General features: G+C 44.9%; 3 protein-coding genes and 1 long non-coding RNA gene across 9 annotated transcripts; 2 read left to right on the top strand and 2 right to left on the bottom strand.

Annotated features, from left to right (window-relative positions):
- Positions 1-782: 782 nt before the first annotated feature.
- On the top strand, positions 783-67,489 carry DENND2A (DENN domain containing 2A). Of its 4 annotated transcripts, none has more exons than XM_081023964.1 (20): positions 783-1,176; positions 28,608-28,706; positions 30,333-31,532; positions 33,629-33,756; positions 35,058-35,179; positions 39,915-40,112; positions 41,070-41,166; positions 42,019-42,069; positions 43,225-43,421; positions 44,412-44,525; positions 45,377-45,442; positions 47,344-47,421; positions 48,336-48,476; positions 48,783-48,931; positions 59,541-59,718; positions 60,964-61,005; positions 62,850-62,967; positions 64,015-64,254; positions 65,755-65,841; positions 66,771-67,489. In XM_081023964.1, exons 2-20 carry the CDS (start codon positions 28,621-28,623, stop codon positions 66,800-66,802), a joined length of 3,324 nt encoding a protein of 1,107 aa, XP_080880090.1. In that variant the 5' UTR covers positions 783-1,176; positions 28,608-28,620; the 3' UTR covers positions 66,803-67,489. The 4 variants fall into 4 exon arrangements, with proteins under 4 accessions (XP_080880090.1, XP_080880092.1, XP_080880091.1 ...); XM_081023966.1 differs by having other exon boundaries at positions 784-1,176; positions 43,225-43,412; XM_081023965.1 differs by having other exon boundaries at positions 784-1,176; positions 41,073-41,166.
- Positions 5,266-21,094, bottom strand: LOC308486883. The gene is made up of 4 exons (XR_013991359.1): positions 21,029-21,094; positions 7,918-8,002; positions 5,864-6,081; positions 5,266-5,516 (listed from the first exon to the last, which is right to left on the bottom strand). It is a non-coding gene; the product is annotated as an uncharacterized lncRNA (long non-coding RNA).
- Positions 67,490-74,209: 6,720 nt separating the features above from the next.
- LOC308486832 (uncharacterized protein) lies at positions 74,210-103,606 on the bottom strand. 2 transcript variants are annotated; one of them, XM_081024019.1, is made up of 21 exons: positions 103,105-103,606; positions 101,767-101,911; positions 99,854-100,055; positions 98,665-98,804; positions 96,951-97,065; positions 94,204-94,378; positions 93,704-93,815; positions 92,296-92,402; positions 90,930-91,056; positions 89,859-89,979; positions 89,242-89,327; positions 88,865-88,995; positions 87,262-87,321; positions 85,141-85,207; positions 84,163-84,257; positions 82,425-82,553; positions 80,417-80,531; positions 79,203-79,340; positions 78,066-78,232; positions 75,447-75,538; positions 74,210-74,863 (listed from the first exon to the last, which is right to left on the bottom strand). In XM_081024019.1, exons 4-21 carry the CDS (start codon positions 98,747-98,749, stop codon positions 74,668-74,670), a joined length of 2,118 nt encoding a protein of 705 aa, XP_080880145.1. In that variant the 5' UTR covers positions 98,750-98,804; positions 99,854-100,055; positions 101,767-101,911; positions 103,105-103,606; the 3' UTR covers positions 74,210-74,667. The 2 variants fall into 2 exon arrangements, with proteins under 2 accessions (XP_080880145.1, XP_080880146.1); XM_081024020.1 differs by lacking the exons at positions 101,767-101,911; positions 103,105-103,606 and having other exon boundaries at positions 87,283-87,321; positions 99,854-99,984.
- Positions 103,607-103,774: 168 nt separating this feature from the next.
- Positions 103,775-127,852, top strand: MKRN1 (makorin ring finger protein 1). 2 transcript variants are annotated; one of them, XM_081024048.1, is made up of 8 exons: positions 103,775-103,921; positions 115,904-116,032; positions 117,312-117,538; positions 120,798-121,024; positions 122,393-122,607; positions 123,327-123,437; positions 123,929-124,067; positions 126,020-127,852. In XM_081024048.1, exons 2-8 carry the CDS (start codon positions 115,911-115,913, stop codon positions 126,230-126,232), a joined length of 1,254 nt encoding a protein of 417 aa, XP_080880174.1. In that variant the 5' UTR covers positions 103,775-103,921; positions 115,904-115,910; the 3' UTR covers positions 126,233-127,852. The 2 variants fall into 2 exon arrangements, with proteins under 2 accessions (XP_080880174.1, XP_080880175.1); XM_081024049.1 differs by having other exon boundaries at positions 103,792-104,298.
- The last annotated feature ends 1,272 nt before the right edge of the window (positions 127,853-129,124 follow it).

The raw sequence follows: 129,124 nt of genomic DNA on the forward strand, positions 1-129,124 counted from the left end.
CCAGGAAGGGACCTGGAATATATCAAGAGTGCACCGCTTTTAAGATCTCTTCCCAGTAAACCACCGGCGCAATTCCCCAATATCTCCAGGGCGCGGTGCCCCTCATCTCCCCACCCCCACCCCAAGAAATCTGGGCATACTTCCATTTCTGTGGAGCCACAGTCTTTATGCCATACACAAACAGTTCCTGAATAAATGAATTATTTCACTCCTCTTATGCCTGTGTGTGTGTGTGTGTGTGTGTGTGTGTGTGTGTACAGCTATATATGTGGCTACATCATTTTCAAGGTAACTAATCTGAGAATAAGTGTTCTCCGGAACAGATCTTTAGCAGGAGGGGAAACGTTAATTTTGATAAAAGTCCTCTGAGCAACTTTGCAAAACAACTTTGGCTTTGGATGCACTTGAAACGTGATAATAATATTAATAATAAATTGTTTTTTATGATTTTTTTTTTATGGCAGAAGTGGAAGAACTGAAACGGATAGTCCCCTTCCGTAGTTCCCCACCACACCCTGACCCCCAAATGTTGTCCCCAAGCAGGTCCTGTTTGCGGCCCTCCCCACCCCGTCAATCCTCGAGTATTTTGGGTTGCCATGGCAATGCGGCCTGCTCTTCAGCCAGCTGCAGATTAGCTCACTGGGAAAGAGTCAGGATGGGTCAGGCTAGGGAAGGGTGGGAAGAAAGGCACAGGAGGAGGAGAAAAGAAAAGAGGGGGAGGGGGAAAGAAAGGGGGTGGTATTAGGCTCTGGAGGGGGAAGGAAGAGAGAGCGAGCGCCATAAAGTCAGGAAAAGAAGTGGTCGGGATGGGGGGCGGGGAGAAAAGCAGCTGATGGGTTTTTTTTGAGGGGGGAGAGAATTGCAGCAGCGACAGCAAGAGGAGGGAAAGGGAAACTTGGGAAGATTTCGCCGTGGAAGAAGCTGATCCTTCTAATGGAGCAGACGGGGTTGCAAAGAGAGAGGGAAATCCTTTGAAAATCCGTGAGGGGGCTCTGTTAACAAAAGGGAGGAACTACGGCGGGGGCGAGCAGAGCCGAGCAAAGGGAACTATGCAAGCAGAGGCTGCTTCGGTCGCTGCTGCTGTTGCTGTTGCTGCTGGAGTCGCCAGGCTGGAGTTTCCCAAGATGAGAACAGAAGGCAGATGGGGGGACAGGCCGGCTACTGCCATTGAGCAAGGTAGGCAGGCGGGGGGGGCGGTTCTGCCTCGCGGATGGTTTCTTATTTTTGGGGGGGGGGTCTGGCTTCATGTGCCAAATCCTACAGCTTGTGGTGGGAGGGGGAGGTTGGGGAAGGCTCTGTCTTGGGATCCCTTCAAAGTTTGCGGGGAAGGGATCTGCTTGTGCAAAATGACCGGGTCGCTTTTGGCTGCGGTGGGGAGGTGACCAGCAGGAAGGCACTGCTCCCCACTCTCCGTAGCTGGGCTGGCGGACCGCATGGGGAACTACAGTACAGTACGTGAAGAAATGCATGTGAGCATCTGACGAACACCCCTTTTTGCGAATATTCTTAAAGCCAGAGTTCATTTTTTTTAAGTAGTGCCTAACTGCACCGCTGCTGCCCGTAGTTGACTAATGGTCTCTCGGCTTTTGGCTTAGAAGAGGAGGATCGAAAAGGAGGAGAGCAGGTCGGGTTGCCCTATGGAAATCTGTGCGTGAATTCCTAGTGGCGGGATCGTCTGGAACTGATCTGCAGGGTTATCCATTGGGATTTATGGAGATCTGGGGGTATTCTGACTCGCTTGAAGGCGGGAGACGTTTCCACAGTGGAGAAAGGGTGACTTATTGCGAAAAGTTGTGAATCGTCATGGAAATGGCTACCTCAAAAGCACGGGTTTCAAAATGCCACAGAATCTTGTTGGATTCCCACCCCCACCCCCCATCAAAGAAGGGAAAGTCTCCTTACCAAATCCACAAGCTTGGCTAAAAGGAATTGTGTGGGTCACACCAGTGGGCGTGGGGAAACCCTCCTCCCTTTTCGCCCACATTTTCGGTGCTCTTAGGAATGCAGATAAAACTTTCTGGCATAAAAGCTGCTGAGTTTGCCTTTCCGTTTTCAGGAGCAGCAGATAAAAGGGGTTCAGCCTAGCTGATTCCAGGTCTGTTCAATCTTACTGCAGTGTGCTTTAATTTTATTAACTTTTAAACCCAATCAGAGAATTGAGTCCAATTAGGTGTTTCATATCACACTGTTCTGTAAGGTTTTTTTCTCTTTCGATGGAAGGTAAACTGAAGTGATGAGTAAATCCTAGCATGGAAATAATCCATCTTCTCTCCCTTCATCTTGTTAAAAAGAGAGAGGCTTGGCAAAGGTCTTCACAAGCCTGCTATAAAAATAGAGATAACTTCTTGTTTTTAAAAAAAATTGTAAAAAAATGGGGGGGGCACAGGAAAAAAACTCAAGTGGAATTCACTAGGTTTTAAAAAATGGAATGGTTGTGTCATAACCCCCAAATTTCTCAATTCACTTGGAAAGCAAAGTTACACCCTGGGATTGATGAACAGTTTGTACAATGCCATTTTTACTTCCTTACGTAGGGCCCATCCATCCAATCTCTCCCCCCCCCATTCCTCCCCCACACAAATAGACAACGTCACCAGAACCTGCTGTAGTTCAGTGAACAGTGCTCTAATTTTACACAAATGTAAAACGGTGATGACCTGTTCCTTCAGATCAGCGGCACAGCAATGGGCACCCGCATGGCCCCACAGTATGCCAACATCTTCATGGCAGATTTAGAACAACGTTTCCTAAACTCCTACCCACTCAAACCTCTCTTGTACCTGCGATACATTGACGATATTTTTATCATCTGGACACATGGTCAACAGACCCTGGACACCTTTCACCAGAAATTTAATGATTTTCACCCCACAATCAACCTTACAATGAATCAATCTATGCAAGAAATACATTTTTTGGACACTACTATAAAAATACAGGATGGGCGCATAGACACCACCTTATACCGTAAACCAACTGACCGACAAACATATCTACATGCCTCTAGCTACCATCCCAAACATACCAAACAGTCCATTGTATATAGCCAGGCACTACGTTACAGCCGCATCTGTTCCAATTCTACAGACAGAGACTCTCACCTAAGAGATCTACAGCAAACCTTTTCAGAACTAAAATACCCAGCAGATGAAGTTAGACAACAGATCAACAGAGCCAGACTTATACCCAGAGAGAACTTGCTGCAAGACAGACCCAAAAAAGAAAATAACAGAACACCTCTAGTCATCACATACAGCTCCCAAGTTAAAACAGTACAACGCATCATCAGAGATCTACAACCTCTCCTGGACAATGACAGTTCTCTTTCTCAAGCTCTGGGAGGAAGACCTTTCATTGCCTACAGACAGCCACCCAATCTTAAACAACTCCTAACCCACAATAATACTACAACCAGACTTAACACGGACACTGGCACCAGAGCCTGCAATAAACCCAGATGCCAACTTTGCTGCCACATACACCCGGACAACACCATTACTGGCCCCAACAACATCACACATACCATCTCGGGACTATTCAATTGCTCATCATCTAACATTGTGTATGGCATCAAATGCCAACAGTGTCCTTCAGCTCTCTATATTGGACAAACAGGCCAAACCTTACGCCAAAGAATAAATGGACATAAATCTGACATCAAGAATCACAAAACAGAGAAACCAGTAGGAGAACACTTCAATCTCCCAGGACATTCTATACAAGATCTCAAAGTAGCTGTTTTACTACAAAGGAATTTCAGAAATAGACTGGAAAGAGAAGCTGCTGAATTGCAACTCATTACCAAACTTAAAACCATGGAGAGACCTGGTTTGAACAAAGACATTGGATTCTTATCCCATTATACATGACTAAGCCATTTCTCACCTTCTCACCCCTTGCCTTTTCCTGTAAGACCTATTACAGTCGTTAAGAGTCGTCAGCAGGCTCATCTCAGCTATCTGCCAATCTCCCATTCCCACCACCCTTCTGAGTAATACCCCTCCCCACCTTCTCACTATATAGAAGGATCTGGCAACTTCTGTTTCAGTGTATCTGAAGAAGTGTGCTTGCACACGAAAGCTCATACCAAGAACTAACTTAGTTGGTCTTAAAGGTGCTACTGGAAGGATTTTTTTTTATTTTGACAAATGGATTGTTTAGTCTCCAAGTTCATCCATGGCCATTCCTACCATTGGACAATGTGAGGTAACCTGCCTCAAGCAGGTTTTGTGCTGTATTGTTTTAAAGGGCAGCAAAATATCATTTTGTTCATTTTTAAAATAAATTATACAATTTATTTTTCACCATGGAGGCATACCTTGGATTTTCTGCCCCCAAGTAACTCGGTGTTTAGAGTGATCTCTGGCCTTTAGATCCAACCATAGTATGGGATCAATTGACCACCATAGAGGGGAGTGGGATTGTATGGCTGTAAAGTATTTTACCCACTGCAGAATTTTTTTTAAAAAAATTACGCATGTATATAGTAGCAAATGGCACGTTTCCATTGTCTAGAAAATTGCGACGGTGGTGCATCACAACAGAGCTTCGTCTTGGATGTAGCTATGAAATGTTCCATATTTTTTTGAGAAGCTTTAAATTTCCAGCACCAGATTCCAAAGTGGAACAACTGAGACAGACACATTTTTTTCTGCCCAAATTATAGAGAGGGAAAGTAGTAATAATTTTGTTTTGGGGTGGGGCAGGGGGTCTCTCGGAGCTGAGGGCTGTAGTAGTGGCTGATTTTCATCCTTCTCATAGTATAAACTTCAATCCAAAGTCAACACAATATCATATTCCCTTAATCTTAACATACATGCTTGGTGCTTTTTGGCAAGCTGGAAATGAACATTGCTTCTCATTGGTGGCACTAGATAATTGATGGGTGTGACTGAACTTAGTTACTATTACTTTTTAAAATATCCATGTGCTGTACAAATTGAAGGAAAAAGAAGAAACTCCTCTGTGTATGCGTTCTGAATAAGCTGCAATAGTTGTTTCAACATGGGGTATATACTATGAAATACTTTCCGTGGCACTTGGAATTCGGTTGCAGTTGGTAAGCCCAATAACCTTCTCAGCTAATGGTGCCCTTTAAATGATGGCCATTAACTAGCTGCCTTGTCCTTGCATTGGCTTGGGCGGATTAAGAACCCAGGAGAGTTGCTATTGTCATGCTTTTGACACTGATGTGTTGGTCCAGCATCAACTCCTTGCTTGTAACCCTGGTGAAACTGCCCACATATTAGTAGGCCTAGGGAAGACAGGTGCCAGGATAAAGTTGGGTGTGCTTCCAGCCATCGTTGAGCCTTTATTTTATGTGGTGCAATGGATAGTCAGAAACATTCTTTTATGTAGCATCACTAGTTTGCTGCAATGCTTTTGCAGCAGGAGGGTGGCCGCTATTACATTCTCCAGATGTTGTGGGGCTGCAGCTCCCATGAATCTTGTCCTCTATATATTTCTACCTTTGGCCATGCTGGTTGGGGATGTTGGTAGTTGAAGTCCAACAGCATCTGGAAGACATCACATTGGCATTGCTTGTTTTAGAAACTCCATGGTGAGGAAGGACTGCCTCCTGTCTAGGCACTTACCAGGATAAAAATCTGCTTTTCTTTAATGGCATCACAGACGCTTAAATCATTCCCTGTACTTTTTCTGTGGGTATTAAGAGTTAAACAAGATACGACTGGGCAGAGCCATACTCCTTTTATTAATATGTCTTTCCCATTCACATATAAACTGTGGAGGCATCTACAACAAAAGGAGTGAACTGATTATGGTAGCCGAACCCTCACCGCACCTTGCCTCCCTTGCAATCTGTTGCAGAAAGTGCCCCGTGGAAGCGATTGATTGAACAAACCTTCTGTGATGCTTCCTTGGTGGCCTAAGATCTGGCACTGTATTTTTCAGAGACCAAAGCTTTTATTCATGGTTGCCTGTTCCCTTGTTTGGCAAGGTCCGTTGAAGGAGCACACTGCCCTGGGCAAGACCCAGCTGCTTGCGGCGATGTAGCAATTCCTCTCTGCCAATTTGTGGGTGGCGTTTTGGCTTTTCCAGTGTGACATCTAGACCACTTTGCTAAGAAAAAATGGAGAGGGCAGTGGTTTTTTCCAGTCAGTATTAGTGCAAAATACCTAACAAGTTTTACTCTTGGTTCAATGTGCGATCTCTGTAAGTAAGAGAAAATTAACTTTAAAGCAAATGGTATCATCATACTTTCAGGATGCGCTCCAGCCAAATCCCAAAGCATTTGCAGGTGCAGAGCAGGGCCAGCGGGTGGTCTGGCCTTCAGACGGCCTGTAGAGATTCCCGAGGGCCAGATAGAGGCCTGGAAGCTGCATTTGGCCCCTGGGACTGAGATGCCTCACTCCTGATTTACAGGATGGAATGGTGGTGGATAGGTTTGCTAAGACGCTGGAGAGAGAGAGAGAGAAAGAGAGAGAGACTACAAACTTGTTTATCTATGGTAACTTGTACTGTCTCCTTTTCCCTCCCCAAGAATCCTGGTTCTTATTTGGTGAGCATACTGAAACTTTCTGTTAGAGATCAACAGAATTCCAGTTCCCAGGGTTCCCTTGGGAGACGGATTGACTCTTTGAAGCAGTTTAAGTCTCTAGTGTGCTATAGATATACCTTGAAAGTTTGTGCCAGGGTGATAAACCACAAAAAAGTGCTACACTTTGGTACTGGCCAATGACAGGTTAACAAATCTTTGTTTATACTCCTGCGGTAAGTCCATGTGGCTCTTTTGCTGTGTGAGTGTTACTGAGTGTGCTTAGGACGGGTTTTGTTTTTATTGTCCTAGTAAAACTTTGTGGCTGCTTTCCTTGAACCGCCAAGGAATTTAACAACTGATGGAGTAACACAATTGCAAGTTGGCGTGGAACTGGCTACTTTTTCAGGACCTGCCAACCCTTATTGCTTATTTACTACTTTGCGTTTATTACTTGAGCTTTTGTTTAAAACCTTTGGCTATTGATGACAAAAACATACAGAAGATACATACATTGTATTCCATTTCTGTGCTGGTTTCAAAGGAAGGGAGATAATTTTATTATTTATAAAGACTTTAATAGACTTGCTTAGGTGACTGCAAAAGTATTCAATTTTCAGTGTCAAAGACTGCGTTGTGAAATAGATGTACACTCCATCAAATACAATTAAGCTTACTTCTGAGGAAACACACATTGGATTGTGCTGTACAGGTCTGAAATCTGAAAGCTGGCATATTCCTGCAGCTATATTGGCACTCATTTTATCTATTTGTATCTCCTGTAATTGGACTGGACAGAAGTTTTGTAGCGTGTTACATTACTTTGTGAGTTGTTCCCAAGTAAGTGTTCACAGGATTGCAGCCTTACAGCAGAATCTTGTGCATGTTTACTCAGAAGTAGGACTCTTTCTCATTGGTGGTTCCCCACTTGTTGCAGAACTCCTTCCTCAATAACATTCATCTGGCACCTGTGCTGTTCTGTTGTCTTTGGGTGCCAAGCTTAGACATGTCGTGATTTTAAATGAAATGAATTTCTACCACTGAGTCATGACCCTTCCATGTTCCTCCTTCTCTGGTGTAGTAGAGTACAGTTTTGTGCTTTGTAATAATAATATAATAATGATTTATCATTTGTACCCCGCCTATCTGGCTGGGCCTCCCCAGCCACTCTGGGCAGCTTCCAACAGAGATTAAAAATACATTAAAACATCATTCCGTAAAAACTTCCCTAAACAGGGCTGCCTTCAGATGTCTTCTAAACGTCAGGTAGTTGTTTATCTCTTTAGATTTTCAAAAACAAGAAACAATATTAGATAGCAGCCTTCCCCCATTTCAGCTTCAGACCAAGATACAGGTGTGAAGATCAATCTCATAGCAAGAAAAACAAGTATTTCCTGATTAAGTTCCCTGTGTATACTCACTTGAGTGAAAAACGTTCCATCTCCTATTGCCTGGATTTCCACTGACTGATCAGAATCTAAGAGGAGCAACCGGTTCCAAAGAGTGCTAAAGGTAGGAGGAAATTGTGTGTTAGACTATTACTCCTCTGAATGGAATTTTTCCTTGCACACACTACATCTCTCCCCATCGATTTACTTTTGAGAGCTGAGTTTCCGCCTCTCCGAAGCCTCACCCACCCAGCATGTGGGAGCTTGCCAAAATGCATGTAGACAACCACTTCAGCCGCTAGCAATGAAATTTTCCTATTGGGAAATGTGGTTGTGAACAAAGGCTAAGCAGAGGGAGACTGAGCAACTGATTAGTCACCTACAAACACTGATCTGGCTCCCACCCTCTTTCCCCTTTATTAGTTTCCATTGTAGAGTTACACCAGCAAGGTACTCACCTCAAAAAGGATATTGTAAGGTCAGAAAAGGGCAACTTACGCAATCAAGGCGATAGAGAAATGAAAAAAGGTTACAGCAAGTAGAAGAAGTGATAGAAGTTTAACAATTTTTGCATGGCATGGAGAAAGTGGGTAGAGTAAAGTTTTTCTCCATCTCTCATGGAACTCACGGGCATGCAGTGAAGCTGAATGTTGGAAGAGCCAGGACAGAAAAAACCAAGTCCAACCTCATGCAGCACGTAGATAAACTATGGAACTTGCTCCTCCGTGAGGCAGTGATAACCCTCAACCTAAGAAGATGGCTTTAAAAGAGAGTTAGACAAATTCCTGGAGGAGAGGGCTATCAAAGGCTACTAGCCATGATGGCTGCTCTCTGCCTCCACAGTTGGAGGCAGTAACGCATCTGAATACCAGTTGCTGGAAACAGAGGAGAGAATGTTCTTGTACAGTGGTACCTCAGGTTACATACGCTTCAGATTACAGACTCGGTTAACCCAGAAATAGTACCTCTGGTAAGAACTTTGCTTCAGGATGAGAACAGAAATCGTGCTCTGGTGGCGCAGCAGCAGCAGGAGGCCCCATTAGCTAAAGTGGTGCTTCAGGTTAAGAATGGACCTCTGGAACGAATTAAGTACTTAACCCGAGGTACCACTGTACTCAGGTCCTGCTTGCAGGTTTCCCACAGGCGTCTGGTTGGCCACTCTGAGAACAGGGTGCTGAAAAGAAGAGGGTTATGCCTTAACCATTACGACTATCCCATTGTCCTTGGCTCAGATAAGAAGGAACCAAGGAGAGCAAATAAATCAAAATAAACCCTCTTCTTCCTTTTGCTTGCTCATGCAAGTTTCATGCTAAAGCGAACTACGGTGAACTTAATTAAGTAAACTTGACTTAGGTGTCCCTGTCACTTGAAGTACAAACTCAAGTGGTGTTTCAGAAGCTCTATTTCATAAATGATGCCGAGAGCTAGACCGCGGACGCTTATAGAATAAGCTTCAAAAAGCCTCTTGACGTAGCTCAAGACACAGGTTAGCATATACTCTCTCTAAAAAAGAGACAGTGATTGTGAATGCTCTTCAACACTTTTTTTTGAAAAGTGAAAAATAAGGAATGAAAATGACAACCTTTCCTCCATGCGTGCGCGCGCACACACATACACACACACACTCCAACATTATAAATAGCCAGTTTAGGCTTTTCATGTCATAGCTCGGTTGCAGCTTAGAAATTAAAAGAGAGTGAAGTGGAACCAGCTGCAGTTGACTTCTCTGCAAATGTATTTGTGAATTTAAGTGATAGGATTGATTGGGAGATATGTGTGGTGCTCAGTGCATAGGCTATTTATTTTCTGTGGAAGAGCTTCTGGAGCGGGGAAGATGGTTCATGTGATATGTGTCCTGATAATGGTGAACAATATCATGCCAACGGAGATCTGCATAGACAATAGATGCAACTTTCTGATGGCAGCTCCAGTGATTGCAGTCTTTCAGCCACTGCGATGGCACAGTCCCAGGAAATCCAGTTCAGCTGCAGTTGTATCAATGGGCGACTTGATTGACAAGTGACTGTTCTTCATGCAGCTTGGTCTTGGAATAAGGACAGTCAGGGTCGTAGTGTGGAAGATTCCTGGAAGGTGCGCAGATTCTGCTGAGGCCCAGTAAGGTGAAATGTGGCCACAGTGGAACGTTGTGCCATCTCTACTTGTGGGTGCATAAGGCAGGAGTGGGGTTGATGCGAACAGATGCATGAGATTTGTGCGCCACTGTGGGGGAACGACTTGGGACTGATTGGATAGGCCTGAGAAAAGGAAGTGGTGATGCAGCGAACATGTTGCTTTGTTCACCAGACACTGAAGGGCTGATCTCACTACTGCTTTGCTTGGAGCAAGAGATTTCCAGGCTATCCAAACAGCTGTAAAAGTTCTTGCTCTGCAGTAGTCTTGCAAGCTGGGGAGAGGGGAGGGGGTGACGTTTATGTGATGGAAAGGAGCAGAAAATTGCTTTTCCCGAATGATTTCTTCTCTCTTCTTGTGCATTGGCTACCGGCCAACCATGCTGGAAACTCTGCTCACATGACAGGAGGAGAGTGGGTGTGAGGAAAGAGGCCCACAACAAGAGAAAATGGGGATGAGGCGGTGGAAAAACAAAAAGCAAGTGAATATCTGGCCAGGCTGAGCTTTGAATCTGTACTGTAGTTCATGCTGGGAATGCTCTAGGTCCTAGAGCACTCAGACGTGGGTAATTCTAAGTGGGCTCCTTTTGGAAGATGGAGCATTAATCCTTCCAAACCCAGAATCTAATTGAGGGAGCAGGAAACATATGCAGCTCCTATGACTGTGTTCTTAAGTCATGATTCAGCCATGGTTTATTGCAATGGGAACAAGCCCAGCCAGCCTCAATTCCCCAGGGCTGCACATTTCCGCCCCCCTCCTTCTCCACTTCCAGAATGGCTGAGAGGAGCAGTTCAAAAGGTTTGCTTCCTTTTTTGTTTGACTGCAGCTTCTCATATTTGTATGAGCTCCCCAAAATGTGGATAATCTTAACTATGGTTTGTTTGAAACAAGTCAACTTCAATATGTGATTGATGAAGCTGGCTTGTTTCAGCAAACAGTGGTTAGGATTTCATCACAGTTTAGGGCTCCGGTGTATCACTAAACTGTGTTTAATCAAAATGGGAAGCAAAGGCTCCTGGTCACCTCATCACAGTCACACCAGAGGAGAAAAGAGGGGAAGGCTAGGCTAGTTCCCATCATGATGAATGGTTTATTTACTCTTCAAGTGATAAGCTATGACAGTGCCTGTTCTTTTGGTTAGAGACATATACCATGGGTAGGCAAACTAAGGCCCGGGGGCTGGATCCGGCCCAATCGCCTTCTAAATCTGGCCCATGGACGGCCCGGGAATCAGCATGTTTTTACATGAGTAGAATGTATGCTTTTATTTAAAATGCATCTCTGGGTTATTTGTGGGGCATAGGAATTCATTCATTCCCCCCAAAAAAACAAATATAGTCCGGCCCCCCACAAGGTCTGAGGGACAGTGGACTGGCCCCCTGCTGAAAAAGTTTGCTGACCTCTGACATATACAGTCATACCTTGGTTCTCGAACGCCTTACGACTCGAACGTTTTGGCTCCTGAACACTGCAAACCTGGAAGTGAGTGTTCTGGTTTGTGAATGTTCTTTGGAACCCGAACGTCCAACATGGCTTCCACAGCTTCTGACTGAGTGCAGGAAGCTCCTGCAGCCAACCAGAAGCCGCGCCTTGGTTTTCGAACGTTTTCAGAAGTGGAACGGACTTCTGGAACAGATTCCATTTGACAACCAAGGTACGACTGTACTAGGAAAGCATAATTGCCTTTGACTAACAGTTCAAGATGATCTTTGTTGCCATGTGAAATCGCAGGCTGTGCACTACATGGTGCCTTAGCATACATGTGCATGTATCTGCAGGTATGCACACTAGGGATAAGGTGGATCTGGGTCCAAGATTTCTCTTCAGGAGCTGGACCTCTAAGGAATGAACAATCTAGCTCAACCAACAGAATTTTAACATGCCCCTCCAAAGGCAAAAATGGGGACAGATTTACCAGGTACAAGATTCAGGATGTTGTGACTGCCTTTGGTAAATAGGGACAACTGGAGCATACATGTCTGTGAACCAGCCCTCCATCTGTCAAAGATTTGGTGAGTTCCATGAGATCATGCTTTCCTGCAACTAATGCATGTCTGAAGCCAAGGTTAGTTAGGATTGATAGCGCTGGGCCAGATGAAGCATTGGCCTGGCTTAGGCGTATATTCCTTATCTTCTCAGTTGTGTGCCTTTTTAATGAACTGCATTTACAAAGCCATGAAATCATCAGAGTTAACCTCCCCATTTCCTTCCTACAATCTTGGCTGACAAACTGCATTACTGCAAGCAGCTCAGGCAAGAGCGATAATTGTGCTGCTCCTCTGCCAGGACTGAGGATGAATAGGCTTGCATATAGCAATGATTACATCAGCCTGATAGCATGTTGGAATAAGAGAGTGCTGGCAGGTCCATAGCACCTCTTTAGGAGGGAAGTTGCTCCTATTAGGGCTCATCCACTTCTGGTTTTGAGCAGCAGCATCCTCTTTTCTTTTTCTTTCTGGTGGTATCATCTAAAGTTATTGTTTAGCAAGCAGCAGCAGCATAGTGGCCGTTGAAATTCCCAGCCAGTGCCTCCGTTTTGACCAGTGCAGGTGCTCCCACCTGGGCACGTCTGTTTGAGCAGCCTGTTGTAATTATTTATGTCAGCGTCCGCACAGGGCAAACACCACCTTGTCCTTTTTCAGGTGTCACTTGGCAGCTGTGGTCAGTAAGGACATGAATAGTGGCCTGTTCCTTACTCCCCTGGCCCTGGCTAGCAGTTGAGGGATGTTGCTGGGAGCTACAGGGTGCCTGTGCAGATGCAGCTGTTGGTTACACTCCCTAAGCAATAATGTTTGCAATTAGGACAAGCTTTGCAAAAATTGAGCTGCTAGATCAAAGCCTGGAGGTCTGGCGAGAGTTCAGGTGTTAGTTGTAACTGACTTGTTGAGTAGCCTTTGAACTCTGCAAGAGGCACCCAACTAGCAATTAAGATTAAAATTTAAAGGGAAAAGAACACATCTCTTGAAAAGAAATCCAGTTTAAATCTGCTGATTATCCTTAATGTATCACAGTAACACACTCCTGTGATATTGTTGTGTGGTTGTATTTTTTAAAAAAGAGAGATGCTTTTTTCATTTTCATCCAAGGTGTCTGTCTTTCCCTGATAGGCTTGATGTTGCCTGATGGGGCAAAAGTGCCATAAGCTGTTGCAAATATTTGTAGTCTACATGCAAAGCCAGTCTGGAGTTTGGCTTAAGGGCAAATAATGAGTGCCAAGAGAGGTGGAAAGGGCACCAGCTGCGGTTTTGAGCTAGCTTGAAAGACATTTCTAAGGACCTAACAAAACATTTAACATACAAAGACACGTTGCATGCTTCTAGCAAACCCCTGACAAAGACTGTTATTTTTGTTTATAGTAAGCAAATGTCTAAAAACCCAAGGTGGAGGTGTGGGTTGGCAAGTAGGAGCATAATTTAGGGGTACAGAAATCAATGGGCAATGAAAAGGATTCGACCCTCACGACCCACTTATAGTGGTTTTCCTTTCCTTTCCCTTTCTTTATTTTCCTTTTCTGCGGGAAGGAGAGTAATCAGAATGTTGTGTTCATGTTTAGTAGTATTTAGCGGGACACACAAAATAGGTAAGCTGTGATGTTATTATCCAAATGGTACCATCCAATTAAGAAAATCTAGTCCATTAATAAACCAGATTGGCACATGAATGCAATTTCTGACGAAGAAGTAAAATGCATATGGCAGGAGGAATACTTAATACCATTAATATGTGATGATGGCGCTTTGCAAAGTTCCATGCCCTGAGCTGTATACCATTTCAAATTCAACATACAGGAGTTAACAGAGGATGGAGCTGGAAATGGAGTAGGGTAAACATAACGCTGGATTGAGGTGAGACAATGAAAGAAGAGGCTATTCCAGTCCAGGTGAGAGGCGATATGGGTGTGAACTTGATGTTTTGCCGAGAGTGTTCATATTTTTGTAAAGAGAGGGTAATACGACTTGGCAGCGGACTTGATATGGTGAGTGAGGAGTCAAAGTTGAAGACAAGGCTTTGTTACATGTTCAGCAGGGTGGATGAAGACTAAACACCCAGCCTTAAAAAGTGAAATGGTTGCAATTACATTCTGATGACTTGAAAAGGCTTTCAGCTGGGCAGGAATTGTGGGTGGTGAGGATGAGCATAACAGGATGGTTGCGTAGGCCTAGGGTGTGGCTTCTGTGTTGGGGGGATACGAAGCTCGTACCAAGGTATAAGCGCCAAAGTTGTTCTGGAAGAGAAGAGGAGAGTAGACCCTCCCTCTCCTTTGCAGATGTTCAGCTGGTTTCTCGCCAAGCAATAGTTTTGTAGCAGCCAAGAGAGGAGTATGCAGTGCACGCCTCTGTATATACACAATATAACAAAGCAGGAAGGGTGGAAGTCCTCTGGGTAATCAGCCTCTTGGGATTCCTCCTCCTTTTTTTAAAAAAAAGTGAACAAAATCCAGGTTGTTGTTTTTTTCATTTAGGGAGCAGAATGATGCAAACTTCATGGGACAATACTGGTGTTTCTTAGCAGGTTCTTTAATAGCCAGCCTCAGCCAAACATTACTTTATAAGGTGCTAGAAATGTTCCAGTTCCTAGCCGGAGGAATTCCTGCTCATTTGTTGGAATTTTCCTTTCTATGGAGGGTGGGGTATCCTGAAAGGGAACCATCATCTTAAAATTGAGATGAATCCAAACACTCCCATATTCAATGATCATTATAAACCAATGAAAGCCTGCATCTTTCCCCCCTAAATGGAGAGGATGACTTAAATCGGGGAAAACAGCATGAGACTGATGGTGGACACACATACATAATACTTTAAAACAAGAGTCCACATTTCCTCTTGGGTATTGGGCTGTGTGCTGATGGGACCTGTCACAGCCTCTTAGCAAAATGGCAGATCACCTCCTGAAATATCATTGAGATGTGGTCTTAGCTACCTTTGTGGTTCAAGTGTTGAACTTAGGCCAGGGAGACCTGGACTTGGCTATGAAGCTTGCCAAGTGTTGTTGGGACAGTCACTGTCTCAGCCTACCTTACCGCGCAGGGCTGTGTGAGGATAAAATTAGAGCAAGGGACTATGTGCACTAACTTAAATAGCTCCTTGGAGAAAAGGTTGGGCATAAATTTAGTAAAATGATTGGGTGAGCGAATGGATAAGTCTGTGTGCCTTAAGTATTATCTGACCTTTAATCTGTCCACGGATGGGGGCGGGGGGAATCACCAGTGAGGAAGAGAAAACCTTTGTTCTCTTGTCTCTTCCCGAGCATATTCAGCTGGCTTGGTTGCTCATAAGATACTTGGGCCATTGAAATGCCGTATTTTTTGCTCTATAAGACTCACTTTTTCCCTCCTAAAAAGTAAGGGGAAATGTGTGTGCGTCTTGTGGTGTGAATGCATGCTGCGCAGCTATCCCAGAAGCCAGAACAGCAAGAGGGATTGCTGCTTTCACTGCCCAGCGATCCCTCTTGCTGTTCTGGCTTCTGAGATTCAGAATATTTTTTTTCTTGTTTTCCTCCTCCAAAAACTAGGTGCGTCTTGTGGTCTGGTGCGTCTTATAGAGCGAAAAATACGGTAAATTTGTTGATTTTATTTGTTTGCATTTTTAAACACTTTAGTAATGTTTTTTTAAAATAAAATAATAATAAAAATGTTGCATGTGATAGCAAAGCGGTTCATTTTTTGGTTTTCTTTCCTGGTTTCTATTTGTTTTCATGGATATGTATTCTTTCTGTATTATTGGCTGGAGGGAATGTACTGATTAGGAATGGGAGACCAGCAGCAGTTTCCTAAATAGATAGGTCTTAGTTATTCTCTCTGACATATGCTCAGTTCCATTTTTAAGTGTCTGTAGATATTTGGGGAAGTTAATATTTGTGGGATTCTAAATTCTTTACATTCCTGGATGTAGAGGCTCTGTTTTGCATATTGTGCTTACCCCCTGCCCCACTCTCTGTCCCTTGATACCTTGCTCACAATTGGCTTTGTTCTATCTCCAGAGTTGGAGGCAGTGATGCTTCTGAGTACTAGTTGCTGGAAACCACAGGAGGGTGGGGTGGAGAGTGCTCTTGTCCTCAGGCCCTGCTTGCAGGCTTACCATGGGCATCCTGTTGGCAGGATTAGATGGGCCACTGCCTGGGTCCAGCAGGGTTGCTCTTATGTTCCTGTAATTTTATTTTATGTGTGGGAATCTCTTTCTCTTAAATACTGATCGCCACCTTTCCCCAAGTTTCCAAATACAGTGGTACCTTGGTTTACGAACTTAATCCATTCCGGAAGTCCGTTCTTAAACAGAAACCGTTCTTAAACCGAGGCGTACTTTCCCTAATGAGGCCTCCCGCCGCTGGTGCCCTTCCACCGTGTGGATTCTGTTCTTAGACCGAGGTAAAGTTCTCAAACCAGGACACTATTTCCGGTTTTACAGAGTTTGTAAACCAAATCGTTCTTAAACCGGACTGTTCTTAAACCGAGGTACCACTGTATAACTTTTAGAAAGAAAAGAACTTTGTACAGAGGTGTTGAGCGATTTCCCACTCAAGTATAATCACATTTTTTTCTCTTTAAAACAAACAAGTATCTACTAATACCTGCACACACACACACACACACACACACACACACACACACATTTAGGATAGTGGTGTTTGTCTTTCCATGATAGTCATAGGTTTATTTATTTACTGCATTTTCTACAGAGTTGTACTCACAACAGTTTGCAAAAATAACAGTCTAAATGCACCAACATATCGGACCATCCCAGGTGTTAAGTTCAGCAGAGGGGACCCTCTTGGTAGTTCCACCTCCCTCAGAAGTCCATTGGTGGTGGTGGCGTGGCCTAGCAGAAGGAATTATCTGTGTCAGTCCCCAAGTTGTGGAATTCCCTCCCCATAGAGGGGTGTCTGGCTTCTTCAACGTAGAGCTTTTGGCTCTTTACCATGGGCTTTGGCATCTGAGATATTGTGTTTTCAGGATCCACCCTAATCTCGTGGATATAAAACATTAAAACTGTTTTTAATTCTGAATTTGAAATTGTTATAACCTGCCCTGATACCAGCTGGTGAAGGATGGATGACGACGAAATACTGTATTCATTGTATTGTATTGTATTGTATTGTCACTATAATATAAACTATGACACCCATCAGCAAGTAATAATTCATTTAAAACAGATCGAAGAAAATTATTGAGCATAAAGCTTGCCAATAGTTCAGTTAATATCCCTAAGCAAAGCTAATGTCAATGGTTAACTAACAATGCACACACATCCTTTTATCTAAACTCAAAAGTGAAGAACTGCCTTGCAATTCTTCCATTGGCAGATCCCTTATGAAGCCTCCTGGGATTTGTTGGGTGGGGTATGGCAGATACAAGCAGACATGCCCTAATGGCAAAACATTAGCCACGTTAATGACTTCACACTCATAGCAGTAAGCCAAAGAATGACTTACTGGAGCCATGCAAATGTTCTACAGCTCCCAGAGAGGAGCTCACACACCCCTTTGTTCCTTCCCCACTCCTTTAAAGCACAGTGCAGCTTGGCTTCACTTGCTGTCCAAAACTGCAATTGTGGTTAAGGTCTCCTCCTAAACTCTAATCTGCGGCCAAGGTTTGTCCTGTGGTTACAGATCCTTGTAAAGGAGGAGGGATGCTGTTAAACCGTGATTCCGGCTTCAAACAGCACACGATCCCAAGCCTCATCTTAGCAGCAGCGCCGTTCTGAGTGAAAAGGTCCAGGGAGGAGTAGAGTGGGTGTGGGCCCCTCTCTGGAAGATAGCAGGCTTGTAAGCCATAGTTTGATAGATCCATGACATGTGAAATAGACCTCAGTCCTGATCGTCATGGGATGGTCAAAGCACTTTCTTTTTTGGATGCTGCGATATCTTGGAAGTACAGAAATATCCCTGCAGATCTGCAAAGGTGGAAAATAAGAGGCTTCTGAAAAATAGCATACCAGATGTAGGACCTTCCTGTTCCCCTCACTGTGGTGTTTTAAAACATACATTTCAAAGGCTTAAAGAAAACCAAAAAACCTCTTTCTCTCCAGGCCATACCGTTCTTTGCTTCCAAAAGTTGCATTTGCAAATTTCAAGGGCTTTGCCTCTTCAGTTCCTTATATTGGTTTGGTTTTGGAGAATAGCTCTGTGAATCTATGACACTGTGTGCATATGCATGGGGGAGGCTAAAAGAGAGAGATGCGTGAAAGGAGGAGGAAAGACCTCTCTCGCTCTTGCTTTCCTCCTCTAGCACGCTCTTTTTAGGCTGCTGTGTTTTGCTTTTGTCTTATTGGCCATCAGTACAATGACCCAGTTAACTGCGGCATCACAGTGTGCTCCCTCCCCCACACTTCCTTTCCCCTGGCAAGACTCGGCACTCTCAAATTTCCCTCCCTAGTTCAGGAGGAATGGTGCTTCTCAGAGCTACATTCCTTTGGAAAAGCAAAGCGGGAAACGTGCTCCCTTTGGCCGTAGTAGCAGATGGCCGACTGTGACTAGAGGCAGCTATAGCACAATGCCGACACACTCCCCGTATCTGAATGCATGCGCATGCACCAGTGCTGCTTCTCATTTCCAAAGCAACCTCGGTTCAGCTGCGATGTTGCAGGGGTGAACAAAAAAGGCAGACCTTTAAAAGTGCCCCTTTGCCTTCTGATAATGACGTTAGCTTTTTCGTTTCGTCTTAAAATCATGAGCTCTCTCACCTCTGTCTTCACGTTATAAAAAAGTGCAGCAAGAGATGGCAAACCTAGATCTAGCTTATTCCTGACTTTCTCCATTATCTTTTAGATATCTCTAGTAATGGAGTATGAATTTATAATTGCAGGCTCTTACTATGCCAGCAGGTGTTCTTTATCTTAGTAGATTTCCCAGTTGGTTCTCTCTGTATGACTGTTGAATTCTCAAACCATACTCTCAAATGTCACTACATACCCATATATGAATAAAGTTTTGTATGAGGTGCTCCTTTCTTACAGTTTTCTCCTTTGACCACACTATCATATTGATTTGGGGTTTTTTGTGTGTGAACATACAAAGCTACCGTATGCCGAATCTGACTATTGGTCTTAGCATGAAAGCATCTTCTAGGATGAGCAGTGCAGATTACAAATATCTCAGGCAGACGTCTTTTCCTAATCTAATTTTTAAGTGAGGATGCTAGGGACTGAACAGTCAACTCCCCATTTGCACAGGGGTTACGTTCCAAGGCACCACAAGTTTATGTACAATCTCGCATATTTGAAACACCATTGGAAAAGCCTGCAAACACCCTCTAAACCTCCTGAAACCTTAAAAAAAACCCCTTTTAAAACCAGCAGCACTTACCAGATGCCAAACCCCACCACAGCCACTCCCTCCAAACCTCCTTGCTCAAACTCCCAACTCTCCACAGGCCTCAACAGTCAGTACAAGGACTCCTGGGATTGCATTTGCAAAGGCTTGTAGGTGCTGCTTTTGTGTCTTTTTTGCCCTTTCTGGACTCTCTTAGGGCTGTTTTTGCCATTTTTAAAGTCACTTCTAGTTTTGGCATGATCGCCGCATGCGCAGTCTTGCTTCAGTTGGACGCGTATCAATTGGTTGTTGCCAGTATATACAAATATGTGCTGTACAACAGAGTTATGGGCGCTGCATTTGTCTATCTAGTTCCATCAGTACATTGGTACCTTATAAGAGTAGCAAAAGACAATCCACTGCCCTGGGGATCTATCTTACAATCTAAATTTCAACAGAGAAAGAGAGGGTTGAGGAGGGGAAAGTAGGAAGGGGGGCAAGACAAGGTTAACAAAGCAGCAGAGAGAGGGCAAGAATGGACAAGATAACCAGGATTAGAGATTAATGTGCCGTAAATGCAGCACTGTGCTTAGCTTTGTTTACCATGGGATGTGAACTAAGACCAAGTCAAAGACTTCATGGAAGAGGTGGGTTTCAGGGAGGCTGATGTTCCTACCTGAAATAATGCTATGTTCGTGTTCTGGAGATTCTGCCTGGATTCAGGGAATTGGATGGCCTTCGAGTTCCCACTACACTGATTTATATGGTGCGATCCATTCTTCACTAGGCTTTGTATTTAGTTCATAAAGAAATGGGAGTCATATATGCACTGCATTCACATGTTGTACCCTTTTGAAATACAGTGGTACCTCGGGTTACATACGCTTCAGTTTACCTACGCCTCAGGTTACAGACTCTGCTAACCGAGAAATAGTACCTCAGGTTAAGAACTTTGCTTCAGGATGAGAACAGAAATCGTGCTCCGGCGGTGCAGCAGCAGCTGGAAGCCCCATTAGCTAAAGTGGTGCTTCAGGTTAAGAACAGTTTCAGGTTAAGAACGGACCTCCGGAACGAATTAAGTACTTAATCCGAGGTACCACTGTATTATATTTGACTGTGATATATGTCACTCTTTACAGAGCATCACCTTAATAGAACTGGATAAATAAGGGTTTGGGTATTTCTCTCTCCTCCATATGTTCAGTGGTACTTCGGGTTACATACGCTTCAGGTTACAGACTCCGCTAACCCAGAAATAATACCTCGGGTTAAGAACTTTGCTTCAGGATGAGAACAGAAATCGTGCTCCGGCAGCGGGAGGCCCCATTAGCTAAAGTGGTGCTTCAGGTTAAGAACAGTTTCAGGTTAAGAACGGACCTCCGGAACGAATTAAGTACTTAACCCGAGGTACCACTGTACTTGGCTATCCCTGCTGCCAACATGGTGCCCTCCAGATGCCACAGACTCCCAGCTCCCATCATCTCTGACTATTGCCCATTCTTGTTGGGGCCGATGTGAATTGGAACCCAGAAACTTTGGAACTTTTATGTAGCACCTCATCAGCAAGTTCCAACCTTTACACACATACGTTAGTTGAACAGATGCTGTGTATTTTCTTTCGCCCCCCAACCCTAAATCCTGCCACTAGTTTGCTAGAACATTATTTGCTTATTTGGGGAACTTCCTCTCCATCTTTTCTGATTCTATACAATGGAGGTCAAGCTTCTTTTTTGCTGAGATCCCGGAGGAAATGAATCTTTCTGACCTGTGTGGAAGAATGGGGGACCCAGCTTCTGCACACCGGCCATAGCAGGGCTTTTGTGTCTCTGCTTCCTTGTCACAGGAAATGCTGTAAATAGAGAAAGGATGGGGTGGAAGGAGTTTAGGGCTACCAGATGAGAGCTGAGCACCACTCCTGGTTTTCCTGTTAGCGTTTTGTCTTCTGCACATCCGTCTTCTACGTATAAACTTATTGTTGTCTCGAATGTCACTTTTTGTGTTTTGCGTAGTCTGATAACCTTGAAGCTTTGTTTTGTTTTGCTTTGTTTAAATTCCCTCTAGGAATCCTAAACGGTGACACAGTGTGTCTTCTTTAAGCATTTTGAAGTGGCTCAAACCTAAATAATGTATTATCTAAGCCCGTGGCTGTGGCTAGATATCTAAACACACATCCACTTATGACTGAGGTAGAGGATGCCATTTTCTTAACAAGTGAGTGGCATCAATTTGATACTTAACAAGGAGTAAAACTAGGAACGATGCCATCTTTTTCAAGGTGTGTGGGGTCTTCTATGTTGGATTTTGAAAATTCCCAAATAAATGGCTCTAATGTAATCTAAAGGTGAATAAATTGGTTATATTTCACACAAAAGAGTTCTTGGAAGGTTTAATTGAGAGGCTGCATAGTGCAGCTGTAAAACAGGAAAAATTCAAACAAGGAATTGGGTAAGAGAATAAGGATAAACCTTAATGCCATTTTACAATCTCTGTTGCATCATGGCTTTATCTAACATGCTAAGTATGGCTGTAGCTGCTGCCCCTCCATCCAAAAAATGCAAGATTGTGTGGAGATACAGAAATAGTGGTTTGGAGCATTTATTTTTTGGGTGGGGGGGACAGCTGGGGAAATGGACGTAGTTTTATAAAATGTTGCAGAGATAGCGCCTAATGGAAGGAGATGATTCTACCATTAATGAAAACAAACTATTTCTAAGCAAGACCTTACCTGGATATTAATTTTAATGGCAATGCTTGGAAATAGTTAATGGTGCAATAAAGGAACTGCTAGGAGGATGCTCTCAGTGAACACCAAGGCATGTCTACAATAGCATCCCTACACTGAATCAGGCCACCAATCTAACCGTTTTTACTAGAGCAATCAAACTGCAAAACAATCTTTTGCATATTTACTTAGAAGTAGGTCCCACTGTGTTCAATGGTTTTATTCCTGAGGAGAACATGCACACCTTTAACAAAGGTACTGAATGACAGACACATGAATAGCAGAATGCTCCATTCATATAATTCACATTCAGTTTCAGTAACATTTTGGTTATACTTTGCAGATATGTACCCTAACATCTTGGTATTCTTACCTCTCTATTTGTTGAGTAAAACTATTTGCATTCCCAACTAACTGTCAGTATGCTGTGCTGCTGTAACTATGACACCAGTAAAAACCTCTGTTTTGTAAGATGGGGAAAACTTAAAACCTGCAATCTTAGTTTCTCCAGGTGTCTTTACTACTATTTATCTAGTGACTCATTTCTTTCTTTAGCTCAGTCACACACTACTGGCTTGTCTAACTGATCATTTTTTATAAGGATTATTGTGTGCATGTGAAATGCATGACCACGTATGGAGAACAGTATTTATTAGTATAAATATGGAGGAGGAGAGGAAATTTTTTGCAGTGAATACTGTGTTGACCATTTAGATCAGACCATCTAGAATAAAAGAATAAGCTGCTGTAATTTGAGGTTGGAAGACGTACAGCTTGTAAGAGTGTGGTTTCATTTCTGAAAATCTGCTTCATATTTGGACTTTTGCATATTATACGGGTGTGTTCCTTTCATTATGAATTTCTGCCTCTACTTCCCTGTCCTATTAACTTTGGGGTGGGGAATCCTTATATGAACTTAAGTTCAGAAAATGTAACTGCACTGGCTTCATTGAAAATTTAAGTGCAGAATCCACACAGAATTTCCTTTGAATTGTTCCCAGTGTTACTTTGCGTTACTTTGGATTACTTTGCACAAATAGAAGAAGAGAGAGCTCTTCCCCCAATATCAAGCCACATTTGATTTCTGAGAAACTTGGTGCAATTTGATGTACACAGATTCCTGCCTAATGAATTGCAGGCATTCACTTGGCCTGTCCTGGTTCCCCAAAAGTCCAGTTGTCCATCTTGATAGCAACCTGTTGCAAGTGTTTCTGGTGCAGATCTAACCTTGGAGTCTTAGAGCTTCTTTTTGACATAGCCTCCCGATTAGGGGAAAACCCTGTGTGGTTTGACTTTCTTTTTTCAGTGGCTCCTGTGGATTGCGGGGGTGGTGTGTGTGTGTGTTGCGTATGTCGGGATAGGAAGAAAGGAAGGAAGGGGGAACTGAAATTAGAAAAGGAGCCAAAGAGCGGCTGCTGGTGAAAGATGATTACAGCTCATTTCAAGGCCACTTCCTGCATGCCTATGATAGGACAGTAAACAAACGCCTCTTCGGAAGCACAGAAACGGGCAGGAACTAATGTGTGGAAGAGAAGGGTCACAGCAGGGTCTAACTTGGCCTGGCAAGAGGAAGCTCCAGATCACATGGCCCTGGGAATCTGTAGCCTTGTGTGCATGTGAGAGAGAGTTGAGCCGATTTTTTCTTCTTCATCCTTTCTACCATCCACCCTATAGATAAGCGATCTCGTTTTTTCTCCTGCCCTCTTCCTCCCATCCCCTTCTGGACAGTTGTGTGACAGTATCAGATGGCTGCTTTGTCCCCTTCCACATCCCTCCCAAGAATGCTTTGGGCATTCCTAAGTTCATTGTAATGGTGAGGGGCCTCCAGCCGGGACTTGACATCCTGCCCTCTCCCATTGCCAATTTATGGCCCATGAAAGTTAACCACAAGGCCAAACTCCGCTCCTGCTGTTTCTAGATCTCCCCAAGATGATGGGTGTCTCTGCCTTTCTCCTTCTGCCCTGGCCAGAGTTCTCCTTCTTTCCCCGCCATGCCAAACCCTCAGTCTCCTTCGGAAGATTTGTTACTTGAAGGCCCTTGGTCTTGTTTCGGAGCTTATACTCTTTCCAAAAACACCAGAGGCACATGCGCTCTCAAAATGGTGCTAGGTCCAGTGCTAAAGAGCTGGTGGAAATTATGCCTTGTGCATAGCAAATACCTTATCTCATTGGTTAAGGTTTTAGAGCTGCCTTCCCCAACCTGGTGCCTTCTGGATGCTTTGGACCACAATTCCCAGCCTGGCAGGTAGTTAAGGATGAGTGGTAGTCCAAAACATCTGGAGGACATCCTGTTGGAGAAGCTTGTTTTAGAGACGGCAGAGATGGAGAAGTTAATGAAGAGTATCTAGTGGGGGAATGGGCAGTCACTCCCCATTACAATGATGGAACATGAAGTCCCATCACACTTCATACTAACAAGAAACGTTTTCTCATAATTTTCCTTGCATTTCTAAAACGTAATGTTAAAATGCTCCATCCCATTGATGATCCCTTTTCACACATTGGAACAAAGCAGTTTGGGAGCTGCTAACCTGTAGTGTGCTCTCATACTGTTGGAGAGTATGTGGGGTGTGAATGAAGAAATATTGTGGGCCCTGCCTTTCTCCCAGCAGACTGCCAACTGTTTGAAGATGGGTCAGATGGTGGTGGGGAGAGAACCATGTCATCGGTCCCTCAGGTGTAGTAGCTTCATTCTTATATCCTCTCCAACTGGGTTCACTCCACAAGGAAGTGAATCATACACAACTTACATGCACAGAGGAGTTTCTGGGGCATCATGACAGAAATTGAACAAAACTGAAAGCTTCCTCTTTCAGTTTGGAGATGGTGTGTCCCTGACATGGTCATTCATTGTTTGCAGACTGCTCCATGGGTGTTGCTATGTCCCAGGTGCTTGTTGTACCTTATGTAGAATCATAGAATTGTAGAGTTGGAATGTATCCCAAGAGCCACCTGGACCAGCCCCCTGCAAGGCAGAAACTACAGCTGAAGAACCCCTGACGGATGGCCGTCCAACCTCTGTTTAAAAGCCTCCCATGAAGGAGAGTCCACCATCTTCCAAAGTAGTCTGTTCCACGGTCAAATAGCTCTTACTGTCAGACAGTCTCTTCCTCTTTCTTTCAGTGCATCTAGGCAGCAGAGGTTCCAAGTAGACTGGGCCTTTGAATGGGTGAGAATAATCTGCTCTGATCCTCCTTTGCTTGATTGGGCTAATATAGTGGCCGGAGAAACTGAGCTGTAAATTAGGAAGTCCCTGATTCAGAGCTCTAGTGTGTGATCCCTAGGAAGGTGGCTTTAGGCATACCATTCCCCTCTCAGCCTTAGCCACCTCCATTTGTTGCACTGGGAGATAATAATATTAACTTGCCTTGCAGGGTTGTTGTAAAGATTACAACAAGACAACGCACATGAAACATGCTGAATGCTTGAAAATACACCACACAAGTGTTAAGTTATTGTTACGTTGATCTGGTGCCGTGTCATAGCCCAGTGGTAGAGCACCTGCTTTGCATTCAGAAGTCCCAGATTCAATCCCTGGCATTTCCAGATAGGGTTGGGAATGTCTGCTGCGTGAAACCTAGAGAACTGCTGACAGTCAGTGTAAAGGTAAATGACCCCTGGATGGTTAAGTCCAGTCAAAGGCGACTATGGGGTTGCGGTGCTCAGTGGCGAAACACTGGGAATGGCGTACATCCGGGGGCATGGCTGGCACGCATCCCAGGGGGTGGGGCATGTCACCTGCGGGGGGGGCGTGGCGAGTGTCAAGCGGTGAGTGTTCTGGGGCATGAGCGGCGAGTGTCCGAGCGGCGAGTGCCAAGCGTCCCGGGGTGGGGGCGACCATGATGGCACCCCCCAATGGCACTCAGGATGCACCGCCCCCCCCCACTTCGTCTGCCACTGGCAGTACTGATCTCGCTTTCAGGCCAAGGGAGCTGGTGTTTGTTCACAGACAGCTTTCCGGGTCATGTGTCCAGCATGACTAAACTGCTTCTGGTGCGACAGAACACCATGACGGAAACCAGAGCATGCGGAAACGCCGTTTACCTTCCCGCTACAGCAGTACCTATTTATCTACTTGCACTGGCATACTTTCGAACGGCTTGGTTGGCAGGAGCTGGGACAGAGCAACAGGAGCTTACCCCGTCACAGGGATTCGAACCACCGACCTTCTGATAGGCAAGCTCAAGAGGCTCAGTGGTTTAGACCGCATAACCAACTGAGCTACATCCCATAAATTTCATTTTCTTCTTATCCTCTTCTCCAACCCCCATTCCAAATCTTGGACTCCCATAAATGAAGCTGCTATTTCTGTTGTATACACATAAGTGAGAAGAACTGCTAACTATACTTCTTTTTTTCCTGCCAGGCTCTGTCCATGGCAGGGTTGCTTCTAACAAATTTCCAAAGTGGACAGACGCCAGAGGCTTTGGGTTATTTTTTTCTTTCTTTCTCTTCTTCAAGAAGTATTGTGTAAGAGACAATGCGCTCCCCCCCCCCCCCACCATGGAAAGCTTTTTTTCTTTTTTCTTTAGCTCACTGGCTTTGTATAATGCTGTCTTAAGACGTAATGAGAGATCAGGGGGTGGGAGAGAGGAGAGGGGCTTCTTAAAGGCCCAGAGCTACTTTTGAAAGCAAGTAAATTCTCCTTTCCCCACAATTTCATTGAATATAGTACAGAAGCACACTCACCTGCAGGACCCCCCCCCCCACAAAAAAAAACCTTATCTGAAATTGCTTTGGAAAGAAAAATGAACAGTGACCTGAGCAGCCCTTCATTAGAAGATCCTTCTTATTCATTCTTGGCCTGAACAGCCCTGTGGCTGATGTTCTGTTGCCCTGGGAATACGTTTGGCTCATTAGGAGCCTTTCTGCCTGATCAGTCTGCTGTGTGATTAAATGTGTGTTAATTCCTCCTAGTTGGCAGCAGGTCACCAGAGGGCTGTCCTCCCACTTGTGGCGCTGCACTTCCAAAGCACAATCTTTTTGTACACCTGGAGTGGGGTAGAGAATTGGTTTGCTTCAGCTCTATGGAGTGGAGCGCATTTGCACCAAAGCCTTGAGCACCAAATGGTTACGGTTTGCATTGCAATTAGAGGCAGGCAATGCCGCAGCTACCCCTGCTGTTTTAAGAGTTTTTAAATGTTACTTTCAATGGCTTGGGGACCTGTGCCTTCCTCTTACGGTGTCGGGCTAGTCACTCGCTCTCAGCCAAATCTCCCTTGCAGGGATGTTGTGGTGATAAAGTGCGTGAGAAGAAGAGAACCACGTGTGTCATCTTGAGCTCCTTGGAGGAAAGACGAATAGAAATGTAACCAATTATTTTACAGTGGTACCTCTGGATGCGAACAGGATCCGTTCCGGAGCCCTGTTTGCATCCAGAAGCGAATGCAACTCGCGTCTGCGTGTGCGCGGGTCGCGATTCGCCATTTCTGCTCATGCACGTGATGTCATTTTGACCATCTGCGCATGCGTGAGCGGTGAAACCCGGAAGTAACGTGCTCCGTTACTTCCGGGTCGCCGCAGCACGCAACCTGAAAATACTTATCCCGAAGCTACTTCAACCCAAGGTATGACTGTACTTCTCCTGCTTACGGTTTTTAAGTGGAAGCAAACATCTGGACTTTTATTTTGCTTCCCTGGCCCTAATCCAACAGTGCTCATAGCATTTTGTATGAATTTTTTTAAAAAAGGCATTTTAAAAATTCGGTGGGTTTTTAAATCTGCGTGCTCACTCTCTGCACTACTTCCAATCAAAGAAAAATTTGGGGCAACCGACTAAAGTTAAATGTGAGCCCTGCAGCTTTTCCCATCCCCTCCTGATTCAGTCACTAAAATGCACTTGTGTCCCACTTTCAGCCATCAAAGCAGAAAGGCTTCAGGAGCTATATTTATGTTGAGAGTGACATTTGGATGTCGAAGGATGTCAAAGCATTGCTGTGGTTTGAATGCATACTACCGCTTGGACAGATAGTATTCCTTGAGTCTACGGTATTTTAATGGGTTTACTTGGCAAGGCAAGCTATGCAAATGTTGGCAGCATGTGAAGAATATGTAGACTCCTCCGGGTAAGGAGTTCTGGATTTATCCCTGGAAGAATTGCGTTGTTGCTTTAGTGCTACAACTACTTCTATCTTTTAAATTTAGCTTCTTTTAAAGTTTTTCAACAAAAGCTTGTTCATTTAGTGGCTTTGACTGGGATCATCATCTGGCTTTCCATTTACTGAAACATTTGCTTCCCTTTGTCCGAGCAAGCTAAAAGCACTGAAATAAAAAATAAAAGCTAAACGATTTACTGGCCACTTGTTCATTGCAGCCAGACTGACATTGCCCAAACACTGGAGAGACTTATAATGTGTGCTATTGGACTACAGGTGTGATATTTAGCCCTCATGGAAATAGTGACCCAAAATGATATTTCTTCATGGTATTAAGAAAATCAAATAATTTTTTTATGTTAGCAATAAGGACCAGAGTAAGAATCCATTGTCCTATTATGCTAGAATTTGGAATGCATGACGCTGTATTGTTTGTTTTTTTATTTACACACACACAACTTTATTGCAGTCCATAGACCCATTATGACTGTACTTGATGTGTTTTTCTGATTTTTTTCCTCCTCCTAGGTAGACTGCAGCCATGCCATGTGCTGACACAATGACAGCGAACACAGTCGCCGGCGTGAGCATCAAGCCTAAGACCAGTGTTTGCAACGCTATTGAGAGGTGGGTAATTTTTAACGTCCCTTTCAAAGTGACTTCTAAGGAGTGTAAGGAAAGAAATGATGACATCTCTTTGGTTCTAAATTGTGCTTCTGAAATGAGAACAGTTTGAGTAGTTGCCCCTCACTTCCCAGCTTTTCTGAACTGGAGACAAGCAGTGTGAGCCTAAATACACGTAGCTGGGAGTAAGACCTCTGCACTTAGCTCAGTGGTAACACATCTGCCTTGCATGAAGAAAACTCAGGGCGAAGTTTTGAACTGGGGTAGAACATGAAAAACTTTGCATAGCCACTTCTGCAATTGTCATGGCAGGTTGTTGTATCTACAGATGCTGGCGATTGGACCAGAGATCTTTTCCTTGCAAAGCGAATGTCCTACCACTGAGCTTTGGCCCTTCTGCTTTGCTGCATCCCTCCTTCGTAGGTGTGCTAGATGTCAAATGTTTTGGTTTTTTTAATTACATGCACTTTTCGGTGACATGTTCTGTTGACTTGACTTCTGTTTATAAAGTGGGTAGAGGTTAATTTTAGTATCTGTCAGTGATGGTAGCTGCTCCCCATGTTTATTGTCTTATTGTCACTGTAAATAGCCCTGGAGATACCACTATGGAGATGAAAAGTTGGGTAGTAAGGTTTTTTATAAGTAAAATACATGGCAGGAATAGCTGGGAGAGAGGAAGCAGCTGGTTCATAATGTGTATATGGCCTGCTGTACCCCTTAAGCTAGGGATGCAGGTGGCACTGTGGGCTAAACCACAGAGCCTAGGGGCTTGCCGATTGGAAGGTCCATGGTTTGAATCCCCGCGACGGGGTGAGCTCCTGTTGCTCGGTCCCTGCTCCTCCCAACCTAGCAGTTCGAAAGGAAGTGCAAGTAGATAAATAGGTACCACTCTGGCAGAAAGGTAAACGTCGTTTCCGTGCTGCTCTGGTTCGCCAGAAGCAGCTTAGTCATGCTGGCCACATGACCCGGAAGCTGTACGCCGGCTCCCTCGGCCAGTAAAGCGAGATGAGCCCCGCAACTCCAGAGTCGGCCATGACTGGACCCAATGGTCAGGGGTCCCTTTACCTTTACCTTTACCCCTTAAGCTAGCTGCACACAGTGTACTGCTATAGCAATACCTTTTTTTTTTTAGCAAGCTTGTGGAAAGGTTTTGAACATGCGCTACACAAAATGGGATTCTGTTGATCTGAAGAACCCACTTAAAGTCTCAAAACACAGGCTCACATTAGTGCAGAGATGGGAGGGAGATGCAGAATGAAATTGGATGATTAAGATTTTTAGATGAGTGAGGTAAAGATGCAGCTGGATTTACTGCAGCCTGGCACTCTCCAGATGTTTTGTACTTTTGCAACCCTCATCAGCTTCAGGCAGCACAGCTGTGCTGGCTTGGGCTAATGGGAGTTGTTGTCCAAAACATTTGGAGGATGCCTGGTCGATGAAGGTTGTTTTAGTGAGGAAAGGGGGTGGGAGTACACAAGTGCAAGTCTTTCAAGGGAAAAGTAAAGGCAGAGAGAGGAGAGCAAACCTATGAAGATTTCAGGAAGGTTAAGAGTTATACTATGACCAAACAGAGAGCGAGGAATGTGGAGGTAAAGTTCCTCTGCCAATTTTTCTACCTTCATTTCATAGGAGCAGGTTTAAAAGTCTAAATAATACAACCACAAAAGCAGACCTTTGGTGCAGGCCTTCAAAGAGGAAGTGCTCAGAGACTGTTACCATCACGCCCAAACTGGTACAGAAAGCAGAGCCATCTCCTGTGGTAGAGAGCACACTGAAGGCGCTGGAGAACTTGATGTTGGATCCGAGGATAGACTGCATTCAGCAGAACATGCTCAGTCCCAAGATGATCATTGGCGACCCTTCTGTAGAACTAAACATCCGAGAAAGCAGCAAGATTATAAGGAAGCAACTGGGAGGTGCTCCAAGCCTGCGGGCTGTTGGGAAAGCAAGTTTGAAAAGCAAGCCTTCGAGTATCAAGGACAAGATTTCGGAGTGGGAAGGCAAGAAGGAAGCTCTGTCTCCTGCCTTGGCGTGGAAGGAGGAAGAGCAAGGAGTTAAAGAGGAGCTCAGTTCGTTTTTGGGCGCGGTGGAGAAGATGACCAGGGAAAATGCAGCGGTGAGGGACGTGGACGCCAAGAGGCTTGTAAACTGGCAGCTGGAATGCAAAGGCGCAAGCAAAGAGAACGAGAGGAGAATCGGGGTGCTGAAATGTGTTGGGGAGAGGAAAGCAGACATGAAGCTGAAGGAAGATGAACCCGCATACAACACTGGCAGGAGCACCGAGTTGAAGGAAGGGAAGAAAGAGGTCCAGAAGGAGAACGTGTCTGTCCTGAGTCAGGTCAAGAAGCTGGAGCAGGCCTTGAAGGGAGGAGCATCGGCAGAGCTGCAGCCCCAGTTGCCAGGTACTTACTATTCCCCGCACTGCCTGCAAGAGAAGGCGGACGAGGGGCAGAGTCCCTCTGAAGGCCAGGAAAGCCGGACGGAGCTCGGGAAACGGCTTCTCAGCTGGGACTCCGAAGCTGGTGAGCCTATCTTTGGGACTCTGGAAGAGGTGAAAGCGTCCCGTGCAAAATGCAAGCCCGGGAATGAGGAAAATGTCTACACAGAGCCAGGATTGCTTGATAAGAAGCCTTTTATCAATCCGCTGCCCAAGCCTCGGCGGACTTTCAAGCACGAGGGCGAAGAGGGATGGATTCCGCCAGTTAGGAATAAGCGAAATTTGCCCCCTCTGCCTTCTATTCCACCTCCTCCCCTCCCTTCTTCACCCCCTCCTTCGGCCGTCAGCAGAAGACTGAGGAATGGGAAGCATAAGGCGAACACGGATCACAGGTATCATTCCTACTTTTTGTTTTAAACTGCTGAATATGGAATTCTTCATATAAGTCCTACATCCAATATGTGTTGATTCCTTTCAAACTGTTGGCCAGGTATGTGTTTTCCTCATTTGATAATGGTCAGCATTTTGATGTGGCTCGATGCAGCCAAAAAGCTTGGGGTTCAATTCCGATCAGAATTGGCTTGCTGCGTGCCAAGACTGATTTTCTGCTAGACTTCACTGTGTGCAAGAAAACCTACATGGGGGAGAGAGGGGGAGGGAAATAGAGCATAAATTGGAGAACCAGTTTATATGGTGAATCGCTAGTTTGCTTTGAGGGAGAGTTTGGCAAGGGATTGAGTGGCACACACTCTGCTTTTGTTTGTAAACTGATGGAAAGAGAGGACTCAGTGCGTTTTTCCCTCTTTGAAGTTTCATGCATATGAACTTCTCAAGCAGCGGTGGTTGATCTGTGACCCTCCAGATGTTCTTGGACTCCCAGCTTCCACCAGCCCCAATAGTCAGCAACAAGAGGAGTTTCATTCCAACAAGATCTGGAGGGCAACAGGGTTAGTCCAATGCCCCCAAACCCAAGGTGACTATTTAGCCTGGCATTGTGTATCTTGACTGACAGAGGCTGCCCAAGGATTTAGGCCAGGTATGGGAAACCTTTGCTCATCTAGAGGTTGCTGAGCTGCAGCTGTGATCTTCCCTGGCCCTTGGCCACACTTGCTGGGGCTGATGGGAGTTGTAATTCAGCAACATCTAGGACCAAAAGAATCCTACACCTGTTTTAGCAGAACTGTGCAGAGGCCTCTCTCTGCCTATCTGAGATCCAGCCTATATTTGAACTTAACCCCCTTGAGGCTGGAGATGTGTTGCGTAACCCTTGCTTTTCTAGCTGCTCCCTCCTTGCTCCTACCACCTAAACCCCAGACCCCAGTGTAACTTGGAGACACAGATCCTGCTGAAACCAGTTCATTGGGGGAGGGGGTGATTTCCAGTGTGGGACGGGGGAGGAAAGCAGTTGGCAAGGGAAGGGCTATTTATAGTGGGTAACTCAGTCAGTAGAGCCTGAGACTTAATCTCAGGGCCCTGGATTTGAGCCCCACATTGGGCATTGCAGGGGGTTGAACCAGATGATCCTCGTGGTCCTTTCAAATTCTGTGATTATATTCTATTACCTATTATGTGCAACAAAAGGGCTATAGTTAACATGATGGTCGATGGTGCAATCTGTAATTTTGCCTTCAGCCCAGAAGGGTTGAGGGCCTCTAAACTAGGCCACTCCTAGAAGTAAGGAACCATTTAACTCCATGGCTCTCCAACAGTTAAGCAGGTTTTTGTAAAGAGATGCAAGCTCCTCCCTGACCTTTCCTGATCCAGTATTGGTCTGCATCACAGCTAAAGCACAGAGCAGACTCAAGTGCATCAAATTGACCTATGTTCGTTTTATGTTAGCTTGCCCATCAACATACATGGCATTTCACTAAAGTACCAAGAAGATGGGTCCCTTCCCTGAGAAGTTAGCAGTCTAAATACACCTAGGAGGCAACCGGGAAGAAATGGAGGCAGAGTAAATAGACAAACCAAGTGGATGTATTTCATTGAGTATGCAGACTAATGTACCAAAGGCTTCAAGACACATTTAGATTTGGGGAAGTGACTTGAAGGAATGGAAAGAGGTGGCATCATGCAGGTGTTCTGAGAGGCAGTTCCAAGTGCATAGAAGAACAAGGGAGAAGGAGCAGAATCTTTTGGGTGAACAAGAGATCTTTGAGTGGTGGAGCTCAAGGAGGAAAGATGTGCCAGGATATAAGAATGGAGAGATGTGGGGATCATGGGTGGCTCATAACTATCAACCCACCCTTCATCCTAGGACAGGTTACAACAGTTAAAACACAATGTTGAAAACAGTTTATAACAATTTAAGATCACAGAAATTAGATCTACAGTATCTGGGGGGCGGGGAACCTTTACAGTCGTGGTTTAACATGAGACAAATGTGTGAAGATGCAGTTCCTACCCTGCTGACTGAACCTGTAAATAGTATTTCATATGTCAACTTATTAAAAGCTGTGCTTCTCTCTCTACCCCACAAATGCCACAGGAAGTCCTATGAGTTTGAAGATTTGTTGCAGTCCTCTTCCGAGAATGGCCGGGTAGATTGGTATGCCCAGACCAAGCTGGCCCTAACGCGCACTTTATCAGAGGAAAATGTCTATGAAGATATTTTAGGTAGGCATTTGGGTAGCAGAGGCAGGTGATGGCCAACTTTGAGTGGGCAGCCTGATATTTAAGACCTAAGTAGTTAAATCTCAGGGACGCGCATGGCGCTGTGGGTAAAACCTCAGTGCCTAGTACTTGCCGATCGTATGGTCGGCAGTTCGAATCCCCACGGCGGGGTGAGCTCCCATCTTTCGGTCCCAGCTCCTGCCCACCTAGCAGTTCGAAAGCACTCTTAAGTGTAAGTAGATAAATAGGTACCGCTTTATAGCGGGAAGGTAAACGGCGTTTCCGTGTGCTGCGCTGGCTCGCCAGAGCAGCTTCGTCACGCTGGCCACGTGACCCGGAAGTGTCTGCGGACAGCGCTGGCTCCCGGCCTCTTAAGTGAGATGAGCGCACAACCCTAGAGTCGGACACGACTGGCCCGTATGGGCAGGGGTACCTTTACCTTTTAGTTAAATCTCAGTTCATTTGATCTCCTAACTTTATGTTAAAGTCTATTTTAGAGCAGCCAGAATTTAGGGCAGTGTTCTGTTAGAAGTAGTTGTTGTGTGTGTAACGAGTGGGGTGTGTGTGTTGGGGGGCGGGGGGGACGAGACGGGGTTCCTGTTGAAGCTCAGAATTGCCTTGCCAGCAGAAATCATGTACATTACAAGATTACAACACGGGCACTATATTTCGACTAGTAATAGAAAAGTAGTAAGAGCAGAAGAATATATATTGACAATTATAACATTGCATGTACATAACATATCTAAAAGGGTATATGCACTCACACACACGGCATAGATTATGTTGGATGTTTATGTTACTCCCCAGCTAAAAGATGATCCAAAAGTGATACACTAGATCTGATGCTGTTGCGGAGTAGTTAATGGGGTTTGAGTGAATTGTTCATGTTTGTCTTGCATTTGAAGTACCGGCCACAATCCAAGGCAGAGGAGTGGAGATTAATAGACTTAAGCACACTTGACTCTGTGTGTTGGATTGTGGCCATAGTATATTGAAGCACTGGACGTCAGTGCTTCCAGGTTGTTTGTACAGTTGCTCAACATACATAAATTCAGCAGGTGAAGATTTTCCATGCATAGAGTTTAAGCAATGGCGGGGGAGAAGCTTCACATACTTTGCAACATGCTAAACCGTCCAATGATAAATCTTCCGGTTGCCCGTAGTGGGTGGGAAAAGACTAGCTGGACCTCGATCTTAAAAGCACTGATCTGGTAAAGGCAGCACCCAAGTTCTCCTTGAGCTGCTGAAAGGCTCACAGTGTTGTGTGCTGATTATCTGCTGCCTCTGGCTTCCTATTCCAGATCCACCAGCAAAAGAGAACCCCTATGAAGATATTGAGACAAATAGCCGCTGCTTGGGGAAGAAATGTGTCCTGAACTTCCAAGCGTCTCCTTCATCTTCGGTCCCTGGCACTCCCACAAAGGTATCCTGGTTTAACCAGTGTGACTTGAAAACCCAGTGCCCCAAAGTTATATGTTTTGGCTGGCATTGTGAAGGCAGAGTGGTGAGAAAATGGATGCCCTGCAGGGAACAAGATTACCGATTCACCCTCTGATGTGCTTTCCTGTCTTGGATTAACTCCCTGGTGTAGTTTACTTCATGCCCAATGAGTTCTGTGATGTTAAGAGAGAGAGAATTCCATGTCTCTTGAATCCTGATGGGTTCTGGGATGGTGCATTCTGGATTCCCTCTCACTGTGGGGTTTAATTGGCAGCCTTTAGCAGCCCACAGCCAAAGGCATGCAAGAACACTACAAGATCATATAAGAGACTGTGTTAATGTGGTTGGGAAGGAATGGTGCTAGGAAAATGGGACACAACACCCCTCCTTTTTTTAAACCTGTCGGCATTTCTCTTTGGCTACAAGCTGCCTAGCATCGATCTGAGGTCTCTAGGCTTCTAAGCACTTTGTTACAAAGCTGTGGGTTGTTTGCTCCTTTTTTGTCCCTTTTGGTGGGAATCATCCTATTTCTGCATTCTAATTCTACTGCTGTCTCAATTCTTACTCCTGTGACACTGCCATCTTTAATTTTTCTACCCTGCTTCACCAACAGCCTGGGGTTGTTATTGGCGGTGGTTGTTTTCTTTCTCTTTTTTAACTATTGGCAAAATATTGTTGTTGTTTAGTCGTTTAGTCGTGTCCGACTCTTCGTGACCCCATGGACCAGAGCACGCCAGGCACTCCTGTCTTCCACTGCCTCCCGCAGTTTAATCAAACTCATGCTGGTAGCTTCGAGAACACTGTTCAACCATCTCATTCTCTGTCGTCCCCTTCTCCTTGTGCCCTCCATCTTTCCCAGCATCAGGGTCTTTTCCAGGGAGTCTTCTCTTCTCATGAGGTGGCCAAAGTACTGGAGCCTCAGCTTCAGGATCTGTCCTTCCAGTGAGCACTCAGGGCTGATTTCCTTAAGAATGGAGAGGTTTGATCTTCTTGCAGTCCATGGGACTTTCAAGAGTCTCCTCCAGCACCATAATTCAAAAGCATCAATTCTTCGGCGATCAGCCTTCTTTATGGTCCAGCTCTCACTTCCATACATCACTACTGGGAAAACATCACTACTGGGGAAACAATTGGCAAAATAGTGGGCATAAAAGAGGAGTGGGCAGAAGGTGAATTGGGTTCTACTGGTAGATACCAGGGTGTGACTTATAGCAGATAAGCGAGAATTTCTGCAACCTCATTGTTTAACCATAGCAATGACACAAATTACCCCTTCCTTTATCATGCTGAAATACCAAAAGGGAGGGTCATCATTTTTGTGTGGAAGGACTGTGAGCAAAGGTCACTTCTGGGACTCAGGGCAAATTCCCAAGCTCATAATTTCAAAATTTTATGCGCCTGTCTTTTGCTCCTGGCTCTGGTTGGCGGATCTCCGTCTTCTTATAAAAACAAAAGCAGAAGTAGTTTTCACAAAGCTGAAGCCTGGCCGCCCTTGCCATAAAGTAGTAAAGTGAATGACCGACAGTAGAGCAAAAATGTGGGAAACCTTCCATTGGTACAGACAGCATAAGGGCACTTGGGAGCTGCCCTTGAACTGTTAAGTAGCAAGAGAGTCATGCTCTGCTGCAGCTGTGCTATTGCACTGACTTTTCTGGGAGTCCAGGAAATATGGGCACACAGGACACACCTGGGTGGAGTGTCTTGGAGCACATCGTAATAAGTTGTTGTCATCTAGGGAGCAAACTTTGTGTTGGGACGTGTCCTAATTCCTACCTGTCCTGTGGGTGATATATAGGAGTTGAACAGGGAAATGCAGACCTTCCTAGCTGCATGGGGAGAGGCAATCTGTTTCTCTTTGGGAATAAGCTGGCAATCACAGTCTCTGGTTTTGTTAAGTCTGGAGAAGAGACTCTGTTGAGCTCACTGCCAGTTGCAGGCTTGGGGTGGGGGGTGAGCTGCTGAGGAAACTGACCATGGCATCTAGCTCAGTGTCATTAACTCAAGGAGCTCCAGACCCCAGGCACATGGATCAGATTTAGAAACTGGACCCTGGATGAGTCAAAATAGAGATGTGCGGGTTGCCGGATGCCTTGCAACATAGTTTGATGTTGTTAAAGTGTGCTAGGTGCTGCACAGAGTGCAGCGGACACCCACAGTCTTTTCCAAAGTGTTTTAACTGAAGGGGTGGGGGATGGGAATCCTCTTGCACTAAAGATGAGGCTGAAGGCACAGCCAGGAGGGAGAAGTGGTGAGAAATTGAGAGCCCATCTCTGTTGCAAGCTTGTAAAAAGAGGCTTTGCAATACTGGTACTATTGTTACATATATGGATATGCGGTTCAAAGGAGTGGGAAGAGATGATTCCATACAAAATGTTTTCAAAGACCTGCCTTTCTTTAGCCTGGAAATGCCACCCATTGGATTGCAAAACAATCTTGTTATTGCAAAAAGGTATTGCTATTTCCCCAAAATGTTGAAAAAGTAGTCTTTTGTTTGTTTGCTTTCATTAACAAAGAAACCAAGTTAAGTACCCATAGCATTCATTGAGGTTTTTTTCCAGTTTGGCTGTCATCTTATAATAATTCTTCCCCGCTGCTGTTCCCCAGATTAAGATGAGGCTTGCTGTTCCCTCGGGTTTTGGGGTTTTGAGAATGGAAAGGAATAATTTCTGGAGCAGTTACCAGTACACAGAGAGCTTATTTATGCTCACACCAACCTTTCAACAGTTCCAAAGGTCGCTGAGTAAGTTTCATGGCTAAGCCAGGATTCCCATTTGGGTTTCCCATGTCGAAACCCAGGACTTGAACATCAGAAGACCCACAAACAGGTGCCAGACCACTCTATTATTACTGGGTAGAATCAATCGCTAAATGACAGGGTTAGGGAATGTAGCAATCCCTAAATATGCAACTTCAGGGCTGCTTAAACTTTTCTCTGAAGCAATTGTTAAATGGCCACAGCCTGACAGACTACTGGCCCGTGTTACTTTTGGTCCGATGTGGTACAGTAGCTCTTTCATTCTCCCATACAAATGACTTTGGTTGCTTGGTTTTGCTGGCTTTTTTTGTTGCTGCTGCTACAAGGCTTGCCAGCCTGCGTTGCACAAGCAAAAAGAGTTCTTTCTCCTATGAGGATGAGGCTCCGCTGTGAGTTTGTCACTATGCAGAATCAGAGTCTCTCCTATTATCTTGCTGGGCCTTCCTGTGAAAATCAAAATAACTGCTGAAATTTATTAGGCCAGAGATAATCTGCCAAGAAGTATTATAACTAACGTTTCTGCTTTGCCCGCTTGGGGTGGGAGTTAAGATAAATTTATTGTCATTGTCCGTATATACACAGTATACACAACAACGAAAATCAAACACCCACCCAAAGACCGGGTTCACATACACATTTGCACGTATCTCCAACACTCTCATCCTATTCAGACATAATCTATAAAAACATATCATACTCCAGAATGTAACATAACCTATTAAAAACATAACATAACCTAAAAACCTGTCTCATTCCTTCCTACTCCCTGCTTGCTATTTCTTGCAACTGGCCCTGAGATCATTATTTAGTGCAATCAGAGCTCTTGGATAGAAACTATTCAGAAGGCGTGTGGTTCGTGTTTTCATTGTCCTATATCTTCTGCCCGAAGGCAACAGTTCAAAGAAGTTGTGAGCAGGATGGGTGGGATCTCTCAGGATATTGTGTGACTTCTTCAAAGTGCGAGACGTGAAGATCTCATCCAGGGTTGGTAGTTGGAGCCCAATAACATTCTGGGCAATTTTAATTATTCTCTGTAAAGCTTTTTTATCCGTTTCAGAGCTGCTCCCATACCACGATAATATACTATAGGTTAAGACACTCTCAATGGTACTGTGATAATAGGACAGAAGTAGGTGCTGAGATAGATTCAGTCCCCTGAGCATTCTCAGGAAATACAACCTCCCCTGCACCTTCCTCACAACCATATTAATATTTGCAGTCCATGAGAGGTCCTCAGAGATGTAAATGCCCAGGTATTTAAAACTACCAACCCTCTCCACCTCCTCGCCATTTATGTGCAATGGTAAAAATACACTTTTCTTTCTCCTAAAGTCAATTATGAGTTCTTTGGTTTTTTTGGTGTTAAGCATAAGATTGTTTTCTTTACACCATTTAATTAACCCCTGTACTTCTTTCCTATAAGCAGTCTCATCGTTCTCACTAATGAGCCCCACCACTGTTGTATCATCCGCAAATTTGATGATTGTGTTGGACTTATACAGTGGGGTGCAATCAAATGTGTACAGGGAATAGAGAAAGGGACTTAGCACACATCCCTGAGGGGCTCCTGTGCTTAATACTAGAGTAGAAGAATAGTAAGGGCCCATTCTCACTGTCTGCGGCCTATCAGTCAGGAAATTCCTTACCCACAGACAGATCTTCTGATGTATACCCAAATTGGTCATTTTAAGAAATAACCTGTCTGGCAGAATTGTATTGAAGGCAGAACTGTAGTCCACAAACAACAGCCTTGCGTAGGTTCCCTGTCGTTCTAGATGACTCAGTACAGTATGGACAGCGATGGAAATAGCATCATCAGTAGATCTATTTCTTCTGTATGCAAACTGGAACTTTTGCCGTGGAGTAACTTTTGCCGTGGAGTTACTTTTGCCGTGGAGAAATGCTGCATCTCCAATTAAATGCTGCCGCCTGTTTTCCCCCTGTTCCTGTCTGGCCTCCGCAGCTGCTCTCCAAGCCCATCTTCTTTCGGCAGAATTCGGAACGGCGGAGTTTCAAGCTATTAGACATACGGAAATCAAACCGAGACGGGACATGTTCTCCTTCCAGAATCAGTCCCCCTTCCACCCCTAGTAGCCCTGACGATACTTTCTTCTCCTTGGGTGATACTCAAAATGGCAAGAGGAGGAGAAAAATTCCTAAGGTAACCTGCACAGACAATCTCTCTCTCTCTCTCGGTTGTTGTTTTTTTAGGGCAGGGGCAGGCAGATAGTGAAGACTGAGAATAAGCATATGGATATGATGTCATCAATCTTAACAGCATATGCTGAAGGGCTTGGAATTTTAATTTCTGTTCACTCCGTATGGGCCAGGCCAAAAACTTTATGGATCATTGTGAGATGAAGTAAATTTAAGTTGACTGCTATTGAAATAACTACCTGTTGTGGATGTAAAATGGATCACATGTTCCCCCTCCCCGCTTTGGGTTGAGCCAGTCTTGTGAAAGGATGTATGACTGATGTGCCTAAGCCAGAAGGTGGAGAACTGGTGGCTCTCCAGATGTTGGTAGGCTCCAATTCATATCAACTCCAGACAGCAAGGCCAATGGTCAGGGATGTTGGGAATTCTTCTCAGGCAACATCTGGAGAGCCACAAGTTCCCCATACCAGACCTAAGGTAAGAATCAAAGTTTGTGATGTATAAAGAAGGCCCTTGATCCATTACTTTAAGTCTAAATTGGAAGAAAATTACCTCCAAAGTAATAGCACATTCCAAATTAGTTATACAGGTTAAATGTACATTAAATAATATGTGCAGGAAGGTAAAATATACATGTTAAATGCACCTGGTAAGCCTGCCTCCACCAAACCGGAGAGAGTCAGTTTCACATCCCAAATTTACAGATTAAAGGTATGTTACAAATTAGCTGTGTGGATTAAATGTTTTTCTAAGATTTGCTTAACTTGCGCACTACTTTTTTTAAAAAAAATAAAATAAAAAATACAGAATTGTGGAAGATTTTCACCAAGAGAAAGAATACTTGGAGCAGAAGGCTAGAAAGGGCCAAAGGAAAATAACTGTGAGGAAAGAAGCAGGAAGGATTTTCAGTTATCTTGACTTGTGGATGGAGAAAACGCTGACTTTTCTTCTCTATGTTAAGCAGCTGGTGTTAAAAATCAATGCCATCTATGAAGCGCGAAGAGGGAAGAAGCGAGTCAAGAGGTTGTCACAGTCCACAGAGAGCAGCTCAGGAAGAGGTAAAGAGGAAGTTTGTAGGGAAGGGACAGAGAGGCTTTGGGGTGTTTGCTTGAACTGTGTTTGGGGGTTCATTGTGGTTTTGTTCTTGTTTCTCACCCCCCCACCCCCCACTGCCTGCATTATTTCTAATATTAAATAGCTGAAAGGGCTGGACAAATCTGTCTTATTTCTCAAGGTGCATTAATGCACTGAGCCTGCCAGCTCTGTATTTGTGGGCAGGGGCAGCCTGCACATAAGTACCCATGCGCATTGGGGATAAGCAAAGCTCGTGAGTGCTAAAGGCATTGGCGTGTGTTCAAATGAATGCAAGTGGAAGCTCCCTGTGGATCTTCTCCACTCATCACTGGGATGGTCAGGAACTAATAAGGGGTGTGATGCATGTGAGGATGTTGGGGTCAGGGCTTGTGGGAGTGTCCCAGCCCCCCCCCCCCACTTTGAGTGTATGCCTGTTCTGGCAAACACTCAAACACACCTTCAGTTTCTCAGTTTTCTAATTGTAACTTCAGGTCTGCACTTTTCTGCATCAGTTTTTGATTTATTTGTTTTAAGGAAGTCCTTCTCATTATATACATTTTTGTGTGCAGTTACTGCCTAGCATACACCTTTTTTTGCAAGCCATTTCTCCCAATGTGCTTTTCTGTATGTTATTTTCACTTCTATGTGCATCTTTATGCACACTTTAATATTACACAGTTTTGTACACATTTTTTGGTTGGAGGGAGGGCTGCACCACAAAATTCAGGGAAATGAGTGACTTGAAGGACATTTGTATTTTGATTTAGGAGGCAGTTACTATTTTTGTTTGTAAAGTGTAGAAGATCTTTATTCTCTTCCTCTCTATTTTCTGCTAGTTACAGATGAGAATAGCGAATCGGACAGCGACACTGAAGAGAAGCTTAAAGGTAAGAAAACAGGAGTGTGAGCAAAAGGGAGAGAGATTTTTGCAATGGAAGTTAGGGTTTGAGGAATGATTTACACCCAAGACTCTTTCTTTCCCTAAGGCACCAAGATTTCTTTTTGTGCTTGCATAGACATTCAGATACAGTAAAAATGAACATGCAATTTACCTAGCTTTCTGAGAGTTACACAGCCAGTGCTGCTCTCCAGAATCACAGTTTGCAGAGAAGCTCATTATCTTTGCAACTCATGTGTAGTGCATCCCTGTGCAGGTCTACTGAGAAATAAGTCTTAGAATGTTCCCTGGGTTCTACTCCCTCCTGAGTGCATGCATTCAGGTTTACAACCTTGATAAGGTGGAAATAAGGTTCTACCTTAATATTTTGGATTTGGACTTAATTTTCTTTTCTGGGTGCACGCACACATATAATGAAGTGGGAGAGGGGCTGCCAAAGGATCGGAGCGTGGGAAAATCACATTTGGGTGGGGGTGTTTAATATGCCTGTTTTATTTAATAATTTTTAGACTTAATGGGTTGGGTCAAGCTAAGCGACTTGCATGTAGGGCCCACTGAAATCAATGTGAAAAGTAAGTTGTAATTAAGGCCCATTGATTGCAATATTAACAACTAACTGCAATGAACATAGTTTGAATCCAACCAATTTTTTTTTTAATTAATGGTACCATTAAACCAACACAGAAAATATTTCTAGCCTTTTATATTTTTCTTTTCAGAAAATGATCTTGAATTATGCAGTTAAATATATACATGCTCAACTCCTGACATGCTTTGACTCGTCCGACTGTACGTCACTTTGCGCTCTCTCTCTCTCTCTCTCTCTCTCTCTCTCTCTCTCTCCCTCCCTCTCTCTCTCTCTCCCTCTCTCTCTCTCCCGTTGTACCACAAAGTTCAATGTACAATGTACAATGACTTCTAATATTACATTTCATCTTTGCCCGCCATATAATGTCGCTTTACAGTTCTGTGGCATAGTTTGGACATTTTTGTGTCCTCATCATGGCATGAAGTAATACCAAACCCTTTAGATGATGGAGAATACATTGAGAAAAGGGGTGGAGGGGACTGCAAAGCATTATGGGAATACTAAGTATGCAAAACAGTGACACACACCTGACTTCCTTTGCCTGTCTTTGTATAGCTCACAGCCAGCGCCTGGTTCATGTGAAGTCTCGCCTGAAACAAGCCCCCAGATACCAAACCTTGGAGCGGGATCTCATCGAGTACCAAGAAAGGCAACTCTTTGAGTACTTTGTAGTGGTCTCGTTGCACAAGAAGCAGGCTTGTGCCCCGTATGTCCCTGAAGTCACCCAGCAGTTTCCATTAAAGGTGGGCCGTGTGAGTGAAGGTGCTCTTGCAGACTTTGGCCACCTCAAGTTGGTAGCTGGACAGAGAAACTAGAAGGATTTTCTTTTTCCTGGGGTGAGAAGTACTTGCTTCAGAGATATGGTTGGAAATATCCAAAGAGGGGATGATCCAATAGAGCCACACATACTTCGCATGTAAGGGGTCCTTGCAGTGCCAGATTTACGTATAAGCTAAACAAGCTATACAGTAGCTTAGGGCCCCACTCTCTTGGGGCCCCCAAAAACATTTAAAGGAAAAAAAGTGGATGTACATTTCCAAAATATAAGATAAGTTCAACAATTACTTTGATAAAATACATATTTTGTTATGTGCAAATGGCTTTAGATACTTATTAGGTCCATAAATTACCATCTAGCATATATGCAACACAAAGAAACAGTGGCAATTTGTTGTTGACAAAGGACAGCTGGACATATAAAGGGCCCCATTGCCTTCAGTACTTAGGGCCCCATCAAACCTAAATCTGGCCCTGGGTCCTTGTTTCAATCCTTTGTCTCCAGTTAAAGAGAACAAGGTAGCAGGTGATGGGAAAGTCCTCTGACTGAGGCCTTTAGAAAGCTGGTACTTCTTAGAGAAAACAGCACTGGACACAGAGGACCAACAGTCTTTACCTGGTGTAAGGCAGGTCCCTCTGTTCTTAGATCACCAAGCACCCTAACTGTGAAGGTATGGCTTTTAAAATGTTAGCGTTACCTCTGATGGTGTGGTAGGGATGGCACCAAGGAACTTGATGCATTTTGAAGCTGACTGCATGGAAGACTCCATAAGCTTTGGTTGGCAGCTGGAGGGGAAAATACACAAAGGTCAGGTACACTGGATAAGCAGCTGTCCAGGCAGAAGCTCAGTCTCTGCCATCACCTCTTTGTTTCATCTCAGAGCTGGGTAGAGAGGACAGTTGTTCAAGCTGTTTCACTCTCTTCTTCACTAATCTGAAACTAATCTCTCTTCTTTTTCCACTAGCTTGAACGTTCCTTCAAATTCATGAGGGAAGCAGAGGACCAACTAAAAGCCATCCCTCAGTTTTGCTTCCCTGACGCTAAAGACTGGACACCCGTCTGCCAGTTTAGCAGGCAAGTTGCATCATAGATTCTTTTTCTTTCCCCTCTCTCTCTCCCACTAATAGCACCTTCCCATCATCCAAAATAGTGCTGCCCAGTGGGGAACAGTGAGGCTCAAACAGAAGAAACCAGCTGGAGAAGCAAGCTCACTTTATGTAAGGCCAAGGAGAGAAAACCAAAACAATTGTCTTGCCCCAGATTCAGGTTAGAAGACCACCTAATCTAGCACAACCAAGTGGCCAACCTTTAGGAAGCTTGCAGGTGGGCGTGGTAGAGATGGCCAACCTGGAACCTTTATCCCCTGAGTTGTGTAGTGGTTGGAGCAGGGATTGGGAACTTGTGGCCCTCTAGAAGTTGCCACCAGACTACGACTCCCATCATCCCTTGCTATTGGCTATGCTGGCTGGGGGTTGATGGGAGGTGGAGACCAATAACCTCTGCATGGCTATGAGTTCCCCATCTCAGGGTGACAGTTTCAGGCTTGGAGATGCAGGCTAATATCCTCCACTCATCCATGATGATTGCTGGGTGTCTATGAGCCAGTCTCGATCTTTCAGCCTCACCTACTTCATAGGGTTGTTGTGAAGATAAGCTGGGTCCTGTTTATGTTGACCTAACCGACTTGTAAGAAAGACAAGATATCCCAGTACACTCCCTCTACCAACCTAGCATTCAAACATAGAGCTCCCTTCTAGCAATCTGAAGGGCAGTTTCAGAAAGCATGGCTAAGAATGATGGGAGTTGTAGTTTGGCAACATCTGGAGGGCCAAAGGTTTCCCAACTCTCCTACTAAAGTATGTGTAAAAGAAAGCCTTGTCAAGGCAGAAGTCAATTTTATCATCTATTTATCTCTGTCCTTTCAGTGAGACTTTCTCATTTGTCTTGACTAGTGAAGATGGCAGTCGAAGGTTTGGATACTGCAGAAGGCTACTGGTAACTATCTTTAAGAATAATAAAAAGAAAATCCTTCTAAAAACAGCACGGTATCAAAAAAGGTAGCAACCCTTCTGTGCTGTCAACACTCACCTCTTTTCCAAAGTGAAAAAGGTAACTGAACAAATCTGCCCGCAGAATGGCTGTGTTTAGATGTAAAAATAGGCCAAACTTTATTTTGAGGGGGACAAGCCCCACCTTCCCTCAGGCTAGCGCTAGGGACACAGGTGGCGCTGTGGTCTAAACCACTGAGCCCCTTGGGCTTGCCGATTAGAAGGTTGGAGGTTTGAATCTCCGCAACGAGCTGAGCTCCCGTTGCTCTGCCCTAGCTTCTGCCAGCCTAGCAGTTTGAAAACACACCAGTGTGAGTAGATAAATAGGTACCACTACGGCAGGAAGGTAAACGGTGTTTCCGTGCGCTCTGGCTTTTGTCATGGTGTCCCGTTGCGCCAGAAGCCATTTAGTCATGCTGGCCACACGCCAGCTCCCTCGGCCTGAAGTGAGATGAGTGCTGCACCCCATAGTCGCCTTTGACTGGACTTAACTGGCCAGGGGTCCTTTACCTTTTTACTTTATCCCCCCCGCCCTCTCCTTTTCTGGTGCAGCAAGGAGGAGTTGGGAAGCTCTTGTTTCTACTTTTGGTTAGCCACAGCTCATCGTGGTATCCAAGCCCAAACAATCTTGGCAGTGTTTAGTTTGAAACAAGCCAATGTTACTTCACTGACTGCATTTTCAAAGACTCTCAAAAGAAATCCTTCTGGATCACACAGAAGTTTACACCCAGTAACATCCTTTATTAAAATTACCATAGTTTTAAAAAAACTTTCTGTAAGTTTACACTACCACCAAATGTACCTGGAATCTGCCTCCTTTTTAATCTAAAATGAAATTGATCTGCTACATATTTTAGGGTGTAATCCTCTTTGAGAAAACAGAAACCATTTTTCCAGATTTATCAGTGGTGCATGGAATATGTTAATTTTTTTTCTTTCTTGGAATCAACTTCCAAGGTTCAATCCTCACCTCAACCTCTGCCCAATGGCTTTAATGGAGCAGCCGGGCAACACTCGCACCCATGCCCCTGCCATGCACACCAGCCAGATTAGAAGGCAAGAGGAGGAAGCAGATTGCTGTACCAGCCTTCAGTTGCTGCTGCTGCTGCAATCCAGCCCGACACAATCATATCGCAGCTTCTCCCCACCCCCAGAGCTGCTGTGATACCTGATGCAAAAAGAGTTTGAATTGCACCCTAATTTTGGATTATTGGGGGGGGGGGTGAGCAAAGCCATCAGATTCCTTGAACCGATTAAACACAGGGTCCTGTTCATTGTTAGTCATACTCTTGAGTACAGCCATTGGCACTAATAGACATGACTAATTTAGGTCCATTAAATTCAGTGAGTCAGCTCTTGAGAAGAACTTGGTTGGATACAACCCACTGTAATTGTTCTGTCCTAGGTTAAGCTAGACACACTATGTTCCAGCCAAGTATCAAAACCACCAATTGCTCCTGCTGCTTGATACTGTGCTATAAATCTGGTGTTGGTGATGATAAGGAAATGTCCAGAACAAACTGTTCATATGTTTATCTCACACTTTTATTATTGTTATTATTATAGCTTTCAGTATTTCATCACAGTACCACAGTTTCCTTTTTGCAACCAGACCCAAGTAACCACATATCTTTAAGATGCTATGAACTCTCAATATTGAGTATCATTCAGTTGGAGAAGTAATGAGATTTCTAGAAAACGTGAATAATGTTTTTTTCATACTTTCAAGCTTTCGGAAGGGGAATTAGTTTGGGGGAAGCTGACTTCTGTGCTGAACACCGCCTTGTTTCTCCTTGTTAACTACTGTGCATCTGTGTGGGTGGTTTTTTTTTCTGTCTCTCTTGAAAGCCCAGTGGGAAAGGGAAGCGACTTCCTGAAGTTTACTGCATTGTGAGCCGTCTTGGATGTTTCAACCTCTTTTCTAAGGTAGATTGAGAAGGAGATGGATGATGTGGGCTATACATAAAGGGGGCACTGGATGAAGATGATGGTTTATGCTTGTGGGACATCATTTAGAGCAGGGTGGAGAATAGAGACTTGCCCTCACCTGTGTTCTGATTCCATGAGAACGTTTATCTAGATTATCTCTCTCGATAGCCCAGTGGTCCTGGACTTCAATTCGCAAAGAAACAAGTACAGTGGTACCTTGGTTCTCAAACTTAATCCATTCCGGAAGTCCGTTCCAAAACCAAAGCGTTACAAAACCAAGGCATTACTTTCCCATAGAAAATGGATTAATCCGTTCCAGACTTTTAAAAACAACCCCTAAAATAAATAGCAAACACAGACAGACCTCAGTGTTGCACTCGGAAAGGAAGTGTGGCACTCAAATCCGAAGTGTAACACTTCGACTTCCGAAAAAAGTTTACAAACTGGAACACTTACTTCCAGGTTTGCAGTGTTTGGGTTCCAAGTTGTTTGACAACTAAGCCATTCGAGAACCAAGGTGCCACTGTATGTCTGTTAAGTCTTATGTGGATAACCTTGCTGTAGTTATTAGCAGGTATGAAGTAAGGACTTTTTCCAAAGTTCTTAAGATCCACCAGCTTTTTTGTGGTTTAATTCTTAAGTATATCTAAGAAACAGCTCTTGAAATATGTTATGAATCCTCTCCCCTCTATTCCTCTTTAAAAAAACAAACAAAAACCAAACAAGAAATCATTGGATTAGAATCTCCCAAAGTTAGATTTTTTTAAAAGAAAGATTGTCTTGTTGGATCCTAAAGAGAGAGGAAAAACTGGAAGAGAAGTGAGAACTCAGTAAGAGGAGAGGACAAACTTATGAAACGGACATGTCTTTTGTAGAAGATGTTATACTTACCAGCTATTCTGCCTTTTTAGATCTTGGATGAGGTTGAGAAAAGGCGTGGGATTTCCCCTGCTTTGGTACAGCCCCTTATGAGAAGCGTCATGGAGGCTCCTTTTCCAGCTCTGGGCCGAACCATCAGCATCAAGAACTTCCTACCTGGCTCCGGGACAGAAGTAAGCTCAAAACCAGAGTGAGACAGCAAGTAGAGTGGTAGTTCAAAGAGAAGTCAATGTTAACAGGCAGAGATGGCTCCTTAAGTACCTCGGGTGAGATTTTAGGCACCAGACTTTTGCCATCATAGGAAGCTGCCTTTATACCAGGCCAGACCATTGGTCCACCAAAGCTCAGTATGGTTTGCACTGATTGGCAGCAGACCTCCAGTGTTTCAGAGAGAGGACCTGGAGATGTTGGGGGTTGAACCTGGGACTATTTATGCACAAAACAGACTCTGCATTAGCTGCATTCTTTATCCTTTTCAGGTAATAGAGCTGCGCCGACCACTTGACTCGAGGCTCGAGCATGTTGACTTTGAGTCCCTGTTCTCCTCGCTCAGCATCCGGCACTTAAGCAGAGTCTTTGCTTCCCTGCTGCTAGAGAGGAGGGTGATATTTATAGCAGACAAACTCAGGTAACAGGCTTTTGCTGCTTTTTTTCTGTGCCTCACATTGTATAGAAAATTTACTATCTGTTCTGCTTGGGTTCTCCCTTTCTGATGCCCATTCATTCATTCTCACATCTCCGTTCTTGAACCCAGTATTCCAATGTGGCCTAGTTATCAAAAGTGCCAGCTTACTCCCATCTTTCCGGACATAAGAGGGAGAAACGAAGCTGCAAAACAATACCTCTGCAGCTCAGATTTCCGGAGTGCATATTTCCTTTCCGTCGGCTCCAACTCAAGCTGGGTCCACATGCTGACTGCTCTCCACCAGCAACCACTGCTTCCTTATTTCAGGCGGCCTTTCTGTACAAGCAGATATTTCCACACCACCTCCACTAAGTGTGCTCATTGCAGGAGTAGGAAACCTCAGGATTGGGGGCCAGCTGGGGCCCTCTCCCTCCAGGCTCCACCTTTTATCAGCCTTTACCCCGCGCCTTTCTTTGAGTGCCTTTGCTTGTCAGGAATGTGTCCTTGAACTGTGATGCTGCCAATCACTTGCCTGGTGTTATGGGCTGGTTGGATGCGGAGGAGTGGTGGGAGGAACCGGCTGGGGATCCACCCGGAGAAGGTGGCTCAGAGGCAGGGGAGTGGTGGTAGGACAACAGTGAGTGGTCAGAAGGAGAAGACTGGGAAGAGGAGGAGTTGGAAGCTGGAGGGGCAGTGAGCTGGGAGTCTGTAGCAGAGAGAAGTCCAGAGGCTGAAGCTGAAGCAGGAGGGAGGCCAAGAGGCAGAGATGAGTCAGGCTGGGGAAGAGTCACAGGTGTCTCCCCCTCCTGCTGCAACAAGCTCCCCTCCCCCCTGGTCTCCCAGAACCAGAAGAGGCGTGAAAAGGAAGGAGGAGAGGTGACGCATGGATGCAGTCTCCGATTGCTCGGGGAAACCCCTGGAGAGGAGAAGGACTTAGGCAGCTGTGGGGAGACGGAGACCTTCAGCCTCGGCAACTGCTTCTCAGAGGCAAGACGTACTGGGGATGAGTTGTTGTGTTCATGATTCTCAGCCACGTCTGTGCAGATACTGTCTTTGCTAATCACCTCAAGTGGCCAGGCAAAAACGTTCCTCTTTAACCAGGCCTTTGGTTGACTGACATTCAATGCCCTTTTAAAATGAGTGTGTGTGGAGGGGGTTATTGGGTTGTTCTTGCTTTTATTTTGATTATGTATTTTGTGATTTTATATTGTGGTTTTATCCTGTGAACTGCCCTGAGACCTGCAGGTATAGGGCGGTATACAGTGGTACCTCGGGTTAAGAACTTAATTTGTTCTGGAGGCCTGTTCTTAACTTGAAACTGTTCTTAACCTGAGGTACCACTTTAACTAATGGGGCCTCCCACCACCACCACGCCTCCAGAGCACAATTTCTGTTCTCATCCTGAGGCAAAGTACTTAACCTGAGGTACTATTTCTGGGTTAGCGGAGTCTGTAACCTGAAGCATCTGTAACCCGAGGTACCACTGTACAATTGTTGTTGTTGTTGTTGTTAATAAATGGCACGGTGTCATTTTCTGCTGGCTCACTCCGAGAGAGAGATGTGTGTAGGAACCTGTGGCTTCTTGCGTGGCTGGAATGTACCTTATCTTAGAAAGGTTAGGCATTATAGCTGTTGCTCCTCCCACTTTAACCTCAGGTCCCGCCCACCACGGATGTCCTCTCCATCCACCCCCACCCCCACCCCAGTCGGTTGCCTATGAGGTAATGGAGACCTTAGGCAGAGAAAGGTTTCCACCCCCGACTTACTGGTTTCTAGTCCATTTCAGGGACTATCTCAGGGATTTTGCTTTTCTGGTTGTTCAGAGGACAATACGTTGCATAAATATATATATATTTTTTAATTGTCGGGAAGCCTTTCAGTTCACCCACAGCTGTGCATAGCCTGCATGGGTGTGGGGGGCATCTTGGCCGAGCTTTCCATGGATGGGTGTGGAGCGAGATTGCTTTCCCCTTGCAGGCAGACACATCCCCAGCCCTTATTTATCACTGAAATGTTATCTTAGTGGTGTCTGTACTGCATCAGGGTTGAGAGATCATTGAGATTACACTGTCAGTGGTTATGTGTGAAGGCTTATATGGCTTTAACAAAAATTAAATGTGTGGGTTTTTTTAAAAGTATTAAGACAGATTTGAGGAGAATAGGAATGTCAGCAGCTATTCAACATAACAACTAACAGAAAATTTCATATTTTAAAAGTCTCCAGTGTTGTAACACCCCTAAGTACCAGAACCTGGGGATGTGTAGCATCTGATATCACGCCTTTCACGCCCTATTTGTGAGCTTTTCAAAGCTAGCCACTACTTGAGAAGATTCGCTGAATTTGATGGACCTTGGTCTAATGTGGCAATCCAATTCTTAGCATTCTTACCACTAGCTTAGGTGGCTGTTAGTTTATTGTCCTCCAGCGATCCAAGCAAAACTTTTTCCGCCCACACTTAACAGGGGGGAGAAAGGGGAGGCAGATTTCTTTAAGATTTTCTTCAGCTGGTGCTTGGCACACGGCCATTTCTTAAACACTTGAGGATGGAGGGAGTTGAGTTCTCTCTTCAAGCCAGCAAGGCAAAACTTAACAGATGAGTAATGACGCTTATAAGCTCAAGATCAGCTTTCAACAGCCTGTCTGTTTTCACAATTCCCAGAAAGTCCTGCTGCATCCATGGGGCTGAGAGAAGGAAGGGAAAAGCTGTAGAGGTCTCTGCCATAAGGGGAGCCAAAAATTCACTCATCCGTCAGGTTTGGGTGGGTTGTTTTTAAGGTGGACAAGAACAACATTCAGGCAAGCTATGGGAAAATACAGCAGAGAATGACAGAGTACATCTGCATGCAATATGACCTGGAATCCTGAGAATCTTTGCTTTGAACATTAGGAGAGAGGTTCCTAGTCCTCATGGATACCAGCAAAAAGCTTGCTTTTTTATGTGGAAAAAAATGTTAGAAGCTCAGATGTTCTGAATGAGAATTTGTCTCTATGGCCCAGCCACGTTACTGCCCCCTTCTGCTGCTTTCTTCTTGCCTGCCTGCTGTCCATCTCACTCCATCAAATGTTTGCAAAAATGTGAATGTATGACTTTTTGAAGTGGTTTTTTCGGTCTTGAACTACATGGATACAATCCAGCACAAAACACAATGGGATGGTGGACTTGGTGGGGAAGGGTCATGCTTAACTGTAGACAGGATTGGGCCTTATATTTGTTTCCCAAAATGGGATGCTTATTTTTGCATCCAAGAAAATATCCCACCTCCTCTCTATGTAAATTAAATTTCACAAACTTGGGGACATGAATTTGACTTTAAGGTATGTATTAGCCATCCTTCAGGCACAGCTTTTGGAACATCTTTCAGAAGGATTGAAAAAGATTTACAATACATAAAGAGTAAATTAAATTATATATTACATGGGTAAACAATATTAACACAAGGATCAGAATAGTAAAAAAAAATATGCAAGCATTAAACAAAATAAGTAGTAAAACTAATAGATCTCCTAAGCCCATGGCTGGAAAAAAAGATTTTCACCTGGTTGGAGCCAAAAAGGAAGCCAGGACATTGGCCTCTGAACCTGCCTGGGCAATGAATCTAAATGCAGGGTGCCACCACTGAGAAGGCCCTGTTGTGGTCACCACCTACCTGCCTTACTTCCAGAGGCAGGAAGGCTTGAATAAAGTCCTCAGATTAGGAGTTTAATGACTAGGCAACTTTCTGAGAGATGACGGCCAAGATAGCGAAGACTTTAAAAAGTTGAAATCGGCACTTTCAGTTATGCTCAGAAATTCACCAGAAACCATCAAGAGGTTATCCATGTACTCAATTTACTGTTGTATCATTGAAGTACCTGACCCTCAGTCTAATTTCATGCAGGTGCAGAGAGTTTGGAGGAAGAGAAGTTGAGCAAGCTGGCAGCAGGGGTGTGGGGCATAGAAATGAAAACAATATAAAACAGAGTGATGGAAGAAGGGGCAGAAAAACACACCAATGCAGATCATTGAAGTGGTGGACATCAGAATTAGTGTGGTCTAGTAGGAAAGTGTCATCAGAGTCACCACTTTCTACAGCCAAAAGTACAATCTCATCAGAAATTTGTTTGCTCCCATGAGGAGAACATCACATCCTTTTCAGCCCTGCTGTTTTTCTACCAATGTAATGTATGTTTGTTCTGGAGTCAGGCTTGTAAGGTGTGAAATGATTCTTGATCATCCAAGGACCTTCTTCAAATATGCCCCACCATCTCAGGTGTGGTGATAGTGGTTATTGGAGTCATTACGTATTTAGTGGTGGGACTCCAGCTTTGAAATGCTCTTCCCAGAGTGGAGGGGATGGACAGTCTTGTGGCTTGTTGTTGTTGTTACAATATTTTTATTATTATTTGTAACACACACACCCCTCATCTGACTGGGTTGCCCTAGCCACTCTGGACGGCTTCCAACAAATATAAAAGCATAATAAAACATCATACATTAAAAACGTCCCTATCCAGGGCTGCCTTCAGGTGTCTTCCAAAGATGCCTTAAAGGCTAACATCTTTATTATGGCATAAGCTTCCACTGACTGCAGCCCACTTAATCTCAGTCGCTAGAAAGGTTTGACTGATTTCTGGCACCAGCCAAAATCAATGCCCCCCCCAATTAACTTTTTTTAAAGATGATCTATTTTATTCTGCCATGTATATTAATTTTTGTTTTTATAGATTTGCTGCATTCAGCTTATTTTTATGTACTTGTTTTATTGTGTTTAAAACTGTATAGTTTATTGAGGGCCCTGATAATTTGATAGAAGGATGGCACATAAGTAACAAATTCACGGATAATGATGATTTGGGAAAGAGGGGGTTGTTTTACATTTCTGAAGAAAGAAATTTAAGATCTCTGTGCAGCAAGTTTCTTGTTTTACTTTTCTCTCTGTCTCTCTCTTTAAGCTAAGGCAGCTGCTTGAAGTTGCTCAGAGGTTTGGAATGCTAGATGTAATTCAGCAGAGGTTATTTAATGAGCCTGTGCAGGTGAAGAAAGGCATATGATAGATCGTATTTATCACGCTCCTCCGCAGTTGATGCCCTCAGTGCGTGAATCATTTGTGTATCTGCACATATCTCGTGTGTGGACAATGCAAAGGGGGGTGTGCGCTTGTGTGATTTGTTACATCTCTCCAGTGCTGCAAAAATTGGCTGTCTGAGGGCCTCCTGCCAAACGCTGTTTTTCTTTCCCCCTTTTCTATCCTTTTCTGTAAAGATCTGTCACTCCAGAAACCTTGCCAGCAGAAAAGGAAAGAAAGTCTTGATCCTTTGCCCCTCCCCCTCTCCCTTACCATAGTAACTATAGTAAACATCCCTTTTCAACTCGGGAAAATAACTTAATTTTTTAAAAAAAGCCAATCCAGTCTATTAAATTAATATTTCTGTTAGACTTGCAAATGATGCACAAGCTCTGAGCATGGAAAGATTCCAATAATTTGTGACTGAAATAAATTGTGGAGGCCAAGGTAGTCCCCCCCCCCCCCTTCTCTTTGGCTGCTACCCTATATCCACTTCCCTAGAAGTAAGCCCCACTGAATTCAGTGGGACTTCCTTCTTAGAAGACACGAATAGGATGGTGCAGATCACACAGCCAACAGGGGGGACCCTAATGGTCATCTAGTCCAACCCCCTGCAATGCAGGAATCTCAGCTCATGCATCCAGGAGAGATGGCTGTCCAACCTCTGCTTGAAAACCTCCAAGGAAGGAGAGCCCACAAGATAATAATCAAATAATCAGTAAAGGCGTCAGAGTGGCAAGCGGGATGATGTCCTCAGTGAATCTTACTTTGGGGCTGAAAGAAAAAGCCAAGTGAACCTGTTTGGTTTTATTTAAAAAATTGTGTCCCGTTTCAGTGGTCAGCTCAGCTAACATCTTTGCAAAATACAGGGGATTATAAAAGTACAGTCGTACCTTGGATCCTGAGCAGCTTGCAAGTTGAAGGTTTTGGCTCCTGAACACCACAAACGCGGAAGTGACTGTTTCAGTTTGCAAACATTCTTTGGAACCCAAACATCCGACATGGGTTCCACAGGTTCTGATTGGCTGCAGGAGCTTCCTGCAGCCAATTGGAAGCGGCACCTTGGTTTCTAAACATTTTGGAAGTTGAATGGACTTCCAGAGCGGATTCCATTCGACTTCAGAGGTACTTTAAAAAAAAAAAAAAAAGGTTTCAAATGCAGCTGTTACATTCAGAAGTTTTTACGGCTTTATTTCCTCTTAGCATGGTCCGTACAGTGGGTTGTACCTATCCCACTCATGCAACAGATTCCGGCTTGCACAGGGGGACGTTCCTCATCTCCCCTCCTGCCTCATGCAGCAACCAGAACATCCTCTGGAGCAGATCCTCAGGGGCTGGAGAGGAGAGGAAGGGAAAGTTATTCGGGATACAGGCCAATGCCTACTGCCAGACCCCCAGAAGAGGTTTCCTAGTGAGCAAGTGGGCACCTGCAAAAATAAAACAAAACGACAGTCAGTTGAGTGGAGAAAGTAAGCCTCTTCTTCTCCCTCCCCAATCCCTCTTTGATTGCCATGGTGGTTTGAAGAAAACCCGTTCTGCCTGGCCTCTCACTATCTCTGTAGGATTCAGTGGCGCAGAATTGTACTCAGAAGTGCCCTGAGGGACTCATTCTGTCAAAGCACTATTTCTCCTTCATCCGCAAGGCTGAATTTAGCAGCAAGTAGCCCAGGCAACCATCAAGGGCGGGAGTGGGGAACCATGGACCAAATATGGCCCAAGAGACTCTTCAGTCCAGGCCACACTCTTCACTGCCCCAGCTTCATAGTCTGTTCGGGTGTTTGCCTTATCTGGAATGTGTCCTCAAACTCTGATGAAATTTGCTGGCCTGGCTTCAGGATAAGAGTGGGTTGCGTGTGGGTGTGCCTACTGCAGAAAGACACAATTGCATTTATTGCTCCATCCAGCCCTTGGGCCGGAAAGGATTTCCCACCTAGGGAAGCCAGGCTCAGGGGCGACAGGTCAAGCATTCCCTTACTGCTGCCAATTGGGCACAAGTCTGTTTCCCTATGTGTGGAGTACCCAAATTATGCCAGTGTTATTACAAAACCCTGGAGTGCCTGCCGTGTCTTCTCAACAATTTAATCTTCAGCCATGAGGACTAGAAACCTTTAAAAAACAAAAGCAAGAGAACTTGAAAGATTCCTGGGAAGCCGGAATTTCTTGCAACTCAGCATGTGTACTAAATATAAACAGTCCTGTTTTGTTTTTTTTTAAAAATAAGTTCATACTCAGCAAGCATCCTTTCCATTTCCCTTGCAAAACTGCAGAAGCTGTTGCCAGGCCTGGGGTATTTTTACACACACACACACACACACTTCCCCTTCTCCTCTTGCTCAGTGTATATTCCCTCATGGTGCTTAACTCAAGCCAGCTGTGAGTGGTTTCCTGGCCATATGATTCCTTCAGGCTGCACGGTCTCCCTCCCTCCCTCCCTCTCTCCCATTCAAGATTTGGCTCATAAAACCCAATGACGTGATGTGCATGGCTTAGTAACATACCAGCCCTCCCCCAGATGCTCAAAGGAGTTTGCAGTCCTACATAGCTGATGAGTTACCAGTGGCCTTTACCTGCCTCTGAGGGTGGTGTGTGCTGCTTGGCTTTTGTTTTCGTGTGAAAACAGCGTTGCTTGATTCTACTTAATGCTGCAGAAGTGAAGGCTCTGTGGAAGAATCTTCCTTGAAAATCTACATCTGCCAGCGAGGCATTTGTAGTTGCATCCGTTTCTCGTTATTGGAAAGCAACATCGTCCTTCGCCCAAATTCCACGCATGCACACATACACATGCATTTACATCATTTTATTTCCCCTCCATTTCCCAATCGTTTGTTACGAGCCGCAGGTAGATGTGTGATCAAATATGGGTATCCTGTATTATCTCCCTCTTGGTAGGAAGGCAAGAAGCGTGAGAGAGCCTGAAAGTTTTTTTGGGGGGGGAGCGCAGTGCAAAGGGAAAGCGCACACATGTGGGCACATGCCCACACCAGCCCACAAGGCTGAGTTTCGGCTAAGCCAAACTCAGGGGAGATTGGTTACACATCTTCTGTAGTCTTGCCTAGTCAGGTGGCTGTTAGTTCTTCAGAGGCAAAATAGCACTCTGAAAAGTATGTCTGGTGTCATTATGTAGAACTTTGTCTGGGTGTCGGGAGATAAGTCTGGCCTGCTGGGCTTAAAAGGGCCCCCACCCTTGGCTTAGGGAACCACATTTTACCTACATTTGAGCTTCAGACCTCCAGGCCTGTGGCTCCTCACCCCTGTTTTAGCTCATAGGACCACAGTGACATCTTTTCTTCCAGACTTGAGCTTCCCAAATGCCTGGGCATTCCAAGCCAATGAATGAAACAGCAAGCTCCTCCATGTTTGTTGCTCTCTAAGACAGCCTTTCTCAACCTTGGGTTCCTACATGTTGTTGGGACTACGACTCCCATCATTCCTAGCCAGCATGGCCAGTGCCTTAGGAATTATTGGGAGTTGTAGTTCAAAAACACCTGGGGACCCAAGGTTGAGAAAGGCTGATCTAAGGGATGGGGGACCTGTGGTCCTCCAGAATTTTGTTGGACTCCAGTTGGCCTGGCCAGCACAGCCAATGACCAGGGATGATGGGAGTTGTAGTCCAATAATATCTGGAGGGCCGCGAGTCCCCCAAGTCTGTTTTACACCACGACTGATGTAATGTCTGTGCTGATCCTGCTTTTCCATGTGAACTAGCGATTATCACTTGATGGGAGTGGCAGAGTCCTCATGTAGGTGCAGGTAATGGACCGATTGAATTATCAGGTCCCTCACTCATGAAGGCATGAGGGTAGCTGAGAAGAGCCTGCTGTCTGACTATGCCCTGAGCTGTATGTCTGCTCTTTGGTTTCTTCTCTCTTTTTATTCCTTTCTGGTGCCGTCTTCCCATGCAGAGATGACCTCAGCAGAGGTATATGCTTGGCTTTTCTAGCAGATTGCTTAGCTAGCAGGAAAAAAAGAGGAATTCTGGGACTGTTCCATGCCTTCCCATATTTAAGAGGCCACAGTGTGAAAAGAGAGACTCTCCATTAATCCCCTGACTCCAGGAGTCCATGCGCTGGCTGTGTCTGTATGAAGGGAAGCATGTGCAAGAACTATGCGAGCCCCACAACACGTTTTTGAGAGAGAGCTCCAGGCTAAACTGTGGCCACTCAAAGTGAAGGAAGCAGCTCACATTATATCTTTGACAGGGTTGGGGACATGTGGCAAACTGTACTGCAGATGCAATCTGCACAATCTAAAGAGAAGCAGTCTCTTGAGTTCAAAAGAAACCATGCAAGGTAAATTTACACACACAAAAATATCAGTTTACCAAAAATATTCTTGCAAATTTTTATGCCTCCTGAAGTAGGGGAGAGAAGACCTGTAGGTGATGGAGGAGGAATCTGAGGAGATTTTACCCCTCCCATATCCAAGAATCTCCTGAGGAGTCTGCTGATTCTCCAGAGAGGAGGAGGCGTGTTCTGCTCTCTACTTATTCTGCTCCAGCACCAAGTCAGTCAGTGTCGGGGAGAGAGAGAGAGAGAGACTGAGTGTTAGAGATCGTGTGTAGAGATAAGGTTGCTGCTAAGAGCAGCTGCAGACACTCAGTGCAGTGCAGCATTCATTTATGCTTAGACCTATTTAGCTCTGTATATAGTTGTATAATAGTTGTAGATAGAATAAAGAAGATATTCTACAGAGCTGCTCTCCGAGTTGTTTCTAGACTCTGCTATACTCTGCTGTGCGACGACTGTCTTCTTGTGGAAGTGAATCCGGTGCTCACAACTCTAAGCTGTGAGTCCACAGCACTTTGACCTGTTCCTGTCCAGAAGGTGGTCTCTGGAAGTGCTACCCAGCTCGCCTAGCCCAGTCGGGGCTGAAGTGGATGAGTCCAGTTGGTGGCACTGGCTCAAGGGCGATGCTGACAGAATCATCAGATCTAAAAACTTGGATGGAGGTGGTAGGGGGGAGAAGAATGACCTCAACAATGCTCCTATGTACCTGCCTGACCTTGAACTACTAAATGTTCACTTTGAACATTTAGTAGGTGGTTGGCCTCCATCTGTCTCTGGAGACAGTGTAGGAGTGCACCTTTAGGGGTGAGGTCAAACTGTTGGAAGGTTTCAGCGCCAGCTGGGGCTGTAGAGACTGAGGCAGGAGCGACATGTTTTGTTGCAGCTGGGGCAGAGGAAGGAGTTCCGTTGTGCTGTTGCAGATGTACCATGGCGTTTCTTCTCTCTGTGCTCCTCCCAGCAGTCATTCCTCCTGCGGTCACTGCTGTGGATACACAACCTGACTGACTGTCTCTAGGCACTTCGATCATCTGCAGGGGATAGATTCCAGTTTGTCTCTTTGCAGTCGTGAGGACTATTAATTTGATTTCTCCTTTTAACCTTAGGTTCTTGGGAAGCCTGGCATGGTCCCAGGATAAAACCTGGCCAGGTGTCAATGCGTGCAGCCAGCTGTCTCCCCCCCCCCCCGGCCTTCTCAGTTACCACCTATTAATTTATGTCTCTTATCTCAAAGGGGCCCTGAGAGTTTCAGACTGACCCTTGCATCTGTTTCCTCCTCCTAGCACCTTGTCGAAATGCTGCCATGCCATGGTGGCCCTTCTCTACCCCTTCACGTGGCAGCACACCTACATCCCTGTGCTTCCCCCTTCGATGATTGACATCGTGTGCTCGCCAACCCCCTTTCTGATTGGCCTGCTCTCCAGTTCGCTGTCCCGCCTCAAGGAGCTGCCCGTGGAAGAGGTGAGGCCAGAGTATGGGAAAGGGAGGGCGGCAGAATGGATATTGTTTGATACAAGAGTGCTGGGTTCAACAGAGCACCGTCCTCACAGGGCACAGGTTTTGGGAGTGTGAGGACGAAAGGCTTTGGGGCCAGGGTTTATTCATGGCAGATCCTGCTAGGCTGGAGAAAGGGCCAACTGGCTGCGATGTGAAACACTTGCTGGCATCTTTCCTCAACAGTTGCTTATTAACAGCACATGGCATTGAGAGTGCCCCTGTGGTTTCTATTTTAACCATGGTACGTCCGCATGGAAGATGATGCGGGGCAGGTGGGCTTAGGGATGATATGATATCTAGAATTCATTACCTCTAACTTAGATGTAGAGAGCATCTGAGCTGGAGATTGGGTGTGTGGGACAGAAGAGAAGAGGCCCTATTCTCCTTCACCATCCCCTTGGCTTTTGGTGATGGCAAACGCAAGGACTGGATGGAGCAGCCCCCAACAGCCAGTGGGAAGAGACTGGGGTGGGGCACTTCAGCCACAGTACTGGGTTCAAGCCCCACATGGGCAGGGCGATAACACTAATCTATTCAAAGGCAGCCCTACAATGAGATCCACAAAGAAGAGTTGCCAGAATAAGACCAGGAAATCTACAAACCCAGTAACACTTGAATCTATTTTGGCTTAATTGTCTCATCCTTAGCATTTGGGGTTGTATTTTTTACCTCCAAGCACCAAAATATCTTTGTTTTAAAGTCCAAGGGGTTCTCCTCCAGGCTGTAAGTTGCTGGTACCATACTTGCATTGAATATCTCTCTTTTTTTAAAGTGCTAGATAAGAGCATTCTCCTATCTCTGATTCCCCACCCAATTAGCTGCTTCTTCCCTGTTGTGTGGAATAACTTGTGTGGTTTCTCAGTCAGGGAAAGGAGGGGAAAGTGTGTGTAAGAGACTCAAGAGGAACAGCTTCCCTATGTTTAAAGTTGTCATTCTGTGGTTTGTGGTAAAAGTCATAAAAACCACCCTGGGATTGGGCTGGTTTTCATATCTCTTTGAGGCCTGGTGGAATTGGGGTAGGGCAAGGCCTTTGGGAGCCTTTCTGGGCCGAAGAGAAGAGTAAAAAGGCTTCAGATAAATAAGGCAGGGCCTTTCCCCCCCACCTCAAAAAAGCTGTATACAAGGCCGCCATTTTCCCAAGGAGGTTGATGACCATTCCCAGTAATGTTCTTCTCCCCTTTTTCTTTCTGTGTATTTCTGTCCAAGCAGGTCCTTGTGGTTGACCTTGTGAATAACCGGTTTCTCAGGCAGGTAAGAACAACTTGCTTCCAGTCATGTCCATTTAATCTCTGGTGTGGGGAACCTTTGGCCCTCTAGATGTTGCTAAACTACAGCTCCCATCAGCCCTAGCAAGCATGGTCATTGGCCTGAGTGCAACTTCTGGCGAGCCAAATGTTCCCCACACTGGTTCTATCTGTGGGAGAGAGGAACAGGAAAGAATAAGAACAAGCAGGTCTGCTCTGTTTCGTTGCTGGATGCTCAGCAGCGCTTTTTTCAGCCATAACTCACCGGATTTCTGGCACTGAGACAGGCGCCATTGCCATTATAAGAGAACAAGGGACCAGTAGCACTAGAAAAGTAGCACTGAAGAGGGTGATGGTAAATGGAGCCTGAAGACAAATGGTCATTGAGAGAGTTGGAAATCATTTGCAAGAGGCTTTGATTTCCATGGTGTTTGTGCATATGTTTCTTCACGTCTTCCTCCGTCCTCTAGTCAAAGGGTTCTGCAGGTTTTTGAAACTTCTGAAACCCTATTAACCAGAGGTCAAAGGAGGGTAAGTGGATATATCATAAGCAGCAAAAAAATGCACGAATGATTCTCTCCCTGCCCCGGTTTTCACAAATAAGTGTATGTCCGCAGAGGTGACATTCTCTCAAGTTCTGCTTCAGTATTAGTATAAAAGTGAAGATACAGGAAAGGTGACTGCGATGAGGGAATGCTGTGGATGAGGAGAACTCCAACTCTCTGCAAAACCAAAAGGAGATGGTGGTTGTGTCAGTAGGCATCCCACCTTGGATTCAGGCAAAACACACTTTTGCTTCCTAAGTCCAATGCTTTGGGACGTCCATGCCTACATCATTCTTTAGGGGCAATACGTACCTCAGAGGTGCAGTGCACGCTTTGTACGTATGAGGTCTCTGTTTCAAAGACACACAGCAGCAAGATCTGCTCAGCGTGCAGACCATGAACTATACTTAACGCAGTGAGTGCAAGAGCGGTCTCTTGCAAGGCCCAACATCTTCACCTTTTGGTGCCACTTTCTGTTGTCTCCCTGTGTGGCAGCAGACTTCTCCTCCTTCCAGTATCTGTGGCTGCCAGGTGTGTACATTATGACCATCGCATACGGGCCATCTCAGTCGTTGCTCCATGCCAAGACTGTACTGTGTGCTAGTTCTTCTCGGCTTTGGCAGATTTGACAGCACCATTGCAAAGTTTCCGCTACAGCTCTCTGAAGCAGCTGCCACACCACCACCTTCCAGTGTGCAATGACCATTTGCAAGGGTTTAAAAGTGGATCCTTTAGATGGGTCTAGCCTTTAACCCTCCAGGTGCTGGTGTGCTACCTTGACTATTGGCCATGCTGTCTTGGGAGTTGAGGTCTAATAACATCTGGAGGGTCACCGGCTGGCCAAGCTTGCTTTTAGAGTGTTTATCTAGAGTGTGGGACGTGGGTGGCACTGTGGGTTAAACCACAGAGCCTCTTGGGCTTGCCGATCAGAAGGTCGGCGGTTCGAATCCCCGCAACGGGGTGAGCTCCCGTTGCTCGGTTCCAGCTCCTGCCCACCTAGCAGTTTGAAAGCACAAAGTGCAAGTAGATAAATAGGTACCGCTGAGGCGGGAAGGTAAACTGCGTTTCCGTGCGCTGCTCTGGTTTTGCCAGAAGCGGCTTAGTCATGCTGGTCACATGACCCGGAAGAACTGTCTGCAGACAAACTCTGGTTTCCTCAGCCAGTAAAGCGAGATGAGCGCCGCAGCCCCAGAGTCATCCGCGACTGGACCTAACGGTCAGGGGTCCCTTTACCTTTACCTTTTATCCCAGAGTGTGCAGTTTGGTCTCACCCTGTGCCTAAGAACATGCCCTCTTTCTTTTTAAGATGGAAGATGAGGACTCTATTTTACCTCGGAAGTTGCAAGCAGCGCTCGAACACATCCTGGAGCAAAGGAACGAGCTGGCAAGTGACAAGGAAGAGGGCGCTCCCAACGGCAAGCAAGGTAAGGTTTAAAACCTCTCACCTTTTTATTTTTCGCCGGGGAAAATCACACTGAGCTTCTATAAACCTCTACCGTGTCATTCCCTTCCAAAAATTAAAAAGGCAAAAAAAATTTAGCCTTTCCCAACTCTCAGTATCCTCCTTTTTTTTAAAAAAAAATAGCTTTTATTTAAGATTTTCTTGTGTTACAAAACAAACAAATAAACAAGGCATCTCCATTTTTGATTCATAGTCATTTTCACAGTTTGTTTACATACTGTATGAGACATTATCGTCATTGACATCATGCAGCTGGGGGTAAAGAGAGAGGAGAGAGATGGTAGGGTAGCCTTCCTTTGTTCTATATTCTGTGTAGTGTTTGTGTAGTGTGTGGGGTCAGCATCACTTGGGTAGGTTGTACATTTATTTATTTCTATTGTCATTGTGAGAGAGTGGACAGTTCAGAGCCTGGTATCCTTTTTTTATATGAGATGTCTGGAATATACCAAATATTTCATGATGGCCACTTCATAGCCCCTCTGCATGGGGCTTCCACAAGGATGGGCTTAACCATGTGGCTGAACCTGCGTATGAAACCTTCCTTATGTCAAGTCAGAAAATTTGTTCACCTGGCTTGGTGTTGGGGAAGATGCACAGCTCTGGGAGAGTACCTGCCCTGGGTTCAATCCCCAGCAACTCTAGGTAGGGCTGGGAGAGACCCTGTCCGGAATCCCAAAGAGCTGCTGCCAGTTGGAGTGGACAGTACTAATCTAGATGGAACAATGGTCTGACTCTAAATCTAGCAGCTTCCAAGTTTCTGTGTCCACAACACTGACTGCAGCTTTGCAGGGTTCCAGGCTGAAACCTTTCCCAAACCTTCCTGGAGATGCCAGGAATTGAACTCGGGTCTTCCTGTTTGCAGAGCAGGTGTTCTGCTACAGAGCTACGGTCCTCCCATCCCAAATCTACACCCCGGCGAGTTCTAAGGACGGGACTGGAAGAGAGCAGGTTAAGGCCAGGTCTCCTGCTAACCAATGTTTTCCCTGCTCCTTTTGCCTCCCCCATCCAGAGTCCAGCCCCTTGAACGAAGTGGTGTCGGAAGCGTTCGTCCGCTTCTTTGTGGAGATTGTGGGGCACTACTCCCTCTTCCTGACTCCCTCCGAGAGGGAAGAGAGGACCCTGCAGCGGGAGGCCTTCCGGAAGTCGGTCTCTTCCAAGAGCCTCCGGCGTTTCTTGGAGGTCTTCATGGAGACACAAATGTTTGGAGGCTTCATTCAGGAGCGAGAGTTGCGGAAACAGGGTGCTAAAGGTGAGAGAGCAGGAGATGGAAATTTGATATTAAGAGGGAAAATTTTAACGTTATATGATACTAAGACCAAGGATTAGGTTTAAAGAAGTTGAAGTTATATATTTTAATATTTTATCAAACTAAAGATTGGGATTAAAAAAGTGGAAAAGAAACTGCTGGACAAACAATTTGGTTTGGAATACAAAAGAGGGAGGTATGAGGAAGTCCAGAAAATAAGTAACTTAAAAATGGAAATGGAAAAGAGATATTGTTTTTAATTGTTATGTTTTTTGGTTTTTTTATTGTTGAATTTTGTGTTGTTTTTTTGTGTGTGTTGTTGTTATATGTATTGCGTATGTTTTTTTTCTCTTTCTTTGTTGTTTAAAACCTTAATAAAAATTATTTAAAAAATAAAAAATAAAGGTGAGAGAGCAGGAGGATGGTGAAAGGGGCGTGCGATTAATTAAGCGTGTTTTTCATCAGGGTTTTTTTCTGCTTTGGCCCTTTCATCACATAAGAGCTGTTCAGGTGGCATCTGTGGGAATGCCAAGGGTAGTGTAAAGGTAAAGGACAGTTAAGTCCAGTTGCGGACGACTCTGGGGTTGTGGCGCTCATCTCACTTTACTGGCCAAGGGAGCCAACATTTATCTGCAGACAGTTTTTCCAGGTCATGTGGCCAGCATGACTAAGCTGCTTCTGGCTTAACCAGAGCAGTGCACGGAAATGCCGTTTACCTTCCCGCTGGAGTGGTACCTATTTATCTACTTGCACTTTGACGTGCTTTCGAACTGCTAGGTTGGCAGGAGCTGGGACTGAACAATGGGAGCTCACCCTGTCACAGGGATTCAAACCGGAGAGGATATATTGATTAAATATTATCCTTCCTCACTCACGCTAGTTAGCTAGTAGCAGTGCTATGTGCACATCCCTTGCACATAGCAGAAAGCTAGTTGATAGATTCGTTAGAACCATTTGAGTTAAGCAATCCAGTCTGGCTTGTCCAGATTGGATTGTTCTCGGTGAATCCCCTTTTGTTCCCTTTTAAAAGCAACAATGACACAGCAGTCTTCTTTTAGAAAGTAATGATAAGGTTTACTTACATTCAGTTCACAGTATGATCCTGAAGGCAGGCTTTACCTTCTAGTTACAGAGAAAAGTGTGGGTTCATCCTCTTGTGAGGGATGAGCCCATGTGCTGCTGGCTGAGAGCAAGCACACAGCAAAAGAGCAGTAGCAAAAGAGAGTGAGATAGAGAAGAGTAAGATGGCTGCATGACTGGCCCCTTTATGGGGTCTGCCAGGGTCACGCCCATCTACCTGGTCACATACAGGGGGAGGATGCTCCAGACCAGGTGTGACAGGAAGTCCTCCTGACTGGAGCAACATTCCCCTGTGTGTCCACTCTGGGCAAACAGGAAATGTTGTATTCAACTGCTTTTGTGATGTTACATCCCACAGCACCTGCAACTGGAACTCACCAGGTTTTTCTTCCTTTCTGCATTCTGTTTTCCACCCCTTTGTAGGTTTGTTTGAGGTACGTGCCCAAGAGTACCTAGAAACCCTTCCCAGTGGAGAGCAGAGTGGAGTCAATAAATTCCTGAAAGGGTTAGGTAAGAGATCCTGGCTGCTGCTTTGTATTACAGTGTGCTTTTATATCCCATCGCATGTCCTAAAGTCAAATCACAATGCGTGTGGGTTTATTTGCAATATAAGCACCATCACTGCTGTATTTATGTTATGCACAGTAATAAAAGAAATAAGGCAGGTCCTTACCCCAAGGACACTGCATTCTAAATGTAATTTCTGATGGGTGAGACCAGGTTTACTGTGGAGGGGAGTGATAACGGGATGAACGTGAGGAAATGTGTTTTGGGTATGTTTTAACTGGGGAGGAGGGATTACAGGTATTAGTAGATGTAAATCAGGGATGGCTGTCCTTCCAGTTTGAAGGCTATTGCCTCTTTTATAGTTCTGTAGAAGAGGGAGCTGCTTCTTCTCATAGGGCAGTGTTGCAAAGGCTTGAAAGGGTCTCTTCCCGTGCCTGGCAAAATTGCCTCGTTTTGCAGGTATAAAGGAACAATTTATGGAATTGAGAGCTTCTTGTGTCAGGTATTGCTTCCATTGCTGGGAATATTGGGCTTTTAAAGCAAAATCCCCAGCTGCTGGGGAAACGCAGTTAACTTGTAAGCAAAGCACGCTGCTACTTTTCGTATGTTTTACCATCTGCGTTGTGGCTCCATAAATGTCATCAGCCGTCTTTGGATGGGATTTATGTCATTGCTATGTTGTGTAAACTTTGCAACGTGCCATTTTGCAAACTTTATGGTGTGTATAGTGAGGAGCCTAGGCATTGTACTTGTTTATAAATACTAGGCCGTGTAGAATGCAGGTGGGAAAATGTGGTGAGGTTGTGCACTGGTTGGTTTTTATCTGTTTTCCGGAGACGGGAGACTTTAATCCAATCCCATTGTGCCAAAATCACATGGTTTCTATATCTTTCTTTCTTTGTTTTTGCCTCCCACCCATCAATCCCTTCCAGGTAGCAGAATGAAATTTCTCCACAAGAAATGAGACATTAGAGTGCCACTGTTGCAGGGAGAAGTGATTTCTTTCACAGTTCAGCAGACAGAAAATGGACCAATTTTTCCCCCATTCCCATTTTGCCTGCTCCCAAGGAGTGGAAAGCCCAACCCAGGAAGCAGGGTGTCCGGGAGTTGTGCTTAGATGAAGAGCTGGCCTCTGGCCTCCTAGAATGGCGCTAAGGGGGACACAGACGAAGAGGCTGCTGGGAGGGGACTCTCAGCTTCTACCAAGAACATGCACTGGACAAAGCATTCTCGAGACTCTCTCCATTGGCGCTTTGCAGATTTCACGGTGGTTTGGGGTTTGTTTTTTTCCCTATTTCTTAGCTATTAAACATTTTGAAATGTTGTTTTTTATTTATATTGAGAGTATTAGCCAATGACACTTGCCCCGGGCTCCTCTCTCAAATGGCAGCAAGGAGGTTGCTGGATGGAAGCTGCATTAACCTGGACTCTGAGATACTGACAGGGACCACATGATAAAAAGGGGGTGAAGCAGGAGGCAGTTAGAGGGAAGGTGAGGCAGGGGAACTACTGAAGCTGCTGAGAATTTGATACCCACTCCAGCAACCACTATGGGATGGAAGATTTGCCGTCCCTCCTAGTGGGCATCCTTTCTCGGAGTAAGCTGAGAGGCTGATGTGATGTAATTAAAAGTGAATGATGTTAAAGAAAACGTGTCCAGTCGTTCTTACCATTCACAAGTAAGTGTTTTGTGGGTTTGACCTGACTTTGTTCTTTTCCTCTTCCGTTTCTCTCCGCTCCAAACAGTTTTGCGTGGAAGGGGGAGCCTCCAGGTGTCCTTTTCATGGTGCGTTCAGGACTATTTGAGCTTGTGATGGTACTTGGGGTTGTTTTACGCAATCCTGCTTTCAGTTCAGTCTGCCCCTGCAAACGTTTCAGGACAGAGCTTGTTATTGTTATTATTTATTAAATATGTATACCGCCCTTTCTTTGCAGATCTCAGGGCAGTTCCACAGATCTCATGTTCCATAGTTGCCTGCTGAAATGCAACTCTTCATATCGCAAATGTTCTGCAGTTTTCTTTGTACGGCAAAAGTGGCCCCTCCAGGTGGCAATAATGTGGGAAAAGTGGGGGAAGCATCATAAGTGATGTGTAGACTGTTCAGTATAAAGCCATTAATGCACTATGATTGCATCAGTGGCAATGTTCTGCAACATCCGTATATTAAAACAACAGCAGCCCGGGCTGCTCCAAAGAGATAAGGTTGGGAACTGTTATCAGAATAATATTGATGTTGTTGTTATGGGGTCTTAGGCCCCCTGGTGGCCAAAAAAGTGTAAATCAGTTGCTTTCTCATGTGGATCTTGCAACACAGGCTTGCACATCACTTGGTTTCTCTAAGCTTGCCTATGCTTAGTGCAGAGCTTTCCAAACTGTGTGTCATGACACATTAGTGTGTCAGCTGCAGTGTGTAAGTGTGTCACGCGAATGCTCCCTGTGCTCCTCCCGGGAGTGGGGGGCTGGAAAGGGGTTAGTTTAACCTCCATTTTGCTAGTAAAACTGAATTACCATGTCGCGAAATGTTGCTTTCTAAAAGTGTGACACCCATATGAAAAGTTTGGAAAGCTCTGGCTTAGTGAGTGCTGAGTGTGTAAAGCCACTCTGCTGAAAAGTACTGCATTTGTGGTGGCACAAAAATTGCATCAATGATTTGAAACCTGTGGTGATTTGTTCATGCACTCACCGAGCGATGAACCTTTTCCATTATGTCTTCTACTTTTATAGACAGGCCCCTCCAGTTACTCTGTTGGGTGGAAGATGTCCTACTGAAAACTCATCAGTAGGCCAGAACCTTATGTCACACCTGTGCTTAACAATGGGGATGGGGGAGTACTGGCCGTGGAAATAGTAAAGGTACCCTGGGAGGGAATTCAAACAATTGGGGGGGGACACACACCTGAAGCTCAGTTCCTTTGCCCACAGAGGGCCTCGGGTTCAATTCCTGGCATCTCCAGGTAGGGCTGGGAATATCTCCTGCATGGAGAGCTGCTGCCAATCAATGTAGACCATACGGAGCTAGATGGACCAATGGTCCAACTTTATATAAAGCAGCTTCCTACAACAGTAAATTTGGGACCTAAAATCTCACTCAAGGTGCTTGAGGAGCCACCTCTGCTGTTTTGTGTTGGCAGAGGTTTTGTCAAAAATTCACCGAAAGGCTCCATTTTCGTTAGCTTCCATATTTCTCACACAAATAAGATGTGGCAGAGGTTTGCTTCCTGACGTCTCCCCCCAGAGCACGTCTCGACTTTGTATCGAAAGGAAGCTCCTATTTTATTCTCCGGCTCACGGCGGATTCAAAACGAAAGGTTGTTCTCCCCCCCCCCCCCAGCCCTTCTGTCTGTTGTCAGTGCTGAGAATGAAAGTTGGCCGTAGGAACACTGGGAGTTTGCCTTCTGCCAGCTCAGACTACTTGCCCATCTAGCCCTGTATTGTTTACTGTGACTGGCAGAAGCTCTCCATCATCTCAGCCAGCAAAAGGTCTCTCCTATTACCTGCTACTTAATCCTTTGAAGTGGATATACCAGGGAATGACTCTGGGACCTGCTGCATTCAGGTGACTCTTATCAGTGAGCGATGGTCCCTCCCTAGGGACACACCGTGTCAGTAGGGAAACCTGTATGTTTTGCAAGCCGTTTGTCTTCTCAGGGTCCATTCCCCAGGACTTTTTTAAAGCTTGCATAGGTCCATGCACACCTTGTGCCTTTTCCTTTTACACCTGGGCTCTGGGACAGAGGCCAGTGCTGACTTGCATGTTGTAGCCTAAACTTAGGATCCTGCACCCTGTTGCCAAAGTTCAAACATATCAAGGTTTTCTGCCTAGCTGCAAGATCACAACTGGTGCCCTTGTGCCAGAGTAGACCTGGACCCTGAGACAAGTTGCAGCAGCAGCAGCCATAGTTCTTAGGTTTATCCAGGAAATGAGAAGACAGAAAAGCGAAATCAAAACAGTCAAAATAAACTGAAAGTCCTTCTTTATTAAGAGATAGTATCAGTTTAGATAATGTGAGCAAACGTAACTTGCAACGTTTGAATAGAATGCCACTTAAAATCAGATTTTTTAAAATTCTCTCTCTCTCCCTCCCCCAAATTGTACAGCTTTAGAAGCATGAACACCTGTTGGGGTTTGTTGGCAGCTCCTATTTTAAAAGTCTGACAGGAACTCAGTGTCTTTTATCTGTTCTGGATATTCTGGAAGAAACCACCTGTGGGAGAGAGCAGACAGACAAATCATCAGGGGAACTTTCCTTGATGAGACGCCAACCTCAATATCTTCCTACAAGCAGACATCGATTATCTGAGGTATCCATTAAATAAAATATCCATTCATCAATGTACTACTACCTTTAATTTTTTTTAAAAAAGCACACACAGATGAGCCAAAAGGTTAGACCTGTGTTATCAAAGAACACAGAGGAAGTTTTGTAAGTGAGGTATCTGAATGCATTCAGAAGGAAATCACAACTGGCTTAATACTTGAATCTTGGTGGTGGAGATATTAAGTGCAATGACAGATCCAAAGTTTGCCTCCTTAACATTCAGGTTACATCTACATAGTAGGTAGTCAGCACAATCCGTTTTGTAGCTGAGTGTGACTTGAACGGAGTAACCTGCAAGGATTCTACTGCCCTATGTTCCAATACCTGTCCCCCATACTACCTTTCCGTATGGCTCAGTAATGCTACCTTGTCATTTCCCATTTCATTCATTTCTAGTACAATGGGGCCCAATGCCAGACCTTGTAGCAACAATGTCAATGCTGTGGTTTAAAAGGTTTGTGTGGCATGGAGGGAGATGTGCAGATTGTGGGTGTATACACCCTAAATCTGTTGTTTCCTTATTTTGTGGCTGCAGTGCCTCCTGCTGGCTAACAGTGGATGATGCCACATGGTGTCCTTGTTTCAAAAACATCATTTGAGAACTGCATCTCTTCCTGTGACTGATAAGCTAGTCTCTAGACTCATATCACCACAGGTAGGCTCAGATGATGAAATGCTCCTCTGTATATTTAAAACATATGTACCCTCTGCATATAAAGGTAAAGGGACCCCTGACCATTAGGTCCAGTCGTGACCGACTCTGGGGTTGCGGCGCTCATCTCGCTTTATTGGCTGAGGGAGCCGGCGTACAGCTTCCAGGTCATTGGCCAGCATGACTAAGCCGCTTCTGGCGAACCAGAGCAGCGCACGGAAACACCGTTTACCTTCCCGCCAGAGCGGTACCTATTTATCTACTTGCACTTTGACATGCTTTCGAACTGCTAGGTTGGCAGGAGCAGGGACCGAGCGATGGGAGCTCACCCCATCACGGAGATTCGAACCGCTGACCTTCCGATCGGCAAGCCCTAGGCTCTGTGGTTTAACCCACAGCGCCACCTGCGTCCCCTCCGCATATAGAAAGCAACATTTTAAGGAGGAGAATGCTTGGCTAGAACCCTTCCCCCTGCTATTTAGTTTTCTATTTTATTTTTGCAGGGAGGATTCAAAATACATGACACACTTCCCTTGTACACAGAAACACTGAAAGTGGTGCAGCCCCAGATACAGAATTAGCTCCACAATAAGAGCTTGACCTTTTATTGGAACTTTCACACAAAGGAGATTTATTTCAGTATGTCCAACAGAAGCCAGTCCCTCCCTTTCTCCTGTGTCTTAGGCTTTCTGCTGTGTTTTACGTATTACCTGTTTCACGGGAAACTGCTTTCAGGTCACACTTCCCTCTTGGCAGTTTGCAGGTATAGAGGCCCAGGCAGCCATCACAGTCTGAGGGTTTTCTGCAGGCCTTTGACTGAATCCCAGGACAGGAATACTGAGAAGGAAAGGAAAGAGAATCCCTTTAGGCACCATTGCTAAAGGCATTAAGAAGAGCTTAGCCTGCTGCATCCAGCACTATCTTCTCACATTGCAGCAGCACACTGCCTGCCTGTGATTCCCAGAAATTTAGACACAGACTGTCTTTGATCCTGGAGATGTCTGTCTGTCTGTTTAAAAGTCTTTATGAACCACTTAATGGTTCAAAAGCCTCTGGGTGGTGCAGAATGCAAAAACCAACAATATATTTATTCATTTATTATCTGCATATAGAAGGCCTCAAGTTCAGTCCCTGGCATCTCAAGATAGAACTGGAAACCACTTCCCGTCAGACGGACCCAGTGCTCTGATTTGGTTCAAGGCTGCTTTCTCTGTACCTCTAAGGCAGGGTTGGAGAACGTGTGGCTCTCTAGCTCTTGCTGGACTACAATGCCCACCATCCCTGACCATCCACAATGCTTGCTTGTCCTAATGGGAGTCGTAGTTCAGCAATATCTGGAGGGCCCTAGCCCCCACTGCCATAAGGAGGGCTTTTACTCACCGTATCCGTGTTAAATTTCCCATGTCCTTTCAAGTAGTTCTGAAGTCCTGGGCTCATACTTCTCGGAGGGGACAGCTGGGGAACCTGCTTCTTGCTGCTGGCCTTCTGTTTGACATGTCCCGGTTGGGGTTTGCTTGCCGCTCTGCTGTGGGCTCTGCCACCTGCTCCAGCTCCTGCCTCCATCTTCCGCAACCTGGCAGAAGGCAGCCTTTGGGCTTCCGCCTCTCTGTCTCCTTCACGGGGCACGTGGAGAGGTTTCTTGGCCCCTCCAGCCCCTGCTGGGTCCACCAGCCCTTTCCCAGCCCATTTCCCACGGACTTGAGCCAGGGTGCAAAACTGAACGGAAAGCACCGCAAAGGTAGCCACTGCGGAAACCCTCATCCTCTCTTCCTGCCTGGGTTTTCTCTCCCGGCTCTCTGGGCAAAGGGCTGCTGTTGCCTTGGAGCTTGCCTGAGAGATTAAAACCAGCCACACAGGCATGTGGGTGATGTCTCTGTGTGAAGAGTGGGAGCCCTTTTATGCATCTGGATTGCCAGCTTAACCCCCACCCCACCCCCTTTCCCCCCCTTTTTGTGATACTGAAATTCTAGCTCGCGCCTCCTGCTTGGAAAATCCTCCCTCCCTCTTTACGCCCCCACCCCTCAGCAGCAACACCCAACTCCTTTGTAAAACGCAAGCATGTCCTTCCCGCTCAATGCCACCTTTCCCCATTGTGGTCATGGAACAATTTGATTTTTATTATTTTAGCTAAGCAGGTGCTGCAAGGTACTGAGTGAGCTGTGCTGGTTAAAAAAAAAAAGATTTCCTAGGCTGGGCAAAAGTGTGTCACCTGTGTGCACAGATTAAAGCTGTCTGTGGACAAACTCCAGTTCCCTCGGCCTGAAGGTGAGATGAGCGCCGCAACCCCATAGTCGCCTTTGACTGGACTTAACCGTCCAGGGGTCCTTTACCTTTACCTTACAGATTAAAGGTACTTTCTTGCACTCAATGCCTTATTTTGGATGTATTGATCAGACCTGTTTGTCACCCCTCCTTGGCATTTAACAACTCATTTTGTTCTGCTGGATAGGAATGTTGGCTGTGAAGCATCTTCAGATCACAGGTACTACCCTAAATCGAGCTCTGATCTAAGCTTGGTGGCAGAAGTTTCAGCCCCCCTGAAGGAGGCTGGCCTGGAGTTTTAGCCTACCACTGTGCCTGGTGCAGTACCTTGGAGAGGAAAACCACAACGGCCTTTTTGTGGGACGTTTCCTTTGAGCCATCTTGTATGCTGCTGAACAAATCCTCCCCCACCTGCAAGCATTGGAGCAGAGACACTACATGCCTATTGCTCTCTTGAGTCACCACAGTGACATGTAACTTGGGGCAATGCCCACACTAGGGTCCCTTTTGCCACACTGCTGTTCCCAGCAGCCTCTGTGACACCACAAGAGCGCCTAGTCCAGGAATGCAATTTGGTTGGCACACCCCACCTTTGAGAAAATTGGTTCAAACCATCACTTGCAGAAAACAGCCTAAGGCAAGGGTGGCCAATGTGGTACGTTCCAAATGTTGTGGACTGCATCCCCCACCATCCTTGACTGATGGTCCCATTCCTAGGGTGGATGGGAGTCATAGGTCAAAGCAAGTTGCTGCATATCTATGATAAAGTACAGAGTTGGAGGGCAACCCGTTAGGCCGCCACACTGGGTGCCGCACCATAGGGGTCTCCACACCAATGTTGTAGAATGGAGCATGAGAGATGGGGGGATTTTAGCATCACACAGGGTGCTGCTGAAATTTGGGAGCCCAAAGTCCACCACCGCTTAAATGAGTTAAAACACATTTGAGCCCACCTCCCACATACATAAATCAGAGTCACGTAACAGGATAGAGGTAGCAGTGTCTTGACTGTGTAACCGGGCTAAATGCCGCCTTTTGGCTTGAAGGTAAAATTTAAATCAAAGTAAAATTAAAATCGTTACATTCAGTTTCAAAATGAGCTTCTTGCATCTTCTACTACTAACATTGCACCATCTGTTAAAAAAAAGTTTTTTTATTTCCAATAATTCTTCATAGGGGACAGGTTGCATAATTCAACTTTTCTTGGTGCAGGGTTTCCATTTTTTAAACTTTTAGGTCATAGGCCTAGCCAGTTCTTTTTTTTTCTGGGGGTACGCAGCGGTACACATACCCCTAAACATTTTGGGAATCTCTGTAGTTTTGTCCACTTTCTTTTTCCCAGTTTGAACTATAAATTGGTGATTTTCTTGAGTCGAAATGAGAGTAAACATTATTTTAGAAAAAAAGCACTGGGCCTAGCAATAAAGAATGGTGAAGAGGTAAAGGGAAGATGGAGAAACCCAGCCAGCCTCCCTTCCTCTTCTCCTGATGCAATCAGGGAGCCCACCTGATTCAGTTCAAAAGCAGGCCCAGGTAGGAGAGAGAGATGTTGGGGCATCTGCCCATTTCAGGGTGCAGAAGGGGCTGCCCGACTCTTAAGTCAACTTCCAGCGCTTTGCCACAGGCCACTGCTGAGCCTTGAGCCTTGCCACATTCACGCTGGTGGCATTGATGTCTGGTGAAACTGGCTCATATGAATGGAGGGAGAAGCTGGCGGACAAGAGGCCCATCCGGACACAATCATCCATGTCTTCTCCAGCAAGCAGCCCAGCGAGGATTCCAGCCATTAAGCTGAAGAGAGAAGAGGCCAACTCAGCTTACCGAAGGAAAAAGACTAAGTTCTTCAGCAACTGAATTTCACCGTTTATGGTGGTTTTATTTTAGTGTTCTCATCCTGCACCCCAGTATAAACCCCTTGTCCCTCTCCCAGACCCACATTTCCCTGGCATCAGAGGATGACTGTGGTGCTGGCACCACCATGAGTAGTTGATGGAGAACCTTTTGAGACGTCAAGGTCTTGAAGGCTCCCATTTCAGCAAAGCCCGGCTGCCCCACTAAGAGGCTCCAGGTGCTTTTTACAATTGCGGCGTCTGGAGGCACGTGGAGCAAAGATGTCAATGTCTTGTTGAGACTTAATTGCCTCCATTTCTCTCTCTTTCATATAAAGGCTCAGGAAAATGACAGCTCACAATAAACCTTCCCGTTTCTCTCACCACCTCCGGATAAATATTTGGACTAGCGATTCCTTAGCAATGCCGCGTACATGCTGGCACTGTTATGTTGTCACAGCAACCAGGGGGGCAGGGGCCAAGGAGAGGAAGGTGGAGGAGCCTGATGCTGTGGCAGGAACCTCTCTGGGCAGCTGGCAACATACCTGTCACCTGCTCCAGAGACATTGACTATCTCCTCCGTGGGGACAGGGATCGCTGGGTAGTGAACAGCACACAGCTCATCTGCAGCAGTGGCCTGCAAGGTGAGATAGGAGAGAGAATGAGAGAGACACCCTGAACCTGGAGAACTGTAAGACGAATTCCAGCTCCTTTTATACACTGTCAGGTGAATGCTAGAGGTAGAAAAGACCCTAGAGATGGGGAGCCAGAAACCCAACTGAACTACGCATGGAGTTGGCACGAGAAGGGAACTTCTCATTCATTTCAGGAGAAGCCAGTGCGGTGAAGAGGTTAGCGTGTGGGACCAGGACATGGGAGTCCAGGGTTCAAATCTCCATCTGGGTCATGAAGCTCACTGTCTGGCCTTGGGCCATTCACAGTTGCTCAGCCAATGCAACCTCATAGGGTTTTGATCATAGCTGTCAACCTTCCCTTTTTTTGCAGGAAATTCCCTTATTCCAGTGCCATTTCCCGCTGCTTCCCACTGCTATCCCGGATTGTTAGATATCCTGTAGACTGTCCCTGGGACAGGTGAGGCTGCTGATCCCTTATTTTCGAGGCTGCTGATCCCTTATTTTCAAATCTGAAAGTTGACAGCTATGGTTTTGATGGTAAAATGGAGATGAGAACTAAGTTCAGTTGTACCTTGGTTTTCGAACAGCTGAGCTCTCGAACATTTTGGCTCCTGAATGCCGCAAACCCGGAAGTGACCGTTCCAGTTTGTGAACTATTTTTGGAAGCCGAACATCCGATGGGGCTTCCACGGCTTCCGATTGGCTGCAGGAAGCTCCTGCAGACAACCGGAAGCTTCGCTTTGGTTTCTGAACATTTTGAAAGTCGAATGGATTTCCGGAACGGATTCCGTTCAACTTCCATGGTACAAATGTACACTTCCTAGAGCTATTTGGAATAAAGATGAGATAGAAATGTAACAGTAGTAGAGCGGGTAATAACCTCTGCTCGATAAAGGGTTGTGTCATACTAGTAAGCAGTTATTACCCCAGGGATCAGGTCAGGAGTACCTCCACAAGTGAAGCTAATTTCTATTTTAGGCATGATAACCCAAAAAAAAATTCATTCTCAAATGCCATACTTGCAAATGGACATCCAGAAATCTATTTGCAAATATGTGCTAAGTTCCACCCCCACCCCCCACATTTCGATGGGTACCACACAATAACAAAAGTTCTCCGGGGGTTTACAAGTCAACAATTAAAACCATAAAACAAAGATGAAAACTTGTCCAGAATAAAATCATCAACTTGACAGCAGAGTCAGTACAACAGTTCTAAAAAGTATTGAAATAATAAGATTGAAAAATTCCCTTCACCAAATAGCTGAACAGTGGGATTTCTGGATTTGTTTGTTTTTTAAGGGGTATACACATGTACTCTGCTTCATGAATGCTTTGTTGGACTGAAACTGGTCCATAACAGCAATATTGACTACTTTGAAAATCTCAGGTTATCAATTTCTTTTGAAACAAGTTACTGGCCCTCATGTTCGCAAAGGTTGAGTCCTGCCAGATCAGGCCAGTGGTCCTTCTAGTCCAGAATCCTGTTCTCACAGCAACCAGGCCAGATGCCTGTGGGAAGCCTGACAGCAGGACCCAAGTACAGCAGCGCTCTTTCCAACTTGTGACTCCCAGCAGCTGGTCTTCAGAGGCATACTCTGACCAGCAGTGGAGGCACAGCATTGCGGTGGGTTGGTATGGTAGCCGGTGATAGCCTTTGTCTTATTCTCCCTTAAAGCCGTCCAAGTTGGTGGCCATCATTGCCTTGTCTGGAAGCAAACTCCATAGTTTTAACTATGCACTGTGTGAAGAAGTCCATACTTTTATCTGTCCTGAATTTTCCCACATTCAGCTTCATGGGACGTCCATGAGTTCTAGTGTTATGAAAGACAGATAAAAAACTTCCCTTTGCCTACACAATCTACTGAAAACTCAAAAACTGAAGTGAGGATGGGACAACATTTTTGATAGCTTCCATTTTTCTGCAATATTTGAATTCCGTCTCCCAGGGTCAAATTTCTGCCTACACTGACATTATCCCTAGATAGATAGATAGAATTCTTATTAAATTTTCTGTGTTACAATTTAGAATACTCATTTAATCATCCTTAAAATACCAATGACTTCCCTCCTTCTCTTGCCATGGTTCATTTTGCCAATCATAAATCCCTACGTATTTTACATATACTAAATCATTCAGTACTCCATTATTACATCGCATCAAAACTTATTTACGCTGCTGAATTTATCTTAATGCTGCCAACGCTTTCAAGTGTACACAATTTCCCCCATATATTCAATAAACATTTTCCAAACTTCTCTAAACGTATGTTCTTCTTGTTCTTATTCTATATGTTAAATCCGCAAGCTGCACATCAGCTTAAGTTGCCAAAATATCCCTAGATTTTTAATGCTTAACTGTCAAGATTTCCTCCCAAGGAACTCTGGGAAATGGTACTTGATGTAGAATTTTGCGTCAGACATCCCTTTTCTTTATACTTCCCTGCCTGCCAAGCACCTTTTACCTCTAGTTCACGCCTCCTGCCTTCACTGTTTTTATCCCTTCACGTTTCCTGCCTTGTGCTCCTACCTTGTTGAAAGTTCCTGGGCGAAGAGAGAGCCTCCCATTCATGTTCCGGCTGCAAACCAGGACGCCATGTTGGCCAAGTGTCACAACTACGCAGTGCAACTCTCCCAGTAAGGGCCGGGCCAGGGTCAGAGAGGTTTTGACAGCTTCTTCCAATGTAGATGGCATATCTTTAAGAGTGGAGGGAAATTAGTCACAGAGCATCAATGCCACCCATAGGGTTGGGACCCCTAGAGTCATCCAGTCCAACCCCTGCAACGCAGGAATCCTGCCCACAGCTATCCCTGGCCTCACCAACCTCCTGGTTAACAGCCAGATGCACTGAGCCATTGTGTCACAGAGTTTTGCTGTAAACTGCTTTGATATATTTTACGAAATGGCGGCAAACAAGTATTTTTATACATAAAATTGTCGTCATTGTGCTACAAGTGGGGAACCTTTTTCCTAAATAGGGTCATGGTAGGAAAAGTCAGCTGGTGGTGGTGGACAGAGGAAGATCCAGTGACGGATGTGTTTGCAAGGCTGCATGGTTCTACATCAATAATGGAGAACCTGTAGCCCTCCAGGTGTTAAAGGTAAAGGGACCCCTGACCATTAGGTGCAGTCATGGCCAACTCTGGGGCTGCGGTGCTCATCTCGCTGTACTGGCAGAGGGAGCCAGCATACAGCTTCCGGGTCATGTGGCCAGCATGACTAAGCCACTTCTGGCGAACCAGAGCAGCGCACGGAAATGCCGTTTACCTTCCCGCCAGAGCGGTACCTATTTATCTACTTGCACTTTGACGTGCTTTCGAACTGCTAGGTTGGCAGGAGCAGGGACTGAGCAATGGGAGCTCACCCCGTTGCGGGGATTTGAACCGCCGACCTTCTGATCGGCAAGTCCTAGGCTCTGTGGTTTAATCCACAGTGCTAATGGACTACAATTCCCATCATCCCCAGCCAGCATAGCCAATGATCAGGGCTGATGGCAGGTGTGGCCTGGAGCACACAGGTTCTCAACCTGGGACAAACAATACTAAGATAGTTTGGCCACAGTCTGACTCAGTATATAAAGCAAATGCAGTATATTCCTAGCTTTGATGGTGTGGGGGGGGGGGACACACAAAAGATTCCTGGCCTCCACTCTCAAAAGTGCCTCACCTGCCGAAACAGGATGTCCCAGGGTCCGGTTGATTGCTCTTAGTTCCCGTAGATTGGGAGATATGCAGGCCAGGGCTCTCCAGCTTTCTGAAAGGAATGGCTTAGAAGCCTTGTCCACATCTGTCGGCTCGTAACACACTTCAGAAGAGCATCAAATGGGGTTAGTCGATCTGACCCAACAAACGTGAATCATATATATTCAATGATGCATCTGTCTAGTTTACAAACATTGTCTTTCTATTAAAATGTCCAGGGCAGTACCAATGCTATAAATCTGGTTGGTTGCTGAGAAAAGCACCAGGACACACACAAAACCAGCTTGGACATAGAGCTTTAAAGTCCAGACCTGTGCCTAGAAACACAGCACAAAAGGAAGCCCTGATGAGCCCACCACTGACATTCAAAGATGTCACTATTCAAATACAATGGTTCATATTCACTTGAGATTTCATCACATTGCATTCTTAAAATGTTGATTTACTGTACAAGAGCTAAATGCAAAGGAAAAGTATATATCATTGTCATCAAGATTCTATTTATATGCCACCCTCTCTCAGAACACAGGGCTTTGAGCATAATAGTTTTCCTGCGGTTTGGAAATAAGCAGCAAAATAAACCAGAGTGAGATGATGCTGGGAACATTCCCTTACTAGGAGAAGGTGGAAAGGGACGTAGCTCAGTGATAGAGCAGCTGCTTTGCATGCAGAAGGTCCCAGGTAATTGTTGGAATTCCTGCTCCATGATTGCAGTCATGGGATTTTTGTCTATCACATGATGGTGTATGTTTTGACTCCACAGAGTGGGAAGTTACGGAGACAGGATGTTTCTGTTACTGTGTTCCGTGAAGAGGGACTATTGTCCTTTGTTCTTTTTCTCTTTGCTGTCTGATGCTAGAGAGAGGGAGCCATGTTGCAGTGCTCCGTGTGTGTTTATATGTAAATAAACGACTGACCAGGAGGGAGAGAACATGCCAGTTGGGCATGTGTCTCTGCCAGGGTCCTACTCGAGTGTAGGCCGAGCTCCTGACAGTAATATCCACAGTGTTGCCACACAGGGCTGAGAGAGGCCCCTGCTTGAAACTCGAGAGCCACTGCCAGTTAGTGTGGACAATACTGAGGTAGATAGAAAAAAGGTCAGACTCTCTATAAGGCCACTTCCTATGCTCTGTTAACACAATGCATTTTAGCCTGTGCTTTGTGAGTGTCCCTTCTTACCTGCTAGGTGATGTTCCCTGGCAATCTGACAGACATACTGAATAGTGGACACGGGCACATTCCCATCAATGCACACAAGTGGGGCCGAGCAGAGAGTCTCCTTGAACGTGGACACCTGGAGGAAATTGCATGAGAGACAGAGACAATATTGGCAATTGGAAATCCATGTTTATTCCAGGAATGAGATGTTCCTCTTTTCCTAAAGTAAAAGAAGGAAATTCTGTGGCTGGGCATATTCCACTTGGCCAGGGTCTTCTGGTTGCTCCCAGTGACATCACTTTGCTGCAGATCCACCGTCAGCAACAGACCCAGGTCCCTTGCAGAAGCATGCAGCTCCAAGTGCACCAGACTCAAAGGAAAGTGAGTCCCACAAGTGAGTGTTGCCACGACTCAGCTTCAAATTCTGGTGGAATGGGTGGGACCAGCTGCTGAGTCATCTCCATAGCTTTAGTCCTGGTCTCAGAACCCTGATGTCATTCTTGAACTCTACAGCTGTGCCTTAAGATGATCTGTACCTGTAGCCTGAGGTATGCCATTGTAAGCCTTGAAAAAAAAAGCTTACTTTCTTACTCACACCTAAGAAGCTTTGGGACTGGAGCTAGGACTAAAATGAACTTTTTGTGGATAGGAAAGTGATGGGAAAACACTATAAAAATGTGTGATGGTGATGAGACAGCAAACACATCAGGATGCTTAGTAAGGAGCAGAAATTGAGCCATCTTTGCACAAGCAATTCAGGATGCTCCATGACCAGGTCATCTGGCGGAGCCTCAGAAGGAGGTCTCCAAGGTCTAGGCCAAGCTTCCTCAACCTCGGCCCTCCAGATGTTTTTGGCCTACAACTCCCATGATCCCTAGCTAGCAGGACCAGTGGTCAGGGATGACAGGAATTGTAGTCTCAAAACATCTGGAGGGCCAAGGTTGAGGAAGCCTGGTCTAGGCAGATGCCTTCCCCACTGAAACCAAGGGGCTTAGTTCTCAACAGACATGAACAGGATCCAACAAATCCAAGGCATTCACATTATTTTACAACAAGCAGTAGAATCATATGGTTACTTAGAAGGCCTGTTGGTTTCAATGGGATATACTCCTTGGTAAGTAGGCATAGGATTGCAGTCCCAATCCTGCTATATGAGTTAACTAGTGTAGACCTAGCCTAATGTTTTGCCCAGCATCCTAGTCAGGGGTGGGAAACATCTGATCATACAGAGGTTGCTGGCTTGCCATTCCTATCATCCCTGGCCCCACTGGCTCAGGCTGATGGGATTTGTAGTCCAGCAGGCTCCCCACTCCTGCTCCAGCAGCCTCTTGCATTCACTGAAGGCGACATTGCAATCAGCATCCATCAACAGGTAGAAGCCAGCAGAAATTCTGAGGCGCTTTTGTTGCCGTGTTATTCTGTGTGAATCCAAGGGAATCATATATCGTTTAAAAGCTGTGCCTCCTTTTTTCCTTCCTTTAATAATGAAATGGGGATCGGAAAAAGGTGGAGAGAGGGTGGGAACAATGACCACTTTTTCCTTTCCAGGAGCTAAGCTCCAGTCTTTTAAGGGTCTTGTTGATAAGTGGATTACTGGCAGGCATTCATACCTTCTTAACCAAACAGTATCAGCTGTTAAGTGCAGACTTGAGGTTTTTTCCCAAACAGGCTTTTTTTATTAATGGGGGAAAGGGTGGGGTTGCACCTGAATCACTCCTAATCACCCCTTCCATTAAGTGTCCCAAAAATACGCCTCAGCCACCAAGGAGGCTGTGTTTATCTGTGTTTCTACAGCTCGGCACGTCCTAGAAACACAGTCTGGAAGGAGTTGTGGGTGGAGGCGGCAGTGGCAGAAAGGTGGCTTTCAGCACTCCATCACAGTGCCGCCTTCCAGAATTACCCAGTTCCGGATTTCCCCTTTGTTTCCCTCCTAGGTACCCTGAGAAAATATCCTCTGCCCCTTAGGAAAGCAGAGGGCACCATAAGCAGAAAAGTGGCACTGAGATTTCATGCTGTAGAAGGGTCTTACGTATTGCTCTGTGATCTGCTGGTGGATGTCCATGTCTCCCAAGCCCAGGGAGAGCTCTCCGCTGCCTGTGAATACGGAACAATAGGTGGCTGTGTTGTGCCCTTCCAGCTGCAAGACACCTCTCATGTCCTCAAGGTAAGGGGAGAAAGACAAATTTAATGTTCTGTTCTCTGCAGCTCATTCGGAGCAAAATGTGCACCGGTGCCTGCCCAGCTAGTGAATGTGCTTCCTCATATGCATGATGAATCTGGCCTCCAGTTCAAGGAGACCTGGAATAACACCACGAAGCAAATGTTAATCCAGGAAGCATCACATAGGCACAGACTGGGACAGGTAGGCACATCCCAGATGCACCTGGGTCTAACTGATATCCATGGCCCTGGAGCATGCAGGCCTTTTCCCGGCTCATTTCTGCTGCCTCAATTTCACATTCTCTTTAGCTTAAAAAAGGGGCGATGAATCATTCTAGGCCAGAGAGCCGCATTCCCTTCTGGACATCCTTCTGAGGGTCCCATTCCAGTGGTGGGTGGAGACTGACACAAAAGTGGGCAGAAAAAGGAATGTAAAATTGACACCTTTTGTGCAGTAGGCTGCTTTCTATGTACAAGCCCCTTTTGGTCCTCCGTCCAGACAAGGAAGAGCCATTATCAGAGTTCAAAGACACATTCCAGCCAGGCCTTGCTTACTCAGGGCTGTGACCTGGAGCGAGGCAGATGTAGTCTGGGGAGAGTTTGGAGGGTCAAGTGGATCTGAGATTCCCCTCCTCTAACCTCCCTATTATGGAAAGGCTGTAGCTCAGTGGCAGAGCATCTGATTTGCCTGCAGAAGGTCCCTGCTTCAATCCCTGGCATCTCCAGTTAAGACTTAGACGCCCTAGAGAGCTTCTCCCAGTCAATGCAGACAATACTGAGCCGCACAGAGTGGCTAGGGAAATCCAGCCAGATGGGTGGGGTATAATTAATAACATTATTATTATTATTATTATTATTATTATTATTATTACTATTATTTATGGTCTTGGGAGAAAAGCAATGACAAACCTAGACAGCATCTTAAAAAGCAGATACATCACCTTGCCAGCAAAGATCTGTATAGTTAAAGCTATGGTTTTCCCAGTAGTGATGTATGGAAGTGAGAGCTGGACCATAAAGAAGGCTGATCGCTGAAAAATTGATGCTTTTGAATTATGGTGCTGGAGGAGACTCTTGAGAGTCCCATGGACTGCAAGAAGATTGAACCTATCCATTCTTAAGGAAATCAGCCCTGAGTGCTCACTGGAAGGACAGATCGTGAAGCTGAGGCTCCAATACTTTGGCCACCTCATGAGAAGAGAAGACTCCCTGGAAAAGACCCTGATGTTGGGAAAGATGGAGGGCACAAGGAGAAGGGGACGACAGAGGACAAGATGGTTGGATACTGTTCTCGAAGCTACCAGCATGAGTTTGACCAAACTGCGGGAGGCAGAGGAAGACTGGAGTGCCTGGCGTGCTCTGGTCCATGGGGTCACGAAGAGTCGGACACGACTAAATGACTAAACAACAACAACAATTATATATGGACCTCACCTCTGAGTGAGGCAGCTTCCTGTGTCCCTAAAATGAAGAGCTCCCACAAGGAATCTCATAGTAAGCAGAGAGTGGGTCCCTGGGACTGGAATGATGAAATTTTGTGATCTGCAGTATGAAAAACAGCCACCCTGCTACAGATTAGTTTAGAATAACCATAAGCTGTGAGCTACCATATGCTTGCAGTAGCGTAGGACGGACTCTGAATGCTCATCCTTCCCCATGACAGAGATAAAGAACGGGGTCTTCCCAAGACGACTTAAGCAATCTGAAAATGGAAGAGAAATGGAACAAAGCTGGATTATCTGCCAACAACCCTAGAATCTGAAAGTCAAGGTAGAAGCATTCTGGGGTCATCAGTCAGTGAAATATCTACTGAACTCTTTTTAATTTAAATAGGAAAGTGCCTTTTACCAGGCCAAACTATCCATCTAGCTCAGGATCAATAATCTGTCTTTTGAACAGCTAGGAAATACCTGAGAGATGCCCTTTCCCCACTCCTTGCTGAGGATGATGCAATCTAGGTCTGCATGTGAGGAGAGGTTGCAGTTTGAGATAGAGACTAAGAGAGACGTAACACTCTCAAACTCATTATGTTTTGGTGGGATTCAAGCGCATACTGACAGATTCAAGTTGCACAAATGTTGTTGGTTGGGAGGTCTTGCGCAACAAATCCACTTCCCCAAAAGATTGGACCTTTTGCAATAAAGAACACACCCTGTGAAGTGTGGGATAACACTTCGTTTGATGCAACATCTTCAAACCTCCCCACAAACAAATCAGAATGGATCCTCATTAAATATCCAACATTGTCTAATCTCCCTGCAAACAAATGAGGACGAATGTTCAATAAACAGGTCATGTGGAAGTGCCATAAGAGAGTGTTTTGGGGTGCCGGCTGTCTCCCTAGAGATCTGGGAGCAATGGACTGTTCCCACATTAGATCTCCATGTATGCTCAACCTGTCTATTTGTAAATAAAAAGCAAATATCAAAAAAAGCACCAAACAAGCCCATCCAATGACCTCCTTCCCAACAAACCTGGGGAGAGTTGAGACCCTGGAACTTCCTAGCTCAATGATGTGGAAGCTGAGCATAGCAATATGCTGGACCCAGTATCTCCCTGCAGAGAGCAAAATTAGAATGAATTACCTGCTAGATTTCTCCCCACACCACCAAACGACTGTCTCACTATTGATGGATTTGTCTGTCCTCCACCCTGCAAATGCAGAGAAATCAACAGAACAGGGCAAAAATTAGATATGCCTTGATTTTCCCAGATGGTACCGTAATGCTACTGCTGTCAACACTGGCTCCAGTTAAACCCAAGTTCTCTGGAGACTATTCCACTTTATGTGATCTCATGGGACTGGAACACAGGAAGCTGCCAAGTTTAGACTATTGATCCATCTAGTTAGCATTGTCTACTCTGACTGGCAGCACCTCTTAAGGATTTCAGGAAGGAGCTTTTTCCAGCCCGATAAGAAGACACTAGGGATTGAGCCTCAAAACTTCTGCATGCAAGGCAGGTGCTCTGACAATCACCTATGGTCAATCCCCATACAAAATGAGCTAGGCTACAGCCATTCCTTACACTAAACTTATTTCTGTCATCTGCTGAGGTTCCCATATTTCTTCTAGAAATGGAAAATCTATAAAATCCAATCATCCACTAGGCCAACATTCATCATGGTTTGTACTTTTCTTCTCTGTCTCCAAGGATTAAGAAGTGTTTTCTTAGTTAATTGTTAATTAAACAACCATCACACTCTTCCATTTCTGTCTTCATCCACTTGTCAGCTAATCAGAAAGGTGGCCAGACATTCTGGCTAGGGAACTCTGCTCACTTTTACCAAAGAGGTGTGTCACTTGGCATCAAATGTTCCACTAGATGTCATAAGGTGAACAACTCTATTTATCAGCTTTAAACCCTCTTCTTTTTCCGCACTCCGCAGAGTTTTCATCACTTATTATGGAACGTTTTTATTTCTCTTAGCTCATGGGTCCATGTGTACGATGATGACAACCATCATTTTTATCATAGCAACACCTGTGACCCATAAGAAGTGGCTGGGAGGCAAGTTGTACCACACCTAGGCACCACAAGGCAGTGTTAAGCTGCCGCTGCTGCTACCTGCCTATGGAAGAACGCTCCCTTCTTTCATCCTGTAGGGCGCTGGCATCTCTGGCAGCAGGAAACAAGTAGCTTACTCTCTGCACCACTGTGGTAAATTGCCCGACAAACTACTGCATTACAGTGACACTGCTACATGTGGCCAAAGGGTGGTATTGCAGCTTAGCACAAATCAGGTGGGAAAAAGGGACCAATAGGCTTTTGCCTGATCCTGTAAACCCTTTGCCTCTGAACCAGTTTCCCAGTCTAATCCAGCCTTCACCAATCTGGTGCCCTCCAGATGTTTTGGACTACAATTCCCATCAGTCCTCACCAACATGGCCATGTAGTCCAAAACAACTGGAGGGCACCAGATTGGTGAAGGTTAGTCAAAGCAACGTGTCACTCAAGTACATATTCCCAAACACCAACTTGTTAGGCATGTGTTCCAAAACTGCTGGTTTTACTTATATTTCAATAAATCTTAGATCTACCTGTTTCTAAAGTTATATTTTAATGGTATGCTTCTTATGGATATTTCATATTGTTTTATGTAAACCACTTAGAGGTTTTTGTTGATTAGGTGGGTTATAAATCTTGTTAAATAAATGAATTAATGAGCTGTTCACGTGGGGCAGACAGACATACCTGGGAAAAGTAGTGAGCTAGGGCTTTTCTATTGCACCCTGAAGACTGCTTCCCCCCACCTTCATTTCTCTGATGACACAAATTCAGCCTTCACATCAACATCATCAACATCTGTATAAATCAGGCATAGGCAAACTTGGCCCTCCAGATTTTTTGGGACTACAACTCCCATCATCCCTAGCTAACAGGACCAGTGGTCAGGGATGATGGGAATTGTAGTCTCAAAACATCTGGAGGGCTGAGTTTGCCTATGCCTGGTATAAATCCTCAGACGGCCCATTTCTATCTGCCAGATCAGCCCATTTCTAACCACCTATACACCTGTTTGCTTGCCTAACACCTTTTAGGCTTGGTTACCTGCCTGGGTAGTACCTGCTTGCCTCCAGACTGCCAGCCCTTATACCTCCTAATAGTCTGGAAAGGTGACATGTGAGCTCCTTGCATCCGATGAGCTTTACAGCAACAGGTTAGGATAAGGAAAATGCAGCTTAAATATTGCTAGGTGCAATTACCACTATTGTTGCATCTCTTGCCTTGGCTATGAAATCGACGTTGATGCCACCAATGACCACCTGAAAGGAAAGCAAGAGGTGGGTGGGTCAGAGGGAGGGAGAAGCCATAAGTAGAGGTCTCTTCCAGAGCCCTTCTTTCAGGACATGCCCACAAAGCCAAGGCTGAGGAACCTGCAGCTGTCCGGACATCATTGAACACCAGTTTCCATCAACTCTGACCTTTAACCATGAGGATTGGTTCTTAGGGGTGTTGGGGTCTAACACCTTCTGGAGGGCCACAGTCTCCCCAGTCCTGCTCAAAGCAGAAGACAACCACAGTTTTTGCAGTGCCACCGAGGCAGTAGAAACAAAGGAGGGTTATTGAGTCCTTGGTGGGCTAATAATGATCAACACTTGGCTTGGTGGATCAGAAGTTGCGCAGGAGCTGATCTAGATATGCCCCTCATATTAATGAAAGCTTGGTGTGCAGTTATCAGACAAGAGAAGGAGGAGACATGTTTCAAGCAGATGCTTGAAAGTAGTAAATTCACAGCAAGGACAGACAATGTGGTGGCATCTGTTGTATATATTGTGGACTACAACTTCCATCAGCCTCAGACAACATGACCAACGGTAAAGGTTGGTGGGAGTTGTAGTCCATAACATGGGGGCACCTTGTTATCTATATGTGCCTCACATTATGTTGCATTTTAAAAGTCTTCCATAGGCCACCTTGAGAGGGTTCCCTGAAAGGCAGTGGGAGCAAATAAATCAACTTTGTCCGCAGAAAAATGGCCAGTGCATTTCAACCAAAAGGTTTTCCTTAGGAGCAGTAAAACAAAGTACGTATTGAAAAAAGTAAATAAATGCAAAGCCCTAATACAAATTGTAAATAAACAACCTCCAGAGAGAAAGTAGAAAATGATTGTCAAATTGCATTTTTAAAAACTCCCCCTGTCCAACATTCAATGCAACATCAGACAGCTGATAAACAACTCAGCATGTTTGCTGGAGGTTATTTTTGAGTATCCATTTTAAAAAGGATGTGTTAGTTTGTGTTAGTGCCCCTGTGGATGGCCTGTGGTTGAAAATGCATTAGGCATTCCTAAAAGTTACTGCTTTTAAAAGCACTTCCTTGAGGCATGCCTCTTTGCTCTTCTTGTTCGATGACTGCAACATTTGCATTTCCAAGCAAGCATCATTGTGACAAAAGAGACATTCTGTTTTCATACACGATTGGTGTACATACATCATAAACTGGCATCAGCGAGGAGTTTGACTAGATGACTTTTAAGATCTTGTCATTTCAGCTCCACATTTGTGACTTTTTGTGTTGTTTTACCTACACTGAGATTATCTCCATTTGAGAAAAAATATTTTGCAGGGAAGCACTGCTAGTCTTAGAGAAGGCAAAAGTGGTGGCTGACCTAAAGACCCTCATTTAACATAGTCTAACCACCAGGTAAGCCTTGTGCAAAGAAATCCGGATGAATGCTCAATCATCACATTGCCTGGAGGAGCCTGAGGCCAAGACCGCAAGGTTAAGGCGATGTGGAAATGAGCTGTAGCAGCCAAGCTGTTTCTTTCTGAGAGAGTGGCAACCCTTACGGAGCAGGCCACTCACCGGTTTTGGTACAGGAGATACATTTTCATTTTGAGCCATGTCGTCTCCCCAGCCCTGGGCTCTTTGAATCTTGTTCAGGGCCACAGCTATGCGGCTGCCCACCTTGGCGTTGTTCTTGATCAAGGCAATATCTGATATGGGGAAGGGTATGATGAAAGGAAAATAAAAGCAGAAGAACCCAAGAACTAAAAGAAAAGTAGGTGTAAGAAATTGGTGCAAAGATCCCCCTCTATTTTAATTTCCCAAAATGCTGCCAATGTAATGTTGCTCTGGGGCAGTGTAAGATTCCCAGAAAGTATGGAGAACATGGGGGGGAAATTATGTAATTGGATTTTGAGGAGGGGAAGTAAGAAGCGAGCATTTTCAGGAAAGGATACTGGATCTAAGTGACTCCCCACTAGATAACTTGTTTAGCTTCTGCAGCAAGAAGGGTGTAAGCTCCTTTCCTGTAATCCCTTTTTCCCTGCAAATGTAAGAAGAGCAATCTGGATGAGAACCAGTAATTTTATATTTGTATATGAGAAGAGCACAAATAAATCATCTTTATATCCATAAAAAGGGGAAAATGCATCAGGTAGCCCTATCTATGCTACAAACTTAATAAATATATGCATTGATTATCCAAGGTGAGCTCAGCTCAGGCTTTTAAGTGGAGGAACTTGACTGGAGAAAACCTGCCCCTAGAGGGCACCCACTGGCTGGAGCTTGGGTGTAAGAAGCCGCAGGGATCTGTGGACAACTGCCCGCCCCCCTCTGGCTGGTGCTCTAGCACAGTGTTTCCCAAGCTTGGGTCTCCAGCTGTTTTCGGACTACAATTCCCATCATCTCTGACCACTGGTCTTGCTAGCTAGGGATGATGGGAGTTGTAGTCCAAAAACAGTTGAAGACCCAAGGTTGGGAAACACTGCTCTAGCAGGGCTATGGAAGACAAACAAAACAAACCCAGAACATTTGTGTTATGAAAAGTTATGGGATTTCAGCAGCAGCAGCTTACCGAGCCTCTCTCAAAGCCTGCTGGATTGCTTCTTCAATAAGCTGTCCTGAAGCAGCTTGATCCTCAGGGCAGGGCACTGCAATCAGCACTCCACTGCCCAACTGCAAATTTAGGGACCTGGCTGAGGAAGAAAGGTCATTAACTGTGTTTCTCTGCTGAAACAGGTGGCAAAGGTGGCATCACAAATTTCATCGCTTATAGATGTATATGTCTGTGCTTGCAATTTGTTTCTTCATCCCAGTAGCCTCTGGTGTCAATTGCTTTGCACCCAACAAAGTTTAATGCAGCCGTCACTAATTTGGTGCCGTCCAGACGTTTTGGACTACAACTCCCATCAGCCCCAGTGAGTGCATAGATACGTGGGGGCAGCCATCCTTTTATTCTCTACAAGTTCCCTGGAAACAGGTGGCACGTTATGACATACAGTCACTTCCTGGACCATTCTGAAAAAGATTTTACCAGTGCAGCATCCTGCTACTTAGCAGCTCCAAGTCACAACAGAATGTTTTAAAAATAAATAATTATAGATAATAATTATTTCACTTACGTTACATTCCAATCCACGCGCAGAGCCAAGACAGTGAAACAGGCATATTCACTCTAAACAGCAGATTGAAACAAGGTGGCCACCCACCACTAACTTCAGTAGGTCCAGGCAGTGCTTTTTTTTCTAGAATAAGAGGTGCAGGAACCCCCACCTTTTTTGGACAGACAACCCTAAGTTGTTGAGCTTCTTTCAGCAGAAAAAAAGCCCTGGGTCCAGGGGGGGCTCTTGTCACGTGGGGTGTGAGATGTTGCCAGGGCTGCTGCGCCTTCCAAGCCTCAACACCAGCCCTGCTGTTAAGAACAGGATACTGAAAACAAGAGAAGATATCCAAGGATGGAAAGGGGCATGTGGGACAGATTTGTCCTGATCCCATGCGCATTTCTTCAAAAGTAAAGCCAACTACAATGGGCTTTGTTCCCCACTATGTGGGCAGTGAACTGCAGCCTCAGGGAAACTGAGAAACTCATTGGTTTGAACTCAAACACTCCATTCTCAAAAAGCGCATTGTTCCACAGGCAGCTCACCAATCAGCTGTGCAGCATCCTCCTCGTTCTGCACATGATATGGGGCCTGGAAGCCGCTCTGATGGCAGAAGAAGGCTGGGAACTCTCTGGAGTCTCCAAAGGTGGCCACACAGACACCTTGAGTCTCCTGCAGAGGTGAAGAGCGGGGGCAAAGTGAAAATACTGTATGTGATATGAAAGCAAAAGCCATCTTTCTGGGTTATGGACCAAATCACTTACCACTCTACAGAATCAAATGACATTTCCATGATCCCAGGTCAGACCATTGGTCCAGCTAGCTCTTCACTGTCTGCTGCAATGGGCAGGTGTCTTTCTTAGATTGACTAGCTGAGGGCCCTGCTGCCTGGAGATGTCAGGACTTAGGGACTTTTGCACCCATGACACAAGCTGTATCACTGAGGTACAGCCCCTCCCCAAACAGGAAACCCTTACCACTCTCACACAAAAGGATAAAATACATGCCCTTTCCTCCAGCTCCATGGACTTGATAGAATCCGATCTCATGAACTAGATGCAAATCTCTTTCTTGTTTTGTCTTTGAACTGTGTCTACAACCTCAAAATATATACATTTTAATTGCTATAATCTCTATAATGCATGTGGGCTGCCTGTGGCTCATGGAAGTATTCATTGCAGCCCACTGTGAGTGCACAAGCCGCCCAACTACTTTTAAAATAAATTAGGTGAGAAAGTTTCTGTGTTAGGAACTTAGGCCGGTTTCAAATCAATTTGATTAATACTTTGCTTGCATAGAAACATTCATAAAAACAGATAATTTGCCTCCTTCACCTCCACTACGCTCAAAAGAGGGATAGGCATATCTGTCAGTTTCAATTTCTCCTTTTCCCAATGTTAAGATCAGTTTTCCACATAAGTTTGCACTTTTTAAAGTTCTCATAAAAGTTACTAAGCATTTTAGTGCAAATTACATTCACATGCAATTTTGCCTAATATAGAATTTTTTGCAAAGCAATGTTCCCTAACATTTTTGTAGGTTATTTTCACTAGCATATGCATACTTTGCCCCAGTATATGCTTATTTGTACACAATACTTGGCCAGAGAACTGCATTGCAAAATTCGGAGAAGTGAAAATTCTGAAAGCTGGCTGTGTTTTGGTTTGCACATCGCTTTGGAAAGTATAAATTACAGAGGTTTGCCTTTAAATGTGAACTTTATCAAATTCTCCACTATCCCTACTTCAGAATATCAGAGTTCTGAGCAGGACAGCCATGACAGTACAACTATCCATTGAAATATGGGAGTAAATTCTACGTGAAGCTGGAACGACAGAACTGAGAAAGGCCAGATTAACCAGCCTCCTGTCTCTTGTTCCTTCCCTCTGCACTGCATTTGTGGCTCCTTACCAGATATTCCAATGTCCTGCCAATATCCAGTATAGACTTCACACCTGCCGAAATCACGGCAACTGGAGTACGGCCTAATTCTGTCAGGTCCGCACTCACATCCAAAGCTGAAAAGGATAGGGAGAAAAGACTGAAAAGACAGTTGCCCTGCCAAATTTCATAGCCACCAAAATGGGCAAACTGGTAGGGTGGGAACCATCATAATTCTGTATTAAAGTAACATATGAAGTTGACTTATAATGAGTCAGACCATTGGCTCATCTTGCCACTACCATCCACTCTAATTGGCTGTGGCTTTCTACGGTCTGAGGGTCAAACAAGATGCAACTTCAGCAGAAGAATCCAAGAGTGGTGCATTCCATGTTGCCACCAGAGGTGAAACAGGAAAGTGCCACCCTGCCCTTTCGCTGCCACTGTCCCTGCTGAAGCCTCCCTTACCTGGGTTGTTTGGCAGCATCCACAAAATGGCAGTGGCGAGATCTCATGGACCAAATGAGAATTCAAGAGATTTTGTGGTATTTCGGTGAGATCTCGGCACTGCTGCTTCTCCATCGGTGGCAGAGGGGGTGGGGTGGGGTGGGCAGCATGCCTGCAGAGGCACTGCCTCGTGGGCTTCTGCTGCCTGAGGTGGCTGCCTCAGCCCACCTCATGAGTTGGCTGGCCCTGGATTAATCCTATACATGGCTACTCCAAAATAAGTCATGTTGGTTTCAGTGAAGTGTACCCACTGCTTTTTTCTGGGGGGGACGCAGGGGTACACACACCCTTAAACATTTTGTGAATCTTTGTACTTTTGTCCATTTACTGTATTTATTTTTCCCAGTCTGAACTATAAAATGGTGATTTTCTTGAGTCAAAATGAGAGTACCCCTAAACATTTTTTATGGAAAAAAAACACTGAGTGTACCCCATGGCAAGTGTGTATAGGATTGTAGCGCTAAACGAGTGAATGCGTTTAACTCGATGTGTTTCTAAGTAGCAACTGCAAGGTGTGTGGGATGGATCAGTTTTGAGACTGTGCTGTATATGAATTGGGGAGGGTGTCCTGGTTCTCACCTCTAGAACAGAGAGGAAGCAGGGTAGGGAGGGAAGAATGTGGAGAAATGCCATTAACTCGGATGTAGCCCGTGTGGTGCCCTGCAGATGCTGCTGGACTATAACTCCCATCATCCTTGTAGGCTGAGCTTATGGGAATTAGCATGCAAAAGTATCTGAAAGGCCCCAAGTTTTCCATTCCTAGAGGAGATCCATAAAATGGTAGGTGGTCATAAGCCTAGAATTCTCTCTCTCTCTCTCTCTCTCTCACACACACACACACACACACACAGCATTTAGCATTTAACATCTGGTTATAAAATTAAAACAGCATTTGGAATTTAATTTCTAGTTAAAAAATTAATTCTCTTACTCTTCTCTCCTCCGCGGTGAACCCCTCCAATTCCTCCCGTCACAAATACAGGGATCTTTGCTTTGTGTGCCACAATCATGGTTCCAGCCACAGTTGTACCACCAGACAAGCCCTGTGTGGAACAGCCAGTCATAATCTAGATTGCACAAGACCCTCAGCAAGGAGTGCTTAGATTCCAACCCTCTCACATCGTTCCACCACTGGGCAAAATACAGCAATGTAAGCCAACCTGGGTGGCTCAAAAAGGAGACTAGGCAACTTAATGGAGACAAGGCTATCCATGGCTACTGGTCATAAGAACTGTAAGCTACAGGGATTTGTGGAGTGGTTGTCTGAGTTAGGGGTAGGTGGCACTGCTTTGCTGTGGTTCCAGTCCTACTGATCCAGCAGGCTCTTCTCGTGTTCTTATGTTATGTTCAGAGATTAGGTGTGCTCTACAGAGATTTGAACCAGGGGAACATAAAAGAAAACACCCCCCCCCCGAGAATTCAATCCAATACCTGACTGAGAACGTAGGGAAGATCTCTCCGAGACACCTTTATTGCGTTTTTGCTCTTGGCCAAAGTCTCAAGCTGTTCATTCTGGAGGCCCACGTGGATGCGACCACTTAAAACACCGATAGTTGCTGGCACAGACCCATTTGCTCTTATTATTTCTTCTACCTCTCTGGCCATGCTGGTGCATTGCGAGCAACGCAAAAGAAAAAGAAGGCAAAATAAGTTGCCATGGTATTAAAAACTGTACTCCATCACCCAATCCCTCACCACACCCTCATTTATATTTCATTTCCTTCCCCTGTGGCTACATAATCTGATGCCTAACAAATCTTGGGTTAGTTTTAATGGCAATGAGGTTCTTGCATTATCAATTTATGGCCAGATTGTCAGCACAGGGATAAATCAGATATGGGGAACCCTTGGCCTTTCAGGTGTTGTTGGGAGTACAGTTTCCATCGCCTCTGACCATTCTGCAATGCTGACTGAGGCTGACGGGAGTTGGAGTCCAACAACATCTAGAGTGCCACAGGTTCCCCAATCCCTGCTCAAAAATGTAGGTGGCAATCTGGGATCCCCACTGTCTTAATAGCCCTGCCTTTAGTCAACATAAAACCTACCGTATTTTTCGCTCCATTGGACGCACCGGACCATAGGACGCACCGGATTATAGGAGGGGGAGAACAAGGAAAAAAATTTTTTTCTTGTTCTCCCCCTCTAAAACAAGGTGCGTTCAAGGTACATTCACCAGAGCTTGTGGGGCTGGCGGTGGGGGGAAGCGCTGCTTCCCCCCACCGCCAGCCTCAAAGATCCCTGAAGCCTTTGGAGCGCAGCACCCCGCTGCCCTGCAGAGGTTTGCGCGCAGCCGTCCCCAAGCTAGAGCAGCGAGACGGAGCCCTCCGTCTCGCTGTTCTGGCTTGGGAACAGCCTTGCTAGCTTCTGCAGGACAGCGGGGTGAAGGCACCCCGCTGCCCTGCAGAGGTTTGCGCGCAGCCGTCCCCAAGCTAGAGGAGCGAGACGGAGCCCTCCGTCTCGCTGTTCTGGCTTGGGAACAGCCTTGCTAGCTTCTGCAGGACAGTGGGGTGAAGGCACCCCGCTGCCCTGGAGAGGCTGTGCGCGCAGCCGTCCCCAAGCTAGAGGAGCGAGACAGAGCCCTCCGTCTCGCTGTTCTGGCTTGGGAACAGCCTTGCTAGCTTCTGCAGGACAGCGGGGTGAAGGCACCCCGCTGCCCTGGAGAGGCTGTGCGCGCAGCCGTCCCCAAGCTAGAGCAGCGAGACAGAGCCCTCCGTCTCGCTGTTCTGGCTTGGGAACAGCCTTGCTAGCTTCTGCAGGACAGCGGGGTGAAGGCACCCCGCTGCCCTGCAGAGGTTTGCGCGCAGCCGTCCCCAAGCTAGAGCAGCGAGACGGAGCGCTCCGCAGTGCTCCGTCTTCCTGTTCTGGCTTTGGGCTTAGCGGCGCAGCCTGCATTCGCTCTATAGGACGCACACACATTTCCCCTTAATTTTTGGAGGGGGAAATGTGCGTCCTATAGAACGAAAAATACGGTATTCTCCAGTATGTCAAGGTTATTGACCTGTGCTATTTTTCTAGAAAAAGAGGTGCCGGAACTCACCATGACCCCTCCCCTGTTCTCTTATAACGGCAATGGCGCCCACCTGAGAGGTGCCGGGACTGAGTTCTGGTGAGCTCCGGCTGAAAAATATGCCCTGGTTTTATCTATTCTGAATGGCAATCTGCATAGAGAGAAATCATTTGGTGTAGCCTTCCTCAGATTGTACACATTCCCTGATGCGCTGCTTTTCTAATCGCAACGAACTTCAAGCATGCAATTTCCTCACTTGCAATCTGCAGTGGTACCTTAACCCTAAAGAGGCTGTGCCATCTGTTCATTTGCTGTGCAAAGACTGCCCTAGATAGGCTTCTCAAGCTTCACTACCATCAAAAATGTATGGTTATAGGAATATGAAGCAGGCTTAAGTGGGTGCTACCCTGCATGTATATGTTTATTACTTCGTGACTGCAGCTTCAGGCAATAGCTAGAACTTTTGAAGCAGCCATTGAAGGTCCAATGTAATTGACAGAGCTGTCATTTTTCCTGATGACCTCAGCATTGCTACAGGGTGGCCCAGGGGGCGGGGAGGGCTCTTGTGGTGGGTCCCATATTTTCTGCCACTTCCATTTTCTTAAAATTTCCCCCAAAAGCTACTCACCCAGTGGCTGGGTACAATGCAAAATGCATTACTGGTGAAGACCCCTGCCACTCAGCCACCACCTCAACTTCCCAGGGTTGTCTACATAAATTAGCATATGCAAATTCTACGTAGATTTGTGTCAGGGGCCTCTGCCCCAAGTCCTTTAAATACCTAGCAATGCCCCTGACCTGGTGACCCCAGAAATAGTCCTTTTCAATGAAGGCAGTTCATAAAGAACTTCCTGACAGTAAGAGCTGTTCGACAGTGGAATTTGCTGCCAAGGAGTGTGGTGGAGTCTCCTTCTTTGGAGGTCTTTAAGCAGAGGCTTGACAACCATATGTCAGGAGTGCTCTGATGGTGTTTCCTGCTTGGCAGGGGGTTGGACTCGATGGCCCTTGTGGTCTCTTCCAACTCTATGATTCTATGATTCTATGAGTTCAGTTTAGCTGCAGATCAACAAGCAATGAGATGTCAGGAAAGGTGTGTGCGTGTGTGCACCAGTCTCTGGCCTAGTCCAGCTTGCAGCTTTCGCTGTGCAAGAAAATTATAGTCTCTGCCTACCTCAGATTCTGGGGATACGGCATGCCGTGTGTAATGATAGTGCTCTCCAAGGCAACAACAGGCCTCCTGCTGTCCAGGGCCTCCCTCACCAAAGGATGGATGCAGAAGTCGCTGCCTATAAGAAAATATAAACACTGTCAATATCTAATGGAAAAGTGTTACAATCAGGGCAGGACTTTGGGGCAGGAGTCCAGGGCCTCAAAGAGCAGAAGGGCTCCAAACAAAGCAGGGCTTTGCTTGCATTTTGAAATGTAAGTGAAGTGACACACACGATCATTTAAAGAGGGAGCCCCTGTAAGGCCATTAAGGGTGCAATCCAAACTCTGGTGAACAGCAGCTGGGCTTAATGGAATGTGGGAACCACTGCCACATCTGTAGCCCCCACCGCTTGTGCCGTCCAAAACAGAAGGCAAGGTGGAGGAGGAGTGGAAAATTTTGTACTTTTACTACAGCTGCTCAAGGCTGCCATAGCAGAAAACTCTAGATTGGGACCATTGCTACAAATTGCCAATAGCTTGGGATCCAGTGGGTCCTTCGATAGCTGAGATCCAACCCCTGCCCTCCTCCCACTCCTGAAATGCCCCATGGGGGGGGACACGTGTACCAGCTACCACCTGTGGAAAACCTCAGTGGCAGCTGCTGCCAATGTGTTGTTTTTGTCAGGAGTTCAGCCTACACTTGAGTAGGACCCTGGCAGAGACACATGCCCGACTGGCATGTTCCCTCCCTCCTGGTCGATCGTTCGGGAGCTTCATAAGCTTTCTTCAGCCCAAACATCACAGCGACCAATGCCAACCGACACCAGCACACTTAGGGATCTACAAAGTCTTCACAGCTTTGTGTAACAGAGCTCAGCAACTCAGCATTTTGGCTAATCTACTTTATTTACATATAAACACACACAGAGCACTGCAACATGGTTCCCTCTCTCTCTAGCATCAGACACCACTTCCCACTCCGTGGAGTCAAAACATATACCCTCATCTGAAGAAGTGTATCTGAAGAAGTGTGCTTGCACACGAAAGCTTATACCAAGAACTAACTTAGTTGGTCTTTAAGGTGCTACAGGAAGGAATTAATCCTATGACTGCAATCATAGATCAGGAATTCTAACAGTTTTGTGCGGGTGCAGTTGGGGCTTCTGAGGCAGCAGAGCCACTCCACTGGCAGAGCCCAGCACAGCCAAACAGAGGGGGACAGAGGGACACGGTGGTCTCATCCAAACCCCCTCCAGTGCAGTAGATTTAAAAATACCTAACTATACAACTACTCATGATGTGTATTCTGAACTACAAAAAGCCTGGGTTTTGAAAGCAGATTTGTTGCATTAGGACAGTGGCAGACTTTGGGCTCTCAAATTCAAGCAGCACCCTGTGCAACACTAAAATTTGGCATATGCTTCCCCTTCTCGTGCTCCGTTCTGCAGCACTGTTGTGGTGCTCCCTGCAGTGCGGTGCTCCATGCGGCCAAACTAGTCGCGCTACCCTAACACTGCCTCTGAACTAGGGTGACAGAGAGCATCAATCCACTACAAATGCACAAATTAAATGCTCCGGTGTGCACTTGAATCCACCCTGCAAAATAATGGCAGTCTGAAGGAACCCTGACTGATAATGAGCTATCAGGTGATGTACATGTATGCATGAACCAGCCTTAATACCGCACACAAGGGTGGCATAAAAAAGAGAATGCAATCTCTTCAAGAAACACTCACTGTTCAAGTATCTTCTTATTTGGAGAACACGACAAGCCACAGAAGCCACACGGCCTCCTGAGGTAAAGGCAGGTTTCAAAATCATTCTTTGATTGAAGAGAAGGCCAATTCATGAAGACCAACGCTGTCAAAAAGTGGGTCTGAAAGGAGCAAAGTTTGTGTCTGTTCTCAGACTTTCATTGACTTGCAAGCCGGTCCCTTCCTTATCATTTATTTAGGCATTTATTTCGTTGTATCATCACATCATGCCCCTCAAAAGTGGCTTCGAATGTGTAGTCAAAGACCACAAATCAACCCATCAATTTATAAAACTGCATAATATTCATGATAAAAGAGAAACTAAGGGAGAATGGAAATGAAACAGAGAACCTCAGATTAAACCTCAAACTTCCTTTTTCCAAGTTTTCCAGCCCAAATGGAAGCTCACGGGAAGAGCATCTGCCTGGCATGCAGAAGGTCTCTGGTCCTACCCTCAGCATCTCATAGGAGGCCTGGGAGAGGTTCCTAGCTAGAATCCTCAAGAGCTGCTGCCAGTTAGTGGTCTGACAGAGTATAAGGCAGCTTCCTACATTTCTAACTATAATAGAATTACAAAAGACACAAGCTAAATATTCAGGTAACTAGTCCAGGACCAACCACACAATTTAGTGCTCTCGGCCTTGCATTACGGGATCACTATAATTAGAGTTCCTAGAACAATTTATCCAAAATTAGAGTGATTTCTCCATTCAAGTTAAGGACTGAGTTACATGGTGAGGTTTATACTGCTCAGCCTAGTTAGCTCAGCACCAAGTATACTATTTACGTATATCATTTTAAAGGCATACAAATTGTTGCTGGCATTGCACACAGGAAATTTTGTGTGCTAGCCACCCTGATGTGAAATACTAAAAACTAAATATCAACTAAGTTTACCTTTCAGGCAAATGCAGTTTGGTTTCACTATGAGTCCTTTTAAAAACTGTCTACACTTTGTTGAAACTAAGCAAGAGTCACCAATGTATTTTTAAAAATTATCTTACGCTACTCTCCTGAGCAAACCCTGCATTCTTCATGATAGGACCCTCATTTTTATTTCAGGTTTCACCCAGCTGCACCTCTGATTCTTCCCACCCTCTTAGCAATCTGGTATTTAATTAGCATTGGCCTTTGACAGCAGAAGAAGGTGGCAATGTGTCTGGTTCCTTACCTCTACGAGCGCTCCTTGTTTCCACCATATGCTGGCTAAACTTTCCATATGACCAGCGTTGCAAGAAGATGAGCCTGTTGGGAATTGCAACAGACTGATCTTGGCTCCAGCTGTCCTGCATTCCAGCCATGGACTCCACGCCAAGCAAGTCCATTTATCATTAACAGGATAAAGCAGCTGGCATTCTGGAACCACTCTCTGCCTTGGGGAAAGGGAAGGCTGTTGTCAAATTGGAGAAAACATCTGTGATCTCCATGACTTTTGGTGCTTTTCCATGCTCAGCACCGACAATTTCATGTATCTCTCTGGAGAAGTCAAAGCCAGTTTTGGATAATATTTCAGAGTTCCTATGGTGGTTTTAGGCAAGAGCACAAAACATGCAATACAGCAGGAAAATACTGGTTTTGCCATTTGCCACCCAAAATCAGGTAAATTTGACAAAAGGGGAGGGGGTGGAATCTGAGATTAACACAGGCTGCACTCTTTGAAACTGCCATAGCTATCAGCTGAACTAGCTCTGATTGAAATGAGCCCCTTTCCCCTAAACATTGCTCAGCTGCTGAGCTGTTATGCAATGTTTATGAACTCCTCAGTTTTGTTTCATGAAAAAACAAACAAACTGTGCATGCCTAAGTCTCAGGGACAGATGGGGCTGTGTTGTGTTCAAGGGTCGCAATTCAGAATAGGTAGAAAGCCGTGCCATCAAAGCACTGTTCAGTTGTTAGGCTGTGTGTACGTGTTAAATGGTGAGAGTAACCTTTGAATTAACTTTTGTATGCAAATAGTGTAGGTGTACTTATATGGATGTGAATGAATAAGTGTGACAGTGGGAGGAGTGGATTGACAGAAGCCATTTTACACACAATTCACATCAGCAAATGTTTGTAGGTCTCCAGTTATACTCTCCTGTTGTTATACTTCTCTTCGTAGCTGTGCAACTTTAAAAAGGTGGGGTACGTTTTAACATTAATCAGCCACGCTGGATTGCTGCCCTCCATTGTCAATACATTCTGTATTACAACAGAAAATTAAGACTCCAATGTTACAATAACAGTTCCTTGGATTGAACAAGGCTGCAGATTGCCCAGTTTTGATTGTGATAGAGCCTGATAAGTGAAATACTAACAAACGATGACAACACATGGAGGAGCCATGGAGTGAATGATGAATCTCCTCACACATTAAGCACACCTAAACATGTAAAGGGTTACTGAAATGAACATGTATTTGAAAACATATGTAAGGATCACTCACCTGTGGTTTTGTTGTTGTTGTTGTTGTTGTTATGCTGTTCCCCTCACTCATTACTGTGTTTCTTATACAGCAGGTCGGTGTGAGAAAGAGTAAGTGGGCACAAATATATTAAAAAATGGCAACATTCAGAAACCAGGGACAGAACATTGTGGTACCCCAGGACACTCTGCTGCTGAACTGAAAGTTGCCATTTTTCAACAAAGAGACTTCAAAGAAATTACTGACTTGTGATCATTACTGCTGCGAATCTTTTATTTATTAATTTTTGCAGCTTGGCTTAGTTATTAGTATGAATTATCTGTTTACAGTGGTACCTTGGGTTACATACGTTTCAGGTTACATACGCTTCAGGTTACAGACTCCGCTAACCCAGAAATATTACCTCGGGTTAAGAACTTTGCTTCAGGATGAGAACAGAAATCGTGCTCCGGCAGCGCGGCAGCAGCAGAAGTTCCCATTAGCTAAAGTGGTGCTTCAGGTTAAGAACAGTTTCAAGTTAAGAACGGACCTCTGGAACGAATTAAGTACTTAACCCGAGGTACCACTGTATTGATGTCTTTTTAGATCTTGGGATTTTTTTAATTAGTGATGTGCATTGCCTAGAGGCTTATACAGCTTATTAAAAGAAGAAAAATAAAACAGAAAAAGAAGATAAATACCACAAAAGGATCTTCTTTCTATTTTCAATGGAAATGGGGAAGAAAAGTTACATAAATATTTCTTGAGATTCTTCTTGGAAGCTGCCCACCAAACCATTGCAAGACACTAGAAAAATCTGGTGTCAACATGATGGAATAGTGCTACCTGCAAAAGTATTAAAAATAAAACAAAACAAATAAGGACCATTACATAATCCATGTTCTAAGAATGCATTAAAACAACTTGGTTTTGCCTTATTAAACATATAACATATAATGAAAATGCATTGTGTCCTCTAAACATTCATGGCCTCTAATGGGACAGTGCTTTAGGTTAATTTTCTATACTACCAGGAAACTTCTTTAATGAAAATAAAAGAACCGTTTTTACTGAAAATATGACCAAACAATGTACTGCTTACATAATCTTGACCTAGCTTTTGTTTTGTATCTGACCTCTTACTGTAAATAAATTTGCTATAGTGGTGGTGTATATTTTATGTTTGAAAACAAAAAAGTAAAATTATATTTTTAAAATTTTTTAAAAAAGCAAGCAAGAATTTTACTAAGAAGTTTGAGTCTATCAATTTGGCATTAAATGTGAAAATGCTTTCTTCTCCCACTATAGATGTTCAGTTGTATAGTAAAGCTAGGTTGGTTGTTTAATCTTCCATTATCACTGATGTGAATGGTGATTGTGCGTTATTCTGTGCACATTAAAACTTTACACAGAAAGACTCTGTTCCCCCAAACCTTCTCTATATACTTGCATGTAAATCAGCTTTTAACCCTGTTAACATATAATATCTCTGGTGAGAGTCCTGCATTGGTTGCTGATTCGCTACCAGGCCAAGTTCTAGGCATTACTATAGTGAAGAAATGATGTGAAACTATGTAGCTTGCAATCTGAGCAAGGCCACAGGCGGACATGTGGAATGCCTAATGTTTATGCGACCTGATAGTTGCGAGAAGGATGGGAAGGGAGGCTGAAGATAAGCAGGAGGAGCTGCTCTCAAGGCCATGGAACAGAGTCTACTTCAAAGGAACCCTGATAGACTAGGAATGTAGCCGCTGATAAGTGTACATGAGCAATGTATGAAAACGGCAACAAAATGTAACGAAATAGCTTCAAGTTCTTTGTTTGAGGATACATTGCCAGGGCAATTCTTGCCTCCATCTTTCTTGGCCATCAGATCACCCTCCCAGGGTACTTTTGGATTTAGATTTGGTCTCTATTTGTATAGTCCCACTTGGATAACACACACTGTGTTAGGATGTGAGATTTCCCACACGACTATTACCGGTAGTATGCAAAGCCCTTAACAGTTTGGGACCAGATTACTTGCAATATCTTCTTACCCGCTGACTGCTTCAGTCTGAGGAAACCGCATTGTTACAGAATGCCACCTTTGTTCCACACTTTGGAACTCACCGTCTGTAGGTGTCAGGGAGGTGCTTTCACCGTACCATTTCGGGTACCTGCTCAAAACACCTACGTTTAGACAAGCGTATCCGGACAATGTCAACATGCATTGCAATCTGGTTTTCAGCTTAGCACTGATTTTTAAATTTCTTTTAATGTTTTATATAGCGGTTCCTAAGCTTTTCCCCGATAATTTATTGTTTTGTGTAAACCGCTTTGAGTTTTATTACAATCGAGCAAGCATACAAATCTGAAATAAATAAAAATAAATCAAGAAATGTATTGTGATAGTAACAATTGGAAGCTGAAGAGAACGCTTTAGGCCTCTAACTGAAGTGGGTTCTTATGATCGTCTTTAGGATACCACAAAAAGACTCGTCCATGTTCCCGGTGTGTATTTGGTCTTTGAGACCCCAAAGCTTCTCCCCCGTAACCGAGCGAACTCCCCATGGAGCTGCGACAGAGAAAAGGCACCCAACACTCCCAAGCCCTCCGACGCCTAGCGCCGCTCGCGCGAAGTGAAGCCCAAAGCCCGTTTGCAGGTGGTTCCCCCGCCCAAGCCCCGCCTCCGCATCTGGCGTCACAACTCTCCCACGTCCGTCTAACTCAGTGGGCGCGGCCTCACGAACGGCTACACCAATCAGAACCTTCGCTCCCGACCTCGTGCTTCCCCCTCCCACCCCATTCTCTCCCTTTCTCTGTCGGCCCGCTTGTCCTCTTCTCCCAAAGCGAAGCGGGGGAGGGAGGGGTAAGGTAAGCCACGCCCACCCCTATTCCTTTCTCCTCCCTCCCCTCCTCCCCCCCGTCCATCAGCTTTTGCCCCGCCCTCCTGTCCAGCAGGCCGGAAGGATGAGCTCCCGGAAGTTCCGGCGGGGCCGTCGCTGTGTGGGGTAAACAGTAATGGCGGAGGCTGCGGTGGCCCCCGGTGGTGGCGGAGCAGCGGCAGCGACAGCCGCGGCAGCTGGAGCAGCGGCTGTCGCGGCCCCCAGCCCCTCCGCCGCCGCCGCCGCCGCCGCTGCCGCCATCTCCACCGCCACGGCCCCCAGCCTCCCCACAGCCGAGCCTCAGCCGCCGCCGGCCGGAGCCGGAGGGGGAAGCAGCGGCGGTTGGACTAAGCAAGTCGCCTGCAGGTAACGTGCAGAGGCAGTGGCGGGTGATGGCGCCAGTGCCCCCCCTCCCTCCCGTCCCCAACCGCCCTCGGAGCCCCGCTCGTGCTCCTCGGACCTTCGAGCCCCCCCTGCCACCCTCGGGTCCTTTATCCTCAACTGGCAGAACAAGCGCGCCCCGATCCTGGCCAGGGTCCTTCCTTCTTCCGAAGCAGAAACGGGGGTCGGTGTGATGGTGGGGTGTGTGTGTGTCGGTATGTCACCATTGTTGCCCACTGCCCCCGTCTGTCTCTTATCTTCTTTTTTTAGAAGCCGGGTAGGTTTTCTTGTCACGTGTCCTCCGAGATGTTTGGGTTTTGGGTTTTTTCCCGGCTCCTCCGCCGCTAGTCCTCCATGCGCCCTTTGTAAAATGCTGCCTGGATCCTTTGTTTACTACTCGCTCCTCATCCATCCTAAGTACTATTAGTTTTCATTTTCCTAGACGCAGATCTCTCTCTCTGCCCCCCCCCCCATATGATGACAGCAATGTATTCCTCCGTGTGCTTCCCAATTAACACCCAACGCAACCATTTCTGCTCCCCGGGTTCACTTCACTTGCTTGTTCCCCTCGGTGATGCTCGCCTGTGACTAAAGGTGGCACTGATCTGTATGTACACGTAAGCCTTCTGAGTCCTTTTTAACTGCAGACTGATAACATAAGATGTGTATGTGGGAGCAAAATGAAAAGGATTCTCTGGCAGCAGTGTTTGAAGTCCTAGGCTGAAACAAACTTAGATTGCAGTCCTTTACTAGGGAGTTGCTTTGAAGTAAACTTAATTAGGGCTACACTGCATGTCCTTCTGCTTTGATCTACTGTAATTCTTTGCTAGATTAGGTTATTTAATTCCTCAGCAGTGGTCTGGGATGGAAGTGTATTTCGTTGCATAGGGCCTGAGCCCCTTTTACAGCTGCTGAGACATTAGAACAGCCTTCCCCAACATTGGACATTTCAGAGGTTGTTTGATTGCAACTCCCTTCAGCCCAAGCCAGCATAATTAATAGTCAGGGATGATGCTAATTGTAGCCCCACAATTTGTGTAGGCACCTTGTTGGGATAGCAAGTTTTAGAATAAATATAGGGCATTGTAAATAAGTAGGAAGCACACACGTTTGGGCAAACATGGGGCATTGCATACAAACCCCATGTGTTTTATTAGTACAGGATATTTTTCTTGTTCATGTGTTTTGGAAACAGTTTTCTCATGAGTGAAGCTGGATAAAAATTTCCCATCCCATTTGGGAGGGATTCAAGTTGACCATCTCTAATCAGATCAAGTAAGTGAGATCACTGTTTTAATTCTTAATGCTGTGCTCTGTGCCAGATGCTGTAGTGAACCCATAGAAGTGGCATAGTTCTTGTCCAGAGGTCTTCGTTTTGTTTCTGGTCACTTTACAGGTCCTAACATAAATAATTCTCAAAACAATGAATTTTGTGAGTTTTGAACTTGAGTGGCTTCTGTAAATTTGTAGAACTTGAATTTTAGCATTATTCTCAGTTCTGTTCCAAGGTAATGTTGAGTGCTTTCTGAGTTCCAGCTCTTCCTTTACCTTGAAACTACTCTATCCTGGTCTGTTCTCTTTTGCAAATGGAAGAGTACTGTAGTTATAATAGTGATAGCTGTAGTTATAATTATTTAAGTGGCATGCTTAGAAATAAATGTGTGGGACAGTAGAAATGGCTTTAGTACTTTCAGTCCTTGAATTAAGTCTAGCATTCAGGTTTTGGTTATCCAAAGAGGTACAGTATCTGTGTAATCTTGGACATACCTAATTGTTTGTGTGTGGCCTCACATTGCACCTTTATAGAGCTGTGTAGGCAATTGAAATAGGTCTTTGTTTCCCAAGGATTATACAATCTAAAATAGAGGGGGAAAGCAGTGGGGAAATGTGGACAGATACCATTAATCCATCTGTATAAACAAAGAGGTACCCTAAGAGGTACATGGAGCTTGTAAAACACATTGACATCTTTGGGTAATGAGCACTGTGTGTGATGTAGTGAAATGTGTGACAGGACAACGCTGATGGCTTCCAAGCTTTCAAGGGCTAGATAAAAAAAATTGATTATAGCCAGTGTGGTGTAGTGGTTAAGAGCAGTAGACTCATAATCTGGGGAACCAGGTTCGCGTCTCCGCTCCTCCACATGCAGCTGCTGGGTGACCTTGGGCTAGTCACACTTCTCTGAAGTCTCTCAGCCTCACTCACCTCACAGAGTGTTTGTTGTGGGGGAGGAAGGGAAAGGAGAATGTTAGCCGCTTTGAGGCTCCTTCGGGTAGTGATAAAGCGGGATATCAAATCCAGACTCTTCTTCTCTTCTTTAAGTAGAGTACAAAGAAAAACAACAGATACTGAGCCTGTCATGTTTCCCTTAATTATTTGCAATTGAATCATAATATTTTGTCGTTGGAGATGTATCATAACACCATACCTATATCTTAAATTATTTTCATGCAGTGCAAGTTCCTGAGGTTCACAGTTGTCCTCAAGTTATCTAAGAAAATGCCCACAGGTGCACAGGAGGCATGAATGTAGTTGCCATCTCCCAAAGTGGGTGTATTTAGTACCCACTGCACCATCTTCCAGTCAGTGAAGTATGAGATCTCATCTTTTGTTCCCTATAGAAGGGAACAAGATTGAGTCCTCATTATTTGAAAATGGCTTTCTTTCCCTGGGTCCTTTCATTTGCAGTCCTTTAGATCATTCTTGGACCAATGTAACTTGGACTTCCTTATTGCCTACCTATCGGTCAGATTGTTCTCAGTCAAACCTAAGAATTACCCAGTTATTGTTTTCCTCGCTATATTAGGGCTTATTGGAAGTTTTTACGATTATTTTCTTGTTGCAGGAAATCTAGGGCAGTTTGAGAGATGTAACCTGTAGCTTCTGAGGACATAAGGGAACAGAGACAAGAGATTGCCTGGGAAGTGCGGAACTTTGGAGAGCAGGGTAGAAAAGTGGATAGGAAACAATTTCTAGTTAATACAGTGGTACCTCGGGTTACAGACGCTTCAGGTTACAGACGCTTCAGGTTAAGACTCCACTAACCCAGAAGTAGTACCTCGGGTTAAGAACTTTGCTTCAGAATGAGAACAGAAATCGTGCAGCAGCGGCACGGCAGCAGCAGGAGGCCCCATTAGCTAAAGTGGTGCTTCAGGTTAAAAACAGTTTCAGATTAAGAACGGACCTCCAGAACCAATTAAATACTTAACCCGAGGTACCACTGTATACGTTCTTGCTACATATTTATGTAAGTTAGAGGGTGTCAGTCTATCTGTTAATATAATTATGCTTTTGAACTGCTGCTCTGGTGGTTTACGTCCACAACTAGCGAATAACAACAATCAGTGTGCTTTTGTCCATCCAGAGGACTTTGTTGCATGGGTGGTATATACATATTTAAAATAAAATAATTATGATAGGAAGGCCATCTGGAAATTAGCATCCATGTAAGATGATGATATGGAATGAACACAACAGTGTCTCCTTAATTTGAAAAAATAGTAAACAGTATTATGATTGTATGCAGACTGTCACAGAAGATGCAAGGCTTTAATTGATCTTGTACCTGTTCCAAACACCTTTCACCAGTGATGCATAGAAATAAAAGATCATCCTGCTGCTGAAATATGTAGTTCAGAAAACTTCATAGCCCTCTCTTCTATTTATGCATTTTCATGCAATTTGTGCATACCATGTACCTATGCCAAGTAAAAAGTCTGTATAATCAGTGATGATTTGTTCAGTACTGTGTCACAACAAAACTTTCAATGCTTATCAAGGTTTCATATTGTTCTTTGGAATGTAAGAGACAACAGATGCTTCACATGTATCTTTCTTAGTTTGAGGTGTGGGACATGCACAGAAGAGTAATATCTGGTTTTTTCAGTGCTATGTGCAGCTAGAAAGTCATTTCCAATTCATAGGAACATACACTAACTTATAGGAGCTTGGGCAGCCAGGCAAAGCATTAGGAATTTCCTCATTCCAGCTTTTATGTAAACTACATTTTTAAAATGTCAAGCTGAGAAATAAAAGTTGACTATTTTGGAAAATAGCAAGCACCATAGCAAACTAATTGAATCTAATAAAAGAGGTGATACTAAGCTCCTTCAATGGCATGTTTGTCCTCACCCTCGGTCGTGATTTAGGGACTTCCCCTGCATGCAAAGATAACCTCTGGCAGTTTGAGCGGACAAGACCAATAGTGGGTCCAATGGTCAAGAAGGTGGTTTCTGCATGTGCTGTAGAGGAAAGTGAGAGGTAGATGGAGTTGTCAGCCTGGGAAGGTAGTCCATCTAGGAAAACTCTGATTCTAAACCTCCACTGCCTTTTGGGATATCTGTGGGAGGCTGAGGCGTAAACCCTACACAAATCCTATGACTGTTGGATAGCATCTTGTACACCTCCCTCTGGCAACTCCTGCAGCCAGGCTGGTGTGAAACATTTTGCTCTGCTTTCCTTTGGACCATATCAGCGACGGTGGGGGGGGGGGGTCTAGTCATCTGGGCAGCCCAGGACCTCCATACTCACTGCCTAGGCTTGCGCCCCAGGGAGGTTACTTCGGTGCTGCTAATTCAGCGGTTTGACTTCACCCCTGGAGGTGCACTCCTTTGTCTCTTGAGACAGACAGATGCTAATAAAATTTCCTGGAAATGGGCACCTCCAGGTTTATGCCTGCCCAGTTCATTCTGAAGGAACATTATAGTTTCCCCTGTTATGAGTAACCCTTGACTGGCATGATAGATTAATTATCTCCCCTCCGTACTGCTGGATCACATAAGAACTAAGCCATGGTGTGCCCACCAGGTAGCAATCATCTTCTAACTTCTGAAGCATATTCTCCCTATTGTACTGATTCCTCACAAGTTGTCCTCAGGTGGTTGCTAGTAGTTTGTTGAACTTGAATGATGCCATCTGAGTTGGAGTGTGAATCTGCAACAGAATGTAGCAGAAAAGTCATGAGGTTTCACATAAAGTTTCACATATGACTCGTGAACAAAAGCCCATAGTGTTGTTGCAGAGCAAATGGGGCACAGTTCTTTAGAGTAGGTAACAATGCAGTCTTTCCTCTTCTGGGGCCTCATAGCAAAGATATTCTCAGTCATTTGTGCTTTTCTTAATTCTGAAGAGTGAACAGTTGAGTGACAGTCATGTTATCTAAAATAGCAACAGCTAATTAAAGGGTGTGGGTACTGTAGAATCCACTTGATATCACTCGTAAACTCTTCAAACCTGCCAATTTTAAAAAGAGAATGTCAGGCAGAATGTGTGCTATTTATTTACTTTGGAAAAATGACTTCACATAATGAACAGAATGGGTTAAGCAAATACAGAGAGGATGAGAGACAGGTTAATTAGGGTATACAGCCTTAGGCTGAGGATGTTCCAAACTATGAAATTGCTAAAAACTTCAGGCTGGGCTATATTATGGGTTCATTCCAGGTTATTACTAAATTGAATTGGATTTACCCAGCTGGCTGAAAGCATCTTTTCTGAATACATGATCAAATTTTGCGTGGGGGTGTTGAAGTGAAAATCGTGCAGATTATATGGTATTGCATAGACGACACAGTTTTAAGAGATTCAATAATGAATTTGATAGTGATATTGTTGACCTAGGTGGTCGGTCTTTGTGTTGTTTATTCCTGATATAAATTGGTGCCAAATTGCAGTACAGGCAACTCCCCACTTACACGGGGGTTACGTTCTGGGCCCCTGTATGCATAAGTGAAATGCACATAAGTGAGGAGCACCCTGGAGAGTCCTTGTGGCTTGTAAGGAGACCCTCCTCAGAGCCTGAAGAGGACATTCTTCAGGGAGGGTCTACTTGCAAGCCGGAGGTACAACAGGGCTTTGTTGAGGCTGCTCAGTCTCCCTGCCGAACAACTGACATGCAGGGTAGCACAGCAGCAGCAGCCGCTACCACTGCTGCTTTCCCGCATGTCAGCTGAGCAGCCTGCAGCTCGCAAGGAGACCCTTCAGCCCGAAGAGGATGTCCTTGTGAGCTACCCACTGGGTTCCTAGTGCTGCACCCAAGTGGGGAGTTGTATGTACTGTGCTTAATAGGATACCAGGGTACTCCAGTATATATGAAGGTGGTATTGAAGTACCTAAATTTAGAAAAAGCTATAGAGGTATTTTAATATTGAGTTGCACACTGTATCGGTGTTTCTCACACCTGCTACTTCAAGCACTAACATGTTTCTTACTGATGCCAAAATGTACTCTTAAGTAAGGCATCTGGCTGTTTGTATGGGTTTAGGGCTTCAATTTACCTTCTAGAATGTGAGATAGATCCAGGTGCTCTATAAAAAAATGACTACTACGGCTCCAGCTCCATTGTGAAATGAATGATGCCTTTTTATATTTGGGAAACGAGATGCTGTCCAATTTACAAACAGTTATAAATGATTAACCCTCCTTGCAGTACCACACAATGCGCTTCCATGGCTCTTTTAAGACCATAAGAAGTGCCTCTTGGATCAGGCCAATGACCCATCTAGTCCAGCATCCTGTTCTTTTGGTGGCCAGTCAGGTGCCCGTGGGAATCCCACCAGCCGGACCCAAGAACAAGAGCATGCTCCCTTGATGCAGTTTCCAGAAACTGGTGTTCAGAAGCATACAGCTTCCAACTGTGGAGTTAGAGCATAGCCATTGTGACTATTAGCCATTGAAAGCCTTATCTTCCATGCATTAGTCTAATTGTCTTTTAAAGGCATTCCAAATGGTGGCAATTACTGTGTCTGTGGAAGTGAATTCAGTTGTTAACTATGTACTGAGTGAAGAAGAACTTTCTTTCATCTGTCCTGAATCTTGCAGCATTCTGCTTCATGGGATGTCCCTGAGTTCTAGTTTTATGGGAGAAGAAGAAAACCTTTTCTCTATCCACTTTCTATGTGCCATTCGCGATTCTATACACTTCTATCTTATTGTCTCTTATTCATATTTTCTCTAAACTTCAAAGCCCCAAATACTGCAGCCTGTCTCCATTGGGAAGTTGCTCCATCCCCTTGATCATTTATTTTGCTTGAGCTTTTTGAACCTTTCCAACTGAACAATATGTTTTTGTGAGATGAGGTGGCCAGAATTGTACACAGTATGTATTCCAAATGTGGTCACACCATAAATTTGTACAATGGCATTATGATATCAGCAGTTTTAATGAACCCTAGCATGGAATTTCCTTATTCACAACTCCCACGCAATGGGTCAGCATCTTCACCCCAAGCTCTCATTCTTTGTCAGACACTCCACTAGTTCAGACCACATGAGCATTCTCGTTAAATTAATATTTTTTTGGCCCTTTATCTATTGCTATGGGACGCGGGTGGCGCTGTGGGCTAAACCGCAGAGCCTAGGACTTGCTGATCAGAAGGTTGGCGGTTTGAATCCCTGCGACAGGGTGAGCTCCCGTTGCTCGGTCCCTTTTCCTGCCAACCTAGCAGTTCGAAAGCACGTCAAAGTGCAAGTAGATAAATAAGAACCGCTCCGGCGCTGCTCTGGTTCGCCAGCAGTGGCTTAGTCATGCTGGCCACATGACCCGGAAGCTGTACGCCGGCTCCCTTGGCCAGTAAAGCGAGATGAGCGCCGCAACCCCAGAGTCATCCACGACTGGACCTAACGGTCAGGGGTCCCTTTACCTTTACCTTTTTATCTATTGCTAAGCACTTGTTACACTGAACTGCATTTCATGGTCAGGTCCAGGAGCAGTATTTTGTGTGTTCTGCTTTCCCCCCCTTTCTCTACATAAATTGAACTTGCATCTGTATTCTAGTGGGGTGGCGGTGGCAGTTCTGTTTCGTGTGTGTGTGTGTGTGTGTGTGCGCGTGCGCACGCGTTAGAAGCTTACTAAATTTAGGACTGCATTTCCAAATTTGAAAGTAGCAGTTTGGGCATGTGTAAGGACGAGCTTCCAAAAGAGATTCCTACAGAAAAATATTTTGTCTTGAGTACATGTGAGATACATTCACCTCTGGACTAAAGTGGTCTGGTTCTTTTTCTCTCTGTGTGTGAACAGCTCTTTTCCACACAAAAAGGAAGGTGTAGGTCATATGCTGCTAGATCAGCATTTGCCGACCTTGTGCCCTCCACATGTTTTGGATGACAGATCCTATCAGTCCTATGCCGATGGGAGTTGTCTTTTAAACATCTGGAGGGCACTGGGTTGGCAAATGCTATTTTTAAAACTGATTTATTGATTTTCCTCTATCACAGTAGGTATTTGTGGGGCACCCCTGCTGCTTTTGGCACCATTAATGGTGATGTAGTTCAAACTTGGAAGGCTTAGGGTTGTATCTAGTATTAGGCGTACTCAGTCATGTCCATTAATGGATCTACTGTAACCTGAGTACATTAATTTCAGTCTGTCTACTCTGAGTAGAAAGTCTATGTAACCATTATAGTCTAAGGCTGGCCAAGCTGACTGATGCTTCCAATTCAGTTAAACCGATATCTAAACCCAGTCTAGGGCACATAGGAGACGTCAAGTTCATTTTTCAAGTTTATCACATAGCAGCATTCCTCATGCTCTATTGAGAGCCAGATTAATAGTGTAAAATAAAACCAGGTGGTGCAACAGGGGTAAAGGTCTAGGAATTGTAACATTGGGGCATTGGGTGTATTTGAAGAAATGTTTGTATTTTTAAAGTCTAATTTACTTTGATTCTAAAATTACTAGAAGATGTCTGAGGAATATTCAGCATGTCAGACTCTACTCTTAAGATCGTATGATGACAGAAAGGCTTTAATTCATGAAACGCTTACTGGCTGAAATGAGCAAATCTTCTGTTTTTCTTCTATTTTTAGAGGGATAAAGCTTTTGGGGTCATTGGGTGCCGATAGCATGATTTTCATTAGGAGAACATTATTTTCCTTTCCTTTAATGATTGGTATCATTTTTATTTATTTTTTATTTTATTTTTTGCTTCAGGCTAGACTTCTTCTGACAAAGAACTCACTCTTGTACTTGAAGCTTTCATTCTAGTGTTACAGTAGTAGTGTTTTTAGTTAAATTGTTTTTCATCCAGTGGCAATGGATTTGAGTTTAAGAAAATGCATTGCAAAAACAACAACAACGAGGGTATGAAATGCTGAAAGCAGTTGAAGGCACAACTTAGCATTTAATAAACAAAAGCTGTTAATTCATTTTAGCTGGAAAACACAACTTCAACATCTTTTTTGTTTCCTGTTACAATAATATGCTAGAATCAAAATGGCTTCAATAGTAAGCAAATGTGTTCTTAATTTATAGCCCCAAATTAAAATATGGTGCCACCATTAATCAACTAAAACAGCCTTCACCAACTTGGTGCTCTTCAGATGTTTTAGGCTAAAGCTCTTTTCATTGGCCATGCTGTGACTGGAGCTGATGGGAGCTGGAGTCTAACAGCTTTTGGGGGAGGGCACCAGGTTGGTGAAGGGGGGAGCTAAAGCTTTAGGTAGCTTAATCATTCAGTAAACCAATCAAAGCTTGCAGCCCTGATTAAAACATGAGTCCTGTTTCATTTCCACAGAACTTCCCTTTAAGTCAACATGCTTAGAATGCCACCGCCCCTTTAAGTGCTTCTTCTTCTTCTTTTTTTGCTATTTTTTTTTTAATTAAACCTTCTTTATGAAATAAACTCAATGCAGCTTGCAGAAATGTTTATAAACAACAACAGATGACTAAAATCAGTTTCATGCAGTAAAATCAAGAGAATGATAAAACAGATCAGCATAAAAGTAGGGTTCTAGAACCTACCCAAAAGCTTGGGCAGAATTAAAAGGCACTGTAGGAGTATGATCAGCGAAGCAGGCTCCAGAAATTAGTCTGGTTGCCACAGTTTGCACAAGCTAAATTTGCAAACATTTTGCAGAGAAGCATGTTACAGTGATTTGTCTGGATGTGGCCAGGACTTGTGGTACTGTGACCAGGGGCTCAGCTATACAGCTGCAAATAAAACGCTTTGAATGTGTTGTAAAGTGCAGTATACAACTGGGACACAATTGTGAGCTTCAGCAAAATCAATGCATTTTTCAAAACGATTTTTCAAAAAAGCATTTTCACAACGTTTTTAACATGTGTGTAGATTCCACCTCTGTCTGCTTTATTCCAGGGAATTACCCGAAGTTGTACAAAACACTCCTTCACAGGCACCACCAGAGCATCCAGGAACATTTCCAAGTTGCAAACTTGGTCTTTCAAGGGGAGTGCAACCCTGTCCAGAACAGGACTGTTCAGTACTCCAGGTTCTGTTCTCCTGCTGACTGATGGCACATTTGTCTTGTCTGGATTAAATTTCATCTTATTAGCCCACGTAAAAAAATATGCTACTGCACTCAAACACTGGTCCAAAACTTCCACTGCTTTCTTGGCATCAAGACAATAAACTGAAAGCCGCTAAGGGGCACACCAGAACCAACAGCTCCCCCCCTGGTGTAGGTCATCCACAAAGGCAGTTTTGGTTGCAAACTGGAACTGGGACTGTATGCGTTTGAGATTGGGATAGTAAGTGAATTAGTGATCCAGTTGCACCCTTTGCTTAAATAGTCCAGGTTCTTCCCAGCACTGTGGAGCAGTGCAAAAAAAGAGAACAGATAACACCCTGTTTGCATCCTCTTTCACATTTTTTTGTCTGAAGAACAACTGGCAAAGAAAATTAAAACGTTAAAAGTGGCCTTTTCCAGAGATGAATAAGATGTTAAAATAAGAATATAAGATGAGCCCTGCCAGGTCAGACCAACAACCTATATAGTTCAGCTTCTTGTTTCCAACAGTAGCCAACTAGATGCTTCCAGGAAGTCCATATTCAGGTCATAAAGGCAACAGTCTCCCCCCACAGTTGCCCCCAAGCTACTGGTTAGGAATTCATTGAACACAGAGACTTTTAGGTTGCCATAGCCAGTAGTTGCTGGTGGGTCTGTTCTTCTCCATTAATTTGTCTAATCTCATTTCAAGACCGTCTGTGTCAGCGGCTATTACCAAATCTTGTGGCAATGAATTCTATAAATAGTGCTTAATCTACGGCTCATCAATTTTGTTGAATGGTCTCGAGTTCTAGAATTATGGAAGAGGGAGAAAGGTATCTCTCCTTACACAGTAGAGAAATTGCATAATTTAATATTTGCAGGGACTGCCCATTTGCCATGATGGCTGCTGCTCATTGGTGTTGTGGCTTGATCATTTTGATCGTCCTTCTCTGCCATCTTTTCCATGTCTGGTATCTTAACGTGTTAACTCTTTTTTTATTTTACTTTACTTAGTTGGGGGAGGAAATTATCCAGTGAAATTTAAAGGCAGCAGGTTCAGGATAGAAAAAAGAAAATACTTATTCACATGATGTGTATTTGTGGAATTTGCAGTCACAAAATGTAGTGATGGTCATTGGTTTAGATGGATTTAAAATGGGATTATATAAATTGATGGAAGAAAAGGACAAGTTTATTAATGGCTATTAGTACTAGTATTAGTATGATGCTTTAGAACTTTTAAGAGGATTATTCAGCATTGGTTTATTATTTATTTGCATCAAGCAGAATGAAATGCCTTTAGAACTCTTACAGGATGTTGATGTTTCTGCTTGAGCCATATTTGCAATGCTCTGTCTTTCAGGTATTTCATGCATGGCGTTTGCAAGGAGGGAGACAACTGCCGTTACTCCCATGATCTCTACACTAGTCAGTCTGCCATGGTGTGCAGGTATTTTCAGCGAGGATGCTGTGCTTACGGAGATCGTTGCAGGTATAGAAATGCTGCTGAATGTTTTAGCCTTGAACTAACAGCCAATTCCATTTCTTCGTGACCATTACCCTCAGTGACCTCCCTCCCTGTCTCTTATATGATTGGGGAGGTCTCAATCCAATGGATGTGATCACCCGTGGGGCACTCACATCTTGGACACTCTCCTTTCTACAGTTGTCAAACACCGTTGTGGATGTAATAATCACCGTGCTCATGGCTCAGCATGAGTAAGTTTATCACTCCCTCTTTGCTCCTCCTTCAGCAGGAGCAACAAGCCACAGTCCTTAGCTTAGCATTACGTCGGAACTGGAAATTGTGGTGTGGCTTCAGGTCATAGTTTGTTTGGGACAAAACATACCATGATCCTCAGTTCAGATGTAACACTAAGCCAAGGATTGTGGTTTGTTGCTCAGACTACAGCAGCAATATACTTGTTCATGGCAAGCTTGTCTGTATGAGCTAATTGGTCTATATGTGAAAGGTGTGGGAAGGGGATCATACAAAATATTATGTTCTGTAAGGTGAAATAAATCCATACATATTGGGGCACATGGAGGTTAAAAAAAATAGGGCTCTGATGCATGGAAGGTACCGTATTTTTCGCTCTATAAGACACACTTTTCCCCTCCTAAAAAGTAAGGGGAAATGTGTGTGCGTCTTATGGAGCGAATGCAGGCGGGAATATTATTTTAGTGAGATTAGAGTACCGGTGTGGTGTAGCAAATAGAATGTTAGCCTTGGGCCAGGAAGACTTTGATTCAAAAGCTCTCCGCCCAGACCAGCTATGAAGCTGACAGGCTGCTGTGGGCAAGTTGTGAGGATAAAATGTGATGATCCCATGTTTGCCACCCTGTGCTCTTTGGCTGAACGATGGGATACACATATGAAAGGTGAGTTGGTTGTCAGCCATTTGGTAACAAGTTACATTTGTAAGTGTGCTTAAAATGAAGCTATTGGGAACAGGGAAGCAGACAAACTTTCTGCAACCTTGTTTTGTTTGAAAGGGACCTTGGATCTCATGCTTGTGCCAGAGGTACAAAATACTTAACCTTCTCAAGCTTAACAGATAGGCACACACTTGACAAAGATGCTGTGGGCTCTGCATGGCAAAAATTTTCAGCCACAAGTTCCTCATGTATAGCAGCGGAATCACTTTCCATTCCATATCACGCTCCTGTTGCCAGCAGTTTCTTAGGAAAAGGTCCACATTTAGTGCAATGTCTATGTATGTCATAATTCTTCCTCGGCAGGAAAGTAAAATTCTGACTTTCCTTACCAGATACGAACATACCAAGCCATTGAAAAGGGAAGAAGTGACTACTGTGAGTCCAGCTATAAAAACCTACCCTTCAGCTTCCACAGATGTGAGCCCGTCCCCTGGAACACTTGAAGTGAGCACTGGTGAAACTGAAGTTGAAGACAAAGACCTGGCAGCCGCCGGAGCTAGGGCTGAAGATTGGGTGAATGCTGTGGAGTTTGTCCCTGGGCAGCCATACTGTGGCCGTGGTAAGTGGACTTACTACAATAGTGATAAACGTCAGTCGTCAGCACTGATGCTTCATGTTCTTATTGTCTCATTAAGAGTAGTATTTCAGTAAAGAACTATATTGATGTGAACATTAATCTTTTATGCTCGGAACATAGGAAACTGCCTTATAGTGGGTGGAGAAGAGCCATAGTTAAGTGGTAGAGCATCTTCCTTGCTTGCAGGAGGTCCGGGTTCAAACCCTGGCATCTCCAGGCAGGGCTGCAAATGTCCCCTGTCTGAAACCCTGGAGAGGCACAGCTAGTCACCTGGGAGCAGAGTCCACTGAAGTCATTGAGGCTTACTTCCAAGTAAACATGGATGCAATCAGGCTGAGGAAGTGTGTGATCACGCTGTAGGGAATTTATCTGGCAAAATACTAGCTACAAGGCTCTAGTAGCTATCCAGTATCTATAAAATGGGATCATCTCAACTTCCAGGTCCATTTGCAAGACCTATGAGCCCAATGTATTGATTTATGTGGTCGTGTTTTTCCTAAGCATTCTGCAAATAACAGAGAGCTTGACAACTTCCATTGTGCTGCTACACTTTTTGCAGCAACTATCAAAGTTCTTAGCTAGGACTTTCTTTCCATCATTTGCCCTTCACTTGGTTTCTCTCCTCTTTTCTTCTCTAAGGGAAATGGAGCAAAGTGGGATGGGGTTAGAGACAAATAGATATAAAAAGGACACAGAACAATCTTTCTGTCTGGATAAGTAATTTGCTGGTTTGCATTGAAAAGTTATTTTTAAATGTCCCTGGAGATGGAAATGAAAACTGCCCATGAGTATCAGTAGGGAAATTCAAAAAATTAACATATGTGGGATTGGGCACCACTGTGTCAGCTCCACCTCCGAGAGAAGAAGAACCCTCAAGGCAGCAGCAAAGATAAGAGTTTTTCTAATTCAGGACTTGTTTAATTTAAAACATTTTAAAAATAGTCCTCCTAATGCAGGATCCAAAGGAAATGCAGGTTATTGTCCTCATTTGGCAGGCTGGAGGGAACTGTGGTCAGGAGAGAAAGGTTTATGATGGTTCTCAGAGTTTACAACAACTCTTTAGTATTGTCCACAGGAATTGAACCCATTGCAGTCAGTTTGAGGGTTGCGTTGAAGCTAATATTGCTGCATGCAACTGCCCTGTAAAGCTCTCCAAAGCTGTTTACTGCCACATTTCAGGTTGGGCTGAAAGGGTAATATACAACAGCCCAGATGTGCAGTTCACTAATAATATCCCTATTACAGGTTGGTGAGTGTTAGTGAGACAGAGCAGCTTTCAACAGTTCTACACTGTTAATACCTTGTGTCAGAGGTGGACTTGAAGCTGGTTTGGATTCCCACTCAAAATTCCCCCAGGCCTTTTGGGTTGTAGCAATGCTGAATCTGTTCCTCCTATATTTGCACTTGGAGATTGGGTGGATGCTGTGGAGTTTCTTCCTGGGCAACTGTCCTGTGGCCATGGTGACTTGCTACAACAAGGGGTGGCTAATCCCTGTCCTATCCAGTAGACAGAGTGCTGTGGTGTCTGTAAAAAAGAAAGTAGACAGTGTCCACTCTCATAATGGGGATGCCAATTGCCCTTTCCCAGTCATCAGATTGATGAGCAGGGAAGGGGCAATAACCCCCCTCCTCAGGCTTTGTGTGTGAGTGTGGGGTAGCCATACCCACTTCTGAAATGTAATCCTAAGATTAGGCTTCCTCAAACTCGGCCCTCCAGATGTGTTGAGACTACAATTCCCATCATCCCTGACCACTGGTCCTGCTAGCTAGGGGTCATGGGAGTTGTAGGCCAAAAACATCTGGAGAGCCAAGTTTGAGGAAGCCTGCCTGAGAGAAATAGTCAAGGGGGAACAATGTTCACAAGCCAAAAAAGTTAGCTGCCCTTGTGCTCTAATGCAGCTCTGCCCCTCGGCCACAAGCTTAAGTAGCACATTCAAGTCACAAGGAGTAGAGGCTTGGAAAAGGCTCTTTTCTTAATTAATTTCCTTTTATATTGTGTTGATTCCTGAGTTTTCTTACTCTGTCTTGCAGCTGATTAAAATCTACCATGTTTTAGCTGGCTGAAGACTCATTTTCCTTGCCACTGGTCTGCAGATCTTGTTGAATGACTCCAATCCCCATTCCATCCAAGTGCTTGATTAGTAACTGCCACTCTGTTCCCAAGTACATGACTTCCTTCTAAGAGAGTTCTGATGAAGTCAGCATATAACACGATTTTTAAAAGGGTACAGCCAGCCAGATGTGCCTAACCCAGTAAATGAAATTACCATGCACAGTACTAAACTCCTGTGCATGACTGTCTAGCTAAACATGAGTGTGGCCCGGACTATAGACATGGTGTGAGCCAGCAGCCATTTCTGTGCTTGTAGCTGCTGGTGAAAGTGCTGTTGTGCAGCCCTGTTCATGCTGACCTGTTCTCACATGGCCATGGATCAACAGCCACAATCATGTGACAGAATCAGCATAGTGAAACAGCCCTTACTTTTCTAGGGATCATTGTGATCGAGGTGCCGCACGTCAGCATTTGATGGCTGGGAAGAGGTGGCTGCAACGTCTAGAATGAGCTTTGTCGGCCGGTCCGCCAGTACCTGATTCTGAGTTCTGAAGATGGCCTTGCAGTGGCAGTCCCCATATTCTGTAGAAGCCACCAAAATACGCCTAGCCATGGCAGTGCTCCATGTGTCAGGTGTAACTTGGCATGCCAGCTTGTGTTCATGCAACATTTGTTGCCACATGCTGGCAGACGGGGTGAGTTCCCTTACAAGGGTTTCACCTGTTGCATAGAGCAACAAAATGAGTTGTAACAAAAGAAGTATAGTGGTACCTTGGCTTTCGAACGTGTCAGTTGACGAATGTTTCGAAACTCAAACGCCTTAAACCCGGAAGCAAATGCTTTGGTTTTTCAGAGCGCCTTGGAAGTCGAAACAGAAATGTGGTTTCCATATTGAGATTTCTGTTTTGAGGCTTCCATTTTGAGTTTTCGGTTTTTGAACGTTTCGGAACTCATTCTTCTAGAACGGATTATGTTTGAAAACAGAGGTGTACTTGGTTTGTGGTGGCCTTCATAGTTTTGAGTTAAGTATTTTCTGCTGCAAAATAATGGCAAGATGGTAGCAGTTTTATGTTGGGGACAAGCAGCATCAAGGCAAGAGTCTTAACCATCTGCAATTGTTTTCCTTAGTTGCGCAGATGATTACATGCAAACTTTAAGAGTAGCATTCTGCATTCTGATGTTTTCCAGCTGCTCCATCCTGCACTGAAACTCCCATGCAGAGAATGGTAATTGAAGAGGAATATGAAAAACAGCACACCAACCTGGAGATGAAGAAACAATTATGTCCCTATGCCGCAGTGGGAGAATGCCGCTATGGAGAAAACTGTGTATATATCCATGGAGATGTGTGTGACATGTGTGGCTTGCAGGTCCTCCATCCCGCTGATGCCGCACAGAGATCTTTGCACATAAAGGTAAGGCGAGAAGAATGGACAAAATAACTAGCTGACCCCACAAAAGATTGAACTTTTAAGCCCTTGCAAGCTTGCTTGACCCCACAAGTCCTTCAAACAAGTTGTTACAGGTCCAGACTGTTGACTGATGGCCGGGGTGTGCTACTATACGGACCTTGTTCAGAACAGCCAAGTGGTAACAGACTTTGCCCAAGAGAATGGCTAAAATGGAGAGCCAGTGTGGTGTAGTGGTTAAGAGCGGTAGTCTTGTGATCTGGGGAACCGGGTTCGCGTCTCTGCTCCTCCACATGCAGCTGCTGGGTGACCTTGGGCCAGTCACACTTCTCTGAAGTCTCTCAGCCCCACTCACCTCACAGAGTGTTTGTTGTGGGGGAGGAAGGGAAAGGAGAATGTTAGCCGCTTTGAGACTCCTTAAAGGGAGTGAAAGGCGGGATATCAAATCCAAACTCTTCTTCTCTTCTTCTTCTTCATTGTTTAAAAAAAAAAAAAAGAGAGAATGGCTAAAATGTGCAGTTTTCAGAAACAATATATAAAGTTTAAAAAATAAATGTAGCAGAATGTACCATAATGTTAGATTAGGCTTCCTTCTGTCTTTGGGTTCTTTGTGAGTCTCCCCAAGGCAAGAAGGCAACCATTCAATCCTCCCATGGTTTCCAGACACCTTGGCAGTTCTTACCTTCCAGCCGAGATGGAAAGTAGATCAAGGAACACGATGTGAGTGAGGGGAGATGCATGGCACCATGGCATGTTTTAAAGCAGGGATGGGAAACTTGTAACCCTCCCAGTGTTGGACTGCAACTCCCGCTGTCCATGACTGTTGGCCTTGTACATAGTTGGGACTCCCACTATATCTGGAGGGCACCAGGTTCCACATCCTTGCTTTAAGGTTCCAGCACTAGGGGCACCATTCTCCCTCCAGCAGTGGAGGGAAAACTTAGCCTCCAATAGCCTGTACCTTCCATTAATTTGTCTGAACCTGTTTCAAAGCCATCAAGGTTGGTGGTAGTTACAACATCTTGCAGTAGCATATTCCAGAATTTAACTGTGTGTTGTAGGAAGAAGTAATCTTGTTTATCCTGAATCTTCCCATTTTTCACTTCATTGAGTAGCCCTGGTTTCTAGTATTATAAGAGGGAGAAAAACTTATCTCCCATAACTTTCACAGCTTGTTTAGGATTCCTTGTAAAGAGAACCCTTTATATGTGAATCCCTGGAAGATCATGCATATATTATATTTTTTGAGTTTTCAAGCAGAAGAGTTTATTGCATTGAGTTCTCATTGATGGGAACGAGGCAAGGTTGGTCCTCCAAACTTAACCTTGTATTTGGAAGACGTTGTCTGTCATTTTCTTCCTTTTCCCCTTGCAGTCTTGCATCGAGGCTCACGAGAAGGACATGGAGCTCTCCTTTGCCGTCCAGCGTAGCAAAGACATGGTGTGTGGCATCTGCATGGAGGTGGTGTATGAAAAAGCCAACCCCAGCGAGCGTCGCTTTGGGATCCTCTCCAACTGCAATCACACTTACTGTCTCAAGTGCATCCGCAAGTGGAGGAGCGCTAAACAATTTGAGAGCAAGATCATAAAGTGAGGCACTTCCCCATGTCCGTTGTGCTTTGTTTCTTGGGAAGATGTTAGTATGTTGTGTGAACTTGCAACATCGCCCCTCTTTCGTCCTAAGACTGCGTTTAATACATAAGTAACGTTATTCAGAATTGAGGGTTTTATTGGATATTCTTCTGACCTTGGTACTCGTGACTGGTCAGCAAGATCCATTTAGTTTGAATGTTAAGTCATAACTTCTTTTTGTTGAATGGTAGCAACATGCTGTCCTATTGGTTACCATACAAAATCATTTGGGTTCAGATGGTGAAAAGAGACCGATCAGTTCCAAATGTGTGTTTCCTAAACCTTCGCTCTTCTAGTTCATTACTGAGCCAGTGACCCATCCCTCTTTTAAGTCTGCTTGGAAAAAAATCAAACCCAAACCAATATGGACATCCAAGAAAGCAAAGTTACAAAAATAAATTTATTTATATCTAAAGAAAAATGAGTCTGTGTGTGAAATGTTTTTTTTAACCCCCCATTGCTCTTAAGAAACGGACAAGCTGCAAAATTTAGAACCTCAGGAAATGGTGGGGTTTGGGGGTGGGGAGAGCTTTTAGGTTGTGAAAGAACCGCGGTGCAAAGATTCTGAGGTGCGATAGACTGCTTTTAAAAGGTGGGCATATACCATGGTATGTCTGTAGCTGGAGATAGCGCCCCTGTCATGTGGAATTTTGCAGTGCAGTCTGTTCGTTCCCCAGGTCCTGCCCAGAATGTCGGATCACATCTAACTTTGTCATTCCAAGTGAGTACTGGGTGGAGGAGAAGGAAGAGAAGCAGAAACTCATTCAGAAATACAAGGAGGCAATGAGGTATGAGCCCTGCAGCCTCGGGCCAAGTTTGACGGCAGACATTAAGGGCGTACACTGAGAAAAGCACGGTGTTACCTAAAGCCCTCATACCTCCTTCCTACCCCTTTCTGTGTGTGAAATGCATCTTTATCTAACCACTGGTAGATGCATGCAGACCACACAAGCTACTTGGTCACTCTTTTGCGCCAGACAACCTCACGTGCTCTTCCCTTGTCTACCCAACCACAACCTTGCCTTAAAATGACAGCACAGGCTAATACAGATGTTCTCCTCTGCATGCACCTACCCATGCGCACACCCTTTGAGTATGCACATCGATGTAATCCATTGTGTACATGTGTTAATTGGTTTTAAATGGCTTTGGCGGCAAGCAATACCTCTTCTTTTGTTTAAAGAAAAGAAAACAAAATCACCTGGATTATAAAGCAAATGCAGTACTGAATTCTGATTGGCTATGCTGTGAGTAAGGGTTGCGATATTTTCCTTTCCAGCAACAAGCCATGCAGGTATTTTGATGAAGGCCGTGGGAGCTGCCCATTTGGAGGGAACTGTTTTTACAAACACGCATATCCCGATGGCCGCCGAGAGGAGCCCCAGAGGCAGAAAGTGGGAACTTCGAGTAGATACAGAGTAAGTCCCACAGCTTTTGATGATTCATTTTTTTAAAAAGATGTTGAAGGATGTGTGTTAAGGTGTTCGGCAAAAGTGCAGGAAAATTAGGACATCGCCTTCTTTTCACTCACAAAATGTTGGGGATCAAAAGGGCAAGGTTGGGGGAGGCAAGATCAAATATATGCATATGAACCTACCTGGTCCCTGAGATCATCTTCAGAGGCCCTCCTTTGTGTGCCTCCTCCTCAAGAGGTCCGGAGGGTGGCAACACGAGAACGGGCCTTGTCTGCAGTGGCTCCCCATCTGTGGAATGCTCTCCCCAGGGAGATTCGCCTGGTGCCTTCATTATACACATTTAGGTGCCAGGCAAAAAGATTCCTTTTTAACCAGGCCTTTGATCTGATAGACATCCAACACCCTTTTAGAATGTGGCTTTGGGTGGGGGGTGTTATTGGGTTACTGCTTTTTGTTTGATTTTATATGTTGTGGTCTTTTTGTGAACCACCCTGAGGTCTCTAGGTATAGGGCGATGTATAAGTTGAAATAATAATAATAATAATAATAATAATAATAATAATAATAAATAAATGTGTGTGCACGCACAAATGCACACTAATGGATGCTGCTTTTTCCAATCTGCAACTTGGGTGCTATTTTTTAAAATTGGACTTCTTGCTGACATGATCCCAGCCAATCAGGCATCATTTAGACCACATAATGGCATCACATACCCAATCAGACTTGGCTATTTGATAGCCCAAAGCCAAATTGGAATAAGGGCCAATGCTTCCTGCCTTTGCTCTAAATGAGCATCCATGGAAAATTGTAAAATGGGGTGGCGATGAGAGTTGATGCAGTTTGCAGGGAGAGAGGTTTTTTGTGCAACTTCCTACTGCAATCTCCTTTTTAACCCTAACCAAAATGCTATTTCAGATTTCCTATGCCCAGGGAGCAGCTTCAACTGAGTTATTTTAAAGCAGCGGAAAGAAAATAATGCAAAACTCCTTCTGATTTGGGAAGAGAAGGAGTGTGTTGACATGGTAGTCCTACTGCCTTGAACATAATCACACTTGTATACAGATAGAGCACATCCTTCCTTCCTGAGTTGGAAATGCTGAGTTGGTTCCTCCATCAGAAATAGATTATGCAGATCTGAACTACTGGTGATCCATCAAGCCAAATTGCAGCCAACCTGCTGTGTATCGTTCACTGTTTCATTGCTGCCTTTGGAGTGATGATAACTATTATTATTATTATTATTATTATTATTATTATTATTATTGTCTTCTGCTTGGTGGATCACAGGTTTTGCAGGCCTGTTGCAACTGGTGGCATTCCTGCGAGTACTTTGTCTAACTGTCCACACTACTTAAACAATTTGATGTTGAAGAGGCGCAAGGAATATTGTAAAGTGCCCTTTAATCCTCAGATGTATAGAATTTTAATGATCAATAATAATAACATCCAATAAGAAAAGATGGTACAAAGCTGCTCAGTCAAGCTGCCTCACCCTGAGCCATATTGTGAGTCTATCTAACGCCATTATTCTCAACACCGACTGCCAGCGTCTCTCCCATGTTTCGTGCAGGCGTCTTTCCGAGCCATATCTGGAGATGCCAGGGACTGAACTTGGGAGCATTTGCAAATAAAGCATGCACTCTGCCACCGAGCTATTGCCTTCCCCATGTCCCTCAGACTGCCATTGTGTGCTGGCTGGGATCAGCACAACAGTCTGCCTCTGCGGCTTGCGGGATCAGTAGCGCTCAGTCGGCATACCAGGCACCCAAAATCTCTCTGCCTAGAGGTGCCCTGAATGTTACCAGTTTTGCCCAGTGTTTGGTAGAGGAACATGGAACATGAGAGAGAGAGAGAGAGAGAGAGAGAGAGAGATGTGCCTTTGCGCTGCCTTACAAGATAGAGTATGGGAAATGTGAGACACCTGAGGGCAATCTCTTATGCTTCACTTGCAGGCCCAACGGAGAAACCGGTTTTGGGAGTTCATCGAGGACAGGGAGGGCAGCGATCCCTTTGAGAACGACGAGGACGAGGTGGTGACCTTTGAGCTGGGTGAGATGCTTCTCATGCTGTTGGCAGCAGGAGGCGACGATGACCTGACAGACTCAGAGGACGAATGGGACTTGTTTCACGATGAGCTGGAAGACTATTACGACTTGGCTCTATAGCACCTCTTTGTGGAGTTTTGGACTGCCTGCTCCAGTTTTCAGGCAGTAGCTCTTTTTCCTGTGGTGTTGTGGCAGTGCCTGTGTTTTTTTCTCCTCCTAGGCAGGCCTATCCATTCCAGGTGCTGCTGTTGTAATAACTTTTTACCCAGGGTCTGTCTCCTCCTCTCCCTGAACCCCACCCCGCCCTCCTTTCTCCCGGCCTCAAAGCTCCCCCAACCCCAGGAGTGTGTGTTTTTTTCTTCTCTGTTAAACAAACGACATGTAATAAACCTTTAAAACGTTAGGGGTTTTTTTTTTGTAAAAAAAAAAAAAGGAATTTAACTGTCAGACAGTTAGATTAGACTTGTTGCTTCATATCTGTGTTCCTGTCGGGGATTCACCCAGTTCCAAGGTTCAAGTGTTTACAGGACTTCCACACTCATCTTGAAGAGCCCAGAGACAAATGTGAGAGCGGCGGTTGTGCGGCAGGGGCAGGGATGGGCAGGAGTTGGCCAATGGCCTCTTTCCATTACGGACTTCGGAAACATTTATTTTTTACTACTTCAGATTTCGGGCCAGCGGTGTCGTCTGTTCGTTCTTTTCCCTTGGCCGGCTTCAGTTCCATTCCAGACCCGACTCCCACCCCATGTACACGTGTTCATTTGTGGTTTTGGTCACTTGTTTACTTGCACATTACTATTTACTACTGTGTAACCAGAACCAGGCGCGAATGTTCCGGGTTTTTACTGTTCGGCATGAGAGGGAAATGTGGTTTTTTTGTGTGTGAAAGGAGAACTTTCTATGTATGTATATACAAATAAAATGCAGAGTTGTATCCCAAGGGCTGGGCAACTTAGTATATGTGTGTATTAAACCCTTTCGCTTCTCTCTTCTTTTCTCTTTCACCATCACCCACTTTAGACCCCACCACCACCCCTTTACTTGGCGCATGAAGTCTGAAGTCCCTGCGAGCTTTGAAGCAGTCGTGGTCTCAACCAAGTTTTTTTTTGGAAGTGGTCTTGAAACCAGCTCATTTATCTTGGTGATAGGCATCTCCTTAATGACACCAGCACTCATATCTTCCCAGCCACCTTTACACTCCTTTTGGGCTGCACAGGCACAGGGATATGGTTAGCCCAAGAGGGTTCTGACCAGCCTAATACCCAGTTAGGGCACCAGCATCTTAGAATCCCTGTATTTCCTTCCTCTTAGACATGTTTGAGATCATCATTAGCAATCACCGAAGAGTTTTATCCAGGAAAGTTTTATCCACTTCTATCTCTTTCTCTCTCTCTCTCTGTTTAAAAGAACCCACATTACCTCTTGGCTGTTCCCATCAAACAAGCAGCCACACAATCAGGCTCCAGTTCTGCCAAGAAAAAACTCCAGATGCCCCCAGCCCCTCTGCCCTTTTTCTCCCTCTTCCCACTGTCTCTTTAATGGAATTTTAACTTCCCATTTACATTTAATGCTGCTGGATTGTCCTTAAAACTGTTCTGCTACTTATGTCCTTTGGATTGCGTCTCCTTTCACTTTTAAATGGAATCGGAAACTGTTGCTGAAGTCTGTGTTACTTTGCAGCTGCCTTTTGTAAGAAGCACTTTTCCCAAATGATAATAAAAAAAACAACCGAAAAGCAAATTCGTTTTCAACTTTTGGAAATCCTATATTTTAGTTACGTTCCCATGTGCTCTCGATTTTGTCGTAATAGCGGTTTTCTCAAATGTGGGCTGCAAAAAACCTGCAAAATTTAGGATGAAAATGTGTTTCCTGACCTCTGCATCCAGTTTTGAGTCACCAGTAGCAATTGGTCATCTGGATATTTCCATCCCCCTCATGCTTAATAGCAGCATATAGATTCAACTAATTGCAATGTTATAGAGAAGAGAGAAGCTTTGTATGAGAGAGACAAAAAAAATAATATTTTTTTTGAGTAATGGCATGAGACCTATGCTTTAATCCTTGTCACTGAACTGGGAGTAAAATGTGTAATGTCAGGTTGTCACGTTGTGGTCAATGAGATCTAACTGCCTTAAATCAGAAAATGCTGACCTAATCTGTGTTTCAAAGGCAGGTGCTACTATCAAAATGAATGAGATTCATGAAGATGTCGGGTAAAATGTTTTCCCTAAGTTGAGGCATGTGTTCAGACACACAAGTATTCAGAGATAAATATGGTGGTATAAACTATTGGAATTAGTACAGTGCTATCTGCTGACATGCTGCATCCCTTTTTCATAGGCATTTTGTGCCTCAGTACACCTTTCAGATTATGTGGTCATCCGTAGTAGTTGCATGAGAGTGCCTTGGAAGGATGAGAGAAACAGCCTTATTTCAGGCGTTAACCCGAAAAACACTCCCAGAACAGCATACAGATTGCTAAAAAGACTCACTCTACCCTCAGGCTGAAAACAGTCAAAGTGGTTGCAATTCAGTTCACATGTATGCACAAACTGGGTCATGAGAAGTGGTGGTGGGGTGAACAGCAATTGCTTCATTTATTTCTTTTCTCTCCCCCCCCCCCCATTGTTGTTGGCAGTACTTTTTACAACTTAATTATCAGCAACAGTAAAAACTAATTTTTTGGGCCAATTCACAGATTTTTATATCCACTGTAGCCCAAGCATTATGCACATGCATAAACTATAGAGGCAGAAGCATGAGCTATCTGTCCTGTTTATTTGGGGACTTTGCTAATGTGGAAAGAATTAGGTGAATACAAGTGGCTGTCACTGTTGCTGGCTAGGAGGTCCTTGAGCTACTCCAGCAATTCTGTGTGGGGCTCCCTTCATGTGTGGGATAACCAGTCTCATTCTTATTTAACCAACATGCTTAAGTCTTAAGTAATGCATGAAGGGGTGAAGACCATAGAGCAAGATGTCCTGTCAGGCTTATCCTAGGTCGTTCCCCTTC

Source organism: Podarcis pityusensis, assembly GCF_964106645.2.
Source record: "Podarcis pityusensis genome assembly, chromosome: 10".
NCBI classification, from domain to species: Eukaryota; Metazoa; Chordata; class Lepidosauria; order Squamata; family Lacertidae; genus Podarcis; species Podarcis pityusensis.

Bases quoted from the DNA above. Each gene is read 5' to 3' on its own strand.
- MKRN1 (XM_081024049.1), top strand. From the start codon at position 104,069: ATGGCGGAGGCTGCGGTGGCCCCCGGTGGTGGCGGAGCAGCGGCAGCG. The intron at 116,033-117,311 runs GTATAGAAATGC...TTTCCTTACCAG, and splicing joins GCTTACGGAGATCGTTGCAG to ATACGAACATACCAAGCCAT. The intron at 117,539-120,797 runs GTAAGTGGACTT...GATGTTTTCCAG, and splicing joins GCAGCCATACTGTGGCCGTG to CTGCTCCATCCTGCACTGAA.
- LOC308486832 (XM_081024019.1), bottom strand. From the start codon at position 98,749: ATGATTTTGAAACCTGCCTTTACCTCAGGAGGCCGTGTGGCTTCTGTG. The intron at 92,403-93,703 runs GTAAGAGAATTA...TATCCTTTTCAG, and splicing joins TCACCGCGGAGGAGAGAAGA to CTTTGGATGTGAGTGCGGAC. The intron at 75,539-78,065 runs GTAGGAGCACAA...CTCACCTTGCAG, and splicing joins GCCCAGGAACTTTCAACAAG to GCCACTGCTGCAGATGAGCT.
- DENND2A (XM_081023964.1), top strand. From the start codon at position 28,621: ATGCCATGTGCTGACACAATGACAGCGAACACAGTCGCCGGCGTGAGC. The intron at 33,757-35,057 runs GTAGGCATTTGG...TTCCTATTCCAG, and splicing joins TGTCTATGAAGATATTTTAG to ATCCACCAGCAAAAGAGAAC. The intron at 64,255-65,754 runs GTGAGAGAGCAG...ACCCCTTTGTAG, and splicing joins GCGGAAACAGGGTGCTAAAG to GTTTGTTTGAGGTACGTGCC.